Source organism: Mixophyes fleayi, chromosome 11 (assembly GCF_038048845.1).
Source record: "Mixophyes fleayi isolate aMixFle1 chromosome 11, aMixFle1.hap1, whole genome shotgun sequence".
In the NCBI taxonomy this organism is placed as follows: domain Eukaryota; kingdom Metazoa; phylum Chordata; class Amphibia; order Anura; family Limnodynastidae; genus Mixophyes; species Mixophyes fleayi.
Window position 1 is genome coordinate 31,082,375 of NC_134412.1, and position 135,063 is coordinate 31,217,437.

At 40.7% G+C, this 135,063-nt stretch overlaps 2 protein-coding genes across 3 annotated transcripts; one reads left to right on the forward strand and one right to left on the reverse strand.

Moving 5' to 3' along the window:
• Positions 1 to 341: 341 nt before the first annotated feature.
• On the reverse strand, positions 342 to 61,547 carry LMTK3 (lemur tyrosine kinase 3). Of its 2 annotated transcripts, none has more exons than XM_075191389.1 (16): positions 61,349 to 61,547; positions 60,928 to 61,055; positions 42,222 to 42,352; positions 38,126 to 38,276; positions 36,970 to 37,040; positions 35,491 to 35,609; positions 27,066 to 27,153; positions 23,784 to 23,932; positions 17,840 to 17,924; positions 15,600 to 15,721; positions 14,005 to 14,154; positions 9,965 to 12,990; positions 8,401 to 8,759; positions 7,693 to 7,786; positions 5,369 to 5,614; positions 342 to 1,315 (listed from the first exon to the last, which is right to left on the reverse strand). In XM_075191389.1, exons 2-16 carry the CDS (start codon positions 61,013 to 61,015, stop codon positions 1,299 to 1,301), a joined length of 4,896 nt encoding a protein of 1,631 aa, XP_075047490.1. In that variant the 5' UTR covers positions 61,016 to 61,055; positions 61,349 to 61,547; the 3' UTR covers positions 342 to 1,298. The 2 variants fall into 2 exon arrangements, with proteins under 2 accessions (XP_075047490.1, XP_075047489.1); XM_075191388.1 differs by having other exon boundaries at positions 60,928 to 61,058.
• A 33,233-nt stretch (positions 61,548 to 94,780) lies between these two features.
• Positions 94,781 to 119,832, forward strand: LOC142107716 (G-protein coupled receptor family C group 5 member C-like). Its single transcript, XM_075191304.1, has 4 exons — positions 94,781 to 94,912; positions 108,596 to 109,667; positions 116,990 to 117,054; positions 118,894 to 119,832. Exons 2-4 carry the CDS (start codon positions 108,608 to 108,610, stop codon positions 118,966 to 118,968), a joined length of 1,200 nt encoding a protein of 399 aa, XP_075047405.1. The 5' UTR covers positions 94,781 to 94,912; positions 108,596 to 108,607; the 3' UTR covers positions 118,969 to 119,832.
• Positions 119,833 to 135,063: the final 15,231 nt, after the last annotated feature.

A 135,063-nucleotide genomic window follows, 5' to 3' on the forward strand; every position in this document is an offset into this window, starting at 1 on the left:
CACAGTTGTAAGCATCTGTAGATGCTATAATCTCTGTGCAGAGTGTAAAGCAGTAACAATTGGCTTTTTTTTATCTCACCTGCACTATAAAAAAAAAAGTGTGTCTATAAATACATCTTCTACATACACAGCTTAGAAAACATCTTCCCCCTTCTGCATCTGTTCTCGGAAAATGCGTCATTCACCAGCGCTGTCAGTCATTAAAATTTCCCAGCAAAACACCTATGTAATATTTTTATCACATGTTTCTGAGCCCAGGCCCCCAGTTGGTGGCGAATGTCTTAAGACGTCAAATCTTCACTTTTATGCAAAACGAAGATTTCAAGGTATGTTTCAGCTACTGTGTGAGCGTAAGTGGTTAACATTAACCCTTTCAGCATCCACTGTGGTCCAACGTAATGTAGTAGAATGGGCTGGGAAATTTTTTTGGCCCTCTGAGAATAAGGCAGATATTAAAACATTTTCATTGTTTTATTTCATTTTTTTTTTTTTTTTAGAGTGATTGTATAGTCTCAGACCCCCTATGAAGAGCACCTTGCCATGGTGGTACTACTATAGTTGCACAACAGAAGTACCAAGAAACATATTGGATGAGGTCAATGGAAGATGAGCTTATGGGCATGGTGATCAGGTTTGCTCTGCAATGGAAAAAGCAGTGGACAAAATGGGTAAAAGTCAATATGACCGGTGCTTCAGTGCTCAGAACACTCATTGAGATAACAATGCCCTCTTTGCTGTATGATAAACAAGGTCTTTCCATTCTGATACGAATTCCATCTTGGGACACTGATTATTGTCGTAACAGGGTTAAAAAAAACAATCCAAATAATATATATATGCATATATATCGATCATTCAACTGAGGCTGAAAACACAGCAGTTCGATTTACTTGGGCGTACACAAGACACTGATGTACATGTAAGACCATAAGACCATTGCTGGAACTGGACATCAAATAAAATGGAGTCAGTCGGTTTGGCACATTTGTTTTTTTTTCAATATGAAGAAATAATTTTGTATTATGAACAAGATAAGTGCTGATTATCCAAAATATCTGATGAAAAGTTCCTGTGCTGGCTCAATTACAAAGACCATATGTGGGACTGCTAAAAGTGTGTATGCCTTAATCTTGGTGACTCCCAGAAAGAATCTACTGTTGTAGAACAGAATATCTGTCCTCTAGCCTAAGGTTGGACAAGCAGAGCAGGGAACCTAAGGAGGTAAATAGAAACGTATTGTGTGGCTTCAGTGAGTTCCATGTCACCACATGATGTCTTCGGTGGCAAGGTAAACCTCTTCAGTTTTCAATAGTGCCTGGAGTAAAAGACAATAGCATCATATTTTATGTTAATAAGCAACACTGATGATAAATAGAAATTAAGTTTCCAGAATACGCACATTTCTCACACAAGACTATGAAAACTTTAATTCCTGCACTCATCATCTCCCACGTTGACTATTGCAAATCCTTCCTTACTGGTTTTCTCTGAATCAGACTTCTCATCCCTACACTCTGTTTTGCATGCAGCGGCTATATTGATTTTCCTTGCAAATTGTTCTTACTCTGCTGAGCCACTCTGTCAGTCTCTACATTGGTTGCCTGTTTTTCACCGAATCCAATACCAAATACTTCTATTAAAATACAAGGTCATCCACAAAATTACACCAGCATCTCCTCACTTATCTCAAAATATCTCCCAACTCGACACCTCCATCCTGCACAAGATCATCGTCTCTCTTCCACTCTCATTACATGTTCCCATTCCTGGCTACAGGATTTTTTTTGGGCTGCACCCACTTTGTGGAATTCCCTGCCTTGCACAATAACACTGTCCTCTGGTCTTCAAATCTTCAAGCGTTCTCTGAAAACTCACCTCTTCAGGCAAGCTTATAATATTCCTGAATCACCCTCTTAACCTCCCTAGATTAACTCTATTATCACCCTTTACACAATTCCCACAAGACAACATTGCTGTGTGACTGGATCATATAGCTCAGGAGGCATTTTTTAACTCTGCATTCTGGCTGGACCAATATGTGTGGACCTTGATATCATGTATCAGACTCCCATTGTCCTGTTGATTGTAAACTTGCAAACAGGACCCTATTCCCTCTCTGTATTACCTAGTATTGTTTTATTACTGTGTTTGTTCCCAATTGTAAAGCACTACGGAATATGCTGGCACTATATAAATAAATGTTGATGATGATGATGAAGTACTCAGTCTAGAAAATAATACATAGGGTCTGATTTAGAGTTGGACATATTTGTGCTCAGATGTACGTGGAAAAAGACGTATGCAAAAAAAGTGTGTATGTTGGGTCGGACGAATCATACGATTACACCAACTCAAAAACGGTAGTATCTGTGACAGGAGCATATCAGGCGTACAAGTGTGTATATTCACGTTTGAGGATAGTGTAGAGATGTGGCTTCACAGTGTGAGTAGCAAATGCAAAATTGACATTAACCTATTTGTGCACAATATAATAATATAATAAAGTGTCAGCTACACAAGTCACATTCTCCATATAAAACGTAATTGAATACAAACACCCCCACATCCATTTTTTACCCTTTTAAAAATCCAATGGGAATCTTTCCTGCAGTAGTCCAAATGGAAATGTCAATTGAAGTAATGTGAATAAACAGCTGTGACTTTAATATAGCCGCAAAGCTAATGAACTTAGGTAATGAATGAATTAAGTACTATTATCTTTTGGGGCTAGATTTACTAAGCTGCAGGTTTGAAAAAGTAGGATTGTTGCCTATGGCAACCAATCAGATTCTAGCTGTCATTTTGTAGAAGGTACTAAATAAAAGAAACCTAGAATCTGATTGGTTGCTATAGGCAACATCCCCACTTTTTCAAACCCGCAGCTTAGTAAATCTAGCCCTTGGTGTCAATATGCAATCAGCCGACCTAAAGCGGTTAGATGGTGCTGCTAATGGTCATCAATACTGCATATATTTGCACGGCCCTCCAGTTCCCACAAGAGATATGCCTCCTAAGAGCGTATCTATGGATGTCTATCTAATATGTTGCACCGACATGAACACGTTCCTACTGTACTTAGCTTATCTTTTGCCCACCTCTGTCCCAGAATCTCTATTTACAAATATACATAATTGCACTTTTTGATATTTATAAACAAAATCTAAGAAATAAGCCATAGTGTTGGTGAGTTCAAATATTTTCTAAAATTTATGAACATATTTATAACATACATTGTAAGTTGTTTCTTAGGAATATGCTGCAACTCTTATTCTCCTTACTTTCTTTTACTACACTTATTTAATGAAACATGAGCAGAATTCTGCAAAGAAAATCTTATTTAATGCATATTATTAGAGGACATTCAGACACTATAGAGAGATAATATAATGTTTCTTCATTTTATCTACTGTACACAGTTAAAAACGTTTTGCTTCATACAAAACACTTTTTGATAAACCAGTGTTTCCCCCTTAACCTGTAAGCTCCCAGATTCAGCTCTGTCACCTGTGTGACTGAACAGTTGTACATCTGTGCTCCACTTCTGCTTTCTAAGCTGGAAGTTTGGAATTCTACTATAGTAATATCATCACTGCAGAATTCTTTTCAAACTCCTCACCATCACTTAAAAGACCCTCTCCAACTCAACTGCTTCCCATATCTCCAACCTCCTCTCTATTCACACTCCATCCCGTTCTCTGCGCTCGGCCAATGACCGTCTCCTCTCCTCCACATGAATCACCTCTTCCCATTCCGGAATCCAAGAATTCTCCCGAGCGGCCCACCTCCACTGGAACGGCCTTCCACGCTCCATCAGACTGTTCTTTAATTTGTGATCCTTCAAACAGGCACTTAAAACTCAGCTCTTCCTTAAAGCCTACCAACCATCCACCTAGCCCTCTCTCCATACTTGTTCCTTTCACCTCTCTCTTCCCGGACCCTCTACTCACTCCTCCTGCGCTCAATCCCCTCTTCCGACTCCCTTTGTGCCTGCTGTCTGTTTGCCCTCCCTTTAGGATGTAAGCTCTTACGAGCAGGGTCCTGTGCCCTCCTGCCTCTATACCTATTCTTCTGCTCCAACCTCACTATACATTGCTATGTCTAGAGCTTCTGGAGTCTTGGTATTACTGGTTTATTGTTCTGTACTGTTTTACACTGTATGGTCTACTGTTTGTACTGTGTATAGCCTGCAGGAACCTGGTGGCACCTTATAAATAAAGGATAATAATGATAATAACTCATCAGTCCTAATGCAGTCCTATGGCATTCTGGTAATAGTCCCATACAGGCAAGTAGATAGGTATTATTGACTGCTGATATGATTCCAATAAAAATAACTTTTCATGGTCATATAATGTGGATGGGAGCTGTGATACTGTTTATTCAATCAAGATAATACAATGTAATTCAGAAAGCCCCCCAGAACGAAATGTCTTAGGGGCATATTCATAACTGAATCTGCCCTGGGCATTGTTAGAATTGTGCACCTGAGCTGTCTATCCCACACCCTCTCCCCCTTTAGTTTTACTGGGTGAAAAATAGTTAGTTGGCAAAGGCCAAAATTTTAAAAAATATATATATTGTTTTTAAAATATATTATGTATAATCAGCGGTTGAAGTGGGTTGGTATACAGTCACTTCTCCTAATGCTTTCATTGTATCAAATTCTATTCACCTACATTCATATTATATTTACTATACCGCCACTTCTAAATTTCCACTTCGACCACTGTGTATAGTAATGTCTCTTAAAGCAACTCCTTTTTAAGGGAGTGGTCATTAAACATATTTTATAAACATTACTGTGTAAGCTATATATTAGATGGGAATAAAGTGAACAAGATAAGCTTCAATAATACCATTGACTAGATAGTACATGTTCCACCCCGACATCTAAGTATTATGGGCCTGAGTCACCAAGGGAAAAAACGAGTAAATTTGCTCCTGGACAAACCATGTTACAATGCAAATTAGTTTATTATTTTGTGTGCTTTTTCATGTAGCACAGAAATACTTGATAGCTTTATTTTTATACTGAAATTTAAAGTAGATCTAGGACATGCCCTACCCAAACTATAAATCTGTCACCACATTTTACATTTATCTCCCCCTCCAATGCAACATGGTTTTGCCCAGGTGCAAAGTTACTTCGTTGTTTTGCTTTGCTCTCCTTAATGACTCAGGCCCTATGTTTATAATGATTACTGGAGACAACATTTACTTGTTTTAAATAAAGCATAAAGGATAAACAAAAGCTAGTTTTCAGTTTATTCCCTTTGTTAAATGACAATGTCCATCTTATTTATTTTTTAAATGCAGAGGATTTGATTTGGATGGATGTGTTCCCTGAACCTGTGCTATAGGCACTAACCTGCAGGTGTCACTGCATCAGAATCGCACAAGGGAACATGCGGCTCCACAGCAGGGGAGACTGTGAAGCGGGTGAACCTCAGTGAGTCCATCAGGTTTCCTTCAACCCGTTTCCCTTGAAGCGTAGGAGGTGCTGGTGTGGTGGAACCTATAGGGGACTTGAGAGCTGCTCCCTCTGCTGCCATGGGCATGAATGAGGAGTTCTGGGTCATCAATGGAAAGTCATCGTCCCACTCAAAGCTTCCACCTGTGCAAGAACGCAAGAAAAGTATTTCTTTAAGTTAGAGCCAAAACACAACTCTTCCAGCCTAGCTATGTAATCCCATGATATTTCACTTAAAGAACCACTAAACACCAACATTTAATTTTCAAATGAGACTACTATGCTACTTTAATTTTCTGATAATTGGCCCTCCCCTCACCCGTCTCTCCCCTCTTCCATGTGTCCTAGTCGCTGTCGTCCTGCCCTCCCTCTTACGCTGTACATTGTGTCAAGCTCTACACTGGCTCCCAATTTCCTGTAGAGGTCAATTCAAGCTGCTGACCCTCATCTACAAAGCCTTCAGTGATGCCTCCCCATAACACATCTCTAACCTTGTCAATTTGTTTCAATACTGGGCATTATCCAGTTTTTATCCGAATGACCATTGAGTATAATATTTAGACTGGTTCTCCCATTTAACATCAAGTAACTTTTACTAGGTATATTAAATTAACACTGAAATTAATATTCTATATCGTGTTGAAGATCATCATCATCATCACCATTTATTTATATAAACTAAGAAGCACTGTACAGAGAATATTTGTTATTCACATCATATTTAAGTACCACACCAACCAGTTATAGTGAACGCCAGAGCACTGTTATTTATTTCTCTTAAAATCATATACTTAATTTAATAACTTAATAACATCACATTGAACGATCAAAACATTGTTACATCATTGTTATTGTACATTTATTTATTATGCCATTTACTAAAATTTCTTTAATTTATTTCCTGTTTTGTTTTGAAATGAAAGACATGGAAAAATGGAACTACAATATTGGAAGTTCAGTTCTTTTAAATCTAAAACATGCTCAATGCAATTCATCAGTCAGAGCGTGCATGATTTTAGGGAGATCTATAGTACAGAAAACTCCCTCAATCACAGTCCTGTTCCTGGCAATTTAGGTACAGGGGCTTTATTTTAGTAGATCGGTAGGGGTGCAACTAAAAAAAATGTTTTAACTACACTCATCCAAGCCCTGCACTTAGAAGCTCGTGGACTCTTAGGGCCAGATTTACTAAGCTGCGGGTTTGAAAAAGTGGGGATGTTGCCTATAGCAACCAATCAGATTCTAGCTGTCATTTTGTAGAATGTACTAAATAAATGAAAGATAGAATCTGATTGGTTGCTATAGGCAACATCCCCACTTTTTCAAACCCGCAGCTTAGTAAATCTAGCCCTTAGAGCCACCCTGGGGCCAGTTGTGGCTACGGTAATTAAATGTATTTATTTTTTTCCCTGGTTTCGGAAGCCCCTGGTCTACAATTACGTTTTGGAAGCCCTTAATATACAGTCAGCCTATCTGTATTCGTTTTAGAAAGGGAGGGTGGAGGCAGACATAACTCTCTCACTTTCAGTGACAAATCTTGTTGCTTTCACGGACCGTTCTACCTGCTTGTACCACTCTTCTCAGTCAATCAAACGTTAATATAAGCGTCACTAAATTAAAACACATTGAGGAGTTTGAAAATTTCACTTGTGCCTAGTATCGTGTCGTTTTTCGCTCTGTGAATACATACATTGTAGCAAGTTTTCCAATTGGAAAAAACACAGTCATTGTCAATTTTTAAAGGGCTTTTTAAAAGTGCTCTGTCACCTAATTAAAATTTTAATATGGTTTCTCCTTCCCCTTGCCAGAGCCTTGGGAAAAAGGGCTGCATGTATCACAGAACTGGTAAATTCATTAATTTTTTTAAACCATCTTTAAATGGCGGCAGAGGGGACATGTGAGTGGGAGGACCAATCACAAGTTGCAATTTCTTGATTGTGTCATGTGATTGGACCCCCTCCTCCACTTCATTTTCAGCTGGGATTGTGAGAGAAAATGTTCCCTTGGTGGTATGGAGGCTTTAAATCAGACTGAAAATTGGAAAAAGAACCCCACATATCCACCAACAACGTCTTCGCATACTGGATTGTATTTAGATCAGTCATATCATTGCTCAGAAATGGGACATTGCAAATATAGGTCCATAATGCTACACCCAGATAACTATTTCATTATAATAATACCATGTCAATAATGTAGTTCGTAAGAAGAAGTTTCCTTACTGAAGCCATCCGATGGTGAAAAAGCATCCAAAGTTGACTCTAATGAAGGATTATCCAGTGAATTTGGATTACTCAGTTCATTTGTAGGTGTCTCCTAGGCACAAAACAAAAATAAAACAAAATAATAGCACGCTTGTAACAGCCAAGGTCGGTGCAGCTTGAACATTTTATTGAAAGAGTTTGTCATGGTATCAAGAGGAAATCATGAAGTAATTCAACATCGCTATGAACATTTTCATTTCCGTTTGCACTGAAGACTCTACTTCCCATGCTCATAGGATGCGAAGGTCAAAAGTGTTGATAAAACCATAGTACCACTGACTAAATTACTTTATGCCTTCCCCACCCCCTTCCTTTGAATATTCATAAGGAATACTTGTTTAGTCATCATTAAGGTATTAATTAAACTGGGGAACAAATGGGACATTGGACAATGCATTAATTGTCAAACTTTTCCAGTTTAAATATTCAATACATTGGTATTAGTTGCACCATACTGTATGTTAATCTCATCTTGCCCGCCTAGGATGTGTGAACAGTACCACATTGGAAATAGGGGTTAACACCACCAATCAAGCAGTGACAGAAACTGCACTCCACAAAAGTTGTGTGACCGGCACAGAGCCACAAAGTTGACAACACAGTAAATGAGTACATAATGTTCTACTGCATTGTTACAAAGTGGAAGAATCTCTATGTTTGTCTTACCTGGTCAAACAGGTAAACTGTGACATCATCAAAAAAGGACACCATCTTTCTCTTACGATCCAGATCATCATCTACCTCATCAGCTGATTTTGGTGATTTCAGCAGACTACGCAGGTTGCGTGCATCGTCCGTCTCAGTTACAACAATTGGGACACCGCCCACCTCTCCTTCAGATTCCGATCCTGTCCTCTGTGGCTCTTGAAGTCCAAACCCCTCATCTTCCTCATCATCATCTTCCTTATTGTAATGTGAATCTCTTTTTTCTTCATTACTGTCCCAAAAAGACTTGCGCCCAGTGGAGCTATGGAATGCTTGAAGGTTTAGTGGTGGAAGGGATAGAGAAAGTCTGGCCACTTTTGCTGTGATCGAACAGGAAAGAATACAATGAAGCGTGCACACACACAAACACTTTTTATAAAATACAGCAATTCTCTGTTCTACGTTATATACTGGCAAATAATGGAACATTGTATAAGATTTTGAATGCTAATACTGATGATAAAAGTGCAAAAAAAGGCACAAGAAAAATAGAGATCATGGGCCTGATTCATTAAGGAACTTAAATTAAGAAGTTTCTTATTTAAGTCTCCTGGACAAAACCATGTTACAATGCAAGGGGTGAAAATTAGTTTTCTGTTTTGCACATAAGTTAAATACTGACTGTTTTTTCATGTAGCACACAAATACTTGATAGCTTATTTCTACACTGAAATTTAAAGTTGATATTTGTGTGCTACATGAAAAAACAGTCAGTATTAATTTAAGTTCCTTAATAAATCAGGCCCCATATATTTTGCATGACAATAAAACTTTAAAGGACGACTGACCACAAAACAGACAGAATATAAGATGTTTGATATTATATTTGCACTTGCTGCACAACTGAGTGCAAATCACTATTCTCTGTTACCAGTCATTTAATGCATTATATGGCTTATAGTGGCTGCTTTATAAATGTGATTGCTGTCAGGAAACCTCCTTTGTAGCAAAATATCCCTTCACAATCACAACCGTATCTGAAATATTTTCTTTCCTGAAACTCACAGGAAACTTATAAATGTATTTGTTAATCTTATGAGCAACTCTTTTATATATGCCAACTTGTATTTTCGGTTTAACAACCCTTTAAACTCAGAGAGGCCATTCATACTATGCATTCAACTGTTAAACATATATGGACATCAGGGGCGAACGGAGGATTGTCGGGGGGGGGGGGGCCCGACCCCAAAAAAAACCCACCCCCCACGAGAGCTGCTGCGCATGCGCAGCAGCTCTGTTTCTTCAGCGCTGTCCTATACAGCAGCCGCGGCGCTATCTAAGAAGCGTCCGCGGCGGTGCTGTATACACTACAGCACCGCCGCGGACGCTTCTGTGACAGCGCCGCGGCTGCTGTATAGGACAGTGCAGCTATAGCGGCCACTTAGTTAGCGCAGACTCAGAAACCCCCCCTGCGTGCGCCACTGTAATATCATAAGATAGAAGTCAATGCATATTATTCCAAACCATGTATATTTAAAAAAGCTGTACATATTTTACAGTTTCAGCTATTTATTTTTCTTTTTACCTTTTATCGCTTCGCTTCCAGTATTTGCTGTTGAACCCAAATCTAGAAAGAGTTTTGATTGCTCTTGTACTTGCTCCTCTGTTTGTCTAGCAAGAGTATCTTCTTGCTTCTTTACACAGTTGTCAAGGGTCTGCTCTGATGACAACATACTAGGGGCTCCACTGGTATCAGGTTTACAGTCTTCTTTTCCTTCTGCTAACACATCTTCTACTGTGTGTGTCTCCTGTCCATTGTTTTTATGTTCTTCTTTGATCACATTCAGCTCTGCAATAGAGCAATCTCCGGTCAAAGTCATGCCCATGGCTAGGTCACCCGGAGGAGATCTGCTTTCCCCAAACTCTGGGTTTTCAGATGACTGTTTGAACAAAGGTTCACTGTTTTCAATACCTGGATTTGTTTTAGGCTCCATAGACCACAACTTCAAAACAGCTTGGTCTTTTAAGACACATGAATTCACAGTCCCCGACTCAAAGGTAGACAGTACATTCCTGGTTACATTTTCTCTCAAGGAAACAAGGAGCTGCTCCTTGCAAACCTGAACAACAAACCCACTTTCTGGTTGCTTTTTAAGTATGTTCTCATTTGAATCCTTCTCATCAGTAATCACCTGAGATGTTTCATTTTTTTCTTGCAGGTCTGTAGTTTTTATTTCAGAAACAGGATGACATAAGTCCTCCTCTGGTGTCAAGTTTATCCCACCATTGCAGTTCAAACTTCCATCTCTGCAATCCGTGACTATATCTTGAAGAGACTCTATTTTATGATGGTTTTGTTCTTTATCCACCGACTTGACAATCAACTCTTCAGACATCTCCATGACAATTACATTCCCTGGATTGACCTCTTCTTTTGTGTTTTCATCTTGATGATTCAGAAATTCCTCTTCTGTTGATATTACAACCGATATTTCTTCAGTGTACACTCCATTGACATTGCCCTCATCAGGTTTTTGCCGATATGCTCTACCATGCTTCTCTGGTTCATTGTCATAGTCAGAAAAATATGCAGAATCCCGATGTGGTATTCCAAGAGTTAATGTTCTAAATGAGCCATCCTCTTCCATAGGGGTAGCCTGTGGCTCAGAAAAGTCCTCTGTCAGTGTCAAGTCACTGGTTGACTCTGATATCGGGGTTAAAGGTAACTTTAAATCTTTATAACCCGCTTCCTCTTCTCTTACTTCTTTATAGAGGAACTCTGGAGAAAATGTGTTTTCTGTTTCATAGCCACTGTCTCCAAACTTCTGTCCAGGGGATGAAAAATGAGAAGCCGGACTACATATATCTGATGAACTGTTGTTGGAAGGAATGTCCAATGAATCAACAGAGTCTAATGTAGTCCCAGAAGCATGTGGTGTCTTTTCTGTGTGCAACATATTATGGTTCATTGGAAATCTATTTAGTACATCTGGAGCTATCTCTATTGTTTCCTCTTCTATGCTTTCTGCTAATGTGGAAAGCGGAGGGATTTCAATTGGTACAATTACACTGCAATTGGCCATTGAATTGGAAATCCCTATGAAAGGGGAAGGAGGATGGTTGGAAATACTCTTTTGCAATGATTCATAGCTTTTTACTTGACTTCGGTTACAATAGTCTTCAATGTTATAACTTTTCACAGCTGCTCCCATTAGAGGATCATAAAATTCTTGGTGTTCTGCTGCACAAAGACTGTCCCCAAAAGGTCCAGCATAGAGGTCTCCATCACCAAAAGTTCGTGCTGGTATTGAACACTCTGATAAAGAACCTTGTTCAACTTTTAAAGAGGAATCATCATCAAGACCATAATGGTCCTGATGCATGGCAACATGTGTGGTCCAATCAATTACAACATCTCCACGTAACATAGCACAAGAACATCTTTGCAGGCTACCCATCACCCCTCTACTACACAGGGGACAGGAGGGCATGTTACGATGACTGCTATTGTCTGTACTACTACTACTGCTTTCAGTGCTCTGGTCTTCCATTAGCGAAGGTTCGCAATCCCAAGGTGAAGCGCGATCATCTAAAAACTCGGCCAGGGACTCAGGATCTCCAGCAAGAGTCTCTCCAGCTCCTCTCTCCTCAAGTGTATCTGAATCCCAACTTCTCCTATGATCTTCTATGTCTCTATAAACATTCAATATTGAATCAGAAGAAAACACATCAGGTAAGGGAGGCTCCATTAAGGAAGTCTCCTGTACCTGTCTTGATAAGTCCACTGGGCCACGGAAAGGGTTTACATAACGGGGCAATTCTCTTCCTACAGTAATAAAAGGATTATTGTTACTAGGTGTCCATCTATCTATAAGTTTAGGAACTTCATGTAAAATCAGATGAGCTGGAGGATCGTCTGGACTGGTTCGACCACTTTCTAGTGTGTCCCAGTCAGAGGGAAAGAGTGGTTCAAGAGGGGATGATGGGCTCCCAAGGGACAAACGTTGATGGAGTGTTCTGTGCTCCTGCATGTCATATTTTCTTTCATAGATAGGGCTAGGAGCACAAACAGTACAGTCCACACCGCTGCCCCTGTCTGTATGTTCCTCTAAGCGAATATAATATTCACTGCTTACAGAAGGGCTACGGGCACTAATAACTGGAACCACACTTGGGGTCTCCAAACTCTGTCGGGAATGTTGATGACTGGAATCATAGAAAGGATTAGCAGGCACAGTCAAAGTTCCATTATTTGGTGGGTAATCTTGACATTGTGATGTTGCCTTCCAACGCCCCAATCTGGCTTTCTCCCACATGTACTCAAAATTGAGGCCACGACTGCTCTCTGTTACAGTCAAGATATCATCCATGTCTGCATGAAAGCCATCCGCACCATTAAAGTTATCTAGCAATGGGAATGCAGAAATCTCATCAGAGTGACGCAGAGGACCCAATGATGATTTGCTTGGCTTTAGGGAATTCCAGCGCCACTCAAAGCTTTCCTCTGTCTGGTTGGAGCACTCATTTAACAAATAAGTGAGTTGTAGATGAAGCTCTTCTACTGTAGGTCTTTGTTCAAGAGACAACCAGCACGACTGCATCACCTCATACCTGAAAAGATAATGGAAATATATGGCAATATTGTAAAAAGAAAATCACAATTTATTGGGGAAACACAACACAAGTCTAGTAGAGTAGTAGGCTTTAGTCTAATTTTATTTTACTATAAACATTCATATAAACATTGCAAAACGTGCTAGTCTGCACAGCAAGCATACTTGCATTTAGCAAGATGAGTGGGAGCAAATAATTTGCTTATGCTGCCAAGTAAATATCTTCTGTGGAACAGTGACCAAGCTATAAAAAAATGTTGAAATGCTGGATTATTACTTGGAATTACTTTCAAATTGTGCATGTTTAAGAAGCAAAATTACATACTCATTAAAACACATTTTCAGGCTTCAAATAATGGAGTAGTTGTTTGACATGACTACCGCCACTGCCCCAGGGGCTAGCTAAAAATGTTAGCTCTCGGGGAAAAAATGAAAACTGATGCTCTATAGCCCTCAACTGTAACCAAATAAACCTAAAATATTCATTATCCTTTGCCCCCCTTCAGCTCTGCACCCTTGTTGGTTGCCCCTCTTGCACAGCCCTAGCCAACGCAGGTGGTGCGGTTGCCAACCACCCTCCCAAGGCTCCTGATCTGCTTTTATGAGTGCCTTGCGGTCTGATCTGGCACTGCTGGGCTCTTCCCCTAATTGTGCTATGAGTACCATCAATGCTGTGTACCGCACCAGGCAAGGATCCACATTTTCGATCCCATAAAATTAAGAGCACCATGGTTGGTTGCTTCCAGGCACTGGAGGATTTTGATTATGTACTTGCTAAGTAACTTTAATTACATGCATGTGGATCATATACACAATTCTAATTAACAATTAATATTTAGAACCTTTTAAACTTAGGATCAGAGAAACTTCAACAGTTTTTTTTTTTAACCAAGGAAAACTCATAAAACCCTAGAGTGAATTCTAAGACATAAAATGTAATTTAATAAAAAAATTAGGATGAAACTAATAAATTATTGCATACAATTGGTTGTCTGAGTGGTGGTAATCTCACCAGTAATCTGAGTGGGGTAGCTTGAGTCGGGGTTTAGCCAGTTTCATCTGCTGTTCCTTAATTACAAAGGTTAGGACCTCCTCGTCTGATAGGTGGCGATATGGCTGACTTCCAAATTCAAAGAGCTCCCATATTGAAACTCCTAGAGACCTGTTTAGAGCAAAATTTGATTCTGTTATATTGAAAGTGAGTAGTTTAATACAGCAAACAACACTAGGCAGAATACAGACAGAGCCAAGTTTAAGTTTGTTGGTCTTGGCATTTGTAAGCATACAGTAAATACATGTTACTCCTTATGGAGATATCCTCATTCTTATAGCTTGCTGATACAAACCAGCATTATCCCACAGAACCAAACGGTGAATGATTAAACCTCATCCTAGGAATTCTACTCCAAGATAAGCAAATCACTATTATTTTTCCCTAACAGCCAACCTTGCATCCAGCCTGCTTTGATCTTACTAGATCTCATTAGTACATTGTATGGATCAATGTATACCATGGTCTGAGAATTGGAGAATATCAAATCACTAGACCTATTAGGGTGGGCTAGAAGGAGCCTAAACTACTCCCCAACCACAGTAAATAACACAGGTAAAATCCATTTTATAGCATGGAATACAATTGCTGGCGATGTCCTGCCGGACGATACTGAAATCACCTCTCATATCTATAGGGGACACGGGGGACAATGAGCGGAGATTTTAGTAAAATCGCAGACACAATGTGTGTCCGCGGAGTGGTCCAGCGACACATTGTGGCACCTTGCGTCTAATTGAATCCCCCCATAATATAAGGTATTCACATTCTCATAGCTAGTTCATGACAACCAGCATTATCTCACAGAATCAAAACTGGAAGAACTAAACCATATACACATCACATACATATGCATTAAGTGGATACACTATTAAGTTAGACCGAGGATGTAATATTTAAAAAGAAAAATGCACAAACATATGTTTGGGAGGATTGATAGACAATTGAATATGTCTTTCTCTATTTTGATACGTTCCATATTGTGCTGTGATACTATATGATGTCCTGAGATCTCTTGTACTACAATATATTGATATGCTTTTTCATACACTCATAGTGCGTCACTTGATTTAAAAGCATTTGATGCTGAGGAGTAGCGGTTTGCTTCAATGACTAATGACACACCATATAAAACAGTGCCCCCTATAATGCCAGCTTAATACACAAGCCTTTCTTGGCAGTACAGCAAGAGTAGAGTTATAAGGAAGGTGACATAAAATGGAATGTATACATTTTAATACACATTGGTGCAGGGAATATACCCGATGGCAAGAGAGGATAGTTGTATAAAAAACAAAACGCAAATAGTTAATTTGTGTGTTAAAATAGAAGGCAGGCTTATATTTCCACTACTGTGCCTTTCCGATAGCAGAAATCAGGACAGTTCTGGGGCAGCCTGCCCTCAATAATAATAAATATGCATGGCTTGATGCGCCGTGTTTTAAATAATTCACTACATCCGTGTATAGTGTTTGTGATCAGCTGCCTCCAGAGTAAAACAAAATAACAACATCTAGTGCATAATAAAGGTGATAAGACAGAAACAGAAGACCCACCAGACATTGCTTTCTTTGCTTTGGTCTACCACAACTAAGTTTCCATGAACTTCATCTAAAAGTTCTGGAGCAACCCAGCGCAGTGGGATCCAGAGACGGTCCGGAGTGATATAGTAGTCATCCTGCACATGCAAATAAAATCTGAATCATTAAAGATTAAAATACTTGTGTAATACATATTACATAATCCAGTAATAGTAGACCTGTAACCTGTCATATATATGATGTTAATGTACTCTTACTGTAAATGATATGGATATTTGAAGTCACTGAGGCGTTACAGTATTATATGAAATAGTGATAGCCCCTTTTTAATTTTTAATTAATCAAGGTGGCTTAGGGGGTGCTGGATGCTCTCAATAGATCAACATGTATTTTATAACATATATAAAATATATTTTATACAACATAAAGTATTGCATTTACAATCATGTGTCAATAAAATTGATTTGAGACACTAAGGACTGTCTCTCACCACACAACTCCGATATCTGGACAGGGATTGACCATAATGAACCTGTCAATCGGCTTTGCATTTCAAAATAATAATTATTCTTCTACAGGCTGTTCATGACATGCATATGTATGTGGTGAAAAGGATCACACTATATAGCGGTTAAATTAATTCAGCTCAATTAACTCTGAAAAGCACACTATATCCATCCTTTGTTCCCCACATCAACTCTATATAATGTTACATACATCTAAAGAACATTTCCAGAATACGTACATATCTCACACAAGACACTGCAAAAACTTTAATTCATGCACTAATCATCTCCCACATAGACTATTGCAATTCCCTCCTTACTGGTCTTCCTCAAAACAGACTCGAGCCCTACAATCTATTTTGCACGCAGCGGCTAGATTGATTTTCCTTGCAAATCGTTCTTCCTCTGCTGAGTCACTCTGTCAGTCTTTACATTGGTTGCCTGTTTTTCAATGAATCCAATATAAAATTCTTCTACTAACATAGAAGACCATTAACACAATTGCACCAACATACATCTGCTTACTTGTCTCAAATTATCTCCTAACGCGACACCTCCATTCTGTAAGATATGTGTTTCTCTTCCACTCTCATCACATCCTCACATTCTCGGTTAGAAGACTTTTTTTGGGCTGAACCCACTCTATGGAATTCCCTCTCTCATACAATAAGACTCACCTCTACTCTTAAACCGTCAAGCGTTCTATGAAAACCCACCTCTTCAGACAAGCTTGTAATATTCCTCAACCTTATAATCTCCTTAGGTTATCCTATTACCACCCACTACACAGCTAACACAAGACAACATCCGTCTGACCAACACTGCTGTGGGACTGATCAAACAGCCCACTCAATACTTTTTAACCTTTGCATTCTAGCTGGACTAATATGCAGTATGATGCAGCACTTACCCTTGTGTATCAAACCATTGTCTCAGAGATTGTAAGCTTGCAAGCAGGACCCTCTTACCTCTCTGTGTGTATTACCCAGTATTGTTTTATTACTGTTTATTCCCAATTGTAAAGTGCTACGGAATCTGCTGGCTCTATATAAATAAATGTTGATGATGATGATATATCCAGGCAATCAATGCATAATGACATATACCGTATTTCTCCATGTATATGACGCTCCACTGTATAAGACGCACCTATATAAATCATGTGAAAAAATTGAGGTTAAACATTATCCTCAATTTTTTCACAGAGTATTTGTGCAGCTTATACAGAGGAGAGACAACGCTATAGTGGATTCTGACTTACCCTGTCAGATGATTCCTCTATCTGGTAAAGTCTTCTGTCTTCTCTCTGTCTGATCAAGATGATGGAAAGCCGCTTACCGTCCTCTTCGTGATGTCCGGATGTCCTTTCAGGACCTTTACAAGGTCCTGATTGGAAAAACACCAAATGCAGAAACCGGAAGTGTGCGTTCCACCTGCGGTTCACGCGCCACATCCGGTCATCGCAAAAAGGACCTTAAGCGACTTTCCAGCATCAGGATCAGACGGACAGAAGAAAAAAGACTTTACCGGACAGAGGAATCATCTGATGGGGTAAGTGCTACTACCCCTGTATAAGACGCACCCAGTTTTTAGACCCAAAATTTTGGGGGAAAAGGTGCGTCTTATACATGGGGAAATACGGTAAATGTAAACATGATTTGTATCAGAGGAGATGTACCTTTAACTATATATTTCCTTATAGTGTTCAAAAAAAAATGTTTATATCTTAAGTCAGTACATCCTACTCACCTTGTAATTGTTGTGAGAAATTCCATAATCCCCAATTCGGACTGTGAGGTCAGAGGTGAGAAGGCAGTTTCTTAGAGCAAGGTCACTGTGTGAATACATAGTAAAATAAGATTAACAAATGAAAATAAGTAACATTAATGATCATACATAGCACTAACACATCTCACAGTGCTGTGTATCTTAACCTGAAATACAAGTTGACTTACGTAAAAGAGCTACTAATAAAATTCACACACATATAGGTTTTTCATATATTCACAGAAGTTGATATGTTTAACAATCTATTTGCATTTCTTGATTCGGGAGCTCTGTCCCACCAACCCGACCATGATAGCTTTGTCCAGCGGAAAGAGGGCAGCAGAGAATTGGCGAACTATTGCTGCACGTTCTGAGGAGGGGCATAAAAATCCTATGGGGGTAAGGAGCTGCCTAGCCATTTAAAAGCGCTAGGTTATGTCCTGTTTGAACAGATGTATGGTTGCTAGACATGTCAATAGAGTTGCTAATAGGAAGTCTACTGTGTGTAACAAAATATGCCCCCCCTCTACCATTATAACCTTATCTCAAATATTGAGATAAGGTTATTTATATTAGCAGTTCTGATAATCTACTGGACTTTTTCATATGTATTTGTAAATGTTATTAGTAGGGAAATACACACTCAATGGACACTTTATTAGGTACTCCTTTCTAGTACTTGGTAGAACCCTTTGTCCCCAGAACAGCCTGAATATTGCATGGCATGGATTCAACAAGGTGATGGAAACATTCCTTAGACATTCTGGTCCATGTTGACCTGATAACGTCACACAGTTGCTGCAGAATTGCCGGCTGCACATTCTTGCTGTGAATCTTGAATTGAGATCTGGTGACTGTGGAGGCCATTGGAGTACACTGAACTCATTGTTATGTCAATGGAGCCAACTTGATATGAAGTGTTTCCTTTTTTTTGACATGACATGTAATTCTGCTGGAAATAGCTATAAGAAGATGGGAAGTCTGCGGCCATAAAGGGATGCACATAGTTAGCAACAATACTCAGGTAAGCTGTGGCATTTAAACTATGCTCAATCGGTATTGAGGGGCCTAATGTATTGCAGGAAACATTCCCCCACACCATTTACATCACCACCACCATTGACACAATGCAAGATGGATCCATGGCTCCATGGTGCAGCAGTAATTGAGATTCATCAAACCAGGCAATGTTTTTCCAATCATCAACTGTCCAGTTTTGATGAGCCTGTGCCCCCTGTAGCCTCAGTTTTCTGGTCTTAGCTGACAGGAGTGGAACCCGTTTTGGTCTTCTACTGCTGTAGCCCATCCACTGCAAGGTTTGATGTCCTGTGAGATGCTCTTCTGCAAACCACTGTTGTAACACATGGTTATTAGAGTTACTATCGCCTTCCTGTCAGCTTAGACAAGTCAGTCTGGACATTCTCCTCTGACCTCTCTCATTAACAAAGTGCCCACAGAACTGCCGCTCATTGGATGTTTTTTGTTTTGCACACCAATGTCTATAACCTATACAGACTGTTGCACGTTAAAATCCAAGGAAATACAAGCAGTTTCTGAGATGCTTAAATCACCCGTCCTCTCATCAACAATCATTCCATGGTCAAAGTCACTTAGAACACATTTCTCCCCATTCTGGTGTTTGGTCTAAACAACAACTGAACCTCTTGATCGCGGCTACATGCTTTCATGCATTGAGATGCTGCCACATGATTGGCTGATTAGATATTTGCATTAACAAACAGGTATACATAACACAGTGGCAATTGAGTGTATATGCTCCCATTAATTCTTTATTAGAACCAGGATTAGCAAAGCATTGTCAGAATTAAGTGACCACGAGAGTGGCAAATGTTTGCACCAAGAATAAAGACTCATTGTTAGATGGGCCTGTGTTGTGCTTAAGCCATGGATCTTAATCTTTATACATCCCTGCACATAAATCCTACTATGTCTCCCCTCCAGATCAATTCTACGTTTCCACTTTCATTAGAAAATACAGAACGCCTCTAGCCCCAAGTGTATTAATATGCATTGTACACTTCCAGCCAAGTTGCCATAAACAGAAAGAGCATCTTCTCGAGTTTATTGGAATGTACGGCAGGTTCCTAAGTCAAACTCACATAATCAGTTGTCACGGTCACACTTGTACAACTGAGGTTGAATAGGTAAAGTCTAGGGCCCCATTACATGACTGGGTGATAATATAATCTGCCAGTGTTAAGAACTTTCATTGTCATCCATGAGATTAAAATAAAAAGATTGAGTCTAACGGATGGTTAAGACTAGAGTTTAAATGTAAATTAATCTTTTCAATTGAAGCAAGTTACATTTTCTCAGTATGTTACAACTTATCCATTCATCCGTTCTGCATTACGCAGATGTTCAACTTCCCACCTTTGAATAGCTTTTTGTTTTTGAAGATTCTTCAAGATGTTTTTTGTATAATGTCTGAATAAAAAACAACCATACATTCGTTTGCTCCGGGAATAACACCAGGCAGTAAATGTATCAAGGTCCGATTTTGCAAATCCAGCGATCTTATCATGAGAGTTGGAACTCGCAGATGTATGAAGCTGAGATTTCATGCAAAATCGCCAGAGTTCTGCTTCTGTCAAAAGCGCTATTTGCAAAATCGCCAGAGATCAAACTCCCGACTATTTGCCACTGCAGCTATACAGCTCTTAACTGTATGAAGCTGCGTGTAAGAAAACTCAGGAGAGTTTGCTTTCAAACACGCCAGATACAACACGCTGCTTGATAGCAGCGTGTTGTATAAACACATCACTGTTACACTGTGCAATGAGCGTTGCACATGCGCAATGAACTACGCTCATTGCGCAGCGGAGGTCCTAGCTAGTAGGAACTCCGCTACGCAATGAACGTACGTGCGTAAGCTCTATTTACAGTATTAGGTGATTTCCCCAATAGCGTGGGAAAATGACCTAATACTGTAAATAGACTATGCGCATGAGCAACGCTCATTGCGTAACGGACCTCCTAGCTTTCTAGGAGGTGTTTGCTCCAGTTTTTTTTATTTTCCTTCAATCAAGAACAAAGTGTCGGGATGTACAAATATGGGGCCCACCTGGCCGAAGAAAAGAAGACTACTATCAACAAGGGGCCCATCCTGGGCGAAGCAAAGAAGAGATTTTTCAAGCCTGGACATTTGGATGGTATAAATACTTTGGGACTGGGGCAAGCCGGACATTTGGAAATACAAATTTATTTGGGACATTTGTTACAGAAAGAAGACTTCATTGGTGAGCATTAGGGGATTTATTTATTTTTAATGAAAAATTATGGTGTAAATGAGGGTGCTTACTGTGTTTATTGTGGGTTTTTTATTTTTATTAAATGTTAGTGGTTGTAATGAGGGTGTTGTGGTTTTTTAAACATTTTATTTTGTGGAACTACTGGTCCCAGCCAGCCATGGATGTCAGGGCATGTTGGCACTTGTGGTTCTCCAAGTGCCAACATGTCCTGGCTGCCGCGGGTATGCTGGTGCTTGTAGTTATATAAGCAGCAGCATGGCCACACTATTTTGGGCAACCTGGCTGGCTGGGACTTGTAGTTCCACAAAACAAAATGGCATCTGTTTATTTTTTTCGCTACTTATTGCCGTTATTACCTTACTACCCACAGCCCAGGGGTAGTAGGAAGAGCCCTAGTGCTATCAGCACTGGGCTGGGTGTCTCTAGGGGGAAGGGGGGGGCCTGCTCATTTTTTTTTCGGTGGACCCCACTCCCTAGGGAATCCAGCCCTGGACTGAACAGTCTAGGGTTGGTTAGTCATTATGGCAGGGGGACCCCTGCTGCGTATCCCACTGCTATAGTGCGGCCAACCCAAGCTGGTTTGCCTAGTGCTGGTTGAGTGAAAATCGTGGGGGACCCCACGCGAAATTTTTCCCCGATTTTCACGGAACCAACAGTAGTCAGGCAGCTCTAGGGTTAAGCAGGAATAGAGGGGGGACCCCACACTTTTTTTTTTTAACTTTCTTCTATTCTTTACCATTTTTCCACTGCCAGGGCAGTGTAACAGTGATGTGTTTATATAACACGCTGCTGTTGCATCTGGCGTGTTTGAAAGCAAACTCTCCTGAGTTTGCTTACTCGCAGATTCATACATTTGAGAGCTGTATAGCTGCAGTGGCAAACAGTCGGGAGTTTGATCTCTGGCGATTTTGCAAATAGCGCTTTTGACAGAAGCACAACTCTGGCGATTTTGCATGAAATCTCAGCTTAATACATCAGTCAGTCTACAATTCTAATGCAGGATGTGATATCTCTCTTAGGGCTAGATTTACTAAGCTGCGGGTTTGAAAAAGTGGGGATGTTGCCTATAGCAGCCAATCAGATTATAGCTGTCTTATTGTAGAAAGTACTAAATAAATGAAAGCTAGAATCTAATTGGTTGCTATAGGCAACATCCCCACTTTTTCAAACCCGTAGCTTAGTAATTCTAGCCCTTAGTGTTTGGAACCAAAGCTGATTTTCCACAGGAATTGAAAGCCCAATCATTGTTGGTGAAGAAGAGACTTGCATGATCAACAGTATTTGCATAGGGTGGGGTATGAATTGCCGATGACCAGAATTCCGACAACAGGGATGTAGACACCAAAATGTCGATGGGTAATATATCGACATGTATTAAAATAAAAAACGTAGGGGTGGTTTTTATAAACACTATTAACTTTGGCAGCGCTACAATTAATAGTGTTAATAAAACAGACCCCTACGCTTTTGATTTTAGTTTTTGTACAAGTTAAGTGACGAGAATCAGATTGTCGGCACTGACTCCTGTTGGAAATGTTTGCTGTCACTTTTTCTGTAAGTCTAGATTTTCTACATGTCGCTATAATACCCGTTGCCATTTTAGTGTCTACATCCCTGTTGTCAGAATTGTCGCCATTGGTAAGATGACTACCACCGTTTACATAAACTTGACTATAAAGGTAACACTGTTTGAAGCTCTTATTTTAAAAAAACTAAACAATTCAGTATGTTCATAATCACGACTGAAACGGGTGGTATCAGTCATCCCAGCTCAGACTGACAACCTGAGACAATGCACATAGATACCAGGAATTTTAACATTTTGCATTCAAAACTGCTTCTGAAAAGGATTCTAGAACACTACCTAGGCACACCAGCTCACTCTATAAGGAGCACTGGGTTCCTGAGAGCCTTTGTCTAGACATTAAACCATAGTTGCCAACTCCCAGGGGGCGAGACTAGAGGGCGGGAGGGGGCGAAAATGTAATTTGCGTTGGGGGGGCGGGGCCAAAATGACGCGATTGGCCTCGTCCCGCCCCCTCCCACCCTCCAAAATGGCGTGATTCACCGAGAATCGCGTCAACGCGATTCTTGGTGAAATCCGGGATGCAGGAGAAATGCCATCTCCCCCGGGAGCCCGGGAGACTGACCCGAATTTCGGGAGTCTCCCGGACTTTCCGGGAGAGTTGGCAAGTATGCATTAAACCCATGTACCAGTATACCACTCCATACACTAATTAACAGATTTATGAATTTATGAATCTAAACATATAAACCTGCATAAAATAAATAAACACCATACCATTTAACAGTGCATTTATCAGATCTTAAAGCTAATGTTATACAGGCATATTAAACATGATCCACCATACAACATATTAGTCTAACGCTGTTATGGTGACATCTAGAGGTCACTTGAGAAGTGTTTTATGTGTGACAAAGATACCAGATTTCCCTTTCCCTAGATGCCACCAAATGCTCTTTAGAATGCTGCTCTTTTGTGGCTGGATAATCACTGTGTTTTAATACGCCCACGTAACTTAAATCCAACATCTATGCCTGCTACCAATGCTCCATGACAACTCTCTGTGTATCATGCATTTCACTAAGAATTGTAATGATCGTAAAATACAAACTTTATGCATATACTATACCTGTGTATGTAATTGTTTTTATGGAGATGCATGAGTCCCAGTGTTATCTCATAAGCCATTCTCTGCAAGGTTGTAAGGTCACAGGTTAAGAGGTCAGGGGTCATGCCATCTGCTTTCCGCTGGGCTCTAAGGTACCTTTTCAAATCGCCCTAAAGAAGAAAGCAGATAAAGCACCTCAAATCATTATTGTCTGTAGTAACCAGTTATAGTAAAGATTTAGCATTATGAATTATTATTATTATTATTATTATTATTATTATTAATAATAATAAATAATAATGATAATATACTTTTTTTTTTATAAAGGGCCAAGAATTTATGCCGCTCTGCACATTTAATGAATTGTGTTACAAATAAATTACAGACTTTTAAACAGAAGATAAAGATGGCCCCAAAAGAGCTTACAATCTATTTAGTGTGGGAAACACACGATACATAAGCTACAGTAGAAATAACAATGGTAGATGTTTGTGGGACTGATTTAGGGAGTTGGAGTACAGAGAAGGTATGGAGGTAAGGCAGTGTTCTCCCCAGCACCTATTTCCCGGGTGCTCCACCTGGCTGTTTTTACATGCCACCCGGCTCTTGGAACCCTGCAGAGTCCTGTTATCAGGGGTGCACGCAGGATTGTCAGGGGGGGGGGTTCCCCCCCCTGAAAAAAAACCCAACAAAACACGAGGCAGCGCTGTCCTATACAGCAGCCGCTGCGCTGCCAAAGCAGCGTCCACGGCGGTACTGTATACAATACAGCACCACCGTGGACGCTTCTTTGGCAGCACCGCGGCTGCTGTATAGGACAGTGCCGATATGGTAGGCACTGAGTTAGCGCAGGGGGGGTTCTGGAGACTCAGAACCCCCCCCCCCTGCGTGCGCCACTGGTTATAATAGAATAAACTATTGTTTCACCTCGTATAACAGGCACTAGGTGAGCACTACAGCCATCAGTGTGTGTTAGACCACTGACCACCAGTCTGACCAGTCCTGGCAGGTGTGGGCAATAACCTCCAACATTTTTCAATATTATTGCTAAGTATAACACTGCCCCCACCTGGCTACTTCTTAATGCCACCCTGCTGCAAAAAAAAAATTCAGGGGACAACACTGAAAGGAAAAGGCTTTTTTGAATACATGACTCTTCAGGGAATGTTTACATATATTGACTGATGAGGAAAGTCTGATAGGATGGGACACAGAGTTCTATAAATGAAGCTGCGCAGGAGAAGTCTTTGCAGGTGCATGTAGCCTGATGATATGAGAAACTATGACAGTAGAAAATCAGTAGAGGAGTGAAGATGATGACTGGAAGAATTCTTATGATTGAGGTTGGAAATATAGGTGGGAGAGGATAGCATAACAAACATATGGAGAATATATAATGGTGAAGATACGAGTTCCTGTACGTAAAGTGTCTTCAGTGGGACAAGCTAAGGTTGATATAGTGCAGCTCTATACATAATTAATTTTAGGATAACACAAGTTTTGATCTAATACAATTAGCAGTGCTAGAATTACTGTGGAGGATTACCGAGGTAACATAACAGACATCTATATTACCAGGAGGACAGATTTCCAACGTTCATGATTGGATTTTACAGTAAGCATATGGTGGGATAGGATTGTTAGCGGCAAGAGCAAGAACTTGCCCTCACGGTTCCTCTGCAAATAAAATGAATTACATTAATGACATTTCTGGCCCCAAAGTTAGAGTGCAGACTTGTCTGGGATGATTGTTTTTTATTATTAAAACTGGAACTTAACCTAAAAAAAATATTATATCTTATAGATACATTGAAATATATTGTATTGTTTCACCCTGAAAATATGCACGGTGGAACGAGGTCACGTCGAAGTCCAACCCACTAACACTAGGCCCAACCCCTTCATTTATTTCACTGTTTCTATGATTCTCCAACTTCTCAGTTTAGTTTCATTAATTGCTTAAATTAATCACAACAGGACTCTTTATATTATTCTTATTGTTATAATTGATAATAATGCTTTATATTGCGCCTTTCTCCCAATAGGACTCACAGTACGTTATATTGTTGCAGAGTGAGAGTCACTCAGCTTCTATTCTATAGAATCATTCACAGCAGTGGTCAGTTGTGTGTGTCTGAAGGTTTTAATTACACTGGTTGAATTGCACATAGAAATGCACTTTCCAGCAGAAGTGTGACTGGAAGGCGCAAAATGTGTTCCATGTGATTTCCACTCCCATCTCCGGCATCCCAGAGGGGGTGGAAAAATCAAGTGCAAACATTTCCCCTTCCTCTGCAGATGCCACCTTCTTGGTCCGCAAAGCTTGTGCTTCCCTAAAAAAAACTATGTGACATAACAAAAGCGCATTTGTGCAGTGGTTTTTAAATTTTGCTTTTCTGCTGATTATCCTTTGCAAATAACCTTACTGACTTGGAGCAATGAATAAAAATAACTTATCAGCAGAAACAATTTATACAGTCAACTGTCCTACAATTACAAAATAATGTTCTCTGTTTTCTCAACAGAGCATGGCCCACTTTGTGAGAAATCCTCGTAGCAGATTTAAATCGGCAAAAGCTGTGTAGTGGTTGTAAGTTGGTATAAAATATACATTTTTCTCTTTAACATGTACAAATTGAGTCTCATGTGTAGTTTTTGGCTTGTCATATCAATGGGCAGGAAAGAGTCATGAACCCAGGGGCGCACGCAGGGGGGGTTTCTGAGTCTCCAGAAACCCCTCCCCTCCGCTAACTAAGTGCCCCACATAGCAGCACTGTACTATACAGCAGCCGCGGCGCTGTCAAAGAAGTGTCCGCAGCGCTTCTTTGACAGAGCCGCGGCTGCTGTATAGTACAGTGCTGCCGAAACGGAGCTGCCCCCTCTAACAATCCTGCGTGCGCCCCTGGAACCTGTTTGCACTACATACCCAGCACCCATGGTAGATATATGCCAGTGTTGATGACTACATTGAAGTAGTAAAAAATATAGGCAACAGTAATGAAAAATAATACAAAACTGAAATAGAAATATAGTTACGGCTACTGATGAAATTGATAGGACTTAATTGACTGTGATGCATTTAATTTGCAGGAGCTTATAGGCAAATTAATGTCTAATTATAAATATAAAATGTTATTCAATTTAAAGAATTAACTAATTATCTGAACTAAAGTCAAGTCTGCTATCAAAATGAGGTTCTGTCAACGCTCAGCACCTTTTTATCCTTCGTGAGCAGCATCCACGTGAAATACTGTAATTATATCTATCCAGAAACATTCCAAATAAGGCTTTGTCCTTCCTTACCAGTTGGCAGAACTCCATGATCAGAAGGAAAGGGATGGTCTCTGTGCATAGTCCCAGGCATTGCAAAATATTGGGGTGTTGCAGGCTTCTTAAAGATAAAAAAAGAAATCACAATTGTCATTAAACTTGAGTGTGTGTATTTTTGATCTTAAGATATTTGAAACAAGAGCTTGATCATGAAAAACCCTGCAGATAACCCTATGGAAAACACTGCAGATAACCCTATGGAAAACACTGCAGATAACCCTATGAAAAACACTACAGATAGTCGTTTGGTGCCAAACATGACTTATAACAGAAGTCAGTGAGTTAACAATGTTACAAATCAAACTGTGCTGCATTCACCGGATAGATAACACCGTACAGGAGACCATCGGATAGTGATCAGTTGATTACTATGTGGCCTGCACAAATGCATGATAGTGTGGTGTAGTGTAGCTATTTATTGATCACTAATTGAGGTTTATTATTGCTATGTTCCCCTTCTGAACACAGCAGAAGGGTAACGATCCATGAGCCGTGATACAAAGATCCACCCTGTCACCGTAGCCTATTACCTTCTCTTATGATATGTTTTGCCCCACAATAAGCAGAACTGTTAGTGTTTGTACTCATGGACACTGAAACTATGCCGGGTAAAAGCGAATACAGAACCGGTTAAAGCTTCCCTGCAGCATAGAGTAATATGTACTTAATGAGCACTCCCATAGAACTCCATCATAATGAACAGAGAGTTAAAACACTTGAACACTGCAGGCAGTGCTAAAATTAACAAACCCGAAAGTAAGTGGTTGTCAGAAAGTGTGTGTTGGTCCATTGCTTTATTTTATCTCTTGGACTATCAGTGTTAAAGCTCATTCATCAGGATTTAAGAAGGCATGTTGAGCACCTGGTTTTATTGCCATTTCTATGCAAGACTTAATAGATGTGAAAATTGAATACACATAAAAGAAATCACTAAGCTAAATGAACTCAATAAGTGGATACTAATATCACACAACAGAATACAGAATGCACTGCTATACAGATGATTAAAGAGATGTATTTTCATTCCTGTTTGTGATATGGATGCAATGTTCGTTACACCAAATTGCACATCCTCTACCTCTACCAATTCAACTGTGGTTGGGATATACAAGGTCAGGTGGCCTTCACATACTGACCTTCACATACTGTACTGGACTCTATAAGGTACAAATTGTAAAGAATTTCAAGACTAAACTTTCCACGGAACACTTCAGCTACAAGAGAGACACTTACACAGGATTAACCCGAGGTCCTAAATGGGCTACAGCCCAGGGGCCTTAGGCATCGAGGGGGCCCTTGAAAGTGCTCAGCAGCATTATTCATCAATGCTGCTGAGCCTGTCATTGTAGCCCTTCCGCAGCGCTCAGTAATCTCCTTACTGGGCATATCTCGTGAGTCTCACTCTCACGAGATCTCCTCAGTAAGGAGCTTACAGCGCGTCGCGGAAGGACTACATTGACAGGAGACGGAGGAAAGCGCTTGGGGGGGAGGCGGTATCTCACACGGGGTGGCGGCTTACAGGGGGGAAGCCTCACGGAGGAATGGAGGCCCCCTTAGCCCGGGGGCCTCCATTCACTTAATCGGGCCCTGCACTTACAGAATAATGTCAACAGAACAACATTTGCTAGCATTTGTATGCAGTGGCTGGCTGGACTGGGGAACAGGGGGCATCTGCCCCCTGAGCCAATTCCACACTGGACTACCTGCACTTTTTTCTTTAAAATGTTCCCAACAGGCTGCTGAGTCGAAGCTCGCCCACTGGTCTTAAATTTGCCAACTGGGCTCTGCATGTATGTCATCTGGACATGCATTTGGGTACAAAATCATATGAAAACACCCTATACAAATAGTTGTAAGCATAAGGATTGATGTGTAGAATTAAACATGAATGCAATAGGCACTTTGACTGGCCAAATACACCTTAAAATGAAGAAAACCCTCACTAAAAATGTGTAGAAGTGGAAATTTGTATAAATAAATTAAGAATCATGATACAATTAACTTTGGGCATACATTTGCAAGTTACCCTTCCTCATTTGCAGGGGTCCACTTATATAGTGTACTGACACTTATCTTTAAATCGGACCTGCTGGAGCTGTGAAACATTTATATACAGAAGGAGAAATGTGATAGAAAAAAGGTCGTGAAACTGTGATGTCCTCAAATCAAATGATTTCCGCTGGCACATGAAGCTAATTTTACTTTTCTTATTGCTCTTAACATTTTCAAATCCTTCTGAACAGTGTAAGAGGAAAACAAATCTGCAAGACAGAGATCTAGGTCACATTCCTATTATGGTTAAGAACATCACAGATCAGTAGTTAAGTCTGTGCGCAAGATAATCCTTCAGTGAATATCTTTTGAAATTGGGGAAGATTTTCTCAGAACTTATATGAGAGCCTCTATCGGGTTGTGGTTGCAAATGGCCCGGAAATCTTGGTCCTTTGAGTAGAAAGGTTGCTGCAATAAGGTAATATCTGGGTATTGACTCAGTCGACAGAGTCTTAGGAGCAACAGGCAGGTGAAGGACACTATAACATACATCATACTTGCCTACTTTCGGCAAGTGCATTCCAGTAGAGGGGCGTGGCTAGAGGGCGGGAGGGGGCGGGGGCGGCCAAACGCGTCATTTTGACCCCGCCGCGAAATAGCCGTTTTGTCGCGGGGCCAAAATGATGTGATTCACCGCGAATCGCGTCATTTTCGCCAATTGTGGGATGCGGGAGACTTGCCGGCTCTCCCAGGAGTCCGTGAGACCGACCCGAACTTCGGGAGTCTCACGGACATTCCGGGTGAGTTGGCAAGTATGACATATATTCTTTAAACGCTATCGAACAATTAAACTGTTTACTTGGTCAAGCATGTGATCCTAAAACTTTCTTTACCTTGCACCTCTTCAGGGCCTTCTCTACTCTTCTGTCATCATAAACTAAATACATGAGAAATAGCATGGTATAAGCTCTGTATACCTGCCAAAATTCCTGGATGGAAATTTGGGACAAATTTATCCAGGCTTGGCTAACCTGTCACAGGTTAGAGTTTTTAATGTTTACTGGTCACCAGAGAGAGTGTTATCATTACTTACTCGTCACCAGATATGAAGTCTTCACTGTATAATTACAAAAAAGCCATCTATTTTATTCACTGGTCCCCAGTAAGGAGGTTTCATTGTAAACAAGCTACTGTTCCGGAAAGACAAGAAAGTGATCTATTTTGCTAACTAACCACTAGAAAAGGGTTTTCTTTGTATACTGCTTAATTAAGGCTGGCTGCCAATGGGTGCACATTTTAGATCTTAATTCAGATTACAGATAGATCTATGTACCTTTATCATTAATATAAATATCACTAGCCTATTTGCTGAATTCTGGGACGCAGTGCTGTGCGTCTTTGTACAAAGCACATTTCTATAGTTATCTGCTACAGCTGCCAGTCATACAAAGAATACGAGCACAGAGTCAGATAGAATTTATTAACATAATTCAAAAGATAACGCATTGTGTCCATCATTCTACACAAATAAAAGAGATTAATTACTTTGACATGTAATAGAAATGTCCTGATTTTTGATTATTAAATAGAAATATATAACCAGTTGCAGGCTATTGTGGGGATGACAACGCACAATATGGCCCGCATTTAACATCTTTGGGGGGCCCCACTGGCCTTACGGTCGCACTGGTATCATGGTAATACAGTAAAACCCAATGATAAATAAAATAAATCACAAAAACGGCTTCCATCATATCTGCTTTTTAAGCATTGTGGACATAATGATACCGCAATGCTGCTTTCCAGAAGAGCCACTGTCTGGTCTGTCTAAAATAGTAAGGTAATCAAGCCACTGGGAAGAGGAGGAAAGAGAGACAGGAAGTGGGGTAGAGGAGAGAGAACCAGAGACGGGTGGAAAGAATCTACTATACTATGAATAACAAGAAACTGTTGGAAGAAATGATAGAGAGGGAACCATAAGTAGGGGGAAAGAAAACTTTTGTCTATGGAAAAGTTGGGATGAAGTATAGAGAGAGAACCATGGGGGGCAGTGGGGGAGTGAGAGATGGGCAATGGAAGTACCAATGGCAGTGGCCATTCCATTAGCACAGGGAGCATTCGCAATGGATATCGTACAGGGCCCTGCCTTTGCAAAGGCCAGCCCTGTACAAAACTATCTTTAGAGTTTAAAGTATGTACAGACATGATGTTATGGAGTAAACCCGAACAAAAATATGGAAAAAAAAAAGTTTTATAATGCTCATAACTATTCATGCAATTAATGCCCAAAATTATATTCCAATAATCTCCTGCATTATCCCTGAGTGAGAAATGGAACCCCCATTACAGTTTGAATATGATCAAGTGTTGGAAATTGTATCTTATATGTTACTAATAGTTTAATGTTGATGTGACCTGATAGGACTTTAAGAATGGGAGGACCATCTTATGGTGTACTGAGATCTTTGTCTATTGACCAATGACAGGTATCTCAAACTAGAACAGTGAGGATTCCTCTAGGTCAGTGGTGATCAGCTGTTTTTGGAGCCACAAGTATCTGCTGTCATTGTTCTGGGAACACAAAAGAGGTGGATCCCAATAAGATATATCGCACATCTCTATTGCACATGCCCAAAAATAGATCTGGGACAGCACAGGTTAGACCTCTCTGCCCTAGTCTATTGTGTGAGAGATCAGACAAGGTCTGTCAGGATTCCTATCATGAATACTATGGAGAGTTATGGTAATGAAAACAGAATGCATTTATTGATAACACGGTTACACAGGGAGCATTATCAAATCTCACAGTTTATTACGTTAAGTCTTTTGATTCCAAGAAGGACATGTGACATCAAAATTTAACAGCAATTCAGTTCTGAGAGGCAGCAAATTCAAGACAGCAGGAAATAGCAAGTATAGCACGGATTACAAAGGAACTAACAGATGCAATGAATGGTTAATGGTAGCTTAGATCATGGAGGCAGCAGGTTAAAGACAGCAGAGATGGCAGGTATAAGGATAAATGCAGGCTCCTAGACATAGAGGGAGAACTACAGCACAGGGTAGTAGATTTTCCAGGTCAGGCTCTGGGACTGGAGATGCAGGAGAAGGAAGAGACACTGGATAAACGATGGGTAATAGGTTTCAGGTTTAGATGGGAGGCTCAAGGCACTGCATGATCCACGTGTGTCAGGATTACAGGTTTGCCAGGAGGCACAAGGTACCGGATGATCTACTGGTGCCAGAAGTCCAGGTTAGCCAGGAGGCACAAAGCACCAGATGATCCATGGGTGTCAGAATTCCAGGATTGCCAGGCAGCAAGAGGCTCTGGAGTATCCAGGGGTGTCAGGCAAATGAAGGGTCAGAAGTCGGGAAATGAGAAGGAGCAAGATCAAAATAAAAGCCGGAGACTAGGTCACAAGAGGAGGTGCAAAATGGAGGGACTAGTAGGAATCAATACCAGGATCAGGATCAGGTCACAAGAATGCACAATGAAACCAGCAGAAGCAATGGCAATTAATGAACTGGCTCAGATTGCAGGGAAAGGCAGTCTCTTAAAGGTCAGCCACAAGTGACTGGGATTAATGTTCAACGATGAGGAGTACCACTTGCAGACAGGATCTGCAGAAGACAAAGCAGCATCTATGGATAATATGCTGCAGTGTAGCCGGGGGAAGATTGTGACAAGTTGACAAAGAATGGGTATGATGGAACATACAAATTGGGAAAAAAAGTGTATCCTTACTTTACAGAGGGATTCATTAACTAATAAAGTTTGTTTCCAGTTCTACAAAATAAGGGTAATTTACAAATGTCTCAAATGCACACCAAAAGCACATCTGCCATTTTGTGTTGTTGTGTGCCTATATATTACAGCAAGTGTGTGAGCTTAATAATCAAGATGATGGCACCTACAGGGGGTGGAAAATTTAGCTTCTTGTCATGGGAGGAGCTAAATGCAGATCATGGCATTCCTAGATTAATGAGTGCTGGATGCTTGAATAACCCTCAAATTGCACCCACATCCTAAAACAAGATTTTGTTCTGCCAATTGAGATATATAAATTAGATTCAAGGGTTGGAGAGTATTTACCGGGACATTCCTGGTTTTTAGGAGGCTACGTAGCCCTTTTTTCTTGACAAAAGAACTTCATTTTTACAGGCACCCTAAGAAACAACTTTTTTACCATACAGGTACATTTGATGCGAGTGCACGCATTTTATACAAATATCCATGTAATTAATATGTTCAAACAGACAAAAGTGACACATAATAAAGACAGTACCGGTATCCTGCCCTTTCAGCAGCAATTTAACACATAACGCAGTATCAAGAGAAAAAAATTAAAAATGAATTGAATTAAAGGAGTTGTCTTACAGTATTAGCAGACAGAACTCTAAAGTGACACAATCATGCACAAGACACAAACCCGCCAAAGAGACTGATTTCATGGGCCAGTTCCATAATTTGGGGAGCACTGATGTATGTGTGTGGAAGATAAAGAGATGCATAGTTGCAATTAGAAATGTATTGGGAGGGCCAATCTTGCACCTTCATAAATAATTAATAAACATTTTTGGGCAGTTCCAGAATGGCTTAAAAAAATTAAAAAGGGATAACAATAAACAATAGAAAAAAGAAAAAAAGAAAAAAGATCTGAGTAGCTGGGTGAAATCCGATTGCAAGAGGGGCTGGGCAGGGCCGGTGCTAGGGTCCACGGCGCCCTAGGCATTTTTAAAAAAGTGGCGCCCCCCCCCCGCAAAAATCGCCGCCCTCCTCCCTCCTCTCCTTACCTTGTCTCACCACCGCCGCCTCTCTGCTCCGTCTCCTCCCCTCCACTCACTGACACTAGTAAGTGGAGGGGAGAAAACGGAGCAGAGAGGCGGCGGTGGTGACAAAATAGCCTCTTCCCCCCCTCCCCGTCCATCTGAATGCTGTGCGGTGGCCGTGACAGGTATGGTCAGTAGGCCGCACAGTTTTAAAGTACTTTCGAATTATGTGGCGCCCTCCAGGCGCCCTCCAGAGCCCGGCGCCCTAGGCAAGTGCCTAACCTTGCCTAATGGGAGCGCCGGGCCTGGGGTTGGGTACCCTACACTGATGCTAAAAATGCAGAAATGGGATATGCTGACATGATGAGACCAAAGAAGTCCTTCCTGACAGAGTGGTAATAGTGACAGCCTAACAAGCAGCCGTCAAAGTCTTCTGACAAATGAAAATGTCGTCAGCCTATAATGACGTCACTTTCAAGGGCCAAAATCTGATTGCTGCTGTTAAGCTGCAAATTTAACAAGGCGCCGCCTGTACAATGTTCTTTACAAACAGTAGTACATTGTACAGGCAGCGCCTCATAATGACTACCACCGTGCAAGAAATTGTAAATCTCATCTCTGCCAATGATTTCACTAAAGCAATAGTGTTAACACATAAAACAGAATACACTTAGAGATCTGTTTCCTTGAGTACAGATGACGCACATTTTACTGCAGCACTTGCATCATCATCATCATCATTTATTTATATAGCGCCACTGATTCTGCAGCGCTGTACAGAGAACGCATTCACATCAGTCCCTGCCCCATTGGAGCTTACAGTCTAAATTCCCTAACATACACACACACACACAGAGAGACTAGGGTCAATTTATTATTATTATTTTTTTTTTTAAAGCAGCCAATTAACCTACCAGTATGTTTTTGGAGTGTGGGAGGAAACCGGAGTACCCGGAGGAAACCCACGCAAACACGGGGAGAACATACAAACTCCACACAGATAAGGCCATGGTCGGGATTTGAACTCATGACTGTAAGCTCCAATGGGGCAGGGACTGATGTGAGTGAGTTCTCTGTACAGTGCTGCGGAATTAGTGGCGCTATATAAATAAATGATGATGATGATACCCAATGTAGATTGTAAGGCCACAATATACACCACATGCTGGCTTTCTTGCAGTTATTCTATAGAGAGAGACATGAAATCAATTTTTACATATTTGGCATAGAGAGAACTTTTCATTTATATTGGGCTCCAGCTCAGTGCCAAATTGTGCATTATTGATATATTCAATTTCAAAACTAAAGATGACCACACACATTGCAGCACTGCTGATAAACAGGACTGATATTCCTTTACATGTAGCAACAGAATGAATGTGATGCTGTAGAATCCATATTCTACTATATTTCTCACTGCTTCTGAAGCCAAACAGATAGGCCAATAAAATAAACTTGTTATTTCCATATATTAAATAAAAATGCACTGCTAAAGTAATCAATCCAATGAATAAAATAGTCAGTGTGTATTTAATGGCAAGAAAAAGGACTTGGAAGATGATTATAGTACGAGTTATTCTTGAAAAAAAATGATGGCACTACAAGTTTAATCACAGTATTTAAGTTCACTGATTACCTGTAAGGCTGCGCTTCAGAAAGAAACTTCCGCTGTTCCAAAGGGCTGGCATTTACTCGCAGTTCTTTAACGACTACCTGGGCTGGAGTGTAGTCTGAGAAAATCTCTCCCAGGATCACCTATTTAAAGCATAGATCAAGAAAATAAAAATGAAAGAAAAACTATTTCATTGATCATATAAAAAAATAAGCAATGGTAGGTCATTGTACAGTGTACTTCATTAAGAAACTTGTCATATGTATTATACAAATAAGACCTGATTCATTAAGGCAGCAAAACAAATATATAAAATGTTTGTTTTTTTAAATGTGGGCATACGCACGTTCGTATTCAACTACAAGCAGATCTGATGAAATGTCTCTGTTGAATACAGGTCTAGGTACGTGCTACCTATATGGCATTTCCCAAATTCAGACAGACACAAGGCAATGCAGGATAAAATACATATATGGAATTCCTAACAGAACGCACAGGGAAAAAAATAAGTATTCAATTAATATCACCGGTTAATAATATAGGGCCTGATTCATTAAGAAAAGTTAAACTGAAAATTGACTAAGTTTTCTTACTCAAGTTTTCTGGACAAAACCATGTTGCAATGCAAAGGGTGCAAATTAGTTTATTATTTTGCACATAAGGAAATACTGTCTGTTTTTTTTTTATGTAGCAAACAAATACTTGATAGCTTATTTGTACACTGAAATTTAAAGTTGATCTAGGACATGCCCTACTCCATATATAAATCTGCCATCACATTTTAAATTTACCTCCCCCTCTATTACAACATGGTTCTGCCTTACTTACTTACTTTTGCTTAACTTTCCCTAATGAATCAGGCCCATAGTCACTAACTAAAAAACATTAAAAAAAATTGTTTATTTTTTTTTTAAAAGAATTTTCCATTAAAATCAGTTATCAGGATTTTATTAATGTCTACGATACATAAAATTAAGTTTTACAGTTTACTTGATTGGAAACACATGTTCTAACATGCATAACGCCCATCATCACCATCACTCGGAGCTGACACCTGCCCTGTAGCTGGTGCAAATTATACAACTGGAAAACATTTGCCTTAGAGATGTCCAAAGCTTGAGACCGGCGCTGTTGCGTGCGTTTGAACTTGGCGTTGCCCTTGCTGCGCATTGACTACTTGCGTACACCCATTTTCCTCCCTGTTACACCCATGAGATCATAGCCTGTCGTAAGTGTCCCTTGGGCTCAAAGATGAATTGCATACACTATGTTCTCTGGCGTATAGTCCATTTCTGGGCAAGCGCAGAGCAATTTCAAAATATGGCACCTATTGGTATTTACGTTCCTTAAGGAATCAGGCCCATAGAGATTTTCATAACAATATACCTACTGTATAAAAAATATTAATATGGCTATGATAAAAAAAAGGGTCAAAAACAGCCGAAAAGAAAAACATAGATCGATGATGATGGATATGACTATCAGTATGATAAAGAGTCTCACCTTTCCAAACCAGCCATTTCCAATCTCCTGAAGATAGCTAAGGTCCTGCCGGCTAAATCCTGTCTGTTTTACTGCATAAACAGAGAATTTGATTAATTACATGCCCTGGCATTTTCTCCTACATGTGCCATTTGTACATACATAAATAACAGTCTTTTATACGGTGTAAAATGCTGATTGACTTTATATTCCTAGTACAATATTGCTATACGCATAATTTGAAAGGCTAAAAGTGAACAGGAGATACTATCAGGGGAGGTTTAGATTAACCAATCCCATTTTTTAAGTGTCCCCCAAATCCCCAGGTATCAGAACAGCAGGGGTTCAATGTCATTTGGGGCATACTCACCCGCATCTTCTTAAGAGTTGAATTTCCTGTGGCTGATGGAAGCAGCTTCTGATACATAGGGGTTTGTAATGAGTTCAAAGCACCGACCAATCAATACACTGAACAAAAAACAAACAACTATGTCTAAGAAGCATAGAGTCCCAAAATTCTACTGCCATTGACAGCAGGGAAATCAACCTTTACAGAGTCTCCAAGGGGGTGAATATTTCCCAAATGGCAGAGGGCCTGTGTATTGGACCCCTGTCATTCTAATATTATGGGCGAGGATTGTTTACCATTAAAATATGTGTTTGGGTTTACATCTCCTCTAAATTATTATTTTATTTCGCAACTGAGTCCCTAAAATGAACTCATACCATACTAATATGACTGACAAAAAACATAGAAAACATTACTTTTTTTACATGTTCTCATCCAATCCCAGTTCTCTATAATGTATATTACTGTGTGCATTGTGTCCATAGTCCATAGTGTACTTTAATACACAGGCGAGCCTCTACAGCTTCATTTTCTAGTGAGGTTTTCCAGTCTGAAACTTGACTAGGGTGAATTCCAATGCACTTTTCCTAACCTAGAAATGATAACAAACTCACTGTCTTACCTGTGGCTCACTAACTTGCCTCTATTTTTAAAGTAACGGGCCAAAGCATTTCTAATAATGCAACACCACACACTCGTCAATTCTAAAACCTCTCAATTCCATTCTAGTCAAAAGGGATTCCTTATTAATTCACAATAGAATCTTTCATGTCACTCCTTCACTTATTCTAGAGCACTAATACATGGCCCACTGTGATCATGTGATACCTGTTTTGGGGGCCTGTGTGTTGGAGACAGGTAAAGACACCTCTGAAAGAGGAAGAATGTAGACATCAGGAATGGACTGAGAAGAAGAGGTCTCCTCAGCAGGTGGAGTGTAATCCCCGGAAAACTCTTCCCCGTCCGGATTCTCAAACTCCTGGAAAACATATTAGTATAATTAATGAGCGCGGAAACTATCAAGACCTTCAAACTTTTCATGTAATAAACCAAATTTACCCAAAATGGATAGACTCCTTGAAGACACATCCGATTATGTATATGTAATACGTAATTATATCTGATACAAATATGGCACTGCCATAGTTGGGATGCAATGTCCACACTAGACTCGAAAACCTGATTATTCAAGATATACCTATGTCAATTACATCTCAGTCAGGCGCTAACAGTAGCTCATGGGATTTGTTCACTCATTGAATCAGACCAATGGACAATCAACATTAACTATTAACTAAAATCCAATTTTGCTTCATTAAAGAAATAGTCCCCCTTTGTGGACTTTTCTTTGAGACCCATGTGAAATAGGGGACCCAGGTCATGTAATAAAGGACAAGAATAGAAGATAAGCTCACCTGTTTTGTTTTATCCTAGTGTGCCCTGTGTCCCTCCCAACGCCAAGAAACAAAATCCATGTTTAACACACTATTCAGCTACACCTTTACACTGATCCTGAGACAGGATAAACTAATGTTTTCATTTGTGTAAATCCAATCTGCCCCATTGCTTCAGGACCAACAGCCCCAGACCTGCCGGAGCCTCCTCTACAAGGGCCATGGGAAGGACCAAAAGACAGTTATCTCCCAGTGTGGCCACTCTCCAAAATAGGGACCCAGGTTCTCAGTGACATGAGGTGGGGATTCACCTGGGGGGCGTGAGAAGTGGAGAGAGTTAAAAAGTCTTGGCTCCGGGGAAGCAGGGTCTGTTGGTGTGGTTCTTCAAAAGCCTTCTCCTGAACCAGAAGAGGAAGGAGATTCAGTTAAGATAAATGGTGAAGGACAATTATGGTTAACAGCAGCTGACTGTTTTAAGATCTCTACAGTGACTTGTTCGTGTCTCCATCTTCCCCTGTATCTCCCTGTTTCCCTGACATTAGTGTAATCTATGATTATATCTTGTATTAGTTGGGGGATTATTTGTGATGCTTCTACAAACTTCTATGTAGCTTATAATAAATCTGGTTTCTGGTTTATCAGTCTCTGTGTGAGCTATTATTCCCATACTGCAGGAATACAAAGTACCTTGCATCCACAACTGTAAGTGCTTCCAAGACAAATATGAGGTGGTTACAAGAGGTAACTGAGTCCTGGTGTAGTCCTTTCATATGGGAATTGTGATATACCTAAAGGATCATATAATATTCTCTCTCTATACAACCCCTTTATAATGCCATCCTTGCCATGAGATTTATTCTCTTAACAAAAACATTATTTCCATTATATGTAACCCTATATGTAAACAATTTTTAATTTTTTTTTTTATACACTCTGTAGTAGAGAGTATCCACCAACCTGAAAAGTGAGTGTTCTCTAACTTCAGTGGGCGGGTATGTATATACTTAAAATATCTGCTTAATATGCCCACACACTTCATCTGCTTGATGTCAGCAAGTATGAGAAGCTCATATACTATTAGAGACTGTATCAAACAAATGATCAAAGATAGGTAGGGAGTGTAGGTTTTAAATATGACCTTTCATGTCTATAATAGAAATAAGCGAAGTTGCAGCAAAAGTTCACATAAATAGAATTTATGGTGAATAATGCCATGTTGAAGAGGTTCAAATTTCTGCCACTACAATCTTTTAGTTATATTTTAGCTTTACCATTCCACAGAATGCCCATTTTGTCGCCATTCTGTTTCCACTCCTGACTCATCCTCTCCCCCCCCCCACCCTTTCCGTTGGAGTCCCTCAGGGCTCTGTTCTCGGGCCTCTTCTTTTCACTGTACACTACCTCTCTGAGCAATCTCATCTCTTCCTTTGGTCTCCAATACCACCTCTACACTGATGACATTCAACTCTACATCTCTTCTCCTGACCTTTCCGCCTGCCTTCTCTCTCGTGTCTCTGGCTGCCTTTCCGCCATCTCCTCCTGGATGTCTTCACATTTTCTCAAAATCAACATTGCTAAAACTGAACTCATTGTTTTCCCTCCTTCTAAATCTTCTAACAACCTTGATTTCTCCATCACCGTTAATAACACCACCATCTCTCCTGCCCCCCAACTCCACTGCTTAGGTGTCATCCTTGACTCCTCCCTCTCTTTTGCCCCCCACATTCAATCTCTTGCCCAATCCTGTCGTTTCCAACTTCGAAATATTGCCCGCACCCGGCCGTTCCTTTCTCAGGACGCCACCAAAACTATTATCCACGCTCTCATAATTTCCCTTCTTGATTATTGTAACCTTCTCCTCACCAGGGCTCCCTCACTCCCATCTTCCCTCCCTTGAGCTCTATTCTCAATACGCCTGCAACATTCATCTTTCTTTCAAGCCACTCTTACTCTGCCTCCCCTCTCTGCCTTGCCCTAAACTGGCACTCTTTCCCCTACAGAATCCTCTTCAAACTCCTCACCACCACCTACAAGGCCCTCTCCCATTCCACGGCCCCTTATATCTCTAATCTACTCTCCATTCACACTCCCGCCTGTTCACTGTGTTCGGCCAATGACCGTCGCCTCTCCTCCACTCTGATCACCTCATCCCAGAATTCAAGACTTCTCCCGTGCTGTCCTCTCAACTGGAACAACTTCCCCCGCTCCATCCATCTGTCCCCTAATCTGAGCAGTTTCAGACGGGCTCTCAAAACCTATCTGTTCCTCAAAGTCTACCAGCTATCCACCTAACCTTCTCCAGCCTTGTTCTCCTCACCTCCCTTCTTCCCTTTCTCCTCTTGCACCTGATCCCCTCCACTGTCTCCTCTCGTGTCGTGCCTGCTGTGTTTCCCCTCCCTTTAGTATGTAAGCTCCTACGAGCAGGGCCCTCTTCCCTTCTGTCTCAATTCCATGTCTTCTTCTCACTGTACTTGCTGTGCTTAAAGCTTTTGGAGTCTTGGTTCTACTTGTTTTGACCTGTCTTACCCTGTACTGTTTTGGTCTACTGTTTCTTTTTGTATTTGTACCGTGCTGCGGAAACTTTGTGGCGCCATATATAAAGATTAATAATAGTAATAATTTTATGTGTAGTGCTGGGAGGGGGGGGGGGGGGGTTTAGGTAATTTTACCGCTGGAAAGAATGCAAAAATTCACAGCCAAATGCAGAATCATGTAAATATTTTGTGAAACAGTTTTGAAAATTTTGCTCATCTCTGGTCTCTACAATATATTGACATTAAAAAAAGAAAAACAGAACAGTGGTCTATTTCTCAAACACCCATACACAGGCATTTCCAGCTGTTAGGTCGGAGTGCCATATGACCAAATCCTCTTCCCCTATTGGTCATAAGTGTCCTGCCAAATTTGACAGATCTGGCCATTCTGATCTTAAATGGTCAGATCCTATGGAGACTGATTACTGAAATTAGACAATGACCGCAAACATTGTTAGATCGGGATCATCATTTGTCAGATTGACATCTGACAGATCCTAATTAAATATTGATCTAGATTGGCAATCATTTTGTATCCATATTCATAGATTATTGTATTCATCACTAGCAGGGGACAAGGAGTTTGAAGTGCACATAAAAAAATGCAAGCTTGTAGCAGAGACTCTTAAATCAGTCAACCCCTCTGATAACATTTACATATATGTTTCTGATGATGGAAAATAGTTCTTTCATGAAAACGAATGATGTTTAGAGACTTTTATTTAAACTATTTACATTCACATTTCATGATGGTTAAGAAAGGGATCGTTTCTGATCATGGAAAGTATGGAGAAGGGTATGTAGACCGACACCGTTCAAAAAATAGCATACTTCATATATCTGTCTATTCCATCACTGGAATTATGCACTTTATACTATGACCCAAAATGATTTGGAATTGCACAAAAAAAAACATAATTGACCTCAATTCAGACAAAAATGCTTTAACATTGGCTGTCTGATTCAGTTGTTAGACTTTTGTGCCATCGGTCTCACCTTGAATCCAACATCTCCTCTCTTGCAGCAGAGACAGGTGAGAAGCAGGAAGATGAAGGCTAGCAGTCCAGAGCAGGAAATAAGTACCACGGCATATGGTGGAGCAAGTGGGGCCCTCTGAGAGGAGCCATCTGCCAAAAGATACGGTAGAAGAAAGGGCTGTAAAATGGTACTGCAGATATGGTTAACAATTGATTTAATTCACATTATGGATTTCCAGCACTTCTCAGAGACAAGATAGGCATTGGCGTTGTTCAACAACCTGAATTCTGTGTTTCTGCCTTTACAATGTAGAATCAATTGTCGAATGTCAAATAACACAAAAGAGCAATACAAAACATCTCTTAGCTAAAGGGAACAGAAACCTTGCAACACAATACAGCAAAAGCAATTCTAGGCTGCAGTTCCCATCTGGAGAGGACTCTTATCTTAATTCACATTTATTGTATTAATATGCATTGAAAGAAAATAACACCTACACTAGAACACATTGTCATGAAGATGATAAAGGAAAATATATATTCTCCACACACAAGAAGTAACAACAGCCCTTTAATATAGGAACATGTAACCTTCACATATTTAATGATTTAAATAGAGTAACAGGGTACTGCTGAAGGATGAATATTTTCTTTCTCAATCCATTGCGGGTACAAGTGATAAGAGATCATCTAAAATTTGGAGCTATGTTTAGAGAATCTGCTATGTTTTCATATTGGAGGGATAAGGTAATTGGTAATTGTACTATAAAGGCAGACGTAGGTTTGAAGATGACCTAAATAACATTTTCTAAAAGTAAACAAAAATGGAACCGTTGACTGTTTGAATGACCAGAATTGCAATGCAATCACTAAATGTAAATATGTTTTTCATCCCACACAGGGCTATAATATTTCTACTAAATTAATACTTTTCGTGTAATTCTTCCAATGAAATCTATTTACTAAACTGTCCATGTGGTTTGGCTAATGCTGGCCATGCTAGCAGATTAATTAGACTGAATGAATTGGGCAGCACAATGGCTTAGTGGTTAGCGCTTCTGCCTCACAGCACTGGGGCCATGAGTTCAATTCCCGACCGTGGCCTTATCTGTGTTAGATGTAAACCCCTATACCTGGGAGTTGAGTGCATCTGATTTTAACTGCATTTTAATGGTGTTTAAAGCATATAGGTCAGTGTAGGACCTGCATATAATGAGGTGCCCTTGACGCTGGGATGCAGGCTTAAATGTTTTGATCAAAATATGAACTAATACCTCATGTTTTCATTTTGCTAGACACACACAGATATGCAGTGTTAAGGATAAGCGCTGACAACTGTCTTTTTATCTGTGTGGAGTTTGTATGTTCTCCCTGTGTTTGTGTGGGTTTCCTCCCACAATCCAAAAACATGCTGGTAGATTAGTTGGCTGCTATTAAATTGACCCTAGTCTCGCTTTCTGTCTGTGTGTATGTTAGGGAATTTAGACTGTAAGCTCCAATGGGACAGAGACTGATATGAGTGAGTTCTCTGTACAGCGCTGTGGAGTTAGTGGTGCTATATAATAGCTGCTGCTGATGATAATATTGCTCCAGCATTAGCAAATACTCACTTGAAGGTGAACAAGGCATGTGAAAAAAAAATGTATCGTGAAGAACCAAGAAGGAAAGTAAGAAATGTAAAGAAACAATTGTTACTGGGTGATTTAAAGAAAAATTACATAATTAGCCTGATTCTAATTTGGACATAACGGAAGTGCAAAATGCACTTTTCCTTACTGTACATGCACAGTAAAATGGCATAGACCTCAGTCTGTGTGCAGACTGAGAGGCATCTGGCTGTTGGTCTCTCGGAACAGGGGGAGGGCGGATTACCGGAGCCTGAGTACAATAGGGACATGTTAACACTCCTTACTACCTATGTAGAGATAGAAACAAGTGCAGACATGCCTGTTTGCCCCATGGTGCAAGATCCGTGCTAATGATGATGATTATCAGCAAAGACCTTGCCCCGCCTGCTACAAAAATAAAATAAAAAAAGACCCCCCTCCACCAAAGTAAAATCAACTCTAGTGTTGCCAAGGCTGCTATTGGCACAATTGGGGTGATGAAACGTGTAAGTATCAGCAATAGGCTATGGTTGCACTAAAACAGGCAAACCCACAGGACTCGTAGTTACCCGCTCATCAATCTACTACACTCCCTCTGGGACTTACTAACATTGATACTGGACCTCTTTATTGGACAATTGGTGGACATTAGATTGGACTTTCATTCATGCAATATTGTTGTATGATATTCTCAGTTTAGTATCGTTTATCCATGTACTTTGATATTTAAAATTTTGTTATATGATACTCACGCTGTGGCCGGCACACATGGTATGTCATTTTTATTAAATGCATGTTTTTATCTGTTAACATTGTATCCATATGGTGAATATTAGTTTTTAGTATTATCAATTCCATGTTGGTCGCAATTTACATACACCTAGGATTCATTTTAGTCATTTAATTTATTATCTAGCTTTCCAGATCACTGACCATTGTTCCCTCAAAGGAGCAATCGAGCGCTCACTTTTTACCAATTTTTATTAACATAGGAAGGGATTCCTTTTTTTAGCTGAGCAGCTCTTGCTACCTAAAGAGTAGAGCGCGATCTCCATATCCAAATATTGAAACCCAGAATGTTGAAACCTGCACTACAGGTCTCATCATGCCCTGGCCCAATTTAAGTGCTTTAAACCTTGAACACAAGTGCCTTCGCATTTTCTCATTTATTAATTTATTAACTATACTGCACCGCAAGATACACTGAAAGTGTATTATATACTTTTAACGTATGTTATCCTTTAAGAGTATCTTACTGGGATTTATGCCATTTGCTTGCTATTCAGTCTCGCAGATCTCTTATGATACGTGGTACTCTGCATGCTGTGTAAGTTATGTAATTCTTCTGGATGTAACGTATGTCAATCCTTACGTCTAACTCATCATCAGGCCCAATGTTTGCAAATGATGTTGGCAAATCTTACAGGAGGCAATTTACTGATACTGGAGGCAAAGCCCTGAAATAAAACCTGCTTCACAAAGAACCATTTTGGATTTTTAACCTTAACACATTGGGGCTCTTGGACACAAATGTCTTTTTTGTGTAAATTATGTACTTCTGTACTGTGCATGAAGAAGGTGTATCTTTTGCAGATGCTCAACCCCTGGCGCAAGTTGATGGCATCTCTACCGCATGATGATACATTTAATACCATACCCTTTAAACATATCATTCTGCAGTACACACACATAACAAGGTTAGGTGAGTTGTGTGTTTCTTAAGCTAAGTGAGGTTCTGCTTACAAACTTTAATGTGACTTTTGTTGGACGCATTTTAGGTCTGCGGTTTTGACGTAAAATGCGTCCACCTGACTCCCCATGGTCTTATTGAGGACTTTAAATGACAAGTTATATATGAAGTATACATAGGACTTTGTGAATGCTTTTTTATGTTTTTTTTAAAATGTTTTTAAATTTTTATTTTATGTTAATTATTTGTCTATTTTATTTTATATTGTGGGTCATGTAAAGGCAGTGCAGGACGGTGCATCAAGTTACAATTTCACTTTAAAATATGATGAATGTCTTGATAATTGTAATCAATTGTGATGTACAATTACTACCTCTCTTATGAACTAATGTTTATGGTATTAAGTTATAGTTAGTATTATAGGTTATATATATTCACTTCAATGTTCTAACATCAGTTGTACACTTATGTTTGCTATTTAAGCTGGTCTCCCATCACTTGTTTGTGTAATGTCTTGAGAAATGGAGGCATTGCTCCAAAATTTTACTTTTATATCAATAAGTATGTGAAATGTATTTATACCTAAATTGGAGTGCCGCTCATACTTTGTTTGTGTGGATACTATGGGCCTGATTCATTAAGAAAAGTATAGCAAAAAATATGAGTAACTTTGCACCTTGGCAAAACTATGCTGCATTGGAGTGGAGGTAAATTTAAAATGTGATGTCAGATTTATAGTTGGGGTAAGGAATGTCCTAGATTAACTTAAATTTCAGTGTAAAAATATAGCTATCAAGTATTTGTGTGCTACATGAAAAACCGACAGTATTTAACTTGGGAAAAATAATAAACTAATGTGCAGCCCTTGCATTGTAACATGGTTTTGTCCAAGAAAAAAACTTGCTCCTTTTTTTGCCTTACTTTCCTTAATGAATCAGGCCCTATATTTTCAGTATAACTTTGCTGATATTGTGCGTGACCAATACATACATTTGATATGAAAGGAAATATACATCCTGCTGAAGACAGGGTGATTTCTGTCTTTTTAAATAAATATAGTAAATGATCAATGACATACAGAACATTCATTCTCAATCGTTATTTATTAATATAAATACAATCTTATGAATTCATTGCTCTTCTTAGTTATTGCTTCTATCATGCATTATACATTAGTAACAGATAACAGATCTATATAAATAGCTGTTAATGATGATGATCCGCCCAGTGGCCAGACTATCACAATGAATCATTGAATACATGTTTGGCATTAACAGGCAATAACTTTTAAATTAACCACATGTGGAAATACCCAAGATTTTTTTCTTAGTCTTATGATTCTTTAACGTCTTAAAGCCGATGCTACCAAGTCAAGCTCGAAACTATGATTTACATGTCCCCCTCAAAGCTCTAAGTCTGCCAACACATTTTAAAAGTGCCTCTTCAATTCAACATGGGTTTTCCAAGGTTCAAAATGGCATCTTCTAGCTGGATTTACTTCTTTACTTCTAAATCAGACCATATGTATTTAACAAAATAAAATGGGTTCTTTTATGACCCTGTTTGCTCAATCCAGCTTCCTCCAGACCCTGAGAGCATATCGTAGTTTGAAGCTTGGTAGCTGAGTCCAGCTATAAGCACAGAGAGTGTAACTGTGTCTCTTCATTGATTGCAGGAAGGAGGGCTGTGGGAAGCAGAGCCAGATTATCCACTAAGCAGCCTAGGTTTCCACCTAGGGCTCTGTTGGCACTGAGGGTTCTGGATTACCCTTTCCCTTCTCCTGCGACTTCCTATTGCTTTCAAACGTTGCTGCACTGCCAGCTCTGCTGTGCAGTAGAAAGTCAGCCATGCAACTAGCAATGTTGCTTCACTTCAGTTGTTAAGGGCAGGAGATTGAGCTACCATGTTATTAATGACATCAACATCGGCCTTATGAGACAGGCGCAGGCACGCGATCCCTGCCTCATGATGCTGTCTGTGTTATGATTGGTGGTTTAGCAACGAGCTGCTGCTGAACTACCAATCACAGCAGAGCAACCTTCTTAGAGAGAGTGCTGAGCTAAGGTGCATCACTCTTTCCAAACTCAAATATAAATAAAAGGACAACAAGGGTAAGTGAATAGAGTGGTAAGGTGGTAAGGTGCAGGGGAATATCACGACAAAGGCATTTTGGCAGGGAGGATCAGAGGAGGCTCAAAAAATCACTACCTAACCTGGGGCCCCATGGGGTCTTAATCTGGATCTGGTGTGAGGTGTAGAGAGACAAGCTATAGCCCAGGAGAGAGACGAAGAATTGCGCCGCCAAGACATTAATCTCACCTCGCCTCAATGGAAGACTGGAAAGCCCTACATGTACTATATCCCATTTTTGCTGAACACTATGTTTTGTGCTCAGGAATTTAGATTGTAAACTAGTCCTGCAGTTCTGGACTACTCCCCACCACATTGCAATGGATTCTATTCCAGCACTGATAGTGGGGGAGAGGAGGCACAAATAGCACTGTGTTAGTATCTAACACAGACACTAAAGTTAGTGTTACTTTCCTTAATGAATCAGGCCCATAATGTGCAGAACTTTGTCTGCACATTATGGGCCTGATTCATTAAGGAAAGTAAAAGAAATAAAGGAGTAAATTTGCTCTTGGACAAACCATGTTACAGTGGAAGGGGTGCAAATTAGTTTATTATTTTGCACATAAGGAAAATACTGGCTGCTTATTCATGTGGCACACAACTATTTGATAGTTTTATTTTTACACAGAAATTTAAAGTTGATCTAGGACATACCCTTCCCCAATTATAAATCTGCCCCCAAATTTTAAATTTACATCCCCCTCTAATGCAACATGGTTTTGCCAAGGTGCAAATTTACTCTTTTTTTTTGCTTTGCTCTCTTTAATGAATCAGGCCCTATCTCCGATCGCTTTTTCAAATATCCCTAGAAGACGAGGACCCTTTGTAGCAATGGTGATGGTAAGTACTCTTAATCTTCAAGGTTGTTTTGCAGGACCACCCACAGTAATGCTAGATGTGAAGAGGATGGCTGGTGAGTTAAAATACATTTGTGAATGGCCATATATATTATCTGATTCTATAGAGCTGCCTAATATGTTAGTGCTATATAAACAGGGGTGGGCTGGGCTGGGGGGCAAGGGGGCATTTGCCCCCCGGGTCAGTCCCAGAGTGGGCTACCTTGGGCTGGGTCACCTGCAATTTTTTCCTTTACAATGTTTCTAATAGGCTGCTGAGTCAAGTCTTTCCCCCCCAGGCTAAAATTTGCCAGCCCTCCCCTGTATATAGATAAAGGATAATAGTATTAATAATAATAATAATAATAATAATAATAGTAATAACTGTGCATTTCTTTATCATAATGCTAGAATATAGCATCATGATTACATTATCTGGATACCCGCGGATTTCTAATTGTTTCTGCAAAAAGCCAGAGTATCGTCCCATTTATAACATTACAATGCCACTACTTACACTTCCATTAAAAATGATTCATGAATTTCCGGAGACCATTAATTAATTATTATTATTATAATAGCGGCAATATAAAAGTGCCTTACAACTCTATTCATTAATATTGATTTTTCTCATATGCAGTTAACCAATTAGTTGTAAAACACCCTGCAACATAAACAACAGATTTGCATGGCAACAAAGGATCAGTCAGTGAGGCGCACTTCATCTGATGGAATAAAGAGCTTCAAACACACAAAAGGGACAAACATAATAAAGGCCGTGTTCTCCTACTCTCATAATTAATTTGAAACATAAATTAAGCTAAACTGATTATACACACACATATATATATATATATATATTACAAAGGGGCTGATCCTAAACGGACTGTTTGAATTGTCAAGCGATGGTTCTACTGCCAGCCCACATAACTAGGCACAGACTAATTTTACAAGGAATGGGCATCCTGTCCCAGACGGGCCTCAATGACACGATTCATCATTCATTTTGGCCCAGCCCCCAGCGACACATTTGGCCGCTGGGGCGAAGTCAAAATGACACGATTCGCCATGCCCCGCCTCCTTCCACTCTCCCACCACACCCCTCTTCAGGGATCCCTCAAAGTAGGTAAGTATGTATTAGTTATTCTAAAAACAATGGGCCTGATTCATTAAGGGAAATAAGGCAACAAAGGGGTAAACCATGTTTCAATGCAAGGGATGCAAGTTAGTTTATTATTTTGCACATAAGTTAAATACTGGCTGTTTTTTTTATGTAGCACACAAAAGCTTGATAGCTTTTTTTTACACTGAAATTTAAAGTTGATCTAGGACAGGCCCTACCCGTACTATAAATCTTCTATCACATTTTAAATTTACCTCCCCCTCTAGTGCAACATGGTTTTGCCAAAGTACAAAGTTTTTTTTGCTTCACTTTCCGTAACGAATAAATTTAGCACAACTCTACTTGCCAATTAAGAATGGGTACTCAAATATATGAGAGATGCCAAATAAACCAGTGGTAATCTATTTCCCGAAGCTTCTAACTGCAGTAATAATAGTGTCGGAGTACACACCAATGTCATTCTCTGCTGCTAGGCTCTTAAAGGATGGCATTTACTTCAAGTCATTTTTCTGAACAGTCGAGATGAAGAATATATCGGGTTCCTCAGGATTCGGATGTTGCTGTAACTGTTGTCGGGGTTTGAAGCTTTGGGAAAAAGTACCCAAGCCAGATAAACATTTTTACCATGAAAAGTACTGTTCCAATCGAGTCCTTTACTCATAATTAATAGACAACAGCAAAAAGTAAGGCATCAGCTTTTCATATGAATAATGTAAATATGTAGATGAATTAGGTGCTGAATCAGTGCTGTATTTATATCTATAGAGCACACCATCTTTAGTGTTCTAAGCTCCATCCAATCCACAAGCCAAACCTTCTACTGAGGTATTTCATTATTACCTAGGTTTCACTATCTCGCATTGCCAGTCCTGATACTGAGCAGAATATATAATCGCTTCTGACCACAATTAATCCCTATCTCAGAAAAACTCATAAAATGTGCCTTTTTTTATTCTCTTAATTCATTTTTCTTTGTTGGTGAAAGAAGTAAAGTTTGACATAAGCAGTGTGGAGGAAACGAGCACTGCCAAAATATCAGACACCTCCATAACAGGTACTTAGCCTAATGCTACATTTGGCCCTTTGCTGAATGAAAATAGGCATATATATGTTACTGAGCCATTCAAGAAAAATAAAGTAAATGTAATATATTTCTCCTTGGATAGTTCATTGTTACATGCTGGTATGGACAACTAAATTGGGGACCAAGACTGAACCATTATGCATGGAAATGAATGAACTATTCAAAGCAATACAAATGTTGGTGGCTAGTATGCTTTGCAGATCCCCATACTGGTGGCAAGTATAGACATAACAGATCCATACTGGTGGATCTTATCAGGGGAGTGCTGGCAAATTTTAGCCCGGGGGGCAAGACTCAGCAGCATTTTGAAGGAAAAAAAATGCATGAGGCCCAGTGACCCAGCACACTATGGGACTGGCCCAGGGGGCAGATGGCCCCCAGACCAGCCTACCACTGGCATTTATCCACATAACAGCGCAAAACACTCGTGGCTTATATACCCAGCAAAGCAACATAATGTGGCTAGTATTAAAAGCAGAGCAATATGAAAATTACACACAGCAAAGGCCTCATTCTTGTGCCCAACATACAAAGAAATGTCCTATACTTGTGGCTAAGGTACACAAGAAAGAATGGAGCTCTGCTGTATGTGTCTGCCTCTAATTTGGGGCGTAGCTATGCAATTTTTGGACTCCATACAGTACAAAAATTGCACAGCAGCGGCAGACACATGCAGAAGAGTCACTTGCTAGCAGCAACTAAATGAAGGAAATCTTATTATGGGCACAGTATAAAAAGCAAAGCCCCTTCTGTTGGCAAGTATGCAAGATAGAGCCCATTATGGTGAAGAGTACACAACAGAGTCCACCCTGGTGCTAGTATACATAGCGGGGGTCCCATACTAATATCAAGCATACACAGCAGAACTATCTCTGGTGGCGAGTATACAAAGCAGAATGCCATACTGGTGAAAGGTATACACTGCAGAACCCAATAATTGTAGCAAGTATACACAGAAGAGATCCATTCTGGTGGCTAGTATAGACAGCACAGCAATATACTGGTTGTTTATTTGCCAAACAGGGCAACATAGTATGGCTAGTATTCACAGTAAATACAGTAACTAGAGTCATATATACTCCAGACCCCCTTACTGGTGATTTGCATACACTGTAACCAATGACTGTGTTGCCATGAACCTCTCAGAGCACACTGCCATTGCTACAGGGAGCAGCATCAGTGCACTGGTTACAGTGCTGAGATAGCACTTGTATAGCGAGTTTCAGCCAATCTATATTAAATAGTACATGCAAATGTGCTCTTAAACCAATGACTGCTATGACTAAGGTTGCTTGGTAGCAGAGTGGACTCGACATCTGAGAGCGGTAGTAGTTTGGTGGGATACTGGGGGGATGAGTGCTAATTTGGGCATGGGACACTTGGCTGGTGGCGTCATGTTTAAATAAAGCTATATGGGGACATAGTAGTACTATTTAAGGTGTCAAGAGGGTATATATTCTGCACTTATGGACACGAGTCTGTTATGCTAGCATTTAATATGAAATGCATTGAAACAAAATGTGATGTGCATGTGAGTTTACTTTATGTAAAGAACATTGGGCTATATATAATGAACATTGAACTATTTTATTTTTCACTATACTGTGCTATGCATGGCAAACTAAGAATATAATTCTAACAGCAAATACTAACTATTCACTATTATGGTTGAAATACAATACTATATTTGCCAGGTATTTAGCTTTTGACCCTAACATGCACCTATGTATGTAGCATAACATATATGCGTTTTGTTATACTACACCATGTTATACATTTCTTGCCGTGACACATGTCTACTCTGTGTATGGCGCTAAATTTGCCAATGAAGCATACTTGCCAACTCTCCCGGAATGTCCGAGAGACTCCCGAAATTCAGGTAGATCTCCCGGACTCCCGGGAGAGCAAGCAAATATCCCGCAAACGGCATCTTGCTGTCAAAATAACATGATTTGCAGTGAATCGCGTCATTTTGGCCCCGCTCCCCGCGACAAAAATTGCATTTTTTCACAGGGGCGGGGGCAAAATGACGCAATTCACTGCGCCGCGCCCTTCCCGCCCTCCAACCACGTACCCCTGCCTGGGATCTCCCGGAAAGAAGATTAAAAAGGTTGGCAAGTATGCAATGAAGTTAGTGGGAACTGCTATGTGTAGTCATTCTACTGCCTGAAGTGGCAACTGAAATAGTGCTCAATTATAAACAAGTTATCATAATCATTTGCATTTCATTAGTGAAAACTATAAAAACTATATATTGTTACTATTATTATTATTATTATTATTATTATTATTATTATTACTGTTGTTATTATTCTTATTACAAGCATTTATAAAATGCAGAAAAAGTCTATGCTGTACATTGTGCCCAAAAAAATAGCAATTGATTAAATGAATTCATTTTATTTGGCTGAACCAGAATCAGCTGCCTCCCTTTGCTGTACTATAGTATTCCTCTGGGTCCATTTATTGATTTATGGGCAACACTGTTCTTCTACAGCTAAAATAGCACATGTTACCTTTCAGGACTATCGTACAACAGAAACACTGTACTGTACTGTCCTTGAGCAATCATATTTGAATAAATATGAAAGCTCTCAATATAAGGAAGAACTTTAATGTTTCTTATTTTATTGTGGCATTTAATGATGTATATTGCATTACTTTTATGTACTACCAACAGTTACAATTCTTATACTGTTACCTTATATATCTAGCGTTATTAGATTGTAAGCTCAATTGGGCAGGACATTTTTACCTTCTGTTTTGCATTATTGTATGTTATTTTTGGTATGACGAACCTTTCAATGAACAGCACTGTGTATATTTCGGTGCTTCATTCTAGTAATAATAATAATAATAATAATAATGTATTTAAAAGTAATCAGTCACGTGTAGTACTTTCAGTGATGAGGATGAAGCTGCAACTCAACTACATCTCACTAGTGTACAGGAAATTACTAAAGTTATTTATAAAGTTATAGAAGGAGTTACCTGCAACAGAGTCAGGACAGAGGCCTCAAATCAGGACTGTCCCACTTAAATCGGGACGGTCCGGAGGTATGCTATAACCATATAATAATGAAAACTAGTCAGAAGTTAGTGACAACTTTCGCTTGATGGTGAAAACCAGTGTGAGATTTAAAGTGAAAACTAGAGAGACTTTAGTGAAAACTTGACAGTGATGATAGAAATCAGCGAGAGGTTAGCAACAAAATGATTACGGTTAGCAAGAGGTTAGAATCTTCAGAAACTTTGCCTTGATGTTGAAAGCTAGTGAACATCAAGGACCCATTTTATTAGGATAGTAAAACCAGTGAGAGGTTAGCAACAACTTTAAATGAATTGTACATGAATTTTCTCTAAACTACATTTATTAAGTTACTGGTGTTGGGGTCTGCACTTAAGCACAATTACTACCCACGCACTTATATTACAGCCTTATTAACTTCTAAAGGACTGTTTTGTACCATTTATACAGCGGACTTTTAGGTTGATACTGCCATAATTGTGAGGGGGAAAACTACATTGGGTAAGAGACAAATTTATTATAATTGTGAAAATTACAGCGTAGTTAGCAACAATTTTATTGTAATGGTGAAATCCACAGGCAAAGATGATAGGCTGTAACTACAGTTAGCAAAGTTGATAAAAGGCCGGTCCATCAAGTTACACCTATCTGTTGGCATTCTAGCAATGTGATGAAATGCACTATACTGATATGTACTTTACTTTGATGGGTCGGTAGCAGAGTCTTTTAGGGCTTTCCCCCATTTTAGTCCCACTGCCATGCCCTTCAGTGTCTTAGCAAACTCTGGTCCAATGCCAATTTTGCCCATATAATAAAAATTACAGAATATCATCATCATTTATTTCTATAGCACCACCAATTCTGTAGCGCTGTACAGAGCATATTTATCATTGCCATCAGTCCCTGTCCCATGGAAGCTTACAATCTAAATTCCCTAACACAGAGAGCGACAGACACACTGTCAGCAGCCAATTAACCTACCACTATGTTTTCTGGAGTATGGAGAAGAATACCACAGTGTTGACAGCATACTTGCCAACTCTCCCGGAATGTCCAGGAGACTCCCACATTTTGCGAAAGTCTCCCGGGCTCCCGGGCGAGTGTGGCAATCTCCCGCATCTGGATAATTCTGCCCACTTCCTAGTGAAGTGGGCAGAATTAAGTCCCAAACGCCGAGCTTCCCGGTGAATCGCGGCGTTTGGCCCCGCCCCGGCTGTCAAATGACGCGTTTTGCGTCATCACGTCATGGGGGCGGGTCCAAAATGACGCCATTTTGGAGCCCCGCCCCCCGTTACGCCCACCTCCTCTGCAGGCTCCCGGATTTGACCAACAGGAAGTTGGTAAGTATGGTTGACAGTCACAATTGGATAATGGACAACGCTATAGAGGGGCTTGTCACAAGTCACCCGACTACAAATCTACAGTCATAATATGATAAAGAACAATGCAAAGAGCATAGCTACAACTATAATATGATGGTAACTAACTTGTAGTGATCAACAACTGTAGGGGATACAAAATACATTTGTTACGAATTATTGACAATGGAACATTTCAATAATTGAATGATAAATAATAAAATATAAGTTAGATATAATAAATTGCGACTAGCTGCTAAAGTAAAGTGAAACATAAAACTACAGGGAAGTTAGCGGTAATGTAGTCATCACAGTGAAAAATAGTATTTAAGGAAAAGAACAAGTCACCATATGGGATCGGTGCTTTATATATGGTGCTTTGTGCATTATGCATATATTAAAAAAGAAAACCTGATGTTCTCCATTACTTCCACTGACCTGGAGAGGGTCTGTAAGATATCTCACTATGATAATAGCTAGACTCTGATAGGCTGCATACTGCCCTATGCTCTCTTCTGATCAGCTTTCTCCATATAATTCCCCTGCAGCAGGGGTATAACAATCAGGTTCCTCTATTACCTACAGTCATAATCAATAATTTATTTAGTCATTAGATGTGTAAATGGAGATACTACCTTGGAAGAGCAGGTTGAAACTTGGCAAGGAGAAGCAATTAAAATGCATAAAAAAATCAATATCCGTAGCTTAAAGTATAGATGGCACCATCATCAGCTTCATTACTGAAGAATAGGCAATTGAAGCGCCTACTTGCATGAAAATACATATATTACATTTAAATATTCATTTACAGTATGTAAAAGTGTATTCAAATGTGCAGCATTGTAATGTACTACACGTGTCCATAGAATTGTTCATTGCCCATTGGTGCTTACAATACAGTTTGCTGGTGCCTGGAGCACAAGGAGACTACACAATGTTAAAGTGATATAGCAATGAGATACAAACTGGGTTCTCCGGCAAGTCTTTTAGGGCTAGATTTACTAAACTGCGGGTTTCAAAAAGTGGAGATGTTGTCTATAGCAACCAATCAGATTCTAGCTGTCATTTTGTAGAAAGTACTAAATAAATGAAAGCTAGAATCTGATTGGTTACTATAGGCAACATCCCCACTTTTTCAAACCTTCCGTTTAGTAAATATACCCCTTAGTCCGTTGAAGATTCTGAGCATCCTCAGCTACTGAGCTGGTAGTTTGTAGAACTTCCTTCACAATAACTTGTATTATTAAATAATTGTTGTTTCCATTATTTATTTATTTTCATTCTCAATAAAGTTTGTTGGTAAAAACCTGTTCACAATTTCCTGTATTTACCTTACAAACATTTACACTCAAGGGCATTAAAGCCCTCTTCATACACAGGCCACTTTTGTATAGCAATAAATTAATATACCGTACTTATACAGTAATATCAAATTACTATATGTAGGTATGTTTCTTGTGGGTATTTTTCTGAGTGAGTTTTTTCCATGTGGGTATTTTTCCAAGTGGGTATTTTTCTGTGTGAGCAATTTTCCGTGTGAGCATTTTTCTTGCGGGCATTTATGTCAGTGGGGTTTCAGCCGTGAGCAATTTTTCTGTGGGGATTTTTCATGCTTACCCAATAACATTTTGATGAACATACAATGCTAACACCATTGGAATTTTTAGTTCATCTTTATGGGGCACATTTGATCAAAATCTTGGAGATCATGATGATTGTTTTTACAACAATTTGTTATTAAAAAAAAACACTTATCGTCGCATATGACCAAAAAGATCATAGAGGCAGTGGAACAATATTAAGCCTTATAAACAACACTGCTTTGGAGCAGTAAGAGTTAACTTTCCAATTGTGTGCATGTCTGACCTGGCATCGCCCATGCGCGATGGAACGAAAAGCCCAGATTAGGGTTTCAGTTTTACTAATCTAAAAATTATATATAAATATATCATAAAAATGGATGGAATTTATTTTAACGATGACATAAATATTGGTAACATTATTTACTTTTTAAAACATGCTTTATTCTAAGAATAATTGTTAAATAGGGTCCCCCAAGCAATGGCAGAGGGAAGCCTTCACCGGCGGGATGTACATTTTTGTTGCCAACGGTAGCCCTACCACTGACCAGAACGGGAGATTTTTTCCCCTTTCATAATATTATATCTTAGCTTGGCTGTTGTTTTCAGTTTATTTTTACTGCTAATTTATATATGATCAACAGTGACCAGAGCAGACAACAAAAGTATATCTACTTTATCATTTGATGCAATAGAAACTAAGGGGTATACTTACTAAACCGCGGGTTTGAAAAAGTGGAGATGTTGCCTATAGCAACCAATCAGATTCCAGCTGTCATTTTGTAGAATGCACTAAATAAATGAAAGCTAGAATTTGATTGGTTGCTATAGGCAACAGCTCCACTTTTCCAAACCCGCAGTTTAGTAAATCTAGCCCTAAGAGCACTGTACAGGGACACATGCAGTGTATACATTACACTCACAAAGTAGAGACTGTTTACTTGTCAGGTTGAAATGTAAATCGATAAATAGGGACTAAATTCAATTCAATTCCCTATAGAGTCAAACAAACTCACTTCATTAATAAACTTTCAGGTATGTCATTTACGTGGCAATCTTTTGAGTCAATGCTTTATTCACCAGCAGGACCATCCAACCTGTTTGTGCATCCCAGACAGACAGTTGACATGATCATGTAATGTGTTCTATCATCGTCATGTGATATGCATGACTGATAGATCACAGTCTTCCCTTGATGCACCAGCATAACCCGTCCACCCTCAATGTCTGTATGATATCATGAGATGGGGTGACATGCAGTATGGTGAGTATCCGAGTCTTCAACTCGGAGGATAGGCTCCTGATCGTAGTCAGTTACTGTGGCGCCCCTAAACAATCATGTTCCTCAGGCTGCTGCCTTGTAAGGTGGATATTTGGGCCGGCATTGCTCACTGGACAGTCAGAGTGTGACGCAGGCTTAGAAAGCATACCATCTATAGACCAACTGTTTCTCTCTTCTTGGTGCTCATCAGTGTAGAGTGTAGAGTAAGTTTGTGAACTGTTACACAGGCAGGCTTACTGAACTGAAAAGGGTCAGTTTTGAGAAACTAGTTACAAATACAAAAGCAACAAACTTCATCGCCAGAGGGAAGACTTCTGAGTATGTAATTTACAAGGCAGCCTTGTTAATGGCATATCCAAAGTCTATGCTATTATAATTTAGTAACTTGTTTCAGCGTGTTCAAAGAAATTTAAATAGTGCCAACTTTAAAATGGATGCACTTATGTGTCAGCTGTTTTCTCAGGTCCTAGTGGGCAGTGTAATAACAAATACTTATTTTATGATCATTTACATTTCTGTCGTATACATTAGAGAGGCACTTGCAGCAAATTATAATATTTATTACTATTATGCTTTATTTCTATAGCATTAACATATTCCATTGTGCTGTACAATCACAGAGGACATATCATGATTAACAGTACAGAAAAATCAATGAAAGAAGATGAGAAGATCTTGTTTACTAATAAGTCAGCTAACTGTGGTTTAAGATCAGCACTTTCTCCATTAACCCCCAGCACCTACTTTGGTGAACATCAGAAATAGTAATTTGATAAATGCAGCTACTTCCATGGTAACAGCATTTTAGTTAGAAAGGGGAGAACTATACTTTAATAGAAAATAACAACAACAATATAAAGCACTTGCTCTTTTAGTGAAAGTATTGTTTGATGTTTTTAAACTATGTGTACAGTTCTTATATCATTAATATTCACTTAACATTGATAACAAAACAATAGGTCAAAATATAAACAAAAATGAGAATAACATGTTGGTCCTTAAAGAGTGTCCTTAAAACTTAACTAAACTCAAAAATTTGAACCACTCAGTTTCAATGCTCATGTAAGAGGCGTCCATTCATAAATATTAATCACATTTCTACACGACAAAACCAGTGACCCCAATAGACTGGTGAACGTTTCCGATTACACTGCAATAACCCCAATCCCTCTATTTTATTTTAATGATAGCAGGGCAGGAGTTTGCATCATTCATCTTTAAGAAAAGTGTTCAATCTGTACATCTGTGCATGCGAAAATAAAAAAAAAATAATAGAATTTTATTCTATATTACATTTGTTCTTAAATTTTAGCTTTCACTGCCAGGGAGCTGCCATGATGATGTCTCTCACAGCAAGCAATGTTTGGCTGTATATAGTGAGATCAAAGAAAATTTTATGAGAACAGAAAAGAAGATTTTTAATAAAAAAAAAAAGTCTACTGTAAGATGCACTGCTGTTAAAAGGGCTAAAAGGGCTTTGTACTTATTGATCCGGTCAATGCTGTTGTATGCGAGACAGACATTCATACTATTAATATATGGCAATATGTAATGAGCAACGTCTTCTGCTAGGATACTACTGGAATATAAATTAAGTTTGAGTACACTGTAAATATACTTAAACAACTATTATTAATACTATGTTAAATTGACCTAATACAAAAGTTGGTTAGGTTTATGAAATTCATATATACTTATACTTGCGTGGTATTAAGGTCAGCTAAAAAAAAAACTGATAGATAGGCAAAGGCAATTCTTTCCATAATAAACGTGTTAGCAATGTGGATGTGTGAATTTTATGGTGATTGCATCCTTTATTTTGTTGCACTGGATAACTATACAGCTTACATCAGTGATCGAATTATCCTTACTTTCCATTCCTTAGGCATCAAATAGGGCCACATTTAATATACAGGCACTTTAGTTTAGGCACATGCATAAGGGAGCACTGTTTAGGGTACAGCATAGGATGAGATTCATAGCAATTTTATTTACTCTTTTTTATTTTTATTGACATAGTCTATATTGGTGTTTAACAACCAACTGTTTTTTTTCTAGTAAAAACTGGATAACAGGGTATGAGCATGTGGTGGGTTCATTTACCAGTTTAAGGTATATTCACTCATAAGGCCTGTACTGAAATCCAAAAATTATGTGTATAGCACTGAATACATTGTAAGAAAATAATTCATATTTGTTTATGGTACTTCATTTTGTATTGCTTGTTCTCTCCCATGCTACAGTGTGATATCATTTTCTGTTGATACAAAGTACAATCACACCCATGTATACCGTGGGGAGCCAGTCAGGTAAACACTTGATAGATCCTAGGGGATTTAACAGTGAGAAGCATACGTGCTAAAGCATGCTTCAAATTTAAAAGCAAACAAGACTTCATTTCATTTTATAATGATCTACACTGATGAGATGAGTTCATCCTTTAAAGAAGAATGTTTTGTGGGTCTATATTATAAATTTGGCAAATCTTAAAACAAGTGAATGTTTAAACAATTCAGTAACCCCCTAAAAACAATAAAGTACATAACATCACCTTATCACCACACATGGACTTGCGAGTGACTGTTTTCTGGTTCTGGACTTATAAAAACACAGTACATAATGACATCTCGTATATGAAGAAATGGTTAAAATCTAATTGCTAATACAATTAGGCGTTTTTTTATGGTGCATCGGAAGCTGCAGCCTATCCGGAGAAATCCTTTAGAAGACCACTTCAAAAACAGTGAATAAACAAAGGATTTCAGAGGTTAAAAATGGTAGAGGGAAGGATAAATGAATGACTAGTGATGAGATAACTGGGATGCTCTGTGCAACACAGACTGAAATGGGAGAAACAAATGAATTGGATGAGAAAAAAAATGTTTGCAGATGCTTCGAATAGACATTAAAAGTCCAGGTGAAATAACAGCACATGCAGTCTGTATGGCATAGAATGGATTAGAATAAGACACAGGACAAAAGAAGGAGGGGGTGGGTAGCTCACCGCTTTCAGCTGGGGCTGCCAAGGCCTTTTCGGGGTTGAAATACGACATGGAAACCACCAGAATAAACAGGGGGTCCAGTCTCAGCATCTTAGGGGGACAAAATCCGTGGTCCTGGATAGATCAGACTCTGCTACAGCACGAGATAAAAAATAAAGCACAAACAGAATACAATGCACATTATGAATGCAGATAGCATGCAAGCACATATCCAGTACAACATAAGCTAACATAAAATACTGTGCTTCCTGCGTAATGAAAATCCCCAGCACACTAAAGGACACAGCAGAGCAATGCGGTGTATGCGTGGATGTGTTTGTCTGTATAAATTATGTCAGTGTCCCTATTGTGGCTGCCTGGAAATATCATCATCGCAAATAGAAAAGAGAGAGTAAAAGGGCCATTGAATTGTCCCAGTCTTACCTGCTTCCCCATTGGTATGATGGCATTGCAGAATGCAGGGCTTTGGGTCTCATGATAAAAAAACAATACTCCGCTTGTCTGAAGAATAAAAATATACACACAAAATGGTCAAGTAAAAAAAAAAGCAAAAAACCCAACCACCTTTTTTTGGGGGGGACGCAGACAGAAAATGTTGTTAAGAATGATGTTATTTAGTAGTATTATTTTTGTCTGCTATTAGGTATACCAAAAAAATACACACAATCATAGAAACATGGATATAGCAATATATGCATGTATATGTGTATGACTACAAAAAGAATAAATAGTGCAAATGATGTATTAAATAAATATAATGAAGCTGAGATTGATATTTTCTGCTCTGTATGTTGCAAGGGCCCCCTTCTATGTGATGGATAAGAGATCCTCCTTTTGTCCCGCCTACCTGTCTTTATATATAGAGGAAGCGATTGGCTGTCAGCGCTGTCTTTTAAGGTCTCTAGTAAAAGAGCTGCCGTAAAGGGGAGGGAGAAGGGTGTCGTCATGGAGACCTTCATGGCAGCATCCTCAGCAGCAGCAGCAGCAGCACTAACTGGGAAACTGCAGGAGAAGGGCTGAAGATAATTTGGTGGAAAGGCAGAGCTGACTTAACCTCCATTGTGGGGATGGCTGATACTATTTCAAAGGGCTGCAAAGCATAATGAGTCATGAGGCTTCTTCATGTGATTCCATCACCTGAGGAAGTCATATTAACTATGATCTAGTCCAAAGGTTGGCAGGTGCCTGGGTATCAAAATGACTGTATCAGTCACCCATACATATAATTAAGAAGCTGGGACGTCACTGCACTATTTTCATTTAAGCTGCATTAATAAAATCTGTATCAATAATTCTTTAATTATGATTTTTTTTGGGGACATTGCAGAGTGTGGTGTGCTATGCACAAGAAGCACAAACATTGTTGAAATGTGAATTAAGGAAAATTTACATAAGTATGGTTATGGTATGGTAACAAATATCTGTGTTTCTTCAATTCTACTTTGTTATATAATATTGCATTTGCAATTGCTAGAATTAAGACATATATGTTTTTTATATGATTTTTGATGCCCATTCTACCTTCATGTGCATGGTGTGTACCACAACTATCAAGATCTCAGTGCAATATATCATCATCATTCATTTATTTATATAGCGCCACTGATTCCGCAGCGCTGTACAAAGAACGCACTCACATCAGTCCCTACCCCATTGGGGCTTACACTTTAAATTCCCTAACACACACACACATAGACACATATAGACAGACACACAGGCTAGGGTCAATTTGTTAGCAGCCAATTAACCTACCAGTATGTTATTTACCCCATCCCCTATTCACAGCTAAAGCTTCACAGTGTATAGGACTCGCTGTCTGTGTTTACTCCTGCAGGATAGAATATATAGGATACACGACAGACATGACACAGAATAACATATCACTTCACAAGCTGTAACTGAAAATTACCTGATTTGGGCCTGGTACCTCTTGCATATGGCATGAAAGATATTGCTTGTTTTTTGTATTTATGATATGTTCATAGATATAGATATGCATATTCACTGAAATCAACGTGTATAATTAGGTATACAATACATTGAGTAGTTAAATATGTGCTATATACAGATGTTTCAACAAACAAGAATAATTGGAATATTATTGCCAGAAGGAGGTGACCAATTTGGGAGAAACAGATACAGTAGGTGACATTTATCAGCATATGGAGTGTGTTAATGGCATTTAAAGTAGATAAAATGCCACCATAGATCTAATTGACCTGTATCTGACCAAAAACTCCATAAAATGCTCAGCGTTAATACCTTGACACAACTTATAACCCTTATTGTTAAATTCTTATCTATACTTAACTAAAATAACCACACAGACACAGTATATATATTTGGTAAGGGGTCGCAGTTTATTAATGACATTTTTTGAACTGTCATGGCGGCGAGAGCAACGCAGTCAACTAACAACTAATCTTGAAACCAATACAGTTGTAAACCTCACTTACCACTGTTCCAAGACTTTACGAGTCCCAAGTCTTTACATTGGCCGAAGCTAAACTTGGCGTCAGCGCTACTGCCCCCCTCTGGACTCACAATAACGCGCCCGCTCCAGGCGCGCGAAGGGACCCTCCGCCCAAGAGGACCAAGAGTCGGGTTACTGCGAAAGGTTCAGCAACGTGCGGCCATTAAACGGTAGCACCTTCGATTAGTCACTGACTGCACCGCTCCCCTACCAAACTGCGCCTTTTATAAGAAAAAAGAATTAAACAATATATCAATACAACTGTTCAGGGTGGGAGGGGGGTATCCGCAGACCAGGAACCAAGAGAGGGCCAGCCCACCCACACAGTGTGATTTATCCCTTCACTAGCCCCTCCCCCTTTTAACTACGATTGGCTGGCAGTGATAACTATTTAACTCTTAAGGGCTCGTGTTGTCAACTATAACACGATATTTTAATTGCCCTCAGCTTAAGGCTTCACTTTAACTTGTGTGACTTATGGCATACAGTACACCACTGCATTCACCTTGTCTACTGTCTATTGTAGTATTGCAAAACTATACCAATCACTTACCACAGCTGCTAGTGTTACACAGGAGATGCACCACAGCATGCCATATACATTACATTGTAGGTGTAGATGGACCTTCATGCACTACAATACTTATGACAGGTTTACTGAACATAAGTGATTTTTGTGAATTTAAAATTATTCTCCTGAATACATATTAATTTGTAAAGCTCAGAGTATATGCATACATATTGAATAATTGCCTTTAGAATACAAAACAAAAATGTTTTTATGTGCACTATTGAAAAATAGGGACATTCCCTTGAGGCAAGAATTTTCAGAGACAAAACTTTAAAAAACCTGAGACGGCCTCAGGAAATTAGGAACAGTTGGCAGATATGCACATACTCAGTGATATTTCTCATCCAGCTTGTTTATTGCTATTAGAAGTATAAACATACCAACATTCTTTTTTTAAGCAGTGAATTCATTTGTAATGCTCTGTGAAGATCATTATGCAAAAAGCCTGACAGAGAGCACAAACAATATATAGCTCTCGTCAATGCTTATTTATGAACGTGCAAATCTGCAGCGCAAATTCTATTCTTGTTTACTCTTGCGTAAATGCAATGTTGTTTCAAGTAGGGGCGTAGAGTACGGGCCAAGCTGCCAGCATATATGGGGTGCAAAAATGTTTGTGAAAAAACGTTTTTGCACCATCCTATAGGAACAGCTGGACAGATTGGAGGCATTACTCGCTGAGTACAGATTAGGTGCATAAATGCAGCTACCTTTTCACCAACATGCATTCCTAAGGAAGGATTTGTTTTCCCTATGTGAGGCTAAGTTGGCATCTTTAACATTGGGGGGAAGTGTAGGGTGTTTTGCCTTCCTGTTAATCCACACAATTGGATTGTATTCAAAGTTGAACTTGATAGACTGGTACCTTTTTCAACCTTATACTAATTATGTAACTATGTAACGACTAGATGCACCCAACCTTTTTTCTCCCTGCAAAATGACTAGGTCGTAGGATAGGTAAATGTAAATATAGAATATAATTTTCATTATGGGGACTATGTTCATAAAAGAGTGGAGGGATGGAAATATAGCTGAACTAGAGATGTCCTTTGAACACTGTGCAATTGTGCAGTAACTCATAGCGACCAATCAACAATTATATTTAACCTATTGTGAACCCTCTAGTGTTCACCAAATGGGAAACCCTCTGGTCTGGTTGCTGTGTACAGTCCATAGTTCCGGCACGCTGGTGGGTATGGGCAATAAAAGACCATAGGGCAACCCAGAATACATGGGTGATTAAGACAAAGTTGACTGCGGAGTGGACGAGTGTGGTTCAAAATACTGGTGCAGTGCAAAGTGATTAAGTTGGACTCCAGACCATCTCATGTTACAAACAAAGCATTTTCTATTTCAACGTCTCTTCCTTCAGCATAAAAAGCTTAAGCGGTTGTAATGACTCTTAACGCATAATTTGCCAGCACACTCTTAAATTGCCACAATCTTAGGGGTATATTTATGAAAGCACGGTACCGTGGAAATTAAGCCACAATGTGCTCTCTGCAAATTTATTAAAGGTGCATCGCAGCAGATATCATTGATATCTGCTGCTTTGCACCCCTGATCGTTTTTGCGAGCAGTCACCATTCAACAGAATGGTGACTGCTCCTGGCCGCAATCTAACAAGTCCCAAAAAAATGTTTCTTTCGGGAACTTGTTGTGTTAATGTACGCCAGCTGAGGCTGGCGTACATCATCCGAAATGCTGCTAAAACTGTTGTTCTTCGTTATGTCCAGCTCTGCTCCGGAGAGCAGAGCTGGACAGCGCATGCGCAGGGAGTGATCTTGTGATCCCTCCCTGTCACAGCCTCAAGCTCTCCGGACAGCACATGCGTAGTAGCATGAAGAAGAGAAAGTACACTGAAGAGGAGGAGATCCGGAGCCAGCGCGACGGAAGAGGCAGTGGTGAGTATGGGGGTTTTTTTTTATCACAGAAACAGCAGTTTTTCGGAACGGCTGTCTCTGTGATCCATTTTTCATAAATTTGAGAAATACATCAATCCTTATCCATGCGATAAGGATTGATAAGTATTTCTCGTTTTGCCCGATAAATGATAAATGTGCCCCTTAGTCTCTACAGCCTTCCTGCACAGTACTGGTTATAACAGTTCACTGTAACATCACACACATTACATATACAGTAGTTCCACGGCTTTTGGGACTTCAGCATTACCCTGCTCCTCACACAGACATGCACACAGTAGGCTGAGTCCGAGATTCTTGCTCTCATCCCCTACACCAGGAACTCTTCTCCTCCTACTATAACATTCCAATATCCAGGGATTCTCCGTTAGTCATGCACACCATGCCAATATCCAGAGCCTTGCTTTCTCACAACAATGCTCTTCTCTCTATAGGGTTCTGTCCAGGCAGATACATATTTAATCAACCCAGTATCTAGGGATTCTGTCTCTCTCGATATTTATAATTCTCCAGGGACTACTTTCTGGGTCCATGCTGTTACTGACAGTGCTCCACCCTCTATAGGTTTACCTCACTCCTATAGCTGGACTCTTTAATGTTTGGCTTTCTTCTATTAAACAGCTTCTATAGTAGCCATGCGGCTGCTGCATCAACCCCCCTCCTGCATATGGGGGCACTTCCCAAGGGGCTCTATATATGGGAATTTCTTCCACAGTATTCATACTACAATACCGTATTACAGCTACCCCCCTTTTTGTTTCAAACACAGGGACACTCTAAATGGGGGCTCCCCTTCTCTCAATGGGGCTGTTAGACTCTGGTCCCTACATGACCTGCCTATCAAAGGCGTTGGACGCTTTCACACTATGCCATAAACTCCTCCCCTTTTGGTGACATGACTGCCCGCATCAACGTCGCTCTCACTTATGAGGCCCGCACCTCGTCACTACCTTGCCTTACCAGTGACCTTGCCTGCCACCCCTAGTGGGGGGGAGAGGGGGAGAGTGACAATTTAGAATGCCAGTAGGCATTACAATAGTGCAAGTTAGACAATGAAAGCCAATATCTGGTTGGTTCTATCCAAGCACAGTCCATGCCACCAATATAGTAGGCTATGTCCTCTTTACCCACCACAAATGTGAATTATTTAGCTGCTGCACTTTGTTAATAAGATATCTAGAGAAAGAAAAACAAAATATGCAGCACCACATAAGATGATAATGTAACAAATGTTCAAATAGATATAAAATGTTTGCACTCACATTCTGTGGTTGTCTTTTAAAGAACTTGGCAATGCTGCACTTTCATCCTGGTGGCTGCGTATGTGGAAAGGAAAAATCAGTGTATGGGCATATGCTTCCGAAGGAAGCAGTAATCCTAAAACAGTGAAGTGTGTTATAATAATGTATACTAGTGGATATACGACGATCATAATTAAACATTAAAACCACTGACAAATTAGGTGAATATCATTGATTATCTTGTTACAATTAGAGATGCTCACAGACCCCCGTGTTTTGGTTTTGGTTTTGGATCTGGATTACCTTCGTGTTTTGGTTTTGCAAAACCGCCCTTGCGTGTTTTGGTTTTGTTTTGCCATTTTTGAAAAATATACAAAAATAACCTAATTTAATGCTCCACCAGTTTCTTAGATAAGTGAGGTAATTCTAAAGCTAATAAATTATGAAAAAAACAGTTTAATTCCTGGAAGGCTTTCCTTAATTCGAATACTTGCCTGCAAATTATACAGACAACCCTGGTTCTCTACCTCCTCCATCTTTGATTATTGGCAATGTAGCCATCGTCTTTGGGTGTATATTACACCCTCCACTTGTAGTTGAATAGAAAAAAAACAGCCTGCATAGACTGTGGAATTAGAAAGTAAAAATAAATGGACCACGGTAGTTTGGTGGCTATCTATGCCCCCCCGCCCTCCACTTGTAGTTGAATAGAAAAAAAGCAGCCTGCATAGACTGTGGAATTAGAAAGTAAAAATAAATGGATCACGGTAGTTTGGTATCTGTCTGCATCAGATCCCCTCTCCACTAGGAGTAAAATAGAAAACTATTCAGCCGTTATAGAGTCTAGAATATAAATAGAAATTGAGAAAGGCAATTTGGTATCTGTCTGCATCATAATCATTAACATTATCATTAGTGCCCTCGTCGCCTACACAAATCTCCCCCTCATCCTCTTCTAATTCAAAAGTGGCATCCTCAATTGGTGTATCACCGGCTACACTGGGGCTGTTCAGGCACACATCAGCAGAACTGCTGAAAGGGCCCTTCTTTATGGGTACACTAACAGAATGCTCACGATTAGACATCCCACTGTTGGATGGACTCTCCACAGGGATTAGTGTCATTTCTGATTCAGAGCAAACATTATCCTCTAATGCCTTACTGTTATCTTGCAGCTCGGCTTTGACACGTAACAGTAGTTGTGCACCACTTGTAGGCTCGGTAACATTTTTGGATCTGCCACTAATAGAGAAAGGCGAAGGCCTCATTCTCTCTTTGCCACTGCGTGTGTAGAATGGCATGTTGGCAATTTTTTTTTTTATCAGCAGTTAACTTTTCATCAGTTATACTTCGTTTTCGCTTCAACACGGTAATTTTTTTTGGGGGTGTGTGTTTTTTTGGCTGATTTCAGAAGACGGTGTAGTTTGACATCTCCTTTCCCAGATGACGTACTGGGAACACTACCATCAGGACTGGTGACAGAACCTGGTTGCTCATTTTGCTCATATGTGGACTGCTTTGAATTCATTCTGAGCCCAAAGCACTTGTAGTGCTACAAATTGTTTTTGACACTGCTGCAATATAGTACTTTTTTCACAGCCAGATACATTTCTGCAAAAGAATGGGCGACACCCCAAAAGCAAATGGAAGTGCTAAATATATTTATTATTAAAGTGCTGCAATATAGTACTTTTTTCACAGCCAGATAAATTTCAGCTAAATAATGGGGGACACCCCAAATGCCAGAAACTGAACAAAAAAACCTTCCTCTCTTCTCCTCTTACTGCTGTAACAATCTGGTATTAAGCTTTCAATGTTGTTGAATACAATCATCACTGTCCCTGCGCTGATATAGCCAGTGTGACCTAACCCTGCTCTCTCCCTGTCAAATGGCGATGGATTGCTGTGGAGGCTGGTATTTATGCTTTTTAAATCTTGCGAGATCCGAGCTCAGAAAAACAAATACGTCACAATGACGTTTTGCCTCGATTTCGAAACCGAATGGGCGGGAGAGTACCGAGCGTGCTCGGCTCGGTACTCGGATACCCTAAATTCGGTATGATTCGGATCTCGGGGAACCGAGCCCGCCCATCTCTAATTGTTATTAGATCATCTCCTATACACATATACACTCTCACTCTATCACTTCTTCTTCACCAACCTAACCCACACCGGCTGTTCCAGTGTCCATCTGACCAATGACTTCAGACAATGCCTCAATTCTTCTCAAAGCAATTGCTCGGTCAGGCACTTCTCTGCATATAAGGTTTCCAGAATTGGCCCCGGAGCCTCCTAAGGAGATCAGTGATCATGTGAAGACTCCAATGACTAACAATACCTTCCAGAGCAGTGAGGAACTTCTACACAATCACATGAAGAAGGTTTGTGGTCCAATCAGAATGTCTTATAAGCAGTGCTTTAGAACACAGCGCAGAAGGTGGACAGTCACAGCAGCCTGTGTCCTATCAGAAACTGAGCATATAGGAGTTGCAATGCAGTTCCCCTTCTAGTCTGGGGGAAGCTCACAATTGAGACCCCTATAGCTATGCCACTGTATATATGAAAGTCTCCTTGTGTTGCAACCTCTAAAACAGTCAGAAGTTATTATCAATTCTGTGAGATTGCATACAGATCATATATGTCTGATTTAGTATTTTGTGGGCTGAACGGTTTCTCAAACCAATACAAACATTGGCCCCATCTTTATGTCTGTGGGTAGCAGCAGGCAGACTTTCTTGTGTGCTTCCCGAACAACGTAGAACAAATTGACATCACACTTGTGTGGCCCAGTTGCTCAATGATTAGAATATTGGGCAGTAAGATAACTGTGTGTAGGCAACCTACCGAAAACACTTGATTTATCTTCTCCCCTGCTGGTTTAAAGCTAAGTCGTCGTTCCTGTGGTTAACCGGCAACCTTGCATAAGTCAGACATTCCATGTGAAGCTGAGGTGGCAGAAAGTGAGGAGCCAAGTCAAAAGCTGCAGAAATCTTGAAGTTGTGTCAGGACCAGCAGGAGAAAAATAGCAGGGCCTATTGGCTGTCAAACTGAGAACAGCGGAGGCCAGGGCTAACAAACTAGTGCTCTTAGGTAAATGCGCTAATTCCCCACTGTTTCATGCGCAAATGTCCCAGGTGAGCAGTTTTCTTGTAGATCATTGTCTACACCTAATTCAGCTCAGTTGAAAAGATTGTCCACTTCTGAATGCTGAAGTTACCCTGTGTGAGGGTCTACCACTTGTTCCATGATAGACAATATCAAAATTGTAATTAAAATAACTCTCTTTTATACCGAGGCAATGTACAATACAGTTATTTCACCCATACTAGAATAACAGCAGTATTACACATTAACCTTAGTGTAGCTGGAGGGCACACTTTAATAGTAGAATACTGGATTATGTGCCACTGTGTGACATAAATGGAAACAGAAAGATATTTTCAGTATGTCTTTAGCAACTTGGTAATTTATAGACTACAAATCAATAAGTAAACAATCTCCATTAGGGACCATTTGGAAACAAGTGAAAAGGAACAAGAAGGAAATAAAAGTGTTACTGCAAATGTGTTTGTTTTATGTATGTTCTCATTACTTCTGTATCTATGGCTAATGTAATACAACCTTCTCTTGGCTACTTACTACGATGTCTATATCAAGCGATTATGTCGGAATTAATAAGGAATCAATTCCTTATCTTTTGAGCTAAAGAGGATTTTAATGTAGATTGCAAGCTCCCTACAAACTGACAATCAATGTCTCACACCCCCACCACCTTTACATTGTTAACGCTGTAGTTACCAGCACATTATACTCACTGGTATCCCATATATTGCATACAGGGCTGGATTTACCATAGAGCTAACTGGGCTACAGCCCAGGGGCCTATGGCATCCAGGGGGCCCTTGAAAGTGCTCAGCAGCAGTATTGATCAGATCACAGGAGGGGGGGTGGGCGGGTAGCCCAGGGGCCTCCATTCCCTTAATCCGGCCCTGATTGCATACAGTGGTGCCAAGCATATCATACCCAGCACTGCCCACTACATTATACCCAGCACTTGATAGTGGCCCTACAATACTTTAAAGTTTGGTAGGGAAAAATAAAACCCTAGTGAATGATTGTAAGAATAAGCACAAGAGCTCAGTTACCATGGACCTGATTCATGTTCGAACGTATGTCCATTTGTGTAGCCTATTGTGTGCGCGCATGTTCAGAAATGGACCATACACCAATGAACGCAACTGCATGCAATACATGTTTGAACGCAAATGACGCTTATGACTGCCCACGACTTTAGGAGCGGAACAGGGAGGGAAGGGTTTGGACTAACATAGGCCATGTACAGTAATGCCGTGCCGAGGGCGTTCCAATGCAGATGCAGTTGATTCAGGTCCTGGGTTTCCCAGACGTAAATTGGGTTTCAGCGGTATCATTTGCACCAGGCACAGGGCAGGTGTAAGTGCTGACTGGTAGTGATGACTGACATGGCATAGTCTTTGTTTTAGAAACTACACATATGCGTGCCGCTAGATAGCACAGATCATGTGTATGCAAGTACGATAGACTATAAAAAGGCATTGTATGTACAGTACGCATTAAAAGCATCTTTATGGAGTTAATATTAAAAATAGAAATGTTAAATCCATATTTTTTATTATTGATTATACTGTTAAGAGTTGTTTATTTATTGTATAATATAACCTTTTTTGTTCATTCTGATGTGACCTTATATTGCAGATACACTTGTGTGTATACTGAAGTCTGTTCGGTCTGTCTATGTAAGGCAAGTACTGTATAGGCAGAGCGTAATTACACCCAGATTTAAATGGAAACATATTTTAAGATATACTTGAATTTGAATATGGTAGGAAATACATACAAGTTCTGGGCTCTTTTATCAACGTGCAAGTTGCGTTTGGACTTCAGTTAGGTCCCATGTGTTCCAAACAAAGCATACATGAATGTTCTACAGAATGGAATGTACATATGTACAAAGTGTCACTGATACTTGTGGAATATGGAACAACATATGCTATATGCCCAGGTCTATATACATTATATATATATATATATATATATATATATATATATATATATATATATACAAGTTAACCCGTGCATGATACTCATGCATTCTAGTCAAATCAAGCTACTTAAGGTGTTAAAAAGGTTCTTGTCATGCATTTGGGGCTAGGCCAGGCCTCCTCAGGGGAAGAGCGTTACTTCCCGACGTAAGCGCCCTTTTTTAACATGGTTTTGTCCACATGTCACCACCTCATTATTCTTCTCCATCACCTCATCCTTCATCTTCATCGCCACATACTTAATCTCCATCGTCTTACTGTTCTAAAACCTCTCGATACACAACGTTTCTGCTAAACACCTTATCGCTGTGCTCAATCAGTCTTCCTTGAAGGGCAGTATTCATAACCTGCACTTTCACTTCACTGCTTCTCCGTACTCGTGAAAATGCGACATAAAATTGTCCATGACCAAACACAGGCTCTGGTAAATAAATACCCACACGATCAAGAGTTTGAGCCCTCAACTGGTAAATTTAGCCTTTACTACCCCTCCCACGGGGGAAGGGGGGATGATGGAAGTTAACTGACTTCACTATTATAATTTTTTTGTCAAATAATGTCAGTATACCAAATTTCAGGTCAATTGGATGAGCCCTAGGCTTATATATATTATATATATATATATATATATATATAAATATATATTTCTATACCATGTGTGCATGAAACTGAATATCATCTTTATAGTTGCATTGGTATGACTAGGCTTATGTTCTCGTGATAATTGTACGTGTTACCCCCTACTGAATAATTTGCCTTTCTATAAAGAATTATTTTCTTTTCTAATTTCATTCATAATAGCCAAGGACAGCACACATTTTGAAATGAACCCTTTACCTACACATACGGAGCAGGCAGACATATTATAGGCTGAACAAGAATTGAGCCAATCAATCCACTAGGAAATAGTGACATAAATGAGATGCGAGGCAGTGCATGCATTCTTTGGATCCTCAGAATTTTTATTTCAGCCCACGAAATGGCTTATACACATAAATATATATGTTTGGATATGGGAATGGGAATATAATACAAAAACTCAGACTATGAGTAACGGTACCACTGGAAACCAGATAAACTCTTAGAACAATGTATGTGAGGTCATCACCTATAGCAAGCCACCTTTCCCATAGAGAGTGATATTCTCACAGGTTTTGAGATGCCCCCAGGACTTGTACTCAGAGTAGTAAGAGTTTATCATAGGTACCAGGTAGCGATGGGGTATTATGACTGGAAGTAACTGGCATAGTAGTTCACCAGGCGGTATACAATTGAATACTAGAGAAAATGGTCGAAAGCAGCCAGCAGAGCAGGGGTAACCGGAGACAAGACAAAGGTCATGGTGGGCAGCAAGCTAGAAGCACCAGAAATAAAGCCAACGGTCTTGGCGGGCAGCAGACAGAGAATGTCTTCACAAACAGCAGGCGTCACAAGATTCAGGGCAAAAACGCTATTACCAGCAGGGAGGCTAACCCCTTCCTGCAATTTAAAGTCACATAGACCAATCAGAAATCCCCCCCATGAAAACAAAGGTCGAATGTTTAAAGAACCCCAAGACAGTCAGAGACAAACTGGTGTCCACGTACCACAATCGCATTTTATTTGATACTAATTCAAGAAGGATCCGAGCGCAGGGAGGGTTCTTGGCTTTGAAACCCTGCACCTAAGTTGTGTGTACATGCGACTCAAAGCCTTCTCCAGAAGAGGATGGAATATAAATGGTGAAGGACATTCAAAGTTGCGAGCAGCTGACTATTTTAAGATTTCAACAATAACTTTCATGTCTCCACTTTCAACTCTCCCGCCTCATTCCAACCATCCCACAGCACCAGTAACTGCACAAAAATACCAGTAGCTAGTGGCTGCTTTAATATTGGTGGCTGATAATGCTTCTGCCTTACAGTAGCCACACACACTTTCCCTGCCAATAGCTACACTTCTTATTCCGCTACCTTATGTATCAATTTTTCCCAACACCACTTAGACCACTTAGATTCTAAGCTGACTTGGGTAGAGCCATTGTTACCTTCTGTCGATTTTGTGTGTACACTCCGCAAAATCATTCTGCACATGCCCAGATCTAGACCATACGCCACAGAACGCAGCCACGTGCAGTTCATCTGCGTGCGCAAAGGACACTTACTACAGCCTATGATTTCAGGGAGGGAATAGGGCAGGTAAGGGAACATGAGCAACTGTAAAAAAATGTTTATGTACAGTAGTCATTCATAACATACTAATAAATGTATTCCATGGAAATTTAAGGAAAAAAAAAAACACGCTTTTTTATTGTGTTATCATTAATACATATAATATTAACAGGTAACATTAATTCAATAGTTTTCTTTTCTGTGTGTTCTTTTGCAATTTTATATTCCACATATATATTAGACGTACCCTGCAGGGTCTTGTCTAGTACAGTGGAGCAAAATTACACCCGTAGTCATCACTACACGTATCTTCAGATCCATTCCTTGTTGTATTCAGGCACACGTATAACCAATTTTCGTCATAGTTGCCTAATCTTCCCGAATGTCTAGGAGACTCCTGAATAGTTAGGAGCTCCCCCGCACTTCCGAAAGAGCAGGGCAACCTCCCGGATCATGCCCTGTTTGTTTGTGAAGAGGGTGGGGCTAAGTACATCATCCCGCCCCCGCCCCCTGCTCTGATAGGCTGAAATTGGCCGCGTTTGACGGGGCAGGGCCTGATGATGCGAATATCATAGCCACGCCCCCCATGACGGAGTCCCCTCCCAGAGAGCTTGATGCCAATGTTGACAAGTATGATTTATGTGTGTTTTAAACATATAGTGCACAATTTACTCAGTATGCGTCCTTTGATGAAGCAATCCCGTAGAGTGCACCAAAACAGACTCCTCATTTAGTGAATACAACATCATTTGCATGTAATTGTGTCAAAATATGAAAATGTTACAATGATCTCTGTCACGTACAGAAAAGGTATCTTGTTAGCTATAACTTTTACGAAAAGAAAACACAAACCGAATGCATCATGGTAGTCCACTGTGTATTGCAAAACCATATGTTTAGAACACTTGCTAGTCACAATAGTGTGTTAATCACAAACACAACAAAATATGTTACATATGCAAATGGAAAGCTTATGTGTTAAACTGTACTTTAAATATTAGCAGTGCTGGAAGTCACTGTAATTCATATAGCGATAACTGCATGTGATGTCTTTGAGGTGTTTTGACATGATGACAGCAGTGGAAATAAACTGTTATAAAGGGAGTTTAAAGGGAAACTAACATATTTTAAATTCTAGTTTACCGTACATTTTAGTTTGGAAAAAAGGATGTGTTGCCGATAGCAACCAATCAGATTCTAACTTTCATTTATTTAGTGCATTCTACAAAATGACAGCTAGAATCTGATTGGTTGCTATAGGCAACATCTCCACTTTTTCAAACCCGCAGTTTAGTAAATATACCCCTAAGTGACTGTTGCAGTGGAATTTAAGGTGCATATAATATGATAGTAAGAATAATTTATTACAAAAGCTTGACATGAGTGTGAGTATAGTCGCATGACAATCAGTAGTGACGTAGTGCTCATACTTGTCTACTCTCCCAGAATGTCTGGGAGACTCCCGAGTAGGTCAACCGCACCTTGTCTTCTTGCGTAGTAGGTGGGTCATGGTTAAGTTATACTCTATGAATTGCTTATTAAGACCTCATGATGCACAATAATGCAGAATGGGACATTGTGTAATGGGTGGCGGGGCTACGATGATGTAAATTTTGTTGTCATGCAGGTAATATTCACATCAGGACATGAAGGCACACACCCGTCCTTGCCTACCAGCATCTACATACACACACACACACACACACACACACACACACACGCACGCACGCACACACACAATACAAGGTAATATAAGCAAAGAACAACTGTGACTCAGGAAATGATACAATTGCTATAAGTCTATATTCTGAGTCATAAAGAGATGAGATAGCAGTAGTGTTAAGTACCACTGTGATGATGGTAGCATAAAGACATTGAGTTATACTACGGTCCTCCCTGGACTGATAAGAATAAGGTATATCTCTCTACAAATATGTGAATAACATGATGAGGGGAGTAATCCTCATAAAGTACAACTGTGAACAAGATGAGGGGAGGAGTAGTCCCGACTGTATTAAGCAATTCAAGGCCAGACCTCTAGTTCAGGTTATACCGTAGATTACAATACATCCAGTTACTCTATTTATAAAAAAAAAAAATGAAATCTCTTTATGCAATTAAATATATATTTGACAATTAGTTCTAATTAAGGCATTTCCTTGGATGATTTTTCACTCCCTTTGTTAGGAACCCCTCCAGCCGGCACAACACAACCCGGAGTCTACTCTGCCAGTCAGGTGTTCACTGGAGCCCCTGATGGTGGGGACAGACTGGGCTGCAGACTGACAGAGGGTCGTGAAGTGTGTACCGGCTGGGGAGAACCCAGGCAAGAAGAGTCAGGTCCACGCAGAGGTCAAAAGGTAGGCAGCAGGTAAAAGAAACGATGAGCAAGCTGAGGTCAGAGGTCACAGGCAAAGTAGCAGAACGGGTAAACGAGCCAAGGATCAGGGTCACAGGAAACACCAGCGAAGTCAAATACGAAGCCAAGGGTCATACACGGGAAGTCAAAACGTAGATACAGGAACAGGAACTGGAGCAAGCAGGTCAGCAGACTGGAGCACAGAAGCTATAACCGGCAATGAGGCAGCAGACCTCATTGCCTTAAATACAACCCACAACCAATCAGAACCTGCCCCTAGACAAGGCCACACTTGTAGGCTAATTGCCAGCACCTAGCAAGACCAATCAGGGCTTAGCACTGAAATCCACACCTGCAGGCTAATGCCTGCTAATTCAGCCACAGGCTAAATCTGCCTGATTGTCCCTAGAGCGCATGCGCGCCTGGCTGCCAGGACACGGCGCTGAGGAAGCGTCCGACCGTTGCCTTGGCAACGGTCGGGAGTTGGAAGGAAATGACGTCCCGGTCGTCATGGTGACGGCCGGGACGTTGGGACCTACAGGAAGCGAGCCGCGGCGGCTGTGAGTACCGCCGCGGCTCGTGACAGTACCCCCCCCTTGAGGAGGGGTTAAGGAACCCCGACATCCCGGTTTTCTTGGAAATTTTTTAAAGAACTCCTTCAACTGTTTAGGAGCATCGAGTTGTCTCCGTGGGATCCAAGACCGTTCTTCTAACCCACGATTCCTCCACTGCACTAGGAAGTGCACCTGACCTTGCACTTTTTTGGAATCCAAGATCTTCTGAACAACGTATCTTGGTGGTCTGTTTGATTTTCTCTCAGGCAAATTTGAAGACTGGATTTGAGTAGGATATAATACCGGCTTCAACAGAGAACAGTGAAATGTGTTGGGAATTCTCAATGAGCCCGGAATTCTTAACCTAAATGCAACAGAATTAACCTGCTTGATGATAAGGAACGGGCCGATGAACTTGGGACCTAACTTTTTGCAAGGCTGTCTGAGTTTAATGTTTTTTGTAGACAGCCACACTCTCTGGCCCACCTTGAAGGAGCAGATGGTATGGTGGCGATCCGAAAAAATTTTTGCGACAACTGAAGCCTGTTTCAGAGATGCCTGTACTTTCCTCCAGATAACTCTGAGATCTCTTGCAGTGGAACGGATCTCCTGGACACCAACTGGGTTAAGTGAATGCAGGGAGTTAGATCTGGGGTGAAAACCATAATTGCAGAAAAACGGAGAAGTTTTAGTAGATGAATGACAGGAATTGTTACAGGCGAATTCTGCCCAGGGTAACAAGGAAGACCAATTATCATGGAACTCTGACGTGTAGCATCGCAAAAATTTTTCCAAGGACTGGTTAACTCTTTCGGTCTGCCCATTGGACTGAGGGTGATATGCGGATGATAAACTAACCTTGATTCCGAGGAGGGTACAGAAAGATCTCCAGAATTGCGCTATGAACTGGGAACCCCGATCGGAAACTATGTCAGTAGGGAGTCCATGGAGCCGGAAAATATGTTGAATGAATAAGACGGCCAAATCCCGAGCTGTAGGCAGTCTGGGTAAGGGAACGAAATGGGACATCTTACTGAACCGGTCTACCACGACCCAAATGGTCTTGTGTCCTGCAGAAGGTGGTAGATCCACTATAAAGTCCATGGACAAGTGGGTCCATGGTTTTGCAGGTGGTGCCAAAGGAACTAACTGGCCTATTGGGCGGATCCTAGGAACTTTGTTTCTGGCACAAACCTCACATGAGAGGATATGACTCCTGACGTCAGCAGACATAGATGGCCACCAGACTGTACGGGAAAGGATTTCTAACGTCTTGAAAATTCCAGGATGCCCTGCAACCCTACTGTTATGCGCCTCTGCAATAACCGCCTTCCTTAGATGGACTGGAACAAAGAGACGTCGCTCCGGAGTAGTATCAGGGGCTAATTTCTGGAATCTCTGAAGTGTGATACTCAGATCTTGGGTCAACCCGGCATGGATTACAGAAGGGGGAATAATCGGCTCTGGGATAGTGACTGGAATGTGGTGTGCCGACATCATAGTTGGCCTCCGCTGAAGAGAACTGACGGGAGAAATAAGCACATGGGTGCAGACGATTAGTATGAGGATCCTTCTGCGATAGGATGGCACCGGCACCGATGTCAGAGGCGTCGACCTCAAGAATAAATGTCCTAGCTGGATCCGGATGTCTGAGGACCTGAGCGGAGACAAAGGCCCTTTTCAGGCTTTCGAATGAGGCTACTGCTTGGGACGACCAATTAGTTGGATCCATTCCTTTACGGGTCAGAGCGACAATGGGAGCCACAATGTCGGCAAAGTTGTGAATGAATCTCCTATAATAATTGGAGAAGCCCAGGAACCTCTGCACCGCCTTAAGATTGTTGGGTTGCACCCAATCCAGAATAGCCTGGACCTTAGCTGGATCCATGGAGAATCCCTCAGAAGAGATTACATAGCCTAAAAAGGATACTCTCTGTACCTCGAACTCACACTTTTCCAGCTTAGCGTACAGGTGGTTCTCTCGTAATTTCTGTAGAACTTGTTTGACGTGAGTCTGATGGGCGGGCAAAGATCTGGAATAGATGAGGATATCATCTAAATAGACGACCACGAAACAACCAAGGAATTCCCGAAGAACTTCATTGATCAAGTCCTGGAACACTGCAGGTGCATTACTAAGGCCAAACGGCATGACCAGATACTCGTAGTGGCCAGAGTGCGAATTGAATGCCGTCTTCCACTCATCTCCTTCTTTGATACGGATGAGATTATATGCTCCGCGAAGGTCGATTTTAGTGAAGACAGTGGCCCCTCTTAGCTGATCAAACAAAACCGAGATGAGCGGAAGGGGATAGGTGTTCTTGACTGTGATATGATTCAATCCCCGGTAGTCAATACAAGGTCTTAACCCTCCGTCTTTTTTTGATACAAAGAAGCATCCCGCTCCTACGGGAGACTTAGATGGCCTGATGAAGCCTCTCTCCAGGTTTTCATCGATATACTCCTGCATGGATTTTGTTTCTGGAGCAGAAAGGGAATACAAACGCCCCTTAGGTAACTTGGAACCAGGAATAAGTTCGATGGCACAGTCAAAGTCACGATGTGGCGGTAAGGTATCAGCAGCCTTCTTGGAGAACACGTCCCAGAATTCATGATACTGTGAGGGAAGCCGCTCCGGAATAGGCTGAATCATACGCAGAGACAGTGACAAACAAGACTGTGTACAATAAGTACTCCACTTGACAATCTCTCCTTTTACCCAGTCTATGACAGGGTTATGACAGGAAAGCCATGGGTGGCCCAAGATCATAGGAACCGACGAACAATCGATCAGGAAGAAGGTGATTGACTCAGAATGGAGAGCTCCGATCTTCAACTGTAGTGGCGGGGTCTCCCAGGAAATCTTGCCACCAGGCAACGGACCTCCGTCTAAGCCACAGACAGTAATGGCAGAGTTGAGTTTTACCATCGGAATTCCGGCAGAGCGGGCAAACCCAATATCAAGGAAGTTGCCTGCAGCTCCGCTATCAATGAAGGCCGACAGGTCCACAGAGCGAGCCCGGAAGGTGAGCTGTGCAGGGATTAATACAGCATTTTTCGGGGAGATAATTTGCAGACCTAGGTGAACTTTCCCCTCATTCCCTAGGCATGGTCTTTTCCCGACTTATTTGGGCAAGAACGGGAGAAGTGGCCTTTTATGCCACAGTATAGACATAGACCTTGCGAACGTCTCCTGTCTCTCTCTTCCGAAGAGAGACGATATGCTCCTAATTGCATAGGCTCCTCACCATCCTGGGAAACAGGAACGAAGGCGAATGGAGGTGATGATGCTTCCTTTTCAGTTTTCCGCTCCTTATATCTCCTGTCAATTCTAATGGAGAGGTGCATCAGATCCTCCAGAGAACTAGGAGACGGGTATTGCACCAAAGAATCTTTAATCTGTTCAGATAGGCCGAGACGGAACTGACTCCGTAAGGCAGGGTCGTTCCATCCACTATCAGGTGACCATCTACGGAATTCAGCGCAGTATTCTTCTGCCGACCGTCGGCCTTGTTTCAAGGACCGTAGATGAGCTTCCGCGGAGGCCACTCGATCCGGGTCATCATACAGTAGACCCAGTGCCTCGAAGAAGGAGTCTACGGACTGCATGGTCGGACTGGTCTGCGGCAAAGAAAACGCCCAGGACTGGGGGTCACCCTGTAGAAGGGAAATAATAATCCCAACTCTTTGCTGCTCTGAACCGGAGGAGCGAGGTCTCATCCGAAAATAGAGCTTGCAGCTCTCCCTGAAGTTCCGAAACAGGGTTCTATTTCCGGAGAACCGATCTGGTAAGTTCATTTTGGGTTCACAGATGGGACCTGGAGTCGGTTGTGAAGCTTTTGTGGCTTCTTCTTGAACAGACATACGCTCAGCCAATCCCTGCATCATCTGATACAAGGACTCAACGTGGCCTGCTAGAGTTTGTGCTGGAGACGGTGTGGATCCACTTGTATCCATCCTAATCTTGTCTCCGTGAGTGGGCCGGTTATAATGTTAGGAACCCCTCCAGCCGGCACAACACAACCCGGAGTCTACTCTGCCAGTCAGGTGTTCACTGGAGCCCCTGATGGTGGGGACAGACTGGGCTGCAGACTGACAGAGGGTCGTGAAGTGTGTACCGGCTGGGGAGAACCCAGGCAAGAAGAGTCAGGTCCACGCAGAGGTCAAAAGGTAGGCAGCAGGTAACAGAAACGATGAGCAAGCTGAGGTCAGAGGTCACAGGCAAAGTAGCAGAACGGGTAAACGAGCCAAGGATCAGGGTCACAGGAAACACCAGCGAAGTCAAATACGAAGCCAAGGGTCATACACGGGAAGTCAAAACGTAGATACAGGAACAGGAACTGGAGCAAGCAGGTCAGCAGACTGGAGCACAGAAGCTATAACCGGCAATGAGGCAGCAGACCTCATTGCCTTAAATACAACCCACAACCAATCAGAACCTGCCCCTAGACAAGGCCACACTTGTAGGCTAATTGCCAGCACCTAGCAAGACCAATCAGGGCTTAGCACTGAAATCCACACCTGCAGGCTAATGCCTGCTAATTCAGCCACAGGCTAAATCTGCCTGATTGTCCCTAGAGCGCATGCGCGCCTGGCTGCCAGGACACGGCGCTGAGGAAGCGTCCGACCGTTGCCTTGGCAACGGTCGGGAGTTGGAAGGAAATGACGTCCCGGTCGTCATGGTGACGGCCGGGACGTTGGGACCTACAGGAAGCGAGCCGCGGCGGCTGTGAGTACCGCCGCGGCTCGTGACACCCTTGTAATCTGATATCATCTAGCAACATTGCATATATCCGCAATAAGCCTATTCAATGATTATTTTATATGTTTCCCTAGGTACCCAAAAATGATTAACTTGTTCAATCAGATCTACTGTATTATCCCAAAATTGAGAAATGATAGGGCACTCCCACCAAATGTAACTCGCTGGATTTCTGCTTCGAGCTGAAATCCAGCGAGTAAATTACTGTAATAACAGTAATCCTGCGCGGACCGCGGGATTTTCGGCAATCCCGCGGACAATTGAATATGCCCCTAGGAATTACATTACCCACATTGGAATTTAAGTTAATTGAAACATAATACTTTTTTTCTGACTTAAACCATGGCTTGTGAGCAGAAGGTCCAATCAGAACACGCAATCAAAAGAGTTTTGATTCTGATTGGTTCTTCTGCTTACACTCTTCCCTCCACCTTCATTTTAAAGAGACAAATGGAATTGATTTGCTGTTCTGTGCTACAATACTGGCAGATCCCCAGGAAAAACAGCTGCATGAAGCAGGGCGGGGATCCGCCTGGGGTATGGAGTATGTTGGTGACACTGGAGCTTTAAAGGGGTTGTCCATATGTATAAAATTTTAACGAATTGGCTATCCTGCAACCTTTATTAAATGCATACTTTATTTTCTTCCTTCTTTAGCTATGTATTAAGATCACCAGGAGGCGTTCATTTTTATATTTTGCTCTAAAATATGAAACCGCTCTGGTATGCGCTCTGCACTGGATGTAGTTTATTGACTGAACAAAATTTGATCATATGTGCCCTATGATTGTATCCCTTCCCTCCTCCATTCTGCCTCTCCAGGCATAAAGGTGAACAAATGCACAAATCTAATTCTGGACATGCACATTTTTGGTGCACATGCACAGTGCGAAAATTTGTATTTTACACAAATAACAGACTTGCATGCAACTCTTAATTAACCCTGTCACAATCAGTGCTGTCTCTAGGGTAAAAGGATCTAGTGGTCTTCAAAAGTAAAGCTTTGCTCCAAGGGAATTGCTCATGGGCAGAGATATGTAGGAGATATTAGGAAGCAAAGTTTCCCAGCACCAGCAACAGAAGCAGGGCCAGATTAAGGGAATGGAGGCCCCTGGGCTAAGGGGGTCTCCATTCCCCCGTGAGGGCCCCCCCCCCCGTGATCTGAGCTGCCCCCCTCCCCCGGTGAGCGAGCCGCCCCCAAGGCACTTACCTCCTTCTCCTGGCATTGCAGTCCTTCTCTGGCGCGCTGTACGCTCCTTACTGAGAAGATCACATGAGAGTGAGACTCACAAGATCTCCTCAGTAAGGAGACTACAGCACGCCGGGGAAGGACCGCAGTGAAAGTGCTCAGCAGCATTGATCGGGCCGGGGGCGCCCCCGCCCCGACCGATCAATACTGCTGCTGAGCACTTAAAAGGGCCCCCTGGATGCCCGAGGCCCCTGGACTGTAGCCCAGTTAGCCCTATGGTTAATCCGGCCCTGCACAGAAGAGATCAGAAGGAAAGAAGGCGGTGCGCCTGAAATATTAGACGGTGTGTCTTGTATGGTCCAGTAGGTGGCAGTACTCAGACTCTGCAATGAACCAATAGCAACTATATATATATATATATATATATATGTATGTATATATACACAATATATATATATATATATATATATATATATATATATATATATATGGCTAATACACACGCGAAACACACAAACAAATTTGGTTAAATGTTTGCAATTGACTCTTTGTTGTACTTGACTATTCCTACTGATTAGATTTTCCGCATTTTTTGGGCTTATTTTGTTTGGGTTATTTAGGTTTTTGTGTGCTAATTACCATTTAGAACGACCTTCGCTATTCCAAATCGACCCGATTTTGTATCCATTCGTTTGATTTGCTAAGTGTTAAATTAATAGGATGATCTAATTAATTTAAGCAACAAAGTGTAACTGCGATGCCACCTAAAAAGCAAATGTCTGCTGTGGGAGTAACTGCACAGCAAGAAGCAGCAAAAAGACGAAGGACGGAGCGGGATAAAGCCCAACGACAAACTATGACTGATGCCCAAAGAGAACGCAAAAGTCATCGTCATCGCCATGCAAATATGACTCCTCAGCAAGTTGCCGTCACATAGAAAACAATCGAAGAGAGAAAAAGACAGAGATAATATCACGTCAACGCCTACAAAGTCAGTGAACAAGACGCCACGCCATTCTTGATGTCGGTAACTTTGATGAAACAAATATTAATGCTCATAACTGTGGTACCATGAACAATACTTATGAACTTTGCCATGCTAAGCATTTTGCGGCTGAGCAGCCGTCTGACAAACCATTCAATAAATTCTGGCACAAGGGTAAAGTCAGATTAGGTGCAATAAGGTCCGCTCCTGTTAATGAGCACTTAATGAATGGACAGCAGAGTACGGCGATTTGCTGACGGGAAAATCAAAAGTATTGGTGGCACGGAACGGGGGAAATTGGTAAAAGACGCTGAGAAGCTTTACACAAAAACTGTAGTATATAAAGAAATATTTCTGAAATAGAAATTGTGTTAAGTCCGGTCCCTGCGCTCTGCTAATGACCGTCGCTTCTCCTCCACTCTTATTACCACTTCCCACTCTAGAATCCAAGACTTCCTCCGAGCTGCCCCCCTGCACTGGAATGACCTCCCTCGCTCCATCCGTCTCGCTCCCAATCTGTGCTCCTTCAAACGAGCACTTAAAACTCACCTGTTCCTCAAAGCTTATCAACCATCCACTTAACCCCTCATCTACTCTGCTCGCTATTCCCTCTCTCCCCTGGCTCCTTCTTCTCTCCCCTGGCATCACCAGCTCCCTCTCGTGTCTGATTTGTCCACCCTCCCTTAGGATGTAAGCTCTTATGAGCAGGGCCCCTCTTCCCTCGTGTCTCCATACCTATTCTTCTGCTCTGTCCTTACTCCATATGGCTGTCCTGGAGTTACTGAAGCATTGGTACTTTGTGTTTATCGTTCTGTACTGTTTAACCCTGTATGGTCTACTGTTTGTACTATGTACGGCGCTGCGGAAACCTTGTGGCGCCCAACAAATAAACAATAATAATAATAATAATAAGTTCTTTTCTTTTTTGTTTGGAGCCAGTAGTTGATTCCACATTTGTGGATAAATGATGCGCAAAATTTAACCGTTACCACAAAAGGATCCAACATGATCTTACTCTTAATTTTTTCTGACATTTTGATGGACTTTTAACTAGTTACAAATATTCATGCTACACTCCCCAAGGTTCATTTACAAAAACTGTTTTTGCAATTCATAAATGAGCCTTATTATGTGCTAAATGGACTCAGGTGCATCAGAGACTCATCTCTAAACATGTTCTACATTATTCTTTTTAGAGCAGAACCACACAGTTGACTGTTACATTAAATATGGATGATCCACTTTTAGGTGAGCTGATTCCTTTCACTTTGCAATAGCATTGTGCATTCATATTGTGTTCCATGACTGTCTTAATGTTCTAGCCTAATCTATTTTATTAATAACATGAGATAATCCCTTTTTAATATAAACATGGGTGGAGGGGGTCATGTGAGGTTTACTAAACATTTAGCTATTTTAGTTCTCCGCCTTCACAGGAATGTTGATAGTATAATGAACAAGGGAGATTTAATTTACGCTTCAATACAAGTAAGCTGAGGCTACTGAAAGAAACATATCAGTGGTGACTACAACAGAATGAATTGTAAGTTAAAGACATCAGTGCTGTAGATTTATGATGTTTGTCGCTTGTCTGGCTGCAGATGGATAGAAAGCACCTGCATTGAAGTTGCTGTAGCTTGATTGGATGGTCATGTCATGGTCAATCCACCATGTTATGGACTCAGGCAGGAGTTTATTGGACAGGACGTCTAGAGCTGAGGAGTGAAATTCTCCAAACTGATCCACGTTTCTCATTTGCAAACGTGCAAGTTTTGTCTGATGAATTTGGTCTTATGTGTTCACAGTCCTACCCAAACCACACCACACCTCAGAATGACTCCACCGCCGTCATTGCGGCACTATTCATAGACTATAAATTCAGCTAAATGTGAACTTACAAATAAAAGGCCTGATTCAGGGGCAAACGCATGATTTGTAGAGGGGGTTTTCCACACCACGCCACCAGTGGGCGTGACCAGCATGCATGGGGGTGTGGCTATAATTTTAGAGAGTGCTTGGCTGCTCTCCAACTCTCCCTATCCCCATAATATACATGGGCAATGCTGCGTGTACTACTGTTAGGTGCATTCAGCGCTCTGTTTTCGAGCAGAGCCGTGTGAAGCTGGGGCAGGGTCCAGCCCAGTGTCGGACTGGGGCATGAAGGGCCCACCAGGGGACTGCAATGCTAGGGGCCCACCAGAGGGGGTGTGCCTAGCCATTATAGAGGCAAGACCAGACACTAGAGGAGGAGTGGTCAGCCCACGAAGGACAGCTAGCTGTAGTATATAAAGAATGCAGTGTGTGCATAAAGAGTACACAGTCCTTAGATTGGGCAGAACAGTCACCAAAATCGAGATTGTCCAACTAGACCAGGCTTGGCTAACCTGTGCCACTCCAGGTGTTGTGAAACTACAAGCCCCAGCATGCTTTGCCAATATATAGCAGCTTATTGATGGAAGGGTATGCTGGGACTTGTAGTTTCACAACACCTGGAGTGCCACAGGATAGCCAGGTCTGCACTAGACTCAGAACATTTGACAGACTGACTGCATTTACTATACTCTCATCTGCAGAGCTGACGCTCATCTCCTGCATCTACCATACACTTGTCTGCAGAGCTGACGCTCCACCTGCTACATTTACCACACCATGGTCTGCAAGGCTGACGCTCACCTGCTGCATCTACTATACTCTTGTCTGCAGAGCTGACGCTCACCTCCCGCATCTACCATACTGTTGTCTGCAGAGCTAACACTCCACCTGCTGTATTCATATGCTGTTGTCCGCTGAGCTGGCCCTCTACAGTTGTTCTTGGCTGATTCTCTCCACTCCTGTTCTACGTGGTAACCGGCTAGACTACAGAGCTGACGCTCCATCCAGTGCACCTATATTCGGTTACTGCAGAGTTCACGCTCCATCTCCTGTTCCTGGGTGATGGGACCGCTGACTACTCCTCCTACGGACCTTTCTCCTGTAGCCTTCCCAAGGGCTTCCGTTCAGTACTCCTAGTGGGGGCCGCGACCTGCGAGTCAGACGCAGCTAAGACCATACTGCTTTGCGGCGGTTCCTGGTGAACACTTTTCTCCTCGTTAGACTCCGCGCCCTGCTGGAGTAGTGCAAAACTGTACGAACCCTATGAATCGCTTCATTAACTTGATACCTTCGTGTGGAACCGTGACATTGTCCTACCTGTTCTTGTAATTTTTACCATCTGTGGCTGCTGGTTCCTTTAGTTGTGGCTTGTCTGGATCCTGGAATGTTGAGGGTCATATTTGGAAAAAATAATGGGTACATTTAGAAAACTCCAACCAGCCCCGGCGTTAAATCAATAGGACCCACAATTAATACTTAGGACTTCCTCCAACACAAACATTAAAGTAATAGTATTCCTTTTTAATAAACCTATTTCCCTCCCTCCGGACAGCCCCTACAATAAATTAATCGCATTTACGTATAATAAATATACCTATTTCCCACAACCGTCACTGCCACTAAATAATTCATATTCACATTTAATAAATAGACCTCATGCTCCTCAAACTCAGCCCCACATTCAATTACTAGCCCCCAAACCACCCTATCTTCAATTAATAGTCCCCACTATAAAATTAAATTGCCCCACCTACACCCTACACAGAAAATAGCACCCATTATTTAGCCAGCACCTTCCACACACACATTACATTACCACAAGCCCGCTGTGCCATCACAAACACATTACTGTGCGCCTTAATCTCTCTGCCATGCTCCCCCTTCACTTACCTTTTCTATCTGCTTCTTTTTCTTTTCTTCTCTTCTGTCTTCTACGGCGCTCCTCACTGAACGTCGAGCGTGATGACATCATGCCCGACATTCAGTGCGAACAGAGCCCGTGCAGCGGTCACGTGAGTTTTTTTTCTTTCTTCTTTTTAAAGTTTCTCGCTCCCTCCAACAACGAAGAGGGGAGCGATTCGGAGTCGCGGCCTACCGGGGGATAGCCCGGTTCCTCGGCGGGCCAGTCTGACCCTGGTCCAGCTGCCTCAATTATACAGTGCCCCAGGCTTGGAGGGGGGTTTCCAGGCACTAGGACCCCCCGCCCCCTCGGTATGCCTATGTGATTCATTTTATCTGCCGATTTTGAGTGTATCGTCCACAAAATCAATGCCATGGCCAGAACCAGGACATATGTCAGTAAACGCAGCCCTGTTCGCCCCGTCTTCGAGTGCAAAAGTAAATTATTACAGCTTATGATTTCGGGTATAGAATGAAGCTGAGAAGGGGCATCTTGCCATAGTCTCTGTACACCAAGGGTGTGCCACAGTTAAGTGCACATAGCCACATCCGAATCACGCTCTTGGCAGCTCAAAGTTATTTGTTTCTCTGCCCTGCTCCAACCATAGGTCTACGTCATGATCAGTAGTGATGACAGTCTTGTATGCATGCTATAACATGTGTTTGCAAACAGGAGCAACTGTAAAAAAAAATATTTTATGTTCAGTAAACATTCAGAACATCCTAATAAATGTATTTCAAGAGGGGGAAAAGTTAAAAAAAAAACAACACTTTTTTTTTCTTAAATGTTTTATCATTAATACCTTTATTATTAGCAGGTGACATTCATTGAGTTTTCTTTTCTTTTTCTGTGCGTTCTTTTCCAAAATTATAATCCACATAAGTATTGGACGTATCCTGCAATGTCTTGTGCAGTAGAGCAGAGCAGACCTACACCCAAATTCAACAGCGCACGTATCTTTAGACCTGTTCCTTGTTGAATTCGGGAGTAAGCAGATGCAAATTATGTGCAGTTTTGAACAAACGCAGGTTGCGCTCAAATTGCGAAAAAAAGCAAAAAAGGAACTTGAAGCCTCAACTTCCCACCTCTGCTTAAACAGCATCAGCTAAATGTTGCCTCATCTTGGTTTATCTGTAATTCAAAGCATACTGAACATTATACAACAACAGAAATGTAATTTGTGTCGCAAGCTTCTATCTAGCAAAACAATTTATATACAAAATACACCATACTTACCTACTTTCTTCAGCTCCCTTCCGGGAGCCAGCCAGTGGAGGTGGGCGTGAGGGGGCGGGGCGGCCGAAATTTGCGTCATTTTGGCCCCGCCCCCTGTGACGTCATGACGCAAATAGCGTCATTTGACAAACGCCGCGATTCACCGGGAATCGCGGCGTTTGGGATCTAATTCTGCCCACTTCCTAGTGAAGTGGGCAGAACTCGGGAGATTGCCACACTCACCCGGGAGTCCGGGAGACTCTTGCAAAATGCGGGAGTCTCCCGGACATTCCGGGAGAGTTGGCAAATATGAAATATCACGTCCTTGTCATAAAGTCAATTAAAAAGCTCATCCACATGAATGTGCTTCTTTCTACAATTTTGTGCAAAAGCGATGTCTCAAACAAAAGAAAAGAACATCAGAAGAAAGAAGCAATTGTAAATATCCTTATATTATTCAGTGTATCAAACTGACTATTATTCAGTGTATCAAACTGACACCCATGAAGTGTCTATGTAACATCTAATCTACACAGCAATGCCACCTCTAGTGATGTTTCCACCATGGTGTAACTCTCCACATTCAGCTCACATGAAGAGTCATCCTAACCTTATTGTATGTCGAAATAATAAAATAAACAATATAGTGAAGCTCCACCAACTATGTTTCTCTTACAATTAATTATCTCCAATTACACTGACATTTCATGGTAGAGTAAGGAGACATGTATCAAGATCTGTCCATCTCCCACATAAAGCTAAGTAAACACTACAGAAGATTTCTCCCTATGCAATATCATTAATAATTTTACCAACTATTGAAAGTCCCGATCACCATGCCGATTCATTTGTACACACTTACACGATTTTATATGATTTACCATCAGATCTGTGCTCTCCATCTGCCATAACCATCTGCTGAAAAGATCATGACTCTGCACACTCCATAGAGATCTGCTTACACTGCAGCTCATGAGTGCCTACACACTTCAGAATTTGCCCGACATCTTTCATAGTGATTTTGAGTCAGTTTATAAGATCAAATAAACGATATGATGTGCTTTGGAACAATAAAACATGATCGTCGGAGCACATACGCTAATGCGGTATCGGAGCTAGCGGTCGTTTATCGTGTGAGTGACATGATAACTGTGTGAAAAACGTTTAGTATGTACCTAGCTTATGTATTTATTCACTTATCAAGAGACTCCAATCAAAAACCCTTTGCTGATCTATAGGAGTCCACTTTTTTCAACCCAAAGGGCTCATATGCTCAATTGTGAAGCACTAGAGAACTTGCTGGCACTATATAAATAAATGATGATGATGATGACGATATACCGGAAAAATTGAAACATGACGAACTTCTAGTGCATTAACTTTTTAAACAAATACATTTATTATAGTTTCTTAAGTCATGTACTTACAAAATAAAATACATGTAAAATCACATTTAACAATGCCTATCCCAAACATGTGAATATCTAAATAGTCTTGCAAGATATAAAAGAGTCCAAATAGATGGGAAAACAATTTGGGCACAAACTCGTTTCCCAACTTCTTATTTCCTGAAGATCTTGTTAGTCACCCCCACAAGTATTGGTGGTAGCCTTTCTCAATATGGTTTATAGTGTATTTTGTCTATGTGTTTACTGGAGAGCAGAGCCACAAATTTCACATTTTCGCTGTTGTGCTCAATTTCTTAATTAATGTGATGGTATTATAGGTAGAATTTGGGCTGCAAAAACCAGGGAGTTCTGGGAAGTGATTTTTTATTTTATGAAGTGAAATACTGTACAATATAATGTGCAGACTATACTAAGGTAAGGTGCACATGTATCATATGTGTATAGTACAAATAAATAAAATATATAGCAAAAACTTGATGTGGAATTTGACAAAAAGGAATGGTACAAACAAACTTAAGAGCCGTTCTAATTCATCTGTTATCAGTAATCAAGTCAGGATTATAACCAGGACACACACCTCAGCTTGAGATAAGAACAAGTTGTATCTTCCGAATTGCACTCACATTTTTTAAACATGAGAGTGATATTACTAATAGCAGCAATATATCAGTCTGCTCTTAGTCATAGTATGACCCTTCATGGCTCCAATACCTATTTTACTTTACCTTTTATATTTGGAACTCAACCCCCCCCCCTTCTAAAAAATCATGTACCTGGTAAAATCATGTGCTTGGTAAAATCATGTCCGTGGTAAAATCATGTCCGTGGTAAAATCATGTACTTGGTAAAATCATGTGCTTGGTAAAATCATGTACGTGGTAAAATCATGTACGTGGTAAAATCATGCCCGTGGTAAAATCATGTACGTGGTAAAATCATGTATGTGGTAAAATCATGTCCGTGGTAAAATCATGTTCGTGGTAAAATCATGTACGTTTGGGCTTTCAGTTAAGGACTTGATGCTGGGTCCCATAGTAACTGCATGTGCTGCTGCGTTAGTTCCACCACTGCATACAATATAACCTTGCTAAGACCAGTCCCACACAAAAGGAATGGATATAACTTAATTGAAATATAATTTCCTGGGGTTCGGTAGTGTCTCTGATATCACAACCTTTGTGTCACCTGCAGTAAATAAAATGCTGAAGAGGTAAAATAAATACAGTGTTGGCTGACAAATCATATCAGACTATAGATATATGTTGGTCATTTGCAATCTAGTGAGACCTTAGATGCTGTGTCTTGTTATGTTGAGAGTTAAATAGGTGATGAAGTCATGATTTCCCATGAGTTGCTAAATATGAGTCATTTAGTTAATCATTGAAAGTGTGTCACTTCTGGGTCTACTGAACGTGATGTACGGACAAATGTAAGCCGCCAAGCAATGCTTAGCATAAGTCTGCAGATATTCTCGGGATGCTGTACATGTTAAGTGGTGAGAGGTGGGTGAATCAATTTGCCCATTTCTGAAATTTCCACGTATCAGCAATTTGCAAATTCATTAATCAGCAAGTTCGCCTAAAACTGAGGCAATTATTAAATCACAATCCTGCTATATGCCCACTACAAGACTAAAGTGATAGGATTTTTTGCTACATCAGAAAGAGAGTCTGTGCTTTTCTATTGCTAAGAAAGATTGTCATAAACCTTCTTAGAGCAAGGAAAGGAAATGTGGCAGAGAAAAAATAATGAACATACCAATAAAATTCACCAAACTCTCACCAATACTACCTCTCAAGGAGAGTCTAGCTACCAATGCAAAAAAAGACAACTTTATTGAGATGAATGAAGCAGACGTTTTTCTCGCAAAACAAGATGAAGCAAAACCTGAACTGCCCTAAAATACTTCCATCTGATTGTGATCATCTTGCATACTGGCAGAACAAGCTTGAACTCTGGCCACAATTATCCAAATTTGTTATAGAATCTCTTTTCTGCCCAGTAGAGCAGTGTTTTTTAACTCCAGTCTTCACGCACCACCAAGAACATGTTTTCAGGATTTCTTTAATCACATACAAGTGCCTCCGTCTACTTGGCTGCGACAGTGATTGTCCCGCTTGTTTCCACAGCCAGAAATCCTCAAAACATGAGCTGATGGGGTGAGTGAGGACTGGAGTTAATAAACACTGTTGTAGTTTATTATCTGAATGTGTATTTAGCCCTGTTGGTAAAACAGTTACAGAAAAGGGCAGTCAGATATCAATGAAAAATGTAGAAATGTTCACATTCAGAAATATAAATCAGGAATAGAGAACCCCTAAAATCACCGCTACAATACCACCCATTCACGATTGACAACAAAAAATGTAAAAAAATGGTGAAGATATACTTCAATTGTACAAAAATATTTTTGTGGGCTGCCTACATTGGGTATTGAAAAAATATTCGCTTGGTGCTTGCATATAAGTACATATGAACTAGTTGCTGGGACATAGAACTATTATTGCAGGTTACCAGGGCCGTCTCTTCCATTGGGCACGATTGGCAGGTGCCCGGGGGCCCTGCAGGCAAGGGGGGCCCGTCCGAATCCTAAAAAAAAAAAAATATATATTTTTTTTTAAATACTTACCTTGCGGTCACATCAGCGGTGATCCGGCTCCCTCCCTGGTCCCCTCTTTCGTGCTGTGCCCCCAGCATTCACTGCAACCAATGATATCACTGCTACAGGAGGCCAAAATCCAACACCCCAGTGAGACCTTCCACCTCGTGCACCTGCTTTGGACACTCCGTACTGACCTGCTAGCATAGATGATAAGATCAGTTCTGATTTAATAAACCACTTGCAAACCTTGTCTCTCATTTCAATTCTCAGTATGTCCAATCTGTAAACCTGTATTACCATTTGTTCTACCGAGACTACACTAACTGCTTTCCAAGTCTTTCTACACTGCTCCATCCTACCTCCTCTGCCTTGATCCTAGCCAAATATCCTCACCTACTTCACTTACTTCAACCTACTCTATCACTTCAACCCTCTCTCCTGCCAGCCTCTACCTCCGCTGATACCCACCTGGACTGCTAAACTTAATGTCCCTTTAGTTCTTATTGTTTCTGACTACCACCTCCCTCTACAATGTAAGCTTTCATGGGCAGGGTCCCATACCCTATGTCTTACGACTGTCCAGTCTATGTCTTCCTTGTTTGTTCCTGTTTTGCTGAATTGTTTCTATAAGTCACGTGATTTGTTTTGTTAATTGCATCTATGCATTTATTATTCTGTTCTGTACCCACATACTTGTTATGTCTTCTGTTTTCATGTATGTCATCTTTGTAGAAATACGTCAGGTGCTACGGAATCTGTGACGCCATACAAATAAACGTCAATATTAAAAATAATAATAGTATCCTGTGACGAGTCAAAATTCAGAAGAAAACTGCCGTTTTCTCAGGAGAATGGTTATAGCAGGACTTCATGCTATTTATGAAAGGGTTAACACAGAGATTTCTCCAGCCTTAGCCTATTTACCAGCACTTACTACCATCCCTGTAGACCTCTAGGGGTAGGTGGTATTGGGCAAACGATCAAGCTCATCCGATGATGGCATTACCTGTACAGTAGCATTAAAAATGCTTTATTTGTGGAATAAAACTTTAGTTTTAATGTGGTATTATTTACTTAATTTTTCTTTATTTAGAAAACAGAATAAAATAAAGTTTATTTATTAAAGTAAAAACGTTATATATAAGCTATATATTATATATAATGCTTCCTATGTGGTTGTGTGTGTTGTTTTAATATATTTATTAAACATTAACATTTATTTTTTAATGCACCAGTCTATACACAAGCCCATGTTTATAATATGAGGATGATATAATTAAAGATATTCAGGTACACTACAATTATAGATAGTTGATAGCCCAGTGTGATATTTGTTTTATATATATATATATATATATATATATATATATATATATATATATATACATATATATATATATATATGACTGACTGCTAGACATCTGAAGAATAACCTTACAGACACAGGGGAGGCTCTGGATGGGTGGATGCTGATGTGACTCTGAAGGAATCATACAGCATTACATTACATCCACGCTCCTCCCTGAGCCCCTTCGTGCTCACCTCTCCCTTTCTCTTTTGGGTGGGTGTGTCCTCCCCCCCTCCACTTGTTAGAAGGCTGCCCACAAGAAGGAGGGGGCTTTAATACTTTGTTCTTCACCCAAACACTGGATAGCAGAATTCCAGACTGCAAGAGGGCTACGTAAAAAGAGAGTTGCATGTGGTAAGTACATACAATGTAATAAAGAAAGAGGCTGCTTAAACTTTGAGAGAAACACTGTGTATATATGAGATATATATGATTTACAATAATAAAGTGGTTCTGATTAAGAACAGTGTGTTGTTATGACCAAACGAATGCATTTACTCTGAAAACATCAACCTTTCTGTTTCCAGCTTCTTAAAGTGTGACTGTGTTTATTTTATTTTCTTTCTCAGGACTTCATGACTTTTTTTGTTTTGTGATTGGGAAAGTTTTTGGCCCGTGTTATTTGTTACAGATACAAACACTTAACAGTCTTAAAACAAAGTTATTTTCTGATAGCAAATATTGCAATCTTACATTTGACCTTTGCGGCCAAAAATGAACTTGAGTTTGTTTATTAGGAGTTTGTTAGATTGGATTTGTATAGTGCTTATTTTTGCCATGATTCCATGTACATTACAGTATTGTAATCACAGCAATGATCCATAAAGTAATAAAATAAGATTGTGTATTTATAGATAAAGCGGTATGATGTTCCTGCTCGCAAGCTTACAATCTATAGGGAGACATAACATCACCTCTAAATTATTCTGTAAGATCTGTATTATGAGCAAAAACATCTACATAGTGTAGAATAAAATATGGGTAATATAATCCCTACTAAAATTCTAGGGATAATAGAACACGGTGGAATGTTATGACAATATAAAATCACAAGGCCACAGACTGTGTCCATTTATACAGGTTACAGAACTGTTAGGTGACTTGTAATGTCCTTTATAATTTACAGTAGGAAATATGATATGTCTTATACCAGGCACTTTAGAAACATAAATAAAAGTATTGTGGTTACGAAATCAAAGATTATGGGACTGATTTATCAGTGGACAATATTACAACACTTGTGTGTTATAAACATATAATAGTTCACCCTACAGTTATTCACCCTGTAAAAACAAAACAAAACATATGACCTTGTTCATTATACTTTTAGTAGTAGTGTAACTTGCCTGTAGTTTTTTTTTTTTTTTATAAAGGTTCCTGTTCAGGAACTATTCAGTGCAAGAAATATGTTTTTGTACTTATTGCAACATATGAAACACTCCAGGGTTCTGTTACACTTGGACTATTTAAAACACAAGCAATACAAATATTAATATCTATATATTGTTTTTCATCAATGATTTTTATTACATTTTTTATGGCATATAAGGGGGTACAGAAAGCAAAGAGGGTGGTTAAAAAAGGGGTACACAGGATATATTAATATGTATTAATGTGTGACTGAGTAACTATAATGGGACTGATTCATTAAAGAAAGTTAAGCAAAAATTGAGTAAGTTTTCTTACTCAAGTTTTCTGGACAAAACCATGTTACAATGTAAGGGGTGCAAATGAGTTTATTAATTTGCACATACATTAAATACTGGGGGCTAGATTTACTAAGCTGCGGGTTTGAAAAAGTGGGGATGTTGCCTATAGCAACCAATCAGATTCTAGCTTTCATTTATTTAGTACCTTCCACAAAATGACAGCTAGAATCTGATTGGTTGCTATAGGCAACATCCCCACTTTTTCAAACCCGCAGCTTAGTAAATCTAGGCCTGGGTGTTTTTTCATGTAGCACACAAATACTTGCTAGCTTTACGTTTACACTGAAATTTAAAATTGATCTAGGACATGCCTACCCCAACTATAAATCTGCCATCAGATTTTAAATTTACCTCCCCCTCCAATGCAACATGGTTTTGCCTTACTTCCTTACTTTTGCTTAACTTTCCTTAATGAATCAGGCCCAATGTTCTCAGTGCTAAGAGGGCCCTCAGACAACAATTAGTACAAACCTAAACAGCGGTTGCCATTTTTTTCAAGTGTATGACCATCTTGGTCTGTGTGTATGTTAGGGAATTTAGACTGTAAGCTCCAATGGGACAGGGACTGATGTGAATGAGTTCTCTATACAGCGGTGCGGAATTAGTGGTGCTATATAAATAAATGATGATGCTACATGACAGTGTTGCTATTACTGTTTATATTTTTACACTAAGAAGGCAGACAGGATGATATTCACTTTAAAGAAATATTGTGTATTCTATATTCTATCCGGAATAATTTCAAGGGGCACGATAGACTTACAGCTACAATTTCTTTAAGGATTTGTTTAAGATAACCCCTGTTTTAAATGACATAATAGTTGTTTTTAAAGCCAAAGTGCTAGAGAATAACTCTATTAACCTTAGAATTATTTATCATGTTGATGTGTTAATGATGGGTGAAGACTCCAAAAAGAACTGACCAGCATTTCCTTTTATTTGTGAGTTTCTCCTTACCTGTCCAACGTTTGATTAGTTTCCTATGTGGGAGGACTGGTGGATCAGTGGTTTATGGGAACCAGAGAGTCATTCCATCTTGTTAAGATTTATGGCTCTGTTCTAAGTCAGCAACATCTGCAGAATTGTATTTCCCTGCTAGAAGTTACCAGTTCAAGGATCCCGGCTCTGATTCTCCCAGTAAATAGCTCAAAACAGATAAACGAGATTGGAATCACTGGACATTCCCAGTCCAATGTTAATGTGCCTTGTAAATCAGCGTAGCCTGTTCCTGGAATGTCTGGTGAGATAATAGTAAGAATAGGCAAGCCGGACAAAAATAACATTCCTGTACAATGTCAATGATACAAGAAGGGTAAAATAATAGCCGGCCAAGTGATAACAGAGGAGGGATACAATAGATCCACTTGAACCACTGGACAGATTAACAAGAAACGTGAGTCACAGCTGCTTTATATAGGCTTGTGGTCATCATACACCTGGTACAGATACAACCACAATGTGAGAGTATACCACACTGTCATCCTACAGATGAGCCTAGAACATGGAGGATTTCTAAGTCTTGTTTTGCCTCCTGCAATCTTTGCAAACAACTCTCAACCCCCTCCAACAAAATATAAAAACAAAATAAGAAATACACGTATTTCATTCAAGGCCTGACTGTTTTTGCATTATTTCCACAATTACTAACACAGTTGTGGTGTTATTGTAGAAGACTAGACTTTGTACATGTACTGGGGACTGGGGGGGGGGGGGGGGGTCCTCTATGATAGGAATTGCAAGTGCAAAAACTAACCTTCACCTGCATTTGTGTGTTTCTAACCTGTTACACACCAAGATCATCATTATCAGCTAGTTATATAGCACCACTAATTCCGCAGCGCTGTACAGAGAACTCATTCACATCAGTCCCTGCCCCATTGGAGCTTACAGTTTAAATTTCCTAACACACACACACACACAGGGCTGCCAAGAGGAATTCAGGGCCCCCGGTACAACAAATTCATGGGGCCCCCCTCATAGTTGAGTATAGTAAAAAAAATTGCGCTGCCTTACGGCGGCGCAAAATTTTTCAGGGATATGGTCATGCATTTGGGGGCGTGGCAAATGCGCCATTGGGACGTGGCTAACACATCAAAATCACTAGGCTCTCAATTCGCCCGACCGTCACATATGTCCAAGCACTCCTGACTTTCAGGACATCTAGCACCAAAGTGTAGTATAGAAAAAATGCAGTGTGCACACAAAGAGTTCAGTCTTGGCCTCCACCTTACATTGGGCACAACACTCACCAAAAATTGACATTGTCCCTACTAGAATCACAACATTTCACATACTATCCTGCTCTCTCCTACCTGTTCTTCTCACTTTCACCACCTGTTGCTGCATGTTTCTTTAGTTGCGTCTTGTCTGGATCCTGGAATGCTGGGGGCCCTATTTGGAAAAAAATAGCTACATTTAGATAATTCCAAACAACCCTGGCGTTAAATCAATACCATCCACGATTAATAATTAGGCCTTCCTCCAGCTCCAATATTACAATAATGTGCCCCTTCATCATCGCCATGCCTTATGATCACACTGCGCCCTCCATGCTGCTTTTGCCCCTTCATCTGGCTCCCCTTCATCACACTATACTATGCTGCTCCCCCCCCCTCTTTTTCAATCCCGCTGTGCCATGCCTCCCCCCCTTTTTAACCCCACTGTGCCATGCTACCCACCATTTTTTAACCCCACTGTGCCATGCAGAACCCTGTTTTTTAACCCCACTGTGCCATGCTGCCCTGTTTTTTAACCCCTCTGTGCCCCCCTCATTTTTTAACCCCTCTGTCATGCTGCCCCCCCGTTTTTAACCCCTCTGTGCCCCCCTCATTTTTTAACCCCTCTGTCATGCTGCCCCCCCCCCCTGCTTTTTTCCCCTCTGTGCCCCCCTCATATTTTAACCCCTCTATCATGCTGCCCCCATCCCCCCCCCCCCGTTTTTAACCCCTCTGTCATGCTGCCTCCCCGTTTTTTAACCCCTCTGTGCCCCCCTCATTTTTTTAACCCCTCTATCATGCTGCCCCCCCCATTTTTAACCCCTCTGTGCCCCCCCTAGTTTTTTAACCCCTCTGTCATGTTGCCAACCCCCCCCCCCCGTTTGTTAACACCTCTGTGGCCCCCCTCATTTTTTAACCCCTCAGTCATGCTGCCCCCCCCCCCTGTTTTTAACCCCTTTATGCCCCCTTCATTTTTTAACCCCTCTGTCATGCTGCCTTCCCGTTTTTTAACCCCTCTGTGCCCTCCCTCGTTTTCCTCCCTTCACTTATCTTTTCTCCTTTTTTGGTCTTCTCTGCTGCTCTGTGCTCCATTGCTCCAGACTGACTGAATGCTGGGCATGACATGATGACGTAACACCCGGCATTCAGACAGTCTTAATGGAGCACAGAGCAGCAGAGAGGAGGGATGCCGGCTCCGTGATCACGTGAGTATGTTTTTTTTTTTTTTAAACTAGCCTGCTCCCCCCACCAACGACCGATTCCCCCCCCACCGCAAAAAAAACAAAAAACGTTTTGACAAAAAAAAAATCAGCAGCGCAAGGGCCTGGGCCGGGCCCCCTAACATGCCCGGGCCCGGGTAATTAGTACCCGCCTCCCCCCCCTCTCGGCGGCCCTGCACACACACACACACACACACACACACACACACACACACACAGACACACACACAGACAGAGAGAGATTAGAGTCAATTTAATAGCATCCAATTAACCTACTACTATGTTTGGAAGTGTGAAAGGAAACCGGAGCACCCGAGGGAACCCACGCAAACACGGGGAGAACATACAAACTCAACACAGATAAGGCCATGGTCGGGAATCGATATCATGACCTCAGTGCTGCGAGGCAGAAGTGCTAACCACTAGATAATATCTATGCTAAGCAAAAATAATGCACAAAATGCAGCTGTATGATAGGCGGATCAAGTGGTCTTTAGATATTGTTAGCAAAGGCGAAACTACCAAGTGCAGCTTGGGCTGCCATGGGGGCTGTAGAGTGGGGACTCCCCATTAAAGCTCAATGTCTATGTGTTTTTTATCAACCTTGGGAGGTACATAACAGCCCAAATTTTGCTATGGGACCCACAAATGTCTAGTTACGCCCCTGATTACTAGAATACCTATATCTGTAGCAAAAAAATTGTGTTCCCTAAACAAACCTGGAGACATTTCTTCATCATCATCATCATCATCATCATTTATTTATATAGCGCCACTAATTCCGCAGTGCTGTACAGAGAACTCACTCACATCAGTCCCTGCACCATTGGGGCTTACAGTATAAATTCCCTAACATACACACACACAGACTAGGGTCAATTTGTTAGCAGACAATTAACCTACTAGTATGTTTTTTGGAGTGTGGGAGGAAACCAGAGCACCCGGAGGAAACCCATGGGGAGAACATACAAACTCCACATAGATTAGGCCCACCTTACTGCTCATCTTTTACAGCATTCTCTGAAGGTCCCATTTGCTTATTATTTACTGTTTTGGTGGGGAATAACAACTAGTAATGCGCCACGTCTGAGCTGTACAGCGCTACGTAATATGCTTCGCGCTGTATAAATAAACAATAATAAATAAAGCCATAAAAGGTGGCTGATAGGATATACTGCCCTTTTCCACCCATTTTCTGCTTCATAGGTATTGTGTCCAGCATATTTTCTGTAATATACAATGGGAGGTTTTTCTTATCCACGTTATTGTATTTTATATTATTATGCATTTAGTGCCAGAAAGCCCTACACTGCTAAGCAGAGTAATTAGAGGCCTCCCTGGCACAGAAGTTATTAATAGCTTCTTTATTAGTTTTATAGCGCTTGGAGGCAGCTCATGACTTAGCCTAGTTGAGGGTGACGCGTCTTACATTGCACATTTCCCAGGTGACTTTGCAGCAAAATTTCATATTTAAAAACTTAAGTGATAATCCTCAATGCCTAAAGTACTCGAGTAGCTGTAAGAAATATTATATTTTATGTAAGGGTATAAAGTGGTGTTTTATCCAACATGCTAATTATATATGCTCAATATTAGCTGATCCTCCACAAGGAAAGTGATCAATCTTAACAGGCAAATAGCTGGGTGCTGCTTACATATGAGCAATGCTATGAAATTAACATTTGTGGAACCAAAAAAAGACTTCAGTTTCGGTAGAGACTTACATGATGCCCAGCTGTCAATCTCCAATGAACTCTCGGATGTCACACCTAAAACGGGCAAAGTACCATTTTAACTGCTGCAAATTGCGTCATTATGGCACAGACCGTGGTTTTGTGCAGTGGTGGTTCGAGCTGTTATTAGGGGAATAGTTTTGCCATGCCCCCCTCACTTGCCACTTGAACCTGTCCTGTTAGATCTTCCGGACGGGTAGGTAAAGTCAGCAAGCATGAGTTATAGTTAATATTAAACATATCATATGACTGATGTCCTTTACGTTCACTTATCTTCCCAACAAATAGACTTATTTAATAAAGTGTCCTTATATAGGCTTGTGGTCATCATACACCTGGCACAGATACAACCACAATGAGAGTACACCACTGCAAAGTGACAAACTGAAGAATAAAACCATACAATGTTTCACTGTGTGCTATGAACACATAGAACCTCATTCAAAGCTAGGAGGTAAAGGGTGCATTATTTACACCCTGACACACCATGTTGCGATGCAAGGGGTGCAAGTGCACTTGTTTTATTTCGGGGAGTCCTCCCGGTAGCAGTGGCGGATCCACCGGGAGGGCGATCGGGGCGATCGGCCCTCCCTAGCGGGGGCTTGCTGCCGACAGCTGCACACTGTGCAGGTCCGCTCGGCAGTGATAGTGTACTGCCCGGCTGCTCTGATTGTGTTTTAAACACAATCAGAGCAGCGGGGCAGCATACTGCCACTGCCAAGTGGACCTGCACATACTGTGCAGCCGCCGGCAGCCTTAGACATCAGAAAGGGGGCGGGGCCTAAATCCCCCCCCACCACCCCTAAAATCGCCCCGCGTATATCAATAGTCTGGATCCGCCCCTGCCCGGAAGAGTAGGCATCCTCCCCGGTCATGGTGTAGGTGGGACTTAATGTGGAGATTTTGCTTCATCACCCCCCCCTCCCCACATTATAAATTTCCCCATCCTGCAACACTACATAGTTTTGTCAAAGTGCAAAATTGCACCTTCTTGCTGGCTTTACTCCTAACTGTCAGGGGCGCACGCAGTGGGGGGGGTTTCTGGCTCTCCAGAAAACCCCTCCCCTCCGCGAAGAACTACAGAGCGGCACTGTACTGTACAGCAGCCGCGGCGCTGTCAAAGAAGCAGCTGCGGCGGTGCTGTATTGTACTACAATAAGAGTGTACTACAATACAGCACTGCCGCGGACGCTTCGTTGACAGCGCCACGGCTGCTGTACATTACAGTGCCGCCGAAATGGAGCTGCTGCGCATGCACAGCCGCATGCGCAGCAGCTCTCTCTATATTTTTTTCCCGGGGGTAACCCCCCCCTTTAAAAATCCTACGTGCGCCTCTGCATGTAGCCCCCAAATACTCTTTTTGCATCATAGAACAGCTTGTTTTCCTTCTTCAACGATTATAATTAATTAATGAATGCAAGATTATTTTAGAATTAGTACATTACTGTTAAATTTACATTTTTAATTCTATATTTATATGTAGTATTATATAATTTGAAGTCTCGGTGCTAATTATCAGGTTCTGAAGAGCTCTATGGAAAATTATTTTTAAGCATTTATTTTTAATTAGTATGTTTATGTTTTTTAGTAAGTGTGTAGGGGTCTCATGGACTTATATGGGGCGTATTCAATTGTTAGCGTTAACGCTAACAAACGAGCGCTCGAAAAATCTTAGCGTTAATATGGTAATTACTCGCGGAATTTCAGCTCGCTGCTCCCTGAGCTGCGTATAAACGGTAATATTTTTGAGCGCTCGTTTTTCAGCGTTAACGCTAACAATTGCATACGCCCCAGAATATTAAAAACGTCAAATAGTCAAAGATAGGGGGCAAGAGATGAAACATCTCATTATGAATTATTTATTTGCTAGCTGGCTTCAGAATTATTATTCATGTGATTAAAGTGCTGTTAGGTGACATACACATTTTGCAGACTACAATTGAAAGATGTAGGTGCCTAAGAATCATGACATTGAGTAGGTTGGTAGCTAATCCACTTGGCAGAAGTAATGATTGAAGTGACGGGCATGGACTGGTGTGAGAGTGAGTTATTGGCAGTGGGTGGGAGGAAGTTCTGCCCAGCATGAGAGACAGTTTGTGTTTGTTTCCCGTGCTGTTAACATAGAAACTCTGCTGTGCTTGAGTGATTCTTGCTCAGTCACCTTATTGTGAAAGTGTATAGATGCTTGAAAGAGGGCGGAGCACAATGTCTCTTATCTAACGGGTTTTGTTGTAATATTGCTGGTAGGTGGAGACTGAGGTCCCTTCAGTGCAATCCCTGATTTTTTTCCATGAAAAAAAAAGTTGTTTTGGAAAACAAGTTAATCAGGCATATTTAACAAGCTGTTTGGGAAAATTGTAGCTGATTTTTCAATTAAACATGGACTTATATGTTAAACCAGATACAAAAATAAGCAGAATATTTGTGCACAGTGGGCCTGATTCATTAAGGATCTTAACTTAAGAAACTTCTTATTTCAGTCTCCTGGACAAAACCATGTTACAATGCAAGGGGTGCAAATTAGTATTCTGTTTTGCACATAAGTTAAATACTGACTGTTTTTTCATGTAGCACACAAATATCAACTTTAAATGTCAGTGTACAAATAAGCTATCAAGTATTTGTGTGCTACATGAAAAAACAGTCAGTATTTAACTTATGTGCAAAACAGAATACTAATACAAACACACACAGGAGGACCAATGAGTAACTGGGGTCTATGCGATTGCAGTTTTTGATTGGCCTGACCAGTCAATTTGAAATTTAGTGAGTAGCTGTTAATTCAGCTTCAACTATGCTGCATGGTGAAAATGAAGATGTAGTGATGCTTAACCACACATTAAAATATAGTAAATATAACAAACAGAGATTCAGCTCAGCCACCTGTCACGTAACCAGAAATTATTATAATGCCATATATAACATGCAATGTTTTGAATTTTTTCGGAGATCAACGCAATGCCTGTACAGCGCTACCTAATCTGTTGGCGCTATATAAACGACAGTAACTAAAATAAATGAATAAATTATGGAGTTTACTTCTTAGAGTAATATTTGTTGCTGTGATTTTACATTATTGTATCGTCATGGCAGCTGGGTGATACTAGTTCTCATTCTGCCCTATACACACTATACATATATATTTGTATACAAGTTTTATGAAGGCGGTGTTTTATGCATAAGTATATTAGATAATCACGAGCAACTGCAATAGTAAATAAAGTATATACACTCTACATGTAAAACTGTATGTAGATTGTTTTATTTGTACGGAAGGCAGTCAAAACACAAAGTCCTCATTTAGGAATAATCTTTTGTTTATGGTGTGTTCTTCTTCAGGAATGTAAATGTCCTTCAGTTTCACCAGAAACTCCACTTTATTCCGTGACATGGGCATTCACTGCCATTGTCACTAAACTCTATAGATGTCTGGCAGGAGTACACTGTTAATGCGATTGCCCCCTGTGTTATTTAATTCATTGCTTTAATGTCTCAAATAAGCCAGCGGAAAGATTCCGCCAGGCTAAGTTTCAGTCTGCAGAAACCAATGTTCATTGTGACATGATACAAGTACAATAGCAAATGAAGCATCAGAGTTAAAAATCTTTTTAACAAGATGTTTACAGTTGCTGAAGAAATTAACATTGAAACCAGAATTCTAAGTGAGCAAACAGGATACACTGGTATTTATAGGAGCCAGTGAATGTGTCACGGTGTGACTCAATTTATGTGCAAACTTTCTGTGGCTTTATAAAGAAATGCTGCTAATTTGTGTAATCAGTTCTTCGTTTAATTAGTAATACTGTGCTCTCCCGGTAAATGTGTCAGTTTATCTAAAGGCCTTTAATTATTTATCTATTGTTATTCCCTGAAGGAATCATACACATTAGAAGACACTGTTGTATGTTCCGAAACAGATTGATTATCAAGTACAGTGGTAATTTCTACTTAACTATAACATCCTTAGCCTTACAGTTACATAACAGCTTAAGTAAAGGACCTTTGCACAAGACCTATCTATTGTCCCTACACCCCAAGACGTGCCCCTTTCCCATCTTTAAGCTGAAGGATGTTACGATCACACTGTGAGGTGTCGCTCCATCCATTCCTCTCCCATACAGCTCATTGGAGGCACCTCTTGAAAAACTGTATTATTCAAAAAAAACAATAGATTGTATTGTGCCACTACTACCAACTCTGGGCCTCATTTAGAGTCGGACGCAATTTATACTGAAATCGTAAGTGTAAATTACATCCGGTAATATACACAATATTTAGAGGGGCACGGATCTAGATCCGTGCAACATAGAATACTGTGCAAACTGCACAAACACGCCTCTTTATCTGCCTTATGGGCCGGCATGCAAGTGTATCGCGCACAGTGCCCTGTAAAGCAGATAATTACGTTAAAAATAAAGTCAAATAAAAATTGCCCCCCCCGCACCAGCACAAGGGTTGGTTATGCTGCTTGACAGGGGGTGCACCTTTTATTAAAAGAAATGTAATTATTTTTTACTTTGTTTTTTAATACATCAACGTCTCTTGCACCAGCTGAAAGCAGCCACAAAAGATACATCTCCTAGAGACCTATTTGCAGTTGCTTTCAACTCAAAATAGCATGTACAGAGCGTGAACACGCCTTTACATTGCTAGGCTCGCCCACAACCTCTCCCGTTCCACCTCTCTAAGCGCAGAGAGGTGCAAGAGGGAGATCTGAGGGCAAACTGAGGCGAATCTTTGGCCAAAATTGCTTTTTGCCCTCAACAGAAGAAGGACTTCCGTCCAACTCTAAATGAGGCCCTTACTGGCTAGCCATAAGCAAAACATCTACTGGTCGTTGTAGTTCAACAGCAATGTGGCAAGTACATGGTATTCATATGGCCATGAATACCATGTAGTATTTGAGACCATGAGTATATGAGACCTCAAACAGAAGGTTCATCCAGCACCATGTGATTACCTAGATCAGTGATGGACCACAGGCAGCCTTAGGGCCACAGGCAGCCTTAGGGCCACATGCGGACCTCCCAGCCTTCACCTGCTGCCCCTAGCTCCGTCCTGCTTTATTGTCAGATTTGTTTTTCAAGCTTATAACACTTGTTTAAAATGATTGCTCGTATGTTATTACATATATAGATGTCTCTTTGTTTAAATGTATTGTTTTAACTTAGTACAAATGTTAAGGGTAATGGGCTGCCCTTTGGAAGGTGACAGGGCCCCACCATACGGCTCATGAAGTGTATCAGGTTGTCCATCACCGACCTAGATGGATGCTGAGAATTCTAGAGGTTATCTGAGCTGATAGTTGGAATACATGGAAAACAGCGTTATTAGGAGCATTAGTTCTCTGCTTAGTGGCAATTAGTATTACTAATAGTATTATAATATAGTATTCTTATAGTGATAGTATTATTGTTAAGAATGACTCATAGTTTGCTCTGCACGGGTAAAAATGAAATACTTCTTCATGTATACTAATAACATAGTGCCTCCCTGTGATCAGAATAGTTTTATGCATGGTACAACATCAATTACTGTTATTAATAATAATATTACTGAATAACAGTTTTCACTAAAGTGTCACATCAAGCTTTTTCGCTGAATATAGGAAGAATAGGTATATCTGCCTGCATCTGCAGCAACCCAAATAGGCAGCTCCACATCCCAGAAAAATGGCTAATTAATTCTCGTCATCTAGGGATACAAACTATTGTAGGTCAGTAATGAAGGAATTTTTGAAGGAACTCTTGACCTTGGAGGTCAACGATGGGTGAGTTTTGGGGGATGGGATGCAAAAGACCAAGGCAGATTGCTAGATTAGGTTGCTCAAGAAATTACAATCTGTTGTTGCAAAAAACTTTCCGAAATTCCTAAATTAATCTTCAAGGTGTTTATGCAGTGTGATTAACTAGTTCAGCTTCCTCCACTTAGCCTTGTTTAATAAAAATGTTTTTGTTATTACATGTAATTATCCTTTCTTTAATAATCATTTGTATATGTTTGGGAATTTAGACTGTAAGCTCCTATGGGGCAGGGACTGATGTGAGTGAATTCTCTGTGCAGCGCTGAGGAATTAGTGGCGCTATATAAATAGATGATCATCATCATTTATTTATATAGCGCCACCATATTCCGTAGCGCTTTACAATTGGGGACAAACATAGTAAACTAATAAACAAACTGGGTAAAACAGACAAATAAGGTGAGAAGGCCCTGCTTGCAAGCTTACAATCTATTGGACAATGGGAGTTTGACACATGAGGTTAAGTCTACATTTGCAGTCGGCCCAGCCTGCAAATGTTAAAAGTGACTCATAAGCTAAATGATCCTGTCACACAACAATGTTGGTCAAGGGGTAGTTGTATAACAGGTGGTAATAGGGTAATGTAGTGATGTTAAGAGGGTGGTTGAGGAATATTATAAGATTGTCTGAAGAGGTGAGTTTTCAGAGAACGCTTGAAAGCTTATAGACTAGAGGAGAGTCTTATTGTGCGAGGGAGAGAATACCATAGAGTGGGTGCAGACCGGAAAAAGTCCTGTAATCGGGAATGGCAGGATGTAATGAGTGTGGATGAGAGACGCAGATCTTGTGCAGAACGGAGTTGCCGAGTTGGGAGATATTTTGTGACAAGAGAGGAGATGTATGTTGGTGCAGCTTTGTTGATGGCCTTGTAGGTTAGTAAGAGCATTTTATATTGGATTCGGTAGAAAACAGGCAACCAGTATAGAGACATACAGAGTGATTCAACAGAGGAATAACGATTTGCAAGGAAAATCAATCTTGCCGCAGCGTGCAAAATAGATTGTAAGGGTTTGAGTCTGTTTTTGGGAAGGCCAGTAAGGAGGGAATTGCAATAGTCAATGCGGGAGATGATAAGTGCATGAATTAAGGTTTTTGCAGTGTCTTGTGTGCGATATTTGCGAATTCTGGAAATGTTTTTTAGATGTATGTAACATGATTTAGATATAGAGTCAATGGTGTGAGTCAAGGATTACACCTAGGCAGCGAGCTTGTGGGGTGGGATTTATGGTCATGTTATCAACAGAGATAGAAATGTCAGGTATGCTCTTGTTGGTGGGTGGGAATGATGATGATGATATCGTTGAGAATGACACAACAGCCATGATTTACCCTTTTCTTTTCTTTCTTTTTCTATAGAAATACCTGGAGATGGCACATACATATTACATGTTAATTCTGTGCCTGGTGACCTTCACGAGAGAAGCCTTCACCCAGAATTCAACTTCGCCGCTGAATTTACCAAATGCTACTTCGATTTTGCCGGCTGGTTGTGGTCAGGATGTCAAATCGATTTATTTTGGTCTATGTGACCTGAAAGCAGCCTGGGGTATTATCCTAGAAGCTGTGGCCTCCTTAGGGATACTTTGCACACTTGTCTTAGCGATAATATATGTAACTCTTGCCCCTTCCGTTTCTCAGGATAATCGCAGAGGTGCTCTAGCCATTAACTTTCTGTTTCTTATTGGGGTCCTAGGTTTATTTTGTTTAGTTTTTGCCTTTATCATTGAACCTAGTTCTACAGTCTGCACAGTCCGAAGGTTTTTGTTCGGTGTTCTTTTTGCCAAATGTTTTGCTTGTCTGGTGGCAAATTCCGTTAGACTCAACTACCTGGCCTATAAAAATCGTGGTCCAGGTGGGTGCTTGGTGTTTTTTCTGGCCCTTGGACTTTTCTTGGTAGAGGTTGTGATAAATGTGGAATGGCTTCTCCTTACTAACGTGCGTCAAACCGGTCAAGGTACTGAGGCATCTGGCCATCAATGTAGAATCACCAATCAAGACTTTGTGAGTGCCTTAGTCTACGTCATGCTTCTTATATTAGCGTCAATGTTCTTCCCTTGCCCAGCACTCTGCGGATACTACTTACATTGGAAACGTCATGGAAGATACATTGTTTTAACTGCATTTTCTTCCCTTCTCATCTGGGTAACATGGATTGTGATGTACCTCTACGGCAATGAAAAGTTAGGACACTCTTCCTGGGATGACCCCGTCCTGGCCATCGCTGTCGCATCAAATGCCTGGGTGTTTCTATTGTTTTATATGATTCCGCAGTTAATGGAAATGACAAGATCTGGATACAAATATGAGGGAGATAGTTTTAACATCTTGAACACACAATCAGAATTCCCACCCTCTATAGTAATGGAAAATAGAGCATTCTCCATGGATAACCTGGATGCACCCGAGCCAGTGAGCTCTAGGAAGGAAAGTGAGTATTATTAAATCACATAATCCACTAACTTCTTCTTTTAACATCTTTTTATGTACTGCAGCTTTGAAAGTCATGGGTAAGATTCATTTATATCCAAATAAATAGAACCTGACAGTAAGGGTCAGATTCAATCCGTCGCGAAGTGACGCGAAGCATCTCCAGAACAGCCCATGGAGACACGTTGCGTCAGTGTTTTTACTAAAATCTCTGCTCATTTTCCCGTATGTCCGGGAAACAGAAGCGGAGCTTTCTGTACTGTATTAGCCAATTAGGTGCGCAGTCGGCAACTAGGTGATGTCCGGCGGCACCTCACCGGTAGCTGAAACTGCCCCTAAAGCTTCATTTCAGGTTCTAATAAATTGAGTACAAATTTATATTCCCAATCCCTTAATTGATGGGGGTGGAGGTTGTTTCTTCCACACCCTTCTTCTTCTTCTGTTCAGCGGGGATCTTTGATGATATTGGACTACAAAAGGGAACCTGATCTGCAGAGCTTGTGGCAACGGAGTGTAATCTAGTGCCAGCCTCTCGCCACGTCATTTTGCCGCCATTATTACAGTTCAAGTCCCTGAGTTGTAACTATTGGCGCTGACAAAGTTACTGGCCAGTCTGAATTTATATAATAATCCAGAAGGAGGCCCGATATTATACTCCTCTGCAGCCTGCTTTCTGCAAATTCAGTCCTCCATTATGGAGGTCTTCAAGAATGCAGGAAAGGGGGTCCCAAGGAAGGCACCCCAACATTCATGTGAGGTGGGTGGGAAATTAGGTTCACATTTTGGGAGGTGGAATTATGCTTTAAAAAATTTTTTATTCAACAACCAAAGCCTAAGGGGTATATTTGCTAAACTGCGGGTTTGAAAAAGTGTAGATGTTGCCTATAGCAACCAATCAGATTCCAGTTATCATTTATTTAGTACATTCTACAAAATGACAGCTAGAACCTGATTGGTTGCTATAGGCAACGTCTCCATTTTTTCAAACCCGCAGTTTAGTAAATATACCCCTAAGTTTATACAACATGGATAGATTTGGTTTTCCTAACTGTTATGTTTCAAAAGCACATATTGCTCTATCGTGTTCTGTATGACTGGGCAAACAGCAGGTAACACGTAGCCATAGCACCTGAAAGATTAATGTTGCGGCCTAACCTTTAAAGGATAAGATAATTAAGAGGTTCATTGATATAGCGTTCATGGGAGCGACTGCTACTTAGCCCCACACTGCTAGTGTGCCTAACACTTGTGTTCCTTCTTAACACTTTATACTTTATTATACCATACATTGTTCTATGCTGTGATGTCCTAATCCACAATACATAATACTACACCCTGAAACATTTTGCAAGAATTTTCTGTTATCTGCTACCATCCAAGTCGGGGCGAGTACTGTAGGAAATGTAGTTATACTATTGATGAGATTCATACATATAAAATATTGCAGTTGAGTTCTAACATCATCATCATCATCATCATTTATTTATATAGCGCCAACATATTCCGTAGCGCTTTACAATTGGGGACAAACGTAATAAACTAATAAACAAACTGGGTAAAACAGACAAAGAGGTGAGAAGGCCCTGCTCGCAAGCTTACAATCTATGGGACAATGGGAGATTGACACATGAGGTTAAGTATACATTTTGCATCTTGGCCCAGCCAGACTGCAAAGGTAGGGTGACTCATAAGCTAAATGATCCTGTCACACAACAATGTTGGTCCGGGGGTAGTTGTCTTGTGTGAAATTGTGTAACAGGCTAAAGGTAGTGAGCTTAAGATGGTGGTTGAGGAATATTATAAGCTTGTCTGAATAGGTAGGTTTTCAGAGAACGCTTGAAAGTTTGTAGAACAGAGGAGAGTCTTATTGTGCGAGGGAGAGAGTTCCATAGAGTGGGTGCAGCCCGAAAAAAGTCCTGTAACCGGGAATGGGAGGATGTAATGAGGGTGGATGAGAGACGCAGATCTTTTGCAGAACGGAGTTGCCGAGTTGGGAGATATTTTGAGACAAGAGAGGAGATGTATGTTGGTGCAGCTTTGTTGATGGCCTTGTAGGTTAGTAAAAGTATTTTATATTGGATTCGGTAGAAGACAGGCAGCCAGTGTAGAGACATACAGAGTGATTCAACAGAGGAATAGCTATTTGCAAGGAAAATCAGTCTTGCCGAAGCATGCAAAATAGATTTTAGGGGTTTGAGTCTGTTTTTGGGAAGACCAGTAAGGAGGGAATTGCAATAGTCAATGCGGGAGATGATTAGTGCATGAATTAAGGTTTTAGCAGTGTCTTGTGTGAGATATGTGCGGATTCTGGAAATGTTCTTTAGATGTATGTAACATGATTTAGATATAGAGTCAATGTGGGGAACAAAGGATAGGCGTGAATCAAGGATTACACCTAGGCAGCGAGCTTGTGGGGTGGGATTTATGGTCATGTTATCAACAGAGATAGAAATGTCAGGTATGCTCTTGTTGGCGGGTGGGAATATTATTAACTCTGTTTTAGAAAGATTAAGTTTGAGTTGACGAGAGGACATCCAAGATGAAATGGCAGAAAGACAGTCAGTTACACGGGACAACACAGATGTCGAGATATCAGGAGAGGATAGATAGATTTGGGTATCATCCGCATAGAGATGATACTGAAAGCCAAAGGAACTTATTAGATTTCCAAGAGAAGCGGTATAGATAGAGAACAGCAGAGGACCTAGCACCGAGCCTTGTGGTACTCCAACTGATAGGGGAAGCGGAGCAGATGTGGCTCCAGAGAAATTAACAGTGAAAGAGCGATTAGAGAGGTAAGATGAGAACCAGGATAGAACTGTGTCTTGAAGACCTAGGGATTGCAGCGTTTGTATGAGAAGAGAGTGGTCAACGGTGTCAAATGCAGCCGAGAGATCAAGGAGAATTAGGAGAGAGTAATGGCGTTCAGTCTTAGCAGTGATCAGATCATTAACAACCTTGGTCAGCGCAGTCTCTGTGGAGTGTTGAGAACGAAAGCCAGACTGAAGAGGATCCAACAGGTTGTTTGCGGAAAGAAAGCGTGTAAGGCGAGTGTAGGCAAGTCTCTCTAGAAGCTTGAGGGGCAAGGGAGCTGAGAGATGGGACGGTAATTTGAGAGAGAGTTTGGGTCGGAGTTTTGTTTTTTTAGAATAGGAGTAATCACTGCATGCTTGTATAGTGATGGAAAGATGCCAGTAGAGAGTGAGAGATTACAGATTTGAGTTAGAGGTGAAATGAGCACAGAAGACAGGGATCTACCAATTTGCGAGGGAATAGGATCAAGAGGACAGGAGGTAGAGTAGGAAGATAAGAAGAGCGTAGAAATTTCCTCTTCATTTGTGGGGTCAAATGAAGAAAGGGTGTCAGAGGGTAGTGGGAAGGAAATGAGCTGATGGCTTGTTGAGGAGGAGGATACCATTTCTAGTCTGATCTTGTCAATCTTGTCCTTGAAGTAGGAAGCAAGATCCTGAGCACTGATAGTAGATGGAGGGTTCGGGGTGGGAGGATTGAGAAGATGATTAAATGTATTGAAAAGGCGTTTGGGGTTAGAAGCCTGAGCATAGATAAGAGATTGAAAGTATGTTTGTTTTGCAGTGTCCAGAGCATTTCGATAGGAGTGGTAGACAGAAGTATATGTGAAGAAGTCATTAGAGCTTCGAGATTTACGCCAGTGACGTTCTGCTTTACGGGACAGTTTTTGAAGATTTCGTGTTGCTTTGGTGTGCCACGGTTGACATCGAAGTCGACGTGTAGTATGAAGTGTCGCTGGAGCCACTTGATCAAGGGCCGTTGCTAAGGTTAGGTGAAAATGAGGTACTGCCATCTCAGGGGATGAGAATGTAGAGATAGGGGAGAGAAGGTGTTGGAGAGAGGTGGAAAATTGTTGAAGATTAATAGAATTAAGATTTCTACGAGTATGAGGAGGCTTGGTAGAGTTAGACAGTAGAGAGGTTAGAGCAGTGGGGGTGAGAGTGTAGCTGATAAGGTGATGATCCGAGAGGGGGAAGGGTGTATTAATAAAATTAGAAACTGAGCATAGTCTAGAGAAAACAAGATCAAGGCAGTGGCCATCCTTATGAGTAGATGATTCAATCCACTGGGAGAGGTCAAGTGAGGATGTTAGAGAGAGTAGTTTGGAAGCAGCTTTGGAAGGTGGGTTATCAATGGGGATGTTGAAGTCACCCATGATGATGGTGGGGATGTCTGAAGATAAGAAGTGAGGGAGCCATGCAGAGAAATCCTCAATAAATTGTTGGTGTGCTCCAGGGGGACGATAGATCACCGCAACACGTAGGGAGAATGGATTAAAAATGCGAATAGCATGTACTTCAAAAGATGTGAACGTGAGTGATGGGACATTTGGTAGAACTGTGTATGTGCACTGTGGGGAGAGAAGTAGTCCAACCCCACCTCCTTGTCTGCCTTCAGGTCTGGAGGTGTGGGTGAGATGGAGGCCACCATGTGAAAGTGCTGCAGGTGAGGCAGTGTCTGATTGCATGAGCCATGTTTCTGTTATTGCCAGAAGGTTGAGGTTTTTTGAGAGGAAGAGATCATGAACGGAGGTAAGTTTGTTACAAACAGATCGTGCATTCCAAAGGGCACATTTAAAGGACTTGGGAAGAGAGGGTAGACAGGTGATGTGTTTGAGGTTTGCTATAGAACGGTAGTGTTCTGATGTATGTGTGTGTGAGGAGTGTGGGGGACCTGGATTAGGTGATATATCACCAGCTAATAGAAGCAGAGTGAGCGAAAGATAGGCAAGGGGATTGTAAGATGTGTGGCCTTTTATTTTCTGGCGACAGGTGGAGGCTGTACTTGTTAGAGATAATAAATAGGACAACAGTTCATGGGTGTTAAATAGAGGTGAGTGGAGTAATGCAGGTGCAATATGAACAAATTTGTGTGTTGGTGGAGGGGTGAAAGATGACACAGTCCTAAAGATCATGCCATGAAATGAGACTAAGAAAAGCAATTTGTGAAACATTGTGATAAAAGGGGTAAAAGCAAAAAGCAAGGGTATTTTAAGAATTACCTCTTAGCAGTATTCCATATAAATAGACAACATGATGAATAAATAATTTAGTATCTATGGGCCTGATTCATTAAGGATCTTAAATGAAGAGGATTCTTATTTCAGTCTCCTGGACAAAACCATGTTACAATGCAAGGGGTGCAAATGAGTATTCTGTTTTGCACATAAGTTAAATACTGACTGTTTTTTTCATGTAACACACAAATACTTGATAGCTTATTGGTACACTGAATTTAAAGTTGATATTTGTGTGCTACATGAAAAATCAGTCAGTATTTAACTTATGTGCAAAACAGAATACTATTTTTTAACCCTTGCATTGTAACATGGTTTTGTCCAGGAGACTGAAATAAGATACCTCTTCATTTAAGATCCTTAATGAATCAGGCCCCATGTTCCAGTTCTCCTTGTACATGTAAAACAGGCACTAGAGACTTAATGAGAATGATCTTACTGCAACAGCCTGGCTTTATATTTATCCTATTTAGGTTTATTCAACATGGAAAGTATAAGCTCTGCTTCAGAATTGATCAATACAAAATGCATCAGAAATAATGAAAACACTGTGGTGTGTTCCATTGCTCTTTGCTTGCTAGTAAATCATTCATATATAATTTCCCATTCCTAGGTTTCTGAATTGTATGTATAAATATATGTTGTGTCCATATTTGTCTTAATTGACTTTGCTTGTATGCAAGGCCCTAATTACTAACTCTTTGCCCCATTGTCAATTGTCCCTCTTAATATAGTCATTTCTTTCAACCAATTTATTCCACTTTACATTCCAAAGCCTTTCGGCAGGGAACAATTAGACAGATTCAGTCACTCAACAACATTGACTAATGAGCAGATATAAGGGGCCCCATGCTGACTAATTAGCCAATGACCTCACAAATTTTAATGCTGACACATTGTGATCATTTATTTCCAGCTTGTCCAATAAAACTCTGATCAATCTTGATCTAATATTGACCAAGGAAAGTGATCATTTTGTGTCCACAGACAACGATGTTGACTAATCAGATCTGCTGTTGTGGGCCGACATTGGGGCCCTCGTTATCTGATCTTGCAGCAATCAGTGCCGCCAAAGTGGCCAATAGCTTTCAATGTGGTTGACTCTAGTAGCATAACTAGAGTCCTCTGTGTTGTAGGACAAAACATCTGTCTTTCATCTTGATGCTTGTGTGCGGCTTCACAGGTTAGTACAGCGGCACTTAAACTTGTAAAAAATTAGACCATGCTGTCTACAGCCCTCATCACCATTATTTGCAAAACTATTGTTTACTACTACAAACTGATTAATAATAAACATTTATTTTTACACATGCACAATCTTCCAACAGTTATATGTTAAAAAGATATATACTTATATTGTACTCAGGAATAAAGTAATTAAAAGGAATTTAATTAATAATTCACAACAGTACCATTGGTTGTGAAGCTGACCACTGATTAATCTCTACCTCTGTCCAAAAATGGGTGTGAGCCCCAGCTCTAATATAAAGCATTAAAGGGCAACACAAGGCAACATTTCGTACCACAGCATTTAATAGTACATAATGCAGGAGAAGGCATTGCAGTTATGATTGCTACAACACAGGCACCCAATGGCCTGCATCATCTAGGGTAGTAATTCCATTTTTTGCAGCCTGCGGGAATCAGGGCAGTTGCAGGGGAACTCAGGACACTGGGACAGGAGTACTACTATAGTATTTCTGTCCTGGCATCCTGGGTTCCCCTGTTTTTGTCTCGCCTCTAATTGGGTCTTGCTAGAGAGACTAAGGGGGAGCTTTATCAAATCTGAAAAGGAAAAGAGAAGGTGTTGCTCATAGCAACCAATGAGATTCTAATTATCATTTATCTTGTACATTGGTTGCTATGGGCAACGCAGCCACCTTTCCTTTTTCAAAGGTTTGATAAAGCTACCCCTAAGTCACACTGCCTGGGGGGACGTGTAAGTGTGTGCAGGGGAATGTGCTACTCCCAATGTGGCACTTGGACCAAAAAAGATTGTGTAGACTTGACCTCAGGGAATGTACTTGGAGAATGTACTCTTGTTCCCTTCAGTGGATTCATTTATGTCTACTGACCTTTTATTGTCTATTTTGATTCTGTTTGCGATCTTATATACAGCTTTGCATTAAAATCCTTTCTGTGCATATATTCCGATCACCCATTTTTACGTGTTTTTAACATTTTTACTTTACAAATGATCTGTTCCTCTCTCTGTCCCTCAATAATCAATATATAATACCTTACCAAATTTGTTTTCTTATGTTTTTTTTTACTAGACAAACCAGTTTCTCCATACTGTAACTACAATGGACTCTACCCCACTCTACCTCTGCACCCTGAGGTTAGTACAATGTTAAATGGACATCACAGGGACTATAAAAAGCGTTCATCCTCTTTGGCATGCTTCACAGTTTATTTTCTTACATCATTTTCTTAATTCCAAATAAAATCAGACAGTGATTAATTACATAAGCATTAATCCTCCTCCTTTAGATACTTGGTAGAAGCTCCTTTACAATGCATTTACAGCTGTGATTCTACTTACGCTACCAGTTTTCTTATCTGCACAATAATCGCCTAGTTTTCTCTGCAAGATTGCTGTAGCTCCATCAGATTGGATGGGGACTATTGCTGAACTGCAGTTTCAAATAATTCCAAAGAATCTCCATGTGTTTAAGGTCTGGATTTTGACTTGGTGACACTACTATATTTCCCCCTGCAGCCTCACACTATACACTAAATTTTCCAATCCATAAAGCAGAGAAGTATCCCCATAGCATTATGCGCCTGGGAATAGGCAAACCGAGGGGGGGAAGAGGGGGGGGGGTTCCTAGTGCCTGGAAACCCCCCTCCAAGCCTGGGGCACTGTATAATTGAGGTGGCTGGACACTGCTCCCACTTCGCACAGCTCTGCTTGAAAAGGGAGAGCTGCGTGCACCTAACAATAGTGCACGCAGCATTGCCCATGTATATTATGGGGATAGGAAGAGTTGGAGAGCAGCCAAGCACTGTCTAAAATTATAGCCACGCCCTCATGCATGCTGGTCACGCCCACTGGCGGCGTGGTGTGGAAACCCCCCTCTACAAATCCTGCGTTTGCCCCTGCTGGGATAGTATTGTTGGGAAGATGCAGTTTTGTATGTGTTCCAAACATTTCATTTTTGGTCTCAGACCGTAGAATCTTCCTCCACCTAGTATGTCGACTTCCCACATTCTTTATGGCAATCTCTGGGTAATATTCCATGTAGGTTATCTTTAACAATGGTTTTCTTATTGTCACTCTCCCATAAAGAGCAGATTTGGGAAGTGCTCAGGCTATTGCTGTCCTCATAGATGGTTTCTTTAATCTCTGCCATAAGAGACTGTAACTCTGACAGAGTTGCCCAATGCCCCTTGGTGGTCTCTAACAAGTGCCCTTCTCTCATAGAAATTAAGCTTTGAAGGGCTGCCACTTTCTTTCCTTTTCTTTACCATGGGGGTTATTAAATCTTATATTCTTCTTAACACATGGAGCTTTGGAATGTTTTGAAATTGTAGTTCACCAGTGGTCCGTCCCCATCCTCTAGCCATAAGTCATGCTTTTCAGTAACATTTTCTCAGATTTGCTTGAATGCTCTTTAATGTAGCTATCATTTATATGTCTAAATTCCCCTAGACCTGTCAAAGCAGATATCTGGATGCTGTCATATTGTTTCCTTTGCCTGAAAGTAATAGAACAGTGCCACCTGCTGGCGATGTCGGCGACAATTTACAACTAAAATGAAGTATTGTGTTTTACTGTTGTTTTTAAATTAAACTATATTTCATCTCTCTTATGTCTGAATGGGGTCTGATGGCAGCATTAAGGGGGCAATGGGACAGCCAACTTTTAGTCATTGATATACAGTCAATTCTTTGTTTTAAGGGAAAATATATTACTTGATCTCTTAGTTTTTACAATATCGACTATATTTGACCAAATAAAAAAAGTAGACATTCAAAAATATTGTAATTTAATTTGAAAGAAAGAAGCCGGTGTTGCAAATTAGGAGCAGTAGTTTATTTGACTCAATGACACAAACAAAGTGACACACTGAGACTGTAATACAACATGTAGAACATAATACAATGTAAATTACCGTAGTTATTTTGATATTATTTACCTTTGGAAAAAATAATGAATCATTTTATTCAAACCTAGGAAATGGAGACCGTGAGCCACATACCTGTACATCTACCTCGGATTTCAATGGAACCTTGGCGATACCATCTGTGAACTTTGGATTCAGTGACATTCCAAACAGTCAAGAAAACTGTTCCATATTTATAAGCTACATAGAATTCACTTGGACAGACTTCAGAAGAAGAATTGTAGGTGTGAAGGGATTGATGAAGTTCTGAGGGAAGCAGATAAAATTAATTTTATTACGTTCTTCTATCAATTCTTCTTCCCAAGGCTATGAATATTTGATAGAGCTGCATTACATTTTAATCATTCTTGGTCTGATTTACTGTGTTTACTACTTGGCAGACAGTCCTCCTGAGTCTTTATTAACCAACCTGTTAACAATTCAGAAGAACAAATGTTTGCTCGGTGCGCAGAACACAGCATACATCCAGTCAGTTCTGGTCACTAAACTCTGATACAGAAGGGAGATGTTGAGTTAAATGCTCTGGCACTAAAAACACTGAAGATACTCGTGAAATGACAACTAGATTAACTTTATCATACACTAAAGAAAAGACCTAATTACATAATCACTCTCCCTTTTTATTATGTCGCTAATTAGTTGTCTGATTTAACTTCAACAGTGTCCATAGTATAAGCTGTGTATTGATAAATTTATATTATATTGTACATGACAAGACATGAGATGTGTGATTATATTTGCAATGTCGCTTATAAAATTGAACTATATGTTTTTTCTATCTCTTTATTTATAACAGCTGGTATAAAACAGAGGTCAGAAATAACAGTTGCATATGTACAGATTGGTTACAAGCAATTGCTGGTAGCTGAAGTCAATTGCAAAAAGACATTCCAAAGGGTGAGCCACCTGGGATTTAAATATTTTGCATTTTTCCACAAATTAAGTAAAATGATGTGTTAAGAAACAGATTTAAGACCATTAAAATATGAAAGAACACAAGTGACTGCTGTATTTTTATGGGGGGTGGGGGGGGGGGGGGTAGAAGGTCAGGTGGAAGACACTCTAGTCACAATAAGTGTGGTACTCCATTGATTGGAGATGATTAATTTGCTCTCCATATAGAAAAAGGAGGGAAAGCCCCTTTGAGTAACCAGTGCTCTCCGGGAAGTCCTTATGATGTTCCTGGAAGGGTTGTTCTGTTATATGAATTCCAAGGGACCCAAGTTTTGTGAAAGGACTTAATAATATCATGTAGGAGACTAGATATGCATTCCATTGAAGCTACATACCAATTCTATTATTAACTACATTCATGGCATGTTGTATTGGTTTCTACCAATCTTTAGCTATCTGATGCTTGGCTACATTACACATAAGACGGATCAGTTTGCATAAAGGTTTGCTGACTGCATCAATTGGTTTTACATAGTAGCACAGTCAATGGGTCATGAGGTTGTTGGAAATTCGTAATTTGCAAAAGTATAGACAAGTTTGTTCCAAAATCCAGCAATTAGAGGATATTCCCATAATAAAATAATGTCCCTAATTGTCCAGCTGCTCCAGCAGCATTTTTATATTTTGGGGATAAATATTATGTCATTTATAGGGACCATGTACGATCTAGTATAGATTTTATATGAGTTTTCTCTTACTGCTGTGTTGATTGAGGATTCGGTTATTCGTTGGCAGAGGAGCGGCCATCCTTCCTGGTCCAATGAAATCTCCAGATCTTGTTCTCAAGCCAACTGAAATGATTCTGAGTTTGGGGTTAGGAGAGAGGATCGTACTATATAAAAAAGATATATATTGTCTCCAGGGCTATAAGTACAATCTTTCAAACTGGGTTAAGTTTATACGATTGGTCGATTCAATCTGATATTGAATGAAGCTATTGATTTGAATGTAGTTGAATTGGAGTGTGTGGTATGTTTTATTTTTCGCTCATATCCACAAAAGGCTTAAGTCACTGATTATGTGATGAAATATTTATATTCTCACTTCAACCCAACGTTGTGCATACCTGATAGTACATCCAAGAGGGTCCTTCCAAATTGGAGCACGTGGGGAGGGGTACGCTGCCTGTTTTGTTTGTCCTATGTCTCTAGTGTAAAGAGAGAAGTCAGGATAGCATACGTTGAGGCTGGTCTAAGGCAATTAGGGAGTCAAGGAAAAAAAACGTTTTCCTTAATCTTTTGAAAGGGCATCCTCAATGCCAGTTCATTCCTTACATCCTGGACTGACATGCCAAGAGAGATTGTGCCAGGGATGATAATATTTTTCAAAGATAGGAGGACCCAATCCTTCATTTGAGGTTGATTTGAGCGTTACTTTCTGGGTCCTTTTCCACTCCAAATTAATTTACCACATAGTGATCGTATCGACCTTAGAAAATAAATTAGGACTTTCACTGATAAGGTTTGAAATAAACACTGCAGCCTGGGTAGGACATACATTACACTGATATTGGAGAAGTGGAGTCAAGATGGAATTTTTCTCCCATGATGATATAATTGAAGGTCATGCCTAAGTACGGTGTTAATATGTGCGCAAAGTCATCAGGGCCAATGGCTTAGAGGATTTCTGGGATGTTATTGCCAATTTATTCTCCTCTTCTGTTATATCTGCATTAGGTTTACAAGCATATTCATTTTTTAATTTCAGTAGTTTGCAGCTGTTTAAATATTGCGGTATAACAAGCGTCTGGGGTTAGGAAAGATTTTTAAGTAGATTATAATGTGAATTATAAAACTGGCCAAATTAATGGGTTGTAACTAAGATTAATACTGAAATCATTTCACAATACTTCCTTGCTGTGTTTCTTCTGAGGAGAGGAAAGAGCGGTAGACAGACCAAGAGGGACCAACATAAATTGAGGGAAGAAACCGATAGAATGGTGGTCATACATAGAGAAGATAGGAGTTACTGACAGAAAGAGAAGGAGAGAGCTATACGGACAGGTTACGCGAGAAAGGATGTATGTGCACACCTATAAAAGTGTAGAAAAAGGACAAAGACAAATTGTGTTAAAAAGAAGCGTTGTAGGAATCAGGCACAAATATATCAAGAGAGAAGTGACAACATATGGTCAAGTTGTGAGCTAGGCAACATGCAAGCGTAAAGTATATGCAATTAAACAGACAACTGAGATAAGATATGACTCATTCAAAAATTATGACCATGGAAAAATTCAATCTAAATGTAACATTCTAGGTTGTCTCTCATGGCAAATTAAATACTTCCATAGATTGTAAGCTTGCGAGTAGGGCCTTCTCACCTCTTTGTCTGTTTTACCCAGTTTGTTTATTAGTTTACTGTGCTGGTCCCCAATTGTAAAGCGCTACGGAATATGTTGGCGCTATATATAAAAAAATGATGGTGATTATGATGATACTTCATACAAATATACAGTATATTTGTAAGAAAGCATGCACATATGATGTCAATTAATGTGCCTTCTTAAGCACAATGTGATAAAATATGAGGCCTTGCCTTGGAGGTTTGGAAACACTGATTCCCTTATCATTGTTTTTCAAAATAAGCACCAAGACAGAACAGTACAGCCTTGCAAAATCTACATTCCATGAAGCATGAAAGTCATAAACATTTTAATTTCTTGCAAACTTAATTTCATTAAAGCTGTAGCATATAGTTACAATAACGGCTGCTAGACTCCATTTTGTAATCCAGACTGTTACGAGCTGCGGCGGTGCCTCCGGCTCACCTATGGTGCTCAGTCCTTTGATGTTTTAGCTTTTCTTGATAGCGGTGCAGCCGGTAAGTTCCTTGACCTTGAGCTGCTTTGGACATTTGGAATTCCATCCATTAAGTTGGAATCTAGTTACTGTCTGTGGTTTGGATGGTAATAGGGGGCAGGATTTTGGCCGGGACTCCACCTCTACAACTGTTTGTTATTCTATTTGATCTCATGCCCTTCTGCTCCTTTGATTTTGGGGCATCCATTGCTTCAAAGTCATAATCCGCCCATTAACTGGAAGAAAATGGAGATCATTCGCTGGAGTCCTGAGTGTTCCTCCTCCTGCTTGACTTTGCCTCTCCGAGCTCTGCATACCACTGCCTGCTTCATATCAGGACTTTCATGATGTATTTTCTAATCAAAAAGTGGACACTCTTCCCCCTCATCGGGAATATGACTGTGCAATTGACCTTATTCCTGGGTCTAAGTTGTCTAAAAAACAGCTTTATGCACTTTAAATTCCCGAGACTCAAGCAATGGAGCAGTATGCAGAAGAGAATCTCCAGAAGGGGTTCATAGGACCTTCTAAATCTCCAGTAGGGGCCGGATGCTTCTTTGTAGCCTAGAAGGATTGAGACCGTGCATTGATTTTCGCTGTTTGAATAGAATTACTGTCAAGAACACATATTCGCTTCCCCTTATCTCTGTACTATTTGATCAACTCAGATCGGCCACAGTTCTCTCCAAAATTGATCTGCAGGGTGCCTATAATTTGGTGCGGATAAGAGAGGCAAATGAGTGAAAGACAGCCTTTAATAGCCACTCGAGGCATTATGAATACTTGGTTATGCCATTCGGTCTCTGCAATGCTCTGGGAATTCTTAGGCAAATTTGTTGTAATTTATTTGCATGACATTTTGATTTATTCACAATCTTTGGCTCAGCACTGTCAGCATGTCCGTGAGGTGCTCCATAAATTTCGCCAACACCAGTTATACACGAAACTTGAAAAGTGTGAGTTCGAAGTTACCCGTGTGACCTTCCTGGGTTATGTCATCTCCCCTGGTGGGTTCCCTATGGATCCTGACAAAGTCAGGGCAGTCCAGGACTGGGTGCTTCCCACAAACTTAAAGGCCATACAGAGATTTCTTGGTTATGCCAATTATTATAGAAGATTCATTCGCTCCTTCTCAACGTTAGTGGCACCAATTACTGCTCTCACTCGCAAGGGAGCTGATACTGCTACTTGGTCTCCAGCAGCATTGGCAGGTTTTGCAACCCTCAAAAACGCTTTTTCTTCTGCTGAAGTCGTCAGGCATCCGAACCCAGATTTATCTTTAATTGTCGAAGTGAATGCTTCAGTTGTAGGGGCTGGTACTATTCTTTCCCAAAAGGACCCGCCGCATCAAAGATTGCACCCTTGTGCTTATCTCTCCCAGAAATTTTCATCCACTGAGATCAATTATGAAGTAGGCAACTGTGAATTATTGGCCATCAAATGGGTTTTCGAAGAGTGGTGACCATGCTTGGAAGGAGCAGTAATTTAATTACCATCTACACTGATCATAAAAATCGTCAATACATCCAAGCCGCCAAGATCTTGAATACTAGAAAAGCCCAATGGGCCCTCTTTTTTACTTGTTTCAAGTTTGTAATCACTTTCAGCCAGGTTCTAAATACATCAAAGCGGATGCATTGTCTCGAAGCTTCATGTCTTGCCATGCTCTGCCTCTTGACCCTCAACCCATCATTCTGTCCGCCTCCATCCACACCACTTTGACTCAAGACCTTGGAGTTAAGCTGCACCAGTTTCAGAGGATTGCTTTTTCCCAAACTCCTACAGGCAGGTTATTTGTTCCTGTACATCTCAGGAAAGAGGTACTTTCTGAATGCCATGAAAACAAACTGGCAGGGCACCCTGGTATATCTAGGACCATTGAAGCACTCACACGTTGGGTTTAGTGGCCGACTTTCTTTTCCAATGTCAGGAATTATGTTCTTTCTTGCCAAGAATGTGCCAAAAGTAAATCTTACAGAAGTCACCCTTTGGGTCAGTTAATAACTTTGCCTACTCCAGTTAAACCATGGACACACCTCTTGATGGACTTTGTTGTGGATCTTCCATGGACTATCTAGGTGGTCGTGGATCGCTTCAGTAAGATGGCCCATTTTGTACCATTACCCAAGCTACCTGATGCTCGAACCCTGGCCTCTCATTGTTCATTCAACATATTTTCTGTTTACACAGTCTCCCTGAGGACATCGACTCGGACCGGGGTCCAACGGTCAAACATAAAGAATAAACCAGCACTTGTATGTATCTAAATTGCATGATAATTGGTCCTCTCTACTGCCATGGGCTGAGTTCACTTATAATAATTCTTGTCACTCCTCAACCTGTACATCTCCATTTTTCTGCAATCTCAGGTTCCATCCTAGAGCGAACTCTCTCTCTTCTTGTTACTCCTGGTTTTTCTCTGCTACTGGTTCAAGACTCAGATCTATCTGGAAGAAAGTGCACTCTGCGTTACCTCAGGCATCCTTCAGATTCAAATCTCTATGAGATCTCCATCGTAGAGCTTGCCTTTTAAAAGTCAGTGATAAAGTTTGGCTTTCCACCCGGATTATTAAACTCAAACAGCCTTATAAGAAATTGGGACCCAAATTCATTGTACCTTTTACGATTATCAAAAACATCAATCCTGTGGCATTCAGACTCAAACTGCCTTCATCTTTAAACATTCCAAACACATTTCATTGTTCTCTTTTGAAACCTGTTCTAGCCCTTAGCAAGTTCAATTGGCATAGACCACATAGACCGCGGCCAGTCAATGTGAATGGGGGTCACAAATTCATAGTGGAAAAATTCTTGATTCCAAGAAAGTTCAAGGGCAGATTCATTTCTTAGTACACTGGAAAGGCTACAGCCTGGAAGAATTATCCTGGGTTCCATGGAGGCGCCTCAACGTTGACAAGCTTCAAAATTCCCTGGGAAACCTGGATGTCGGGGTGCCCCGACCCCTCCTCAAGGTGGGGTACTGTTATGAGCTGCCACGAATCACTGGGCCGCTCTGCCTGCATCCCAGTCATCTCCATGATGACTGGGATGTCACTTCAAGTTTTGTCCCGGCCATTGTTAAGGCAACGGTTGGGGCGCCTTGTCTCTAATCACCACGTCCCCACATGAAGGGGCTCCGGATGCGTGCGCAATATGTTTAATTTAATTAGCAGCCTCCTGAGGCTGATTACACTTGTGGTGCCCCAAAATCTGAGTACCCTGGGGTGTATCTATATGTTTTAAATTTGTTAATTTAGTTTGTTAGTTGTTAAAAGTGTTTATAAAGATTTTAAAAAAAATATATATATATTTTCTTGAGGGAGAAGTGACAGTTGGGAGTGGTTGGTGGTTGCCGGGAGTAACAGGAAGGAGGAGTGTGTGGCATAGCAACAAGTCCACTAACTTTGGTAATAACTGTGAACTCCCAGAAGGCAGTGGGAAGAGGAAAGTTCTAGACTTCTGAGGGAGAGAGATCCCTGTGTCTGCATAGACTGAGAGAGAAAAATAGGGACAGAATGAAAATCGGACAAAGTGATATATAAGAAGATTAAAAGTGAAGTAAGTGTAAGAAGAGAAGAAGATAAGAAGTAAGCCAAAGAGAGGTGTGAGTAAAAAGGAAAGTACTGAAAACAAATAAGCAGTATAGAGATCTGTGACATCACACTAAACAGACTGAGCTATGTACTGAGAACAGTGTGAGAGGAGAGAAAATAGAGAGGTCTGTGAATACACACAAAAGAGACTGTGTAATACAAAAGATCATCAGTTTATTTGGGTGAAAAAGTAATTTATGGGCCCCACCCACGTGCAGCACTTCTACTAAATTCCTGTGCACAGTTCAACCCAGGACTGAGTGTAAAATATAGTAACGTTACCAGGGATAATATTGGTGCACCAAATGTTTTAGTTGAATGTTAATGTTAAGTGATTTACCTGAAAATTGATTTATTGTATATTATATGTTAAATGCTATTGTGCTCTATGTTGATCAAATGAGTGTTTTGTCATTGCCATTGAGTTGAAGGGGTCAGTGGCGCGGTTGCTTACCAAAATTATCTTTACCGCATTATTAATAAACCCAAGTTATTTGACCAATCCTTGTCCCTCTCATTGAAGTATTTATCTCCTGACCACCGGATGTCCGAATAAAAAAGAACCTGAATCGTGTCTGGAGGACAAGGTAAGGGAAGGAAAACCCATCAGTACTCGGCCACCACACACTGATGGGAGTCCTGCATCCTCATTGGTGACACTGACCTCCGCCTGTGACTCGGATATCTTGGTTTTCTGCCGGCCCTGACCCTTTGCCTGAACCTCAACTCGTTGCCTACTTATGCACTTAGACCTCGGCTTGTTCCTGATCACGCTTATCTTCTGCCATCACCCTTTTGTCCACACTGCGGTATTATCAATAAACTTGTACTACACTGAGCTTAAGACCTGGGGGCATCTGAGTACCTGTGAGCGCAACAAGCTCTACGGAAAAGGCGGCTGCTATAGGGGAAGACCTCTACCACCTGTTCTACAAGCTTATGACAATAGCCATTAGCTGTGATAAACAATTCTACATCATTACTTCTAGGTAGGGTTAATTTCTCATTTAAAACAAACTAGTTATTTGCTGTACTGCAAAATTGAAATCATAATTTTTGAAAACGGCGCAGCGGGATATTTGTCTCATTCTGTATTTGCAGGTTTTGCTGTTGGAATTTGGTCTTGAATGTCTTCACTTCTAATGCTCACAGCAGAATGAACTTATGTCATCCCAGCTCTATTCATAGGCTATAAATTATGCAAAAGCAAATTTACAAATACGGTGCAGAATGTCCAAGAAAAAGTAGACCTCAAAGGTTCTTAAAACAGCAGAACTTTGCAAATTTTCTGTGTGATTTTGCCCATCTGTAAATAAATGTAAACTATGGAGTCTATTTATAAGATTATAAATGAGGCAACACTTTTACCTCATACATTCCCACATTCCACTGAAAAAAAAGTCCATTATCTGCCTTTGCTCACACACAAAATCCTAGCATGATACCCCCTTTGAACACAAGTAGTCTTGGCTATCCCGAGAAAAGTGGTAATATCATGAATCTCTCTTCCATCACTTATGTCGACATAAAACTACCTGTGATATAAAATACAAAAATCCACCCCATTTTCCAAATGAGAGCAAAATAGAGTAAGAGCAATAAGAATCAATTTCAAATACCTCTATTAATCCTGGTGAATTTGGAGTACGTATTATAGGAGAATAAACACTTTAGGTCTGATTCATTAAGGGACGCAATATGAACGTAATTTGCATGCACATGTCCGTATTCAAGAACAAGAGAACATAAGGAATATGTTCACTGATGAATACGATAGTAATTCACGTGACATAAAATCAAACACATTGCTCTTCTATGTGATGTGGGAGCAATTACACCTTATTTCACTACATGCTTCTTTACTCCTAATTCATTCACCTTATTACTCCTAAACACCCATGTTTCATGACAATTGCTGCATATTAACCCTCTCAGTGCATGACCACAGCAACATGCACTATTCCATGGTAGCAAAAAAAAACCATTTAGAACATACTATACTCAGAAATATGTCTCACTAGTACACATTTGGTTATAAAAAAAATAAAACACACACATAAAGTATTTTTTAAATAACAAATTATTTATATTTACAGCCCCAAAAAAATCAAACATTTAAATAACCATAACAAAAATTAACTATAATGATTAAGTAACTGTAAATATTTAGTATTTCTTTGTTTTTCGATGTAAATCAAAACATAGGTTAGCACTATATAATCATTGCCTGGAAAAAAAAGGACATTTTAACATCCCAACATTTTGACAACTTAGAAACATTTGCTCAATGGGTGTAAATTGGCCCATTGTTTTTCAATCTCTGCAGAATTCAGAGGTGCTACATTCATAGAAATTTTCTGAAACATTCACATTCATCTTAGTGTGAACACAGTACTAGCCAGAGAACTGCATTTTGGAGGCACATGTAGATATATTGGGGGTGATAGCTTTGCAACAAACACTTAAGGACAAACTTAAGTACCACCACAAACATGCCAGGGGGACAGGCCGTAGTCCCATGGTGAACTTAGATCTCCGATCTCTGGAGCGCATTACATTGGCCCCATTGACTAACAATTGGTGTAAAGTCCCAAGCCAATACTGGAGAGATCCCTCCTCCAACCACACAACAAACCACTCCAGATAAATTCAATATCAGAATACATGCATTGACTATTCAAATAACTGTAATGGGTCACGTGCCGGACCCTGCAACTGACATACCGGGGTCTGGTGTGCAGGTCTGGCCTGCTCCGTTAGTCTCCTCTCCACTGCAATCTTCCAATGACAGCTGCTGTCTTGAATTGCACTCCCCTCCAGGTTATTTAAGGCACCTGTTCTGGCAATATGGTGCTAGATCTTCATGTCCTGTTAGCCTGCTAAGCTGCTGGATTGTTTGGCTCCTGTGTATTTCTTGTTGATCCTGGTATCTGTTCCTATTCTGCAGATGCTGGTATCCAGCGCTATATGCTTCTCAGCTAAACCTGGTATCCTGTATCCATTCCTACTCTTGTCTCTCCTTGTCCGCTAATAATATCTTCTACTGTTAGTCTCACCTGGTACCTATCAGGAGAAGCGCGACCTGCAAGCACCACATAATTGGAACAAAAAATGAATCAAATCGGAAACACACCATGATCCATACAACCTTGTAGAGACTGACCCATGCCATTGTTTATTATATTCGGCATCCACCCATTTACTCTCCTGCCCCTTGTAATGACTGTCTCGTCTGTAACAAAGAGAGCCCTGTAGAGATGGATTCACGTTAGCCTGGTTTAGCGCTGGCCAAACAGAAGCGCAAAGTCTAATAGGTCTTCACCAAGAACCGCCGCAAGGCAGGATGGACTTTTTGCAGTTCCCGCAGCTAACAGCCCTTTGATCAGCCACTAGGCATAACATGAGAGAGGAAGGGAAATCAGAAAGCAGGTCAGCTAGCCGAGGACTGCTACACTAGCAGTAGTGAGGTACAAAATCAGTATGCAGAAGGGGAGTCCAATAACAGGCCAGGAAGTCGTACACAGGCAATAGTGCAGTACAAAATCAGGATCCCAGAGAGAGTGGTCAAAACAAGCCAGGACTGGCACACTAGGGGTTAACAGGCAGAAGCACTATCCAAGAAGGAATCACAGGGAAAGCCAAGGTCAGCAGCAATACAGCATAACAGGGAATAAGTCTGGGTATGAATAACTGTTGCTCTGACACTGCTGCAGTGTCAGAGTGAGCTTTATATACTCTGCAGGTTTGCATATGATGCCTCCCAGTCACGATCATGTAACAGCCCAAACCAGGAAGTGCTGACACAGGCATGGGAAATCAGCAGCACAGGAGTGTGGAGCAGGTAAGTTTTGTGACATCTCTGTGGGACCTTTTTACCCTCCATCGCCTGGAGTACCTGCTGTTGCTCCTGCCCCTGTGCCACCTGTTGCCCTCTTAACCCTGTGACATCTGCTTGGGTGACATATAGGCAGTTAAGACTGAGTAGCAAAGGGAATGTTGGACATTTGTGTGTGTGTCACTATTTTTGCTGTTTGTCCCACTAAATACACAAATTTGCAAAAATAAATGTTTTTTTAAATTGGTTATTTGTTCATTTATTGTAAGCATTACATTTTAAGCAGACCCATAAGGTACTTACATATAAAGTAAGATGAAATCACACATGACTTGAAGGCCAAATAATTTTATGAATACGAAGGACTAGGATCGATGTCATCTTCCTCCTGGCCAACAACCTAGGCGTCTTCCACCCATGAAACCCTACTCCGGATGGCAATATTGTCAAATTGTGCATTGTAGATTTTGGATTTCCTTTTAAAATTATACATTATAGACAAAACATACTTCCAGCTAACAAGGCTTGGTCTCTCCAATATGAAACTTTTCAATGTTTTGTGTCCAAAGCAAAACTCAGTATATAAAAGCAAGAAATGTCATTTTTGAAACATAAAGAAAAGAAAAAGTAATGTATGCAACTATGTATAAACAACACATAGGCAACACACTCCTAATGTATGCAACTATGCTAAACATTTGAAACAATATACTGCAATGCAAATTGTCAATTCATTTGGAATATTTTTTAAGTCTCACATTGAACTAAATTTTAAAAAAGCGTCAGCAAAATAGCACAAGAAGACAACAGGGCTTAGCAAAGGAAAGGGGGCATTCATGAGTCCTCAAAACTTGATAGACGGGAATAAAATGAATTATATTGGGAGAACATTATGATTTAATGTATATAGAGTGTAGTGACTGCTGGTCCATATAATAAACATAATAAGCAGGATCCCAATAAAGCATTGATTGAGATACATTATAAAGTAAACTGGCCACATACACTATTTTGCCAAGTGTAGAGCATTGAAATCCAGCTACTAATGCAAATGGTAAAGGGGACAAAGTCAAGAGGTTACATAGAACTATAGAATATCATGGCAGATAAGAACCATTGAGCCCATCTAATCTGCCCATTTGTATCCTTGTTGATCTCAGACCCTATTTTTTCCTTAGTATTTTTTTAGATTTAGGATAATCTTATGTCTATACAACACATGCTTAAATTTACCTACTCTGTTAGCCTCTACCACCACTGTTAGGAGGTTATTCCACCTGTCTAGTTATTTCACTTATCTACTTCCCTTTTGGAGAAGTATTTTTCTTTTATAGATATAGTCTATCATACCCCTCCTCCTCTCCATTTCCTACTATAAGCTATAAATGCTTAGGGGGGTTTTCAATTGTTAGTGAGTTCCGCTAAATACTTGCGCTCTAAAAATATTACCGGTAATACGCGCGTAAATACCGTTAATACGGTAATTTACTCGCTGGATTTCAGCTCGCAGCTCCTGAAATCCAGCGAGATTTTACCGTATTAACGGTAATATTTTTAGAGCGCGAGTATTTAGCGGAACTCGCTAACAATTGAATACCCCCCTTAGACTCTTAAAAATAGACCATGCATCATTTTAGTTGCCGTTCTTTGCAGAATCATTTATTTATGTCCTTCTGGAAATAATGCTTAAAGAACACAGATGATTTCTCACCAATGACCAACAGTATATACAGCGGCATCACCACTTATGTCTTTCTGCAACAAATTCCAAGTGTCCAAGGCCTCACTCTGCGCTGAGTAGAGAACAGCAGTAGAGTGTCATCTCGTAAATTAGTTGCACACTACAAGCGGCCCTCAGGCCTCCAGTGGACCGCCGTGCAATCACCTGCAGCCCCCAGCTGGTTGCTTCCAATCTCAGTCTCTTTATTTTTGTAGTGGTCAATGGTAAACATAGTGATTAACAAGAGGCCCATGGACACTCAGGCTAAGTAACAGAGTGATTGTGAAAGAACAGTCTGCACAGGAAGATATGAGTGTGGGCAAATAACACAATGAGCTTCTATCTGCGGAACTGAAAAGTATAGGTATTGAATCAATTATACCAAAAGAAGAGAAGAGAGGTATTGTAAGAAAAAGATTAGATAGTATCGTCAGAGAAGGGGGCGGCCGCAAGTAAGAGAAACAACGGGGTAGAAGATGAAGAGGAGAAGAAAGAGAAATGAGTGGTGGGTAGTGGGTCGGGGAGAGGTTCCAGGTGGGGCTCGGTTGAAAAATCATGTTAGGAAAGGAATTTAGAAGTATGTGGTCCATGGTGCCCATACTTTGTTAAACAATTTGGATGTATTGCAAATGATACTCGTCATATATTCCATTTTATATGTGCACCATATTCTGTTAATGATTGTCTGTAGTGTTGGCTCAAGGGGTTGCTTCCAGTCAGTGGCAATTTGGCATAGGGCAGCACAGACTATGTGCCTGAACATTTTCACTTGGTGGTTGGTGGCAGACGGAACCCCAAGCGGAAGGAGGACGTCCCTAAGGGAGAAGGGGATGGCAATTTGCAAAAATTGTGATGCAAAGTTCTGAAGATCCAGCCAGAACGGGGTGAGCTTAGAGCAATGCCACCATATATAGAGGAAGGAACCCTCCATCACACAACCTCTCCAGCAAGTGCTGGACGAGTCTGGGAAGATTTTATGTCATTTAGATGGCACCAGATACCAACGATACAAGAATTTATATGTGTTTTCTTTTAATTTTACGCAGGTTGAACTGGATGCTGTATTAGTTTTTATTTCCTCCCAATCTTCATTATCTAGGGGTCCTCCCAGGTCCTCCTCCCACACTCTCGAACTCGAGTCTCGCTCGCCCCGTTTCAGGACTTCTAAGCTCCCAATACAATCAGTCTCTGCTCTATTGAAATTAAGGGCAATGTGTGGCCCTTTTGAAGTTTAGGGGGCCTCACTTGTGGCTCTTGAAGTAAATCAGGTTGCAGATTGCTACTGTAAATCACGCAAGGTTTAAAATCTGATTTTTTTTTTTATGGTATTGAAAAATGGAAAAACGCAACAAATAGAACCAAGTCATAGGAAAAGTGTTATCTTCTAGGATTCCAGAGTGTAAGGGATGTACACAATTTTACATTATAAGCATTGCAAGTTACACATTTAGAGTGAAAAAGGTGGACTGTCTACAAAAAGCAGGACACAAGGGAGCCTTAATCAAGTAAACATGCTTTTGGCAAATGGTATTACATGGCACCAGATAAACATATGACAACCCATTTCTAGTTATCTTACTATAGTTGTCTATGCTTAAAAAAAAACTGACCCCATAAGAACAGTGTTCAAAATAACATGAAGAGATCTCAAAATACAGAAATGAATAATAATAGTATAGAAGTCCATGATAGGAGAATGAGTCACAAGGCTGGAGCCCCAAATAATACACTATGAGAATCATTTTAGGTGTTTCAATTATGTTTGCTGGACCCCAATGGGTGCTCAAGTGTAACTGTGTAGAAATGGAGGTGTTGTCCATAGCAACTGACTAGATTCTAAGTGCCATTTTCAATGCTATGGACACCTGACAATGTAATTGTGAAGTCAAAGTGGGTCTTCATTAAATGGTGACCCAATCTAATCCACTCATGCAGACCAGCAATGCAATTTTTTGTTAAAAAAGGTAAAAACAATAGATCAAATGCATAAATAAAAAATTAGTACAAATAAAATAAAAAAAGTCTCTGTACCCCCCAACTCACACGCCCTCTAGCGTGACCATCCCCCCTTATCAATTGTGTGCACCTTGTACGAATTTAAAATCTTTAATGTTGGGTGGTATGTTAAAACATAGGTAGATTCCCACACAAGTGACTTGAACGTCTCATAAGGAAATCCAGGAATTTGCAACACGCAAAATGGTCTGATTAAAAATATAGGACAAGACCCAAAGACTGCCAGCTGTGTGATGGTGAAAAATTGTTTTGTCAAAGTGAAAATGGGGCATGCTCCTCTCCACACAACAAGGAACACCTTGTTGGAGGGGCAGCTGCATGACAAAATGGGAGGTATATCCATTCACTGGTGCACACGCCTGGCACTGGTACCACGTCAATGAATTGGTCTTTTGAGTGGAGTGTATGCCTAAATTTGAAGTGCTGGAAAGTTGGGAGGTATGAATCGTGCAGTTTGCTCGTCCTTAAACACCACCTTGCTCTGTAAACCCATGGAACATATATAGAATTAAATATATGATTGTTGTTTGTGTATATATATATATATATTACAGTTTTAAAAATACTACTGCTGCAGTAATGTGTGTGCATGCGAGACATGTTTTCAAGCTTTGCACTGGGAGCTTGTTTGTCTAGAAACTGCACATTAGTCTTAGCAGCAGAAAAGGCTCTGCACATAAGTCTTAGCACCAGATAAAGCTCTGCACATTAGTCTTAGTACCAGAAAAGGCTCTGCACATTAGTCTTGGCACCAAATATGTCTGTGCACACACCCTGATAATGTAAGTAGGTTTACAATTGATTGATATGTGAACCTTATAAACGTAACCCGTTTATGTTTAACCCCTATTCAACAGATTATTTTGCACACAATGCAAAATAAAATAACACGTTGAAGAAGGGAGTCCTTCCCTAGTGAGCACGTGAAGCACGCAATTATTTAATTTTCCCTATCTGAGGGAAATAACCAATATTTGGGGGCTGTGAGGAGTTTGTATGTTCTCCCTGTGTTTGCGTGGGTTTCCTCCGGTTTCCTCCCACACTTAAAAAACATACTGGTAGGTTAATTCCACTCCGGGGTATCTGCATGTGCTGCTGGGTCAGTGGGTGAGGTGGGCAGGGACAGTGCCCCCTGCTCCGTGGTACGTACTCGTGCTGCAGGGACAGTGCCCCCTGCTCCGGGGTATCTGTATGTGCTGCTGGGTCAGTAGGTGAGGTGGGCAGGGACAGAGTCCCTTCCTCCGGAGTACGTACTCGTGCCGCAGGGACAGAGCCCCCTGCTCCGGGGTATCTGTATGTGTTGC

Excerpts from the sequence above, each read along its gene's own strand:
- LOC142107716 (XM_075191304.1), top strand. The coding sequence starts at position 108,608 with ATGGCACATACATATTACATGTTAATTCTGTGCCTGGTGACCTTCACG. Across the intron at positions 109,668-116,989 it reads AGTGAGCTCTAGGAAGGAAA|ACAAACCAGTTTCTCCATAC; the intron begins GTGAGTATTATT and ends TTTTTTTACTAG. Across the intron at positions 117,055-118,893 it reads CTCTACCTCTGCACCCTGAG|GAAATGGAGACCGTGAGCCA; the intron begins GTTAGTACAATG and ends ATTCAAACCTAG.
- LMTK3 (XM_075191389.1), bottom strand. The coding sequence starts at position 61,015 with ATGCTGAGACTGGACCCCCTGTTTATTCTGGTGGTTTCCATGTCGTAT. Across the intron at positions 27,154-35,490 it reads TCTGAAGCGCAGCCTTACAG|AAGCCTGCAACACCCCAATA; the intron begins GTAATCAGTGAA and ends TTTATCTTTAAG. Across the intron at positions 15,722-17,839 it reads TTTCTCACAACAATTACAAG|GATGACTACTATATCACTCC; the intron begins GTGAGTAGGATG and ends TTGCATGTGCAG.